At 42.2% G+C, this 144179-nt stretch overlaps 2 protein-coding genes across 3 annotated transcripts; one reads left to right on the forward strand and one right to left on the reverse strand.

The window, feature by feature from the left end:
* Positions 1–22864: 22864 nt before the first annotated feature.
* Positions 22865–83677, reverse strand: USP46 (ubiquitin specific peptidase 46). 2 transcript variants are annotated; one of them, XM_081046208.1, is made up of 9 exons: positions 83416–83677; positions 59410–59490; positions 55772–55985; positions 54132–54361; positions 43639–43715; positions 35125–35208; positions 32797–32994; positions 29550–29628; positions 22866–28721 (listed from the first exon to the last, which is right to left on the reverse strand). In XM_081046208.1, the coding sequence occupies exons 1-9, from the start codon at positions 83449–83451 to the stop codon at positions 28620–28622; spliced, it is 1101 nt and encodes a 366-aa protein (XP_080902334.1). In that variant the 5' UTR covers positions 83452–83677; the 3' UTR covers positions 22866–28619. The 2 variants fall into 2 exon arrangements, with proteins under 2 accessions (XP_080902335.1, XP_080902334.1); XM_081046209.1 differs by lacking the exon at positions 83416–83677 and having other exon boundaries at positions 22865–28721; positions 55772–55858; positions 59410–59431.
* Positions 83678–89753: 6076 nt separating this feature from the next.
* On the forward strand, positions 89754–117073 carry LOC308499160 (uncharacterized protein; the record flags this gene model as incomplete). Its single annotated transcript, XM_081052109.1, has 8 exons — positions 89754–89776; positions 90743–90776; positions 100498–100719; positions 101004–101140; positions 105465–105539; positions 110570–110620; positions 110710–110981; positions 112488–117073. The coding sequence occupies 7 exons, from the start codon at positions 89754–89756 to the stop codon at positions 110756–110758; spliced, it is 591 nt and encodes a 196-aa protein (XP_080908235.1). The 3' UTR covers positions 110759–110981; positions 112488–117073.
* Positions 117074–144179: the final 27106 nt, after the last annotated feature.

The following is a 144179-nucleotide window of genomic DNA, read 5'->3' on the forward strand; positions in this document are numbered from 1 at the left end:
TTATATCCACTGTCCAGCATTCAATAGATGTTTAAATTACTTTGGCTATTATTTTTCTTTTATCCTATAAATGTAAAAAGATAAGCACGACTCCCAAAAAATCACTCTTCCTCATCCTCAACCCCTGCCCTGTGGTAAAGAGTTCATTGGTCCTTCATGTACTTCCACACTTTGTACATATTTCCAAGTGCTGAGCACAAGCTATTCTAGTGAAGTTTCTGTAGGTACCTATTTCCCCCACTAGATGAACCCCTTGAGGAGGGCAGGGTCTTAGTTGTCATTGTATCACAACACCCAGCTCAGTGCCTGGCATATAATAGATATTCAATGTATGTTGCAAATAGGAGCAATATAATGTCTAAACTAAAAATAACTTATCTGTACACAGGATTCTGTGTCCTATTCATTTTTAATAAAGGGATAAAGTTCTGCTTTGCTGTGCTGTTTTGGGACCAGATAAGATGACTGCATTTATATTGTACTGTTCAGATATTTTGGGGACATCACAAGGGAATCCTCTCATGCTTTCAGAATAAAAGATGGATGCTTTATGCTTCCATGTAGTAAATTTGCAGAGCACAGGGTATGCCCTGAGTTGAGTTCGATTGCATGACTGCTTCATTGAGGGCACTTCAAAGTTCCAAAACAGGATCCTAGAGAGCTAATAACCCTTCCTCCTTCACCAGTTTTCTTCACAAAAATTTTTCTTCTTTTTAAAAAATTAAACCGCATTGTCACTTTCATCTTCTTTAGCAACCTAATGGATTGGTGGCTTAGATGTCAAAAGCCATAACAGAATTATCCCAAGAGGTATCTTCATCAGCCATTATGAGAATGGAAATGTGTGTGCTAGGTACGGGAGTGACACACATATCATGGTGACTTCAGTTCAAATAGAGCCAAGGTTATGGAATTTTGCTGAGATCCCCCCAAGGACAAACACTAAGTCTACAAAAGTGGAGTCCAGATGAAAATTCCATGGCAACCGTAACCAGGGGAATATGAGTATAGTAAGAGAGAAGAAAGTTGAGAGCAACTGCTTGGCTTTTATCTTGTGGATATTGCAAAGCGTAGAACTGTCCATTTCCCTTTTGGAATTGGCTGTGGAGAGAGCGAGCCTGCCCTTAGCAAGTGTGAGTTCACATTTTAGGCACAGCCTCTTTACTGACACCATTTTATGTCTCTAGAAGTCATACATTAGTTTAGGGGGAAAGTGAGAAATAATAGAAACTCTATGTGCATAGGGCTTGTTGACTGGTGGGATATCAGACAAGATGTAATTCTTCATATGATTGCACTAAATACCATTAATTCTTTTCTCTAGGGCTGATTGATTTTGCCAAAGAGGAATCCTCTGAGTCCCTGCTAGGATGGAGAGAAATATAAAACTTCTTCCCCTGTCTCCATGTGTTTTCAAAACCCACTGGGGAAAGGGAACTAGGAAAGAGGGTATTCACTGTTCAGTTGGAGTCCTCTGTGATTTCACCTTTGGTTGTCCCTTTACTAGATACTGGTGATGGAGGTAGGATAGTGGACTGAGGTAAACATTGCTTTCAACTTACCATGGTTAACTTCAAAGCCTCCTAGGGATGTCAGCAAGGGGTGGGCACCTGGAAGTGACTGCATGAGCAGGAACATAACATCAAGTGGCCATGCGGCCTGGGGAACGCTCAACTGAATGTTCTGCACTGGAAACTAAGCTGTTATTCTTCAGCTTACCTGTGGTTCCTTGGACCACATCTAGACGTTTCCTATAGGACTTAAAAGATCCATCATTGAGAGTTACAGAAAAGGGCTATACACAGTGTCTGCCATTTAGGTTCTAAGCCACCCCCAATCACTAGGGACGCCACAGTCTTTGAAACCACTGTTGAGAGAGGATTGGGTACTTGCCCGGACAGCCCTCCAGGTGACCCCCAAGCAGATTCAAACCCAGGAAGGTTTGGGGAGCTCGGAGGATATGGGAGCCTGCCCATTTTGTGTTAGGCACTATTTTACATACTAGGGATAAAAACAGAGGAAAAAATAGGAAAAGGAAAAACCCATGCCTTCATGCAGTTTACAGTTTAGTGGGAGTGAAATGGAGCTTACATTTAAAGGCAGCAAGAGCAGTTTTAGGAAAAACCTACCCACTCTTTCTAATTTGGTAAGAAAAAGAAATACAAGTGATGCATTTAGGGTTCTAAATCTTAAGAAACACTCAAAAACAGTGAACACGATGGCCACACAAGAGCAGAGTAGGTTAGTGGGTCAGCAATGAGTCGGCCGCGTTCCCCCACCTGCAGTGAGGTCTGCACTGCACGTCCCTGCTCCATCCAGTGAGGAGCTGGTGACCGAACACTCTAATTTTTCATGTGTTTTCCTTATTGGACAAAGCAGCACATGTAAAGTGCTGAGCACAAGGCTTGGAGGAAAAGTACGAACACACAGTCCTCCTTTCTACCCCTTGTTGTGCAAGGCTGACCACGTCCCCATGCATTCCCAGAAACAACCCTTGTGTCTGAAACTTTGTTCCCTCAAGCACATGGATTTACATTCTAGATAAAATTTCTAATGCAATCCTGGCCAAAAATGTTGGGGAAATGGAGGTCTCCTTTCACTCTTTAGGAAATTAAAGCCTTCTTCTGTTATCTTACTGCAGACTACAGGTTTAGGCAGGAGTAGCAATGGAGATTTGTTGATTTGGGGTCATCCAGGGTCACCTTACTTCCACTAACAGGCCCTGTTATTAATTTCTTTTCTTAATACCATGAGGTTCAGATGCATACCACTCGGGGTCTCTGGTCCTGTTCCCCACATGAGAAAGCAGTACATGGTAAAGCCAAAAAGGAACACCCACAGAGCCATAGGTAGGGGAGTCAGACCACTATAGCCTCGCTGGTGGCTGGGTTAGAGACACAGGAAGCAGGAGCCACACAATCCGCAAACTGCCGTCCTCTTCTCTCTGCCAACCAACCTCACATGCTAGCTGCAATCCGCTTTTGCTAGCTCAGCCACCATCTTCTTGCTAGCCCCCATTTTTCTGCTAGCATAGCGATGGCGCTTATATTAGTGGCCAATGGCTCACTGGTTACAGCTGACGGCCGAATAGCCACAGCTGATGGCCATCCAATCACAGTTGATGGCCATTTACTACCTGAGCCAGCATCTTTCCATGTGAGGCTGAGAGCCTGGAATCTGCACTCCTGGCTCTGATCCCACACTCCACCCATACAGGGTCTTGCCTCACAATCTACGCGACAAGTGTCTTCTGCGAGGAGCCTGGAGGTGAATGCAATATCCTGGACACAGACAGCCTCTCTGGACATAGCCAGGGTTTCTCAGGGCACCACCAGTACTTCTGGGCACAGCCAGACTTCCTGGGCACAGCCAGGGCTCTCAGGGCACTGCCACTCTCTCTGGGCCTCTCAGGGTACCGTGCTGGAACAACAGCGGCTCATAGTCAAGGTGCTTAACATTCTCGATGGCGGCCAGTCAAGGCACAAAAGCAAATATCCTCCAGTCCCACTACATGGTGGTATGTTCCCAAACAGTAAAGCGGTCCATTAAATTAGGGATGGAAGGCAATTCCCCATAGTCCATAGTCATTCGCCAGGGCTGTCCTAGGGGTGAGGGATGACCTTGACCTCACCCTCATCTCCCACAGAGAACCCAGCAAGCGTTTCCTCCTGGGACAAGTCCTGCATCCAGGGTGCGTCAGCAAGCAGTTCCCAGCCCACAGGGCTGCAAAGACCTTCGCTTTCTACAGCCTCTGCTGGTTGGGGAACTGTCCAGGTCTTTCCACGGGGGTCCAGCTCTCCGGCAGCTGCTCCTCCTGGTCTTCCTCGGACTGAGCTTTCATACGCACAAACTGCTCCACAGCCCTTTGGAGAGCTTTGTCCGACACCGTACCCTGCTCACTGCGCCATGTGTCATGCAGGGTGTCACTCGGGGTCTCTGGTCCCGCTCCCCATATAAGAACGCAGGACATAGTGAGGCCAGAAAGGAACCCCCATAGAGCCATAGATAGGGGAGTCATACCACTATAGTCTTGCTGGCGGCTGGGTTGGAGACACAGGAAGCAGGAGCCACACTATCCGCAACCTGGTGTCTACTTCTCTCTGCCAACCAACCCCACTTGCTAGCTACAATCCTCTGTGCTAACTGCAATCCGCTCTTGCTGGCTCAGCCACCATCTTCTTGCTAGCCCCCATTTTCTGCTAGCGCAGCCACGGCAGTTATATTAGTGGCCAATGGCCCACTGGTTACAGCTGACGGCCAACTAGCCACAGCTGATGGCCATCTGATCACAGTTGATGGCCATTTACTACCTGAGCCAGCACCTTTCCATGTGAGGCCGAGAGCCTGGAAACTACACTCCTGGCTCTGTCCCCACAGGGTGCCAGTGGTGGGGGTTCTGGCCAGGACCCACTTCCTGGCTTGCAGATCGCTGCTTCTTGCTGTGTCTTCACTTGGCAATGAGAGAGGACACTGTGGTACCTCTCTTCTTCTTCTTAGGACACTAATCCCAATATGAGGGCCCCACCCTCATGACCTTGTCTGATCCTAATTACCTGCCAAAGGCTCTAGTTCCTAAGATGAGCAGGAAGGCATTAAGGCTTCAACATATATGCATCTGGAGGTGGGGGCCTCAGGGCACACAAACATTCCATCCATAACCATCATTGCAAAGCCACAGACATTCAGAGGACACCTGACATGTTGCAGCTAATTGCGCTTCATGCTCTAACAACCCCTTCTGCTGTGGTGATTTTGATAGCTGAGATTCCTGACCCTTATTTCTGGCCTAGCACCCAAGCCAATGTGCCCCTGATCTTGTGGAGTAGGCAGGTTTTATTGTATGCGTTCCTTTAATTCCAAGTTTGGGCCTTGTTTCTTAAATAGATATGCTGCCCTTGGCTGCTGAGATCACGGTGACCTTCTAAAAGGGCTAAGCCAAGAGAGTAATCTTCATGTGAAAGACCCCTGCTGCAAAAGCTTAACTTAAACCACATTCCACAAATCCCACACCCCCAGGAGAAACCTCTGTTCTAAGGAGATGATTGCATGTTTTGGCTTTTAAGTAGAGCTCAAGCTCCTGTAAATTTTGTCAGGGATTCTCCATGGGATAATGAGTTTTGGGAATAGGATTAATACCAGAGAATGTATCCCCAAAGTTTCAAAGAATTACTATTCTTTAAATCCTGTTTTTCATTTCGTTAGAAAATGAAGTTAAAGGGATGGCAAATTACTTGTTGGCTTATTTGCTAATTAGAACAATATGGAACAAGAATTCCATCTTTGGACTGCTTGAACAAAGCATTCTCTACCCACTGATGTGACTTTAAATTCCAGGGCGTGATTACTATCTGTTTGAGCAAAAAGTAAAAAAAAAAGAGAAGAAAACTAGGCAAATAGTCTCATCTTCTCTAGTAGGGTACACTAACTTTTGCAACAAATAACCCCAATCTTAGTGACTTAACATGAGACAATTTTACGTCTCGCTCACGCAAAGCTCAGTTGACTGTTGAGCAGGCAGTGGCTATCTTCTGGACATTCGGCTGTCACCTGACCCTCTGCACCGGGCCAACAGCTAAGGCAGAAAGGGGGAACAAGGAGAAGCATGCATGAAGATTGAAGGGGAATCCCTACGAATCACAAGAGAGGCTGAGAAATGTAGTCCTCTGTCGCCAGGAAGAGGAGGGCATGGGTTTAGTGAGTCTCTAGCTGGTCTCTGCCACCTCAGCTTTGCCCGTCACTCTGTCAGCACACAGGCTTCTCATCCCTCCTCTCCCACCTCCCACCATACCCCTGCAGTGTGCCCAGGGGAGAACTCAGATCAGATAGAATCTTGTACCCTTCTTTGGTCCTAGCGAATGCTACTGTGAATGCTCAGATAGATATCACTAACCCCAAAGCCAGAAAACACACCACTGTTCCACTGACAGCCATAATGACAATGCTGAGACCACAGGGAATTCACTCATGCCACAAAGTTTCACTGAGCAACTATTGTGTAGCAGGCTGTCATGCAGGGTCTCCTGCGGGATGTCAGGTGGGATCTCTGCTCCCGCTCCCCACATAAGAATGCAGGATACGGTGAGGCCAAAAAGGAACACCCACGGAGCTATAGGTAGGGGAGTCCTACCACTATATTCTCGCCGGCGGCATCCGCCTCTCTGCAATCCGCTCTTGCTAGCTGAGCTACCATCTTCTTGCTAGCTCCCCCTTTTTTTTTCTGCTAGCGTAGCCACGGCAGTTATATTAGTGACCAATGGCTCACTGGTTACAGCTGATGGCCAACTAGCCACAGCTGATGGCCATCCAATCACAGTTGATGGCCATTTACAACCTGAGTCAGCACCTTTCTATGTGAGGCTGAGAGCCTGGAAACTGCTTTCTGGGGCTTTGTCCCCACACAGGCACTGTACCCAGCTCTGGGGAATACAGGGGTAAATAAGGTAGAGGCTGTTTCTCTCCTCATGGAACTTGAAGTCTAGTGGGAGAGGCAGAGAGTAAACAAGAAATCACCGAATAGATATATAATTATGGAGTTGTGGGGACAGAGCCCTAGAGAGCAGTTTCCAGGCTCTCAGCCTCACATGGAAAGATGCTGACTCAGGTAGTAAACGGCCATCAACTGTGATTGGATGGCCATCAGCTGTGGCTAGTTGGCCATCAGCTGTAATCAGTGAGCCATTGGCCACTAATATAACTGCTGTGGCTACGCTAACAAAAAATGGGGGCTAGCAAGATGGTGGCTGAGCTAGTAAGCGTGGATTGCAGTTAGCACGGCGGAGTGCAGGTTGTGGATTGCAGAGTAGTGGATGGGCAGATTGCAGATCGTGTGGCTCCTGCTTCCTGTGTCTCCAACCCAGCCACCAGCGAGACTATAGTTGTATGACGCCCCTACCTATGGCTCCGTGGGTGTTCCTTTTTGGCCTCACCATATCCTGCGTTCTTATGTGGGGAGCGGGACCAGAGACCCTGCAGGCCGCCTCGCATGACAGGAGTCAAATGCAAAAGGGGGAGGAAATGTATAGTCTTGTGAGAGCCTGTAACAGGGAGATGACACCTCACCTGGGAAGTTTCACTGAGGAAGTAGCATTTGGCGTGCAGATGCTCACTAAAGGGAAGAGGTATGAGAAGGAGGAGGAAACTGCCTGGCAAAAACCCTGGAGAAATTAAGAAACTGAATATATGCAGAGAAGCCCAGTGTGGCTAATGCACAGTGAGCAAGGAGGAATGGGACCCCAGGGAAAACTGAGAATGTTACTGATTTTCCCAGTCACACAGCCAGGACATATGGGGACCGGACTAGATCCTCAGCTAGATTATGCAGAGCCTTGTAGGTTTAAGTGATTCATTCCATGGACATTTATTGAGCACCTACTTTGTGCCATGCACTGTTTTGGGCATTGACATAGAGAAAAAACAAAGTCTCTCCCCTCAAGGAGTCTGATCTTTGTCCTGGAGAGCCTTGGCCTCAGGGAAGGATTTTAGGCAGGAGATAACATAATCAATCAGACTTGTATTGTTAAAGACGGGTTTGCTGCCAAGTGGTGAATGGGTATGCAGACACCATGGGGCGGCTGCTGCAGGATGGGAGCGACTGGCAGCTCGGAATAGAGAGTGACAGAGGAGATAGAAAGAAGTGGATAAACACAAGAGATATTTAGAAGGTAACGTTTATAATGCTTAGTGATTAATTGGATGTCAGATAACTTCCAGGTCTCTGACGATACACAGTGCGTCTGTATCATCTAAGAATGAAGAGTTGCGCAATGCTGTTTAAATATTTGGATTCCTTAAAAACATGGATATTGGTGTGGGACAGGGTAGTTAACCAGAACTTGCCCTTTTCCCAACTATGTTTAGTTTAGGGTAAATAAAAGGTGTGTGTATGAGAAGGGGGTGTTACTTGCACTGGCAGAAGCAGAACGTCTAGGTCTACCTTCTAATTTCTTCAGATTCTGATAAAAACATTTTCAGAATTTCTTTTATCATGAGGGTTATATTAGTTTCCCAGGGTGGCCATAACAAATTATCACAAATGTGGCAGCTTCAAAAACGTATTCTCTCTCAGTTACAGAAGTCTGAAATCAAGGTGTTGGCAGAGTTCTTTCTAGAGGCTCTGAGAGAGAATTCATTCCACACGCCCTCCACCTAGTTTCGGGTGGTTGCTGGCGACCGTGGCATTTCCTGACCTGCAGACACATCTCTCCAATCTCTCCCTCGGTCTTCACTGGCTTTCCCCGTGTCTGTCTCTCTTTTTATGTCTCTTATATGTATCAGTCATTGGACCTAGAGCCCACCCTACATGCAGGATGATTGCATCTCGAGATCCTTAACTTAATTGTATCTCTAAGACCCAAATAAGTTCACACTCACAGATACCAGAGGGTTAGGACTTAGACAAATCTTTTTGGGAGACACAATTTAACCCACTACAAAGGAATAACTACCTATAGTAATAAATTTGATTGAAGGAAAAAGACTTAGAGATTTCTGGGTTTTAAGAATGTACATAGAAACCACTAGTTTTCTCTTTGTTGCTAAACATTAATTACTATAGTCTGTTTTTTCTACCCCAAATACCATAGAGGAGAGCAGAGGTTTCAGTAGTAACATCCCACAGTTTATGTATAAACAGAGGAAACAAAGGATTTGTTTCTTTGTGCATGTCCTTGGAGATGTATACAGATTCTTTCCAGCTAAAACTAACTGTTTAGTTTAAAGGTTAATAATTTATTTGCCAGAATCAGAAAATAACCAGAGATTAAAGAACAGCTGTGGGTGTATTCATTTTATCCCCCATCACACGAATGAGAGCTGGAAATGTACCAGGAGGAAAAGCCAATAAATGAATTGAAAATCCTAGCTATGTACATCAGATTTAGGCTGATCATTTTCAATCTAAACCCCACTGCAAAGAATAACAGTAACAGCTTAAAATGTTGAGCGTATACTTTGTGCTTGCCAACCATTGTTCAAAGCCCTCTACATGTATTATTTCACGTGATGCTATGTCAATTATCACCACTACATAGCAGAAGAGAATATTGAGGCAACAAGAAGTTAAGTAACTTGCTCAAGGTCACAAAGCCATGAAGAAGTAGAGAGGTCAGGATTTGAACTCAGGCAGCCATCAGAGCACAATTAATCAGTACGCAATTTCTAAAGTCTTCTTCATTTCAAAACTATATCTATAGTGGTTATTTTTCCGCTGAAGGCAAAAATATTGGGTAAAATTTCGCTGGACTCCACCAGGCACCCACACTCCTATTTGACCTTCATCTTTCTGCCTTCCAAAATGATCATTTGACTGCATGTCAAGTCTCCCAAAACTGATAGGTATAAGAATGTTCGGAGGCAGACAGTCTCTATTTGCATATCTAGCCAGTCTGTAAGGGACTCCAGGCACTGGGCACACTCACGTAAAAGACACCCTCCAAGATTACACCCAACAAAATCCAGATTGTGGATTTTGTAAGAAAAAAAAGGGATGAGAAGAAATTTATAGATTAAGAGAGACTTAAAGGACATAACAATTTTTTTAACGATCAAGACTAAACAAACTATAGTGTCCAAGAATGCACACTGAGTAATAAAACTATTTTTAAAACCGTAAGAGAATGATAGCTATACAAGTCAGCAGAGTGGTTACTTCTGAGGGCGGGGAGTTAAAATGGGGCACATGGGAGGGCTGCTGGGGAGTCTCACAAAGTTCTGCTTCTTGTCTTGGGTGGTGGTGACAAGCTGTTTGGCTCCCAATATCTCATTAAACCATTCATTGGCTTTGTGTGGTGCTTTGTATCTGTTTTATTTTACCTTAAACATATTCACTTGTAAGTTAAGAATAATTTGAACACATCATTTACAAATACAGAGTTGAACACTGAGAGAAATGGCTAGAAAAGGCAAGGGGAATTACTTCTGGGGGGTTGCATGGCTGATGGGTGATGAATTCCTATATTTCATAGTAAATCTCTTGATGCTGAGTTTTTCTGATTAAAATATAATGTTTTAAAGTAAAATAAAGGTAGCAAAAACTTCCTTGCAGTCAAGAGGATTAATGATGAATATAGAGCGCCCAGCCCAGTGCCTCGCACGTCATAGGCACTCCCCCAGAGGCTGCAATGAGATTTCTTCTCCCACACCAAACTTCCGGATGGACAAATGTGTCTGTGGATTCCCAGCACTGCCTGGCACATAGTATGCACTCCAAAAACAGCTACTTATTAGATGAGTAAGTGAATAGAGGGGATTCTTTACCAGATTCAAAATATTTTCGTACTTTTTATTTTTGTGTATTTTGCAAAAAATTTTTAAATTTATTGGGGTGACAATCAATGGTTAGTAAAATTACATAGATTTCAGGTGTGCAATTCTGTAATACATCACCTATATATCACATGGTGTGTTCCCCACCGAGTCAGTTCTCTTTCCATCACCAAATATTTGACCCCCTTTATTTTCAACATAATACTTCCTAACAAATCTTTGCTAGTTTTGGCTACGAACCAGCTAGGAAATGTCGCATCATATTAAGACACTTGCAGTTAGTGCTCGGGAGGTATTGAAGTAGGGTCTAAGATATTTAAAAAGAATATAGCCCCTCTGCCCCCAGAAGTAGTTGGAAAGAAAAACAAATATTAAAGTCTAAATTGCAAATCTAACATGTATACTAAAATTTTTAAAGCTGACTTTCACACTGTATCACCGCCACCTCCCACCCCCAAACGTGGCTTGATTTACTGACTTGTTTCCAAAGAATAAAGTGTAAATGGGAAAAATAATGCTACAGTGGCAAAGGCTGCAGGTTGTACCTTACCCAGGGGAACAAGATTGACATCCACCGTGCTAAATTCTGTTGGTGGCATGTACCCGCTAACTGGATGCAATGAGAAGGCACCTCTCCCCTGTGGAATTCTTTCAAAAAAGAATAAGCTGGATTTAATCATAAGAAGAGCATCAAACAAACTGAAATTGAAGGACATTATATAAAATATCTGACCAGTACCCCTCAAAACTATCCAGATCATGAAAACCATGGTCATTAATTTGATTGTGATAATCATTTCACAGGGTATACCCATATGAAATCATCACATTGCACATTTTAACAAATAAAAGTTTGTTGGATGAAAAAAAATCGTGAAAAAAACAGAAAAGAATGCAAAGCTGCCCCAGACCAGAGTACACTATGGAGACATGAGAACTAAATGTGATGTGGCATCTTGGACTGGGTCCTGGGACAGGCAGAGAACAGTAATGGAAAAACTGGGGAAATCTGAATCGAATCTGGAGTTTAATTAATAACAAGGTACCAATCTCAGTTTCTCATGAGGGGGAAAGGGATGAGGACTTACACAGAAACTTGCTATAATATTTTTGCAACTTTTCTGTAAATCTAAATTATTCTAAAATTAAAAGTTTACTTTTTAATGCTGATTTTTAGATTCTCTTATTGCAAACATCCTTTAAAAAATAACAAAAACAAGACCTAACTTGTCACATGTTGTACTTCAGAGTGTGCCAAGTACCAGTTATGGCTTATCCTGACATTTGAGTAATCCAGCATTAAAGGAATCAAGCAAAAAAAAAAAAAAAAAAAAAAAAAAAAAAAGAACAAAACGCAATAGCCTTAGAGAGGTAACAATGCTTTTTAACGAGTCATCTTGCAGTCATCAAGGAAATGGCAATTCCTTACTCTGTCTCTCCTCCTGGATGAGTAGACCAACCAATTACAAGTAGAACTACAATGGAATACTATTCAGCCATAAAAAGAATGAAATCTTGCCATCTGCAACAACATGGATGGACCTAGAGGGTTTTGTGCTGAGTGGAGTGAGTGGAGTGAGACAGAGAAAGACAAATGCAATGTGATTTCATCTGTATGTGCAATCTAAAGAACAAAATAAACAAACAAAATCAAAACAGACTCATAGATACAGAGAACAAACTGATGGTTGCCAGAGGGGAGTGGTGGGGGAATGGATAAAAAAGGTGAAGGGGATTAAGAGGTACAAACTTCCAGTTATGAAATAAGTAAGTCACAAGAGCACAGAATAGGGAATATAGTCAATAATACCATAACTGTACAGTGATAGATGGTTATTAGACTTATCGTGGTGATCCCTTTGTTAGGTATATAAATGTTGAATAACTATGTTGTACACGTGAAACTAATATAATATTGTACATCAACTGCACTTTATGAATACAAATAAGAAGGGGGAGGAAGAGGAGGAGAAGAAGAACAGCAACAACAAAAACTGGGAAAGAGCTCTCCAGGGAGAGGATTTGACTGGCTCAAGAAGGGGAAAAGCCCAGTGTGGCTGGAGTGCAATGAGAGAGCGGCAGGAGAGAAGCTGGAGAGAAGCAGGGACCAGATTTGTACAGCTTAGCTGGCATGCCATGGAACAGTTAATTCACTGAGAGCCACTGGCAGGTGATAAACCCAGCAGAAGCACTCTATGACTTCCACGGTTAAAAGGTGTCTCGAGCCCCTGAGGTGATGCTCTGAGAAGAACCCCACCAAAAGAGAATCGCCTTCGTTTACTCGTGAGGAAACCTCAGATAAACCCAAACTGAGGTGTGTTCTATAAGAGACTGGCCTGTACGCTTCAAAAATCTTAATGTTACATAAGAAAAAGAAAGTCTGAGATTTAAAACGGCTGAAGACATGACAACTAAAGATTTGTTGGTGATTGGATCCTGGAAGGAAAAAAGTTTATAAAGGACATGTTGGGGACAATTGGTGAAATTCAAATAAGGAATGTATATTTAAATAATAGTATCGAATCAATGTCACATTTCCCGAATTTGATCATTGTACTGTGGTTATTTGTGAGAGAATGTCCTTGCTCTTAGAGGATACAGACTGAAATATTTAGAAGTGAAAGGCCATGCTGTCTCCAGCAAACTCCCCTATGGATCAGCAAAAGTAACAGAAGTAATGATACATTCAGATACAAAGAGAAATAAGGCAGATACAGCAAAATATTACAATCAGTGAATCTAGGTATACAGGTGCTTAATATTCTGTTCTTTCAACTTTTCTCTACATTTGCAGGTTTTCAAAATAAAAAGGTAAAAGAAATCCATCAGGATGTTGTGCTGGAGACATCATTTTAAGATTTGCATGAACGGATTATAGGGAGCAATAAAGAAGGTTGGTCCAGGCAAGACAGAAAGAGGTCTTGGACCAGGCAGGTGTCAGTGAACATAAAGAGATGCCTGTGTGGTTGATACATGTCTTCGAGGTGAAAGAATGGACCTGGAGAATGAAGGGAAGGAAGTATTATATTTACACCTGTCACTGTCACAAGTTTCCTTCTGATTGACCTATTAATATATTTTTCAACATATTACAAGAATCATTAAAATCACCATAAGAATAAATGTAATGTTATCATTAATGTAATTATTACAAACTACATACTTATAACTTGTTTCCATTGATATAATAAATTCTCATGGATGAACTGTAACCACATGCCAGAGTCTGTGCCTCATAGATGTGGGGTGAGACCCCAGAAACTACGCTGTTGAAAACTTCTCACTTGTTCTGATCCATAGTCAGGTTGGAGAACCCTGCTCTGAGAATCATGTGGGTTTGGATTCTAGTCTCTGCCCCTGCTGAATTTTGTGTTTCTCACTGTTTCAGAGCGAACCCACTCTCAGGCGAGTGTGGGTTTATTAGTCACTGTCCCAGGGATTATCTGACAGACAAACAAGATTATTCAAGAGAATTTAAGGTCAAAGCAGGGGGTTTGCCATCATTTTCATTAAAAACATTGAAATGGCAGCTTCTTAGGTAATCTTTCCAAGTCCTACCCTTTCAGATTTCTAAATTTTATCTCAAGAATAGCAGAATAAGAATACATTTTGTGGCATTTACAATTTAAATCATGTGACTTTGGCAGCAACTGCAAAACAACCCCAAATGAAGGAAAAACATTTCAGCGAGACAAGTTTCACAATTGAACCCCTTGGAAATTGTAGACCTGGGTGAAAAGGTAACAATGGAAAAACACACATTATCAACTTTCAAGCCTCTCTTGGCTCCAGCATACTTGAAAGAATTCCCAACACCAGATGAGGATAGACATCAAGTCCATTCCAGCGTCTTCTAGAAATCTTAAAATGATGTCTCCAGTTATTATTCTTAGATGATGGATCTAGGGTCTGTGTACATTAAACAAATGTGAAATAAAAAAATCTCTTCTGGTATTCATAAAACCAAGTAGTTCTGAAGATCAGTGTCAGCTCTTGTCTGAAAGATTTAATGAAGCCCTCGAATTTCCCTCAAGTACTTTCCCTTAACTAATTCAACACCTGCATATAGATATGGCTAAACCTTCTGATCCTTCCAGTGTAAATCTCTCCTGCCTGAGGGGTAAAGTTTCAAGTTTAAAAACGCTGTTTGTACAAAGATATATGTACAAAGGTACTCATTGCAAGGTTGTTTATAATAGCCAAAAAAGGACCTAAATGTTCTTTAAGTTATAGTATATCCATATTTTGGAATTATGTGGATTTTTTAAAAAATGAAGTATCTCTGGTTATAGAAAGATCTTCAAGACTGTTAAGTTGGGGGAAAAAATAAGTTGCGGAATAATATTTAATAACATTTTAAAAAAATCAAAACTACATATGTGCATGTTTACATATCTATGTGCATATACCGTGTTTCCCTGAAAATCAGACCTAGCCAGATAATCAGCTCTAATGCGTCTTTTGAAGCAAAAATATAAGACTCGGTATATTGTATTATATTATATTATATTATATTATATTATATTATATTATATTATAATGTTATACCCGGTCTTACAGTAAAATAGTACCAGGTCTTATATTAATTTTTGTTCCAAAAGACACATTAGAGCTGACTGGCTAGGTGTTGTTTTCGGGGAAACACGTTAGGTGTGTTAATGCAAGAAAAGGTCTGGAGGGGCCATCTATGAACTTTCATTAATGATTACCTTTGGGGAAGGAAATGGAGTTGGGAGAAAACAAAGGAGAACTTTCAGTGTTTACTCTAACTGTATAATTTTGGATTTTTAACTATAATCATGATTTGGGCATCACTTCTATAATTAAAAAATATATGTAAGTCAAAGGTACCCAAGACAATGCCAAAAAAGCACTGTGAAGATTCTTCTTTTTCTCTGTTTTCCTAATTGTAGACAATAAACATTTACTACTTTTTTCCCCAAAAAATAATACAGTGTTTTCAAAAAGAAAAGATAAACACGTTGTCTGGAACAGGGAAAGCAAGGGTGTTTCTGAATTAAAGAGCCCAGTAGGAAATCTCTAAAAGGCTCAGGAAAGGAGTTGCCAAATTGCTACAAATTTGGAACAGTTGGTTTGCGGGGCCAGTCTTTAGTGGATGGACAGGAAATGAGAAACTTTCACCGTGGGCCGCACTGCGGGTCCCTTTAGGCCACTTTAGGCCCCTTTAGGCTCAGGCGAGACTGCAGTGTGTGAGTCTGGGCATCTGCCAGCACAGATTGCCCCTCGCTAAGAAGGCCTGCAACCAGCAAGCCAAGTGCAGAAGCAGCACTTGTGGGAAAACTCTGACTTAATTAGGCACGAGCAACATGAACAGCTCCAGGGGGCAAAATTTCTCCCAAAGCTGCTTATAAGAGAAGTTTGTTCAAAGTGCAAGACTGACCACGTGATGACCTCAGCTCTTTCTGCCAAAACAGCATCCACTATGACCCAGACAGCACCTGTGGACTTTGTTGCCCTAAAGGAAAAGAAGATACAAAAACGCTAACTTGAGAACCAGGCCATAGAGACAGGAACACACTAGCTGATGTCAGAGAGGCGAGCAGACCTTCAAAGAATGAAAGAATTCAGCTAATTGGTGTTAGCATAGTCTCACTTCTTTTAAAAAATTAATCCAGGCAACTTCACTTCTATTTTAAGTACGTGTTGAAGTGGAAGATTTGACTGGTACCGTTGTGCTCACTAGTCGAGACCTATTAATGAATTAATAATAAAATAACAGCTAATACTTTCTTGAACACTTACATCCCAGCATCAAATGTATTAAATGCACTGAACATTGTGGCAGGAGCTGTGTTATGTGCCTGACATACTTCATCTCGTTTAATCCTCACAGCAGCTCTTAGACATGGGTACTATTATGATTATGCACATGTTATAGATAAGGAAACAGGCACTGACCAAGAACACATTGTTGGTAAGCGGCAGAGCCTCTATCCTAATTTATGTTAATTTGATTTCAAAGTCTGTGCTCTTAGCTGCTGTGTTATTTGGGGAAAGATCTATTCTTCAGATGACCGACAGCTTGGTTCTAAACCACCTCATCACTTTTACCTGGAATTCAAACCAGGTAGCTTGGGTGGTACCAAAACAAAGAGCCGCGAGGAGACTCCGAAAGCTTTGCAAGGTCCAGCCTCAGTTTTCTCATCTCTAGATGGAAATAGTAATAATAGACCCTATCTCACAAGTTTGTTGTGACAACTCAAGGAAGGTAACTCATGTAAAGTGCTGAGCTTAGTATCTGTCACACAGCAACTGCTCAAAAAAATGTGACAAAAATAATTAATACATGCAAAAGAGTACCGATAAAACTGTGCTGGATTAGTTTACCGGTATAGCCAGCAAACGCTTCCCAGCAGGTGGGGTCTGAGTTATAGGACACTGAACAGGGAAGTCTTGATGCAAGGACTGAAGAAGCCATGAGAATTAAATCGACCTACCTGACAATTCTACTTGGTACTGAAACTCACCATCTGTATGTCAGGGGAGGAAGCTGAGAGGGAGATGGGAATACCGGGACCCAGGCAGTACAGGCTGGCTACTTTACCCTCCTTTCCATTCTCCTACCAGCAGTGCTAACTTAGTCAAATTGAGTTAAAATGAGATCAAAGCTCATTTGGAAAGTTACTAAGAGAGCAGATCTTAGAAGTTCTACTTTTAAGGGGGTGGGAGGTGGTAGATGAGGGTAAACGGGATCAAATATATGGGGATGGAAGAAGAAACTCTGGGTGGTGAACACACAATGTGATATACAGATGATGTATTACAGAATTGTACACCTGAAACTTACGCAATTTTACTAACAATTGTCACCCCAATAAACTCAGTAAAGCTGGGAAAATATTAGCTGAATGCCATCTTTAAAGGGGAAAGAAAATCATGAAAGGGCAGCGTTCAAGACTCAAAGATGCTTAGGTGAGGAAACAAAGAAGCCTTACCTTTTTAAACTCCAGATCGGTGGTTTTCAAACTGTGTTCCATGGAACCCTGCTTTAAGGGGTTCCACAAATGTTCTCATTAAGATTTCAGTTGTTAAATATAACTTGGTTTAGTAATCAACAGACATATTCAAGTATTTTATAAATCAAATTTAAACTGATTGGAGACCCTCCCCCACTGAGGTAATGGCCAGTCACCTTATTTTTATGAAGATCTCAAAAATAAAAGTTCCCCCACTATTTTTCTTTCTTGAAAAGGATCTTGGATATAGCAAGACAGCTATTTAAAAAACGGAAACAAAACAAAAAACATGATTTGCAACCATATATCTTACTGATCTGCGATTTTTCTTAATCCTATGTGAGTAAAACAAAATTTAGATATAAACTGGGAAATGAGACCAATAAAAGTGCCACTGTCACCAACAGTACTTGATTTCAAAATTTCACATTCTTCAAGTAGCCTTACTGTTTTCATTAACTTATAAAAAGAATGTATACTAATAAAATGCCATATAAAATACTATATACATACACAGTAAGGGTCTACATAAGATTTTATTTTTCAAAAAGTTTGTGCTACTAAAAGTATGAAAACCTCAGCCCTAGATCATTTGGATAATGGAGTGGGGAGGGTGAGGTTCTAAACATAAGACCCTCTGGTCTCTGCTCTACCCCTGACTGCTAAGACCACCCGTTTCTCTTTCCCTGCTCCGACCCCTGCAGCTCTGAGGTCCTGTCTGTAGGTACCAGGTAGATATAGACGGAGATCAGGAAGCAAAATGGAGTTTGCTTCCCTTTCCTGCTGCAGAGGCCCACCACACAGAATCAAGACCCTGCCTGGGCAATGTCCACCAGTCCCTCCTTCTTTACTTTGGGTAATACTGACTTGGAAAGTAATGTAGGCAAGTCTTGCTAAGATCTCAGGGCTTCCATTTCCTTCTCAACTTGGGAAAGTTTGCAGTTATTCAGAAACTCCCTTCCTTCTCTGGCATTCTTTGATTTAATCCATTATCAGTAGAATCTGTTAACAGCATGCCATGAGGGAAAATACCAACGGGAAAGGGTAGAGACAAACAGAAACACTGAGCCTGGCCCTATCTCTTTGGGAAAATTCCAGCAGTAAGGGGTAGATGGAAAGTGAAAGCTGAGAAATCATGTGAGACAGCTGAGCTGCAGAAGCTTTCACCTTTGCATATGCATACGTAAAATCATATTCTGCAATCTGTATCAGTTATAAAGGACCACTATTTTCATTATAATTTTCCAAATACATGTGGTCACCCTAAACACTTCAGTTTGATAATATTTCACAGTATTTAGCCATTATACAAGTCAAGTCCATTTTAATCATAAAATGTCTGTATTGCAAAAGTGTTTTCCACATTTATGTGGAAACATTTCAAGTTAGAAGAATGACAAAATAAATGAATAATCCCTTAGCAGTGGTTGTTAATCTGAATTGTACTAACACCTCATATATTTATCCTTTATGGGTTTCAAGATTCTGAAACCTTAGAGGTTTGTTAGTTCGGTAACTTTCCAATACTATCGGGAAATTCTATCAGTCTGAAACAAGACTGGCCATAGTTAACTGTTGAAGCTAAGTTGTGTGTTCATAGAGGTTTAGTATTCTCTATTGTACTTTTGTACATGTTTAAAATTTCCCATGCTAGTTTTTAAAAATATATCTGCCTTCCCTAAAATCTATTTTTAAAATATTCTTTGAGGCAGTTTCATCTAAATCTTAGTGTGACAAAAGTCATGTACCAACCAGCCATGCCTAAGAGCCATGCATCATATCTCCCTGTTCCCTTCGGCTATCCTTTGCAATTTTTCTTTATTGAATGTTCTTCTCACACTTCCACCATTCCTTTACTCATAACTCCTGTTCTCATATGTCACTATAGACCCTCTGCCCCAAACTTCACTCCCCCATATATCCAAATGGAGAAGAGAAAAATCCTGAGCCTAATGTAATTACAGTTCTACTACGTATTCTAGAGTTTGGGGTCAGCAGACATTACAAATCCTGATTACAAATGCCTCTAGTAAAAATAAAACTGTTCCAAAATGCAAAACATGTTTTCAGAAATTTGAAAGCAATCAATGACTCCCTACCCATATCACTTATGAGGAGGTCTTACAGTCTTTGTGCACAAAATCAATAGCTTGCCAAGAATTTTAATCAAAACATGAATAGCAGAAACAAAACAGTATTGGTTCTTAGGTAGGACTGGATTAAAATGCTTTGTCACCTCAGCTGGCTTGCTGTTGGGCACTCTCCCTATAGCTCCAAAAAAAAGAAAAGTGGCTCTTAGATCTTTGATTTAAACCCTTATATCAATTTATCAAAGATATTATTTTTCATTCCTTCCTTCTTATTCTTTCTTCCTTTCCTGCTTTGTAACTAACAAGTGAAATAGGAACAGGAATTAATTTGCCTCTACTCCTCTGTGATTCCTCCACTCTAGTCCCTGCCTGATGTCATGTGTTTGTTTTCACTCAAAGACCTTTTCTAGGCAGGAAGCTTCGGGGGTAAACAGAGTACTCTGACTTCAAGGTCATTTTCTTCTCTCCTTTGACTCTGGGATCCTTTGTTCCATTGCTCCATGTTACAGAAAGGTGAGATCCTGTTTAACTTAAGCCCTGGTTGATAATTGTTTTCAGGATTTGGGTTTGTTTTTAAGAAAAAAATCCATGGTAAGTGTTACCTTGTCTTGTACACCTGAAACTAATAAATAAAAATAAAAATAAATAAAAATAAAAAAAATAAAAAGAAAAAAATCCATGGACAAATAATGTATATAAAAAAAAACAGCAAGATGTGTCAAGCGCTTGAGAAAAATCCAGGGGTATTTTAAGGCTGTTCCCACTAGAGGGCACTAGACCCTGCACCGTGTCCTCAATCACACCTCATGACCTCTGCCTTCTCCACCATTCATTGCCCCCTACCCAACCCCAAACCTGTGGTTCTAAAAAGATCTTTGGCATACATAACAAGATGCAGACAGAACTGGGACCTTCTTTGTTGGAGAATATTGGAATTCCTGAAGTAGACTTTGCACCTTTCCTACAGATGGAGTTCAAGTCCCATCTTACTGGTTTCAGATCCTGCCTCAGACAGGGGTTGTGACACCTCAGTGAACTCAAGGGCTCTAGAGACAGACGCACCTGAGCCTGAGAGATTCTAAGGGAAGGTGTGAATGGGCCAGAAATCCCTAACAATGAACAAAGCTTGTCAGTCTTACCATATCCTGCTCATAATCACGATATACCTATCGCACTTTACAGCAATTTCTGCACCTCAGAACCCTTCCTAACCCTTTCCAGATTAGGAAAAACTGAGGTCCGGATTTATCCAAAGTTACTTGTAAGAAGCTTCCCTTGGCATCCAGCCCAATACCACAATTCCCCTCTGGACAGCAGTTACTGTAGATCAGTTAATTGGGACACATAATGACAGCCTTGAATGTGTGTGGCTCTTTGTCTTTCCAGACACCAAAACAGCAGATTCAGGCTGACCCCAGGAAGTGGCTTATCTCAGTCTAGCACACTCCTCTGTCAGTCTCTGGCCAGACCACCAGGAACACAACTGTGGTGGAACAAATCATGTTTAACACTCAGCAGTGAGAAACCACACACACTGGGGAAGCATGGGGCGTCTCAGTAGGAGGGTGTTAGAAAGAATTTATAGGACTGGGGCTTTGGTTTGTAATTTTGGGGAGGGTTCCAGGAAAAGGAGTTCACTCTGGATTGGGTGCTGTCAAGAAGTGGGGATAATTCTTTGATCAGGTAGCTTAATAAATCTCCTCTAGGACAGATGAGGGCAGAGTTAACACTCATTGGTAAAAAAGCAGCAGTGATTCAGATTTGGTAGGAGACAGTGGTATGGCATTTTGTGGTTTGCCGTGGACTGTGTTTTTGGCTATGCTCAAGTAGGGTGAAGAGGTCGTTTTTTGTTTCACTTCATCACAGTCAAGCAAACCTGGTCTGAGGTTGGAGTTCTCAGTGAGATTGTTTATGTCCAACCAGAAAACACGATGGCCCAGCTGCGAGCCCCAAGCCATGTCCCAAGAACCTCTAAAACACAGCTGCCTCCAGCTAGTTCCTAGCTGTCAGGGACTGATTTTCTTTTCCTCACCTGTCTAGTCTTGTCTTTCATGCAGGGAAGATGGTGTGAGGAAATGAAACAGCATAGCACAATATCCCAGAACTTCCCCATTATTTAAGTAATACTAGCTAGCTCTTCTATGCTTACCATTGTTTTGGCAATTGTGTGTCTATCTCCCTGGAGGACTGTGAAGATTCCCTTAGCCATACACCCGTCATTAGCATCCTAACCCCAACTTCATGCCCAAATTCTGACTTACATAGATGACAGGCCTCTACCTTCATCAAACCAGGACTGGAACTCAGATCTTAGGACTTCGATCCTTTGCTTTCCACACATGCTGTAACGATGGCACCAGCTATTGAGCAGCCCATACCAGAACCTGGACTTGTGAGTCCAAGCCTACCAGGGCTTTTTCACACTACTATTGAATTGAGTCTAAAATTCTATCAGAGATCAAGGTTAGGGCAATAACAAAGAGCACAGGATCTGTAGATGGTGTTATCAGCCAACTAAAGGCTCTTGTGAGGTTCACTGGGGTCCCGTCTAACCCTGCAGGGCAAGTGCACAGATTGGAATTGGTGCTGCAGAGAAACCAAGGCTGGAAGCTAAGCAGTTAGAAGGATCTTAGCCTTATTCTCCTCCTCTTTACTCCTGAGATCCACGCCTGCTCCTTCTATATTCTGTACAAATTCTGATCTAAGGGCAGATTCTGCAGTGAGATTGTTCTTTATAAACCTTCATAGACTCCTTAGATGACAGTTTAAAGGCCAGGTCTATCAATGAACATCCAGGAAGAGGGTTCCTCTCCATTCTACCACCTTCACACCAACTTCTGCTGAAAACTTGTAAGTCCAAGGGGCACATATGACAGACTTATGTTAGCAATTCATACTTCTTTTGTTCTCTGGGCTTTGGGGTAGCAGAGATGAAAAAATATGCAGAAGTAACTTTTCAAAGTGTTTTCAAACAATTTATCCTGGGGGTGGGGGTGCGAAGGAGCCCAACAGAATGAGTCTCTTCTTCACATAGGTTTTGTAAGCCATTAAAAATATTTTTCTATCCTTTAGCATAGCAAACCGAGCAATTCTCAACCTGGTGACGAGCTAGTGAGTGAAAAGACAGCTTGCTGCAGAAGGTACGAAGGCTCACTCTTAAATTTTTCTTGTGCTTATTTTCAGTTGTCTCAGCACAGAATATTCTGTCAGCCAAGGTCAATTAAGAGAGACTCTGAAATACAAATACAGTTGAGTTGGATCATTGAAGGAGTTGGTTAAATATACAAAATGCTGGCTTCAACAGCAATTTATTTTGCTTCCAGCCAATTCAAATCTAAGTCACAATATTCTTCTGAAAGCCTCATACTACAATGAGTTAAGAATAAAATAGGATTACAAACCATAACACAAGTGCCCAACCTTCCCATGAAGAGTTTCTGTGGAATTCCACACTGCCTTAATAACCTGTATAGTTCACTCTAGGGAGGGGAAAAAGTGAGATACAACTGTGTAACTTACAAGATGAATATGATACCCCCAAGGTCGTTAATACTTTATTATGAATCATCATGTGGGAAATGAACACAAAATTAGGAATCGTTACAAAATCTAATGTTGTTTCTGACTCTAGTGTCTCATAACCAAAATGAAGTCAGTTTTCATTTGTTTGTAAGCTCCTTATGTGCTTTTGTTCAAAGCGCTGTTAAAACATAAGGGAACCCATAAAAGGGAACACTGGTTGATAAGCCAAAAAAATTACTAGTTACATAGCTTAAAAACTTATGCCCTGGTTGGCTCTAATTATTTAGCAATAGTGTAAAGAGATTGTTTAGATATTTGATTCATAAAATCCACTGTTAAGACTTTCAATATTCTGGTTCTTTTAACATGAGAATTAAGAGACAAGATGCTCAGGTCCACTGCTGCACTACAACAAATTTATATATTGTTTTAAAAATTGTGTCATCCCTAGGAGCTGAAAGGAAAACTAGGGGAACACAGAGAGCAGACAGGGATGTCACTGATGTCTAACTACCTGCTAATTTTTTATTTATTTTTTTGGTCACTGATGTCTAATTACCTGCTAATTTTTAAAAAAAATTTTTTTTGGTCACTGATATTCTCAATTTGCTATTCCCCAGGTACAAGTTTCTGCATTAATTCCATTGATCTTTTCACTTAAATAAATGGTAAATTATCTCCAGAACATTGACTTTATCAACCCTGACAGTAGTACCGCCTTTATATATTATAATGACCAGAATGTTCTTTACATTTCCACTGCTTTGCAAATAAGTGGGGCTCCAAGTAGTTCCAAGAAAAAAGGGACTGTCCTGCTTTATCTAACAGTACCCATCTGAAGCAGTGCCCATCTCCTAAGACCCAGGCCAAATACCAAACTATGCTAACCTGTGATGAATTAACCCCACACATTTTATTTCCATAATTTAAATTTTCCCCCTGGACCTTTTTTTTTTTTTCCTGAAGCAAGTAACTAGAATAGGGTTTTATCTGCTTCACCTTTTATTCTCCAACTCCAATCACAATGCCTAGAATATAACAGGTGCTACATAATCGCTTAATTAAAAATCTGTCCGCCTGAGGCATCTGTAGGACAGGTGGTTTGTCTTTAGTATTATTCCCATGATCAAAACTTTGCCTCAGGAAAAAACAATGACTTAGCAAATATTTTTATCTTCATGAAAATGTAAGGCAAGGGAAATGGAAGATTTCATCATCCGTTAAAGGTGTTTTTTAAGTATTCAACGAACAGAAACGGAAGGAAATCTGGAGAAACAGGGCACACTTCTCATTCCCCAAAAATTGTGTCATGCTGGTGGTGACAGACCTCTTCTGTAAACCCCATTTGCCAGATGAACAAAAGAAGGCCTAGAACATTTCTTGAAGTCTTTCCCTCCTACAGACTTCATGGCAGACTTTCCCAACAAGCCTGTTCCAGCTCAGTCAGGACCAACTGATTTGCCTCAAAAGATGATGGATGGAAACTGGGAAACTAATGGCATATTACCCTGCTCTTGGTCTGTGGGTTTTTATTCCCATAATTGGATCTAGGCCAATGCATTTAGATGACAACCTCCTGCCCACACGTGGACTCCTTGAAGTGACTGATTGGGGAAAAAAGCTTTAGGTATGTTCACAGCAAGCTTGAGTCTTATCCCTGGAGGCCACACTCTGCGACCACAGGACAAGGACCTCGACCTGCCCGCCCACACACACACAGGCTAATGTAGGAAGTGATGTGCACCCAGGTGGGGGTCCCCACAGCTCAGAAACTGCCAAGGAGCTCCCATTCCTACTCTGTCCTAGAAACCAGAGGCTGATGGGATCACAGAGCTGGAAGCCACTTCCTTATTTTGGGAACAGATCTTTTATTTTATATGTAAAGTCCCAGCTAAACAATTCACTGTGATATCTAATTACCTACAATTTTTTTAAAAATTTTTTTTTTGGTCACTGATATTCTCAATTTGCTATTGCCCAGGTGCAGGTTTCTGGATTAATTCCATTGATCTTTTCATTTAAATAAATGGTAAGTTATCTCCAGAACATTGACTTTTATCAACCCTGACAGTAGTACTGCCTTTATATATTACAATGACCAGAATGTCCTTTACATTTCCACTGCTTTGCAATTAAATCTGGAAGGATTACCTGGACATGAGACTTACCAATGGCTCACAATTTCTAAAAAGGATTTTAAGTCCATGCGTGTAACATTACCTGGATATAATTCTCTAAGAAGAGAAATCCTATTTTATTCATTTGTCAACAATTTTGGAGGGAGGAGTGTTAAAGTGATTGAAATTTCACAAGATTGACATTATTGCTTAAAGTGCTTGAATTGGTTACATTAAAATAATTAAGGTACAGGTTATTTTAAAGAAAAACTAAATTTCTGGAGTTTTTTTTTTTTTTTTTAAAGCAACAGAATCATATGAATGCCACACACATACAGTAACTATTTTGGTTACACAGAAAGGGAAGCCAAAAATAAATTAATGTAATACTGGAAAACAGAAATTTAATTAGGCAGAAAAGTAGGAAATAATTTCCCCTGACCCATGCCATTTACATGAGTGAATCACAACAGTGCTAATAAATGCCTTGACCATATGACAGCAAACAAGGGCAAAACATTTAGTGCACAATATTTTAATACACATGAATATACAACGTTGAGCAAAATGTGAAGTCTAAAGATAAAATCCATCTGTAATAAAGCCACACTCCAATATCTAAAATAAGTCTTATGCCCATTAGGACATAGTCCACTATCAGGCAGGCCCATGAGATTAAGGGCATCCCTGGAAATAAATGTGTAGGGGCCACTTCTGTCATTTTTCCCCCCACTTCATCTGAAATACAAAATATCCCAGGCTATAACACCCAATACATACGACTGGCTTCCTATTCAAACCAACAGCCTCTAGAGTTGTTCCTTGGCTCTCTCCAAACCAGGCCACTTCGTACTGCCTTGGAATGGAAAATGTATCAACATATGAGGACTGACATCAGCATTTTACCAAAATTGACCTTTAAACAAATGACTTTTTAGCATACTGTACCATAATCTAGATGCTAAACTAGTAAGTAACCAATAAAGCAAATGTTTTTTTTCTCTTCAAGTGTAAAACACTGTAACTTATTTTAAATCACCCAGCAGTTAAAAGAAATACCACAGGCCTACTCACTCCTGCCAGAAAATGACACACAAGAACACTGGCCATTTGAGGGCATATTTTTGAGTCTTTGTGCTATTGTTGACCTCAGAAGGTCTCACATATCCCATACCAATCTCTGCTTTACGTGATGAATGAGAGAGAAAAAATTAACAATGTTTGCATGCTGTCTTTACATAAACAGAGATGACTAGGGGGGAAATGTAGCTTCCCAGTGTTTGTTTCATTAACGGAAGAGGAAGAGGGAAGAAATTACCAGATAGCTCTAATGCTTACAAAACTGATGGAGTGTTGGTAGATAAGTGCATTTTGGTCTTTTTCCAATCTTCTTTTCCTGTGTCATACAACCATTTATGTCTTTGCATTATCTTCCATACTTATTTTTTTTCAATTCTAAAAATCTATCCCTGAATACTGAATTTTAACTGATCCTTTCTATTAGAAGGAATTACTTCAGTTAAGTCACTGGAAAAAACTCTTTACACATTAAAAGAAAAAAAAAGTACTGACTCTATGACTTGGCATGTAGATATTACTTCTATAGGCTTCCAAATGAAACATTTTTTTTTCTAATAAATTAGCTTCAAGAGTCATTTCAAAGATAATTTTAATAGTTTTGCTTAGAATCAGTTCCAAATATATTAGATATCAACCATCATTTTTTTTTTAAACTTTGCAACCTGCAGTCAAATATATGGGTTATAATATGGTACAAATAGTTCCCTACATCAATCAATTGGAAAGCATCTCTCCTGAAAAACAGAATAAAAACTCACCTTCCCGGTAAGTGCTTACTGCATATGTTTCATGGAGGAAAAACAGACAAAATATTTATAAATATGAATTTGCCTCTAAATAAGGCAAGATATATTTTTGTCACTCGTATAAAACAATAATGTGAAGATCACCCTGTTTTCATCTTCTCCAGTGAAAAGTAAAACATTTCACTTCAAGCATGAACAGATGAAGTGTCGGCATGCTTATTTAAGTTCTGAGCAATAAACAGTTCAAGATATTTTAAAGATAAGAAATCCAGTTTTCATCTAGATAAAGTGCTATGCTCTTAATTGTTGCAAAATGGCCACTAACATTTTCAATTTCAATTTTAGTTCACATTATGCCAAACGTTTGCATGTTCGTTCGCTGATTTATTCGGTAACAAAATATTACGTTCACAGTATATTATAGTGTATGGAAGTCAACTGACTTCCCAAAGGAAGGTCTATGACTCATAGTATTTGTAGGAAACCAAAAATGAACTCAACAGCAAAACACCACATAGACCCTTTTAATAAAAGGTGCCAATACTCAAATGACCTAATAAATACATACATAACAAAAGTGAAAAAAGTAAAAGTAACTATGGTGAGATGAGGTTCTTCCAAAAAACTGTCTCGTCAAGCATTCTAGGAGTCAGAGTCAAAGAAATGCCGCCATTTTGTTCCTTCCTTCACACACCCACTGACACGTCCTTTGACTGACCTTCATACCCAGCTAACTCCACTATTCCCTCTAGGGAAGGTTCCATGTTAGCCCTAGGACTTGCCAGTGCCTCAGTAAACAGACTGAAATGTTAAAAAGTGAACGGCTGTACAATGCTGCTGATGGTAAAGGTGCAGTGCCTTCGTTCTTCTGGATAGAGAATGTCGTTGGTACTGACTGGCTAAGGAGAGCTGTGCCGGACGCAGTCCCCATGGTGTCCCAGCCCTGTGGCCACAGACTGTGAAACAACAGCAGGTCTGGAAACACACCTTGGAAAGCTTAGCAGTGCCAGATAAAGGATAGATAAAGTCACAGGACCTTACAGAAGAAAGTGTCACTAAAAACAAACAACAAAGAGTTATTTTTCTGAAACTTGGTTTTGGTAGAAAGATAAGCAAAGTAATGTTTCACTGTCCACAGATGCTCCCTCCTCTTGTCTTTGCCTGCCCTGAGCTCCTTACCTTCCTTGCCCCGGGAATTCTAATGGTTAGGTGACCACAGCCCAGGGCAGACGCTGGCCACCATGAACAGCTCTTCAACCCTGTTCTACCTGGAGGATGAGTTTAGTATCGAGGTTACTCACTTTTAAACATTTTCACTTGCACAAACTTAAAGCTATAGTTGCAGCCCTAAAAAATGAACATCTACCCAATTCTTCTGTCAGGTAAGAGGCAGAGAAGCTAAAAATGGGTAGCAGTGCTTCCAGGGACAAGTTAAAGGAATGCTCTGAAAGGAGACCCTGGAAGCCATTTAGGAAGTATAGCAAAGACCCAAAATAGACTGCAGACATTCACAGGAAATGTCATTCTAATTCAGCCAGACATAGCCAGTGGCACAGCTGACACAATCCTAAAGCTAGCAACTGTTATTCAGATAAGTCTTACTACAATCTGATTGCAGATAACTCTACCTCAGACTAAAATAAAACCACGAATAGTGCTGCATGTAAAAAACAAAGAGAGAGAGAGAGAGTCGAACACAGTCAGACCATTGAGAGGCGTAATACCATTGGTGAGCCACTGAGGAAGAAGAAAGTCTGCAGAGAAACCAAGTAATAGTGCTTTGAACATTTTCCCCCAATCAAATTAGTCCCACAGTTCTTTAAGTTATTCTCTTGACTGATAGAATAAAATATATCCAGATTCTGAATTTTTTGATATATCTGACGTCAGACCATAGAATTCTTCAATAGCTTGGGCATCTATTTTCTGCAATAAAACAGAAAAAACACACCAATATTGTTGTTCAATATGATTACTAGAAGGAAAGAAAAATTAATGGAATGCACACACAACAAAATGTAAGAAACACTGTTGGCTATAAAATCACAATTGGGAACTTTCAATAGCAAGTGGATAAACCCACAGACTTGGCAGAAGAACATGATTACATAAATTGCAAATCTTTGGGGAAGAAAGCCACCCTTTAATCTATCAGCAGCCATATGTGAGCACTCTTGGAAGAAGCCAGGATTTCTGTCTTTCAAATGGTAAACTGGAGAGTCTGGGGAATAACCTCGATTCTTTCATAGTTCATTTCCTTTAGTGGAATTCTCTCCAGCTAGTATGCCTTTAAAATAAAATCAATATATGGAATACTTTGGTATAATATAAAGACTCCCAGGTCCAACAGACTGAATAGATATATTTAAATCATAGCCAATACAAGAAAAATTTAGTATAATGAGAGACTGGTAGTAGAATTTTGAAGTTTATTATGTCATCTGTACCAGAGAGGGCCTGAGTCATATTAGGAAAAAGGACTTACATATAAATATGAATTTATGGTGGCATAGTGATACCCTGTCTATGGCTGATGAGTTAACTTAGCAAAAACACAGTATTAATGAGTTCATGATCATACCCCTTCTCCCTTTTCATAAAGAATGGGGAGCAGATTTACTTTTGAGAGAAATATAAGTTGTTTTCAAGTCACATTATGGAAGAACAGGCCTATTTTCGAAAATGCCACACATCCACATCCCCCCAAATGCCATCGGCGCCCTCCCCCTATTGTAGAACACGCTGCGTACGAACCTCTACGATGTCATCATCAAACAAAAGCCAGAAGCCATGACTTTTCACAATAGTAATGTAATGCCCACGATTAGGACCACTAGAAGAGAAGAGACAAAGTTAGCCCATTAGCATTCACTTCTCTATACAACTCTGGGTAGCTCTTTATAAGCGGTGATTCCCTATGAAAAGCTGTGTCATCGGGACAGAGGACTTGGCCCAGGTCCTGTCCCTGCCCACATTCTTGTGACACAGTTTATGGAGGTGCCCCGGTGCCACTGTGCCAGGCACGGGGGAATGAATGCAGACAGGAACGAAACATCTGTTTTCTAAGGACTCACAATCCACTGGGGGAAAACAGACATTTAAATTCAACAAATATTAATACATAATCACTGTCTACCTACTATGTGCCAGACCCTATTGTGGCTGTCAGGGGAAAAAGCAGTGAACAAAACCAAGTCCCACTTTCTTGGGGAGGGGGTTGAATCTGCAATAAACAAACTGAAATATAAACATATTTCCAGGGGTGATAAGTGCCATGAAGAAGAGAGCAGAGTAATGGGACAGTGATTGGCAGAGGGAAGGTACTATTTGAGGTAAGTGGTGAGAGGAGTCCTCTCTGATAACACGAGACTTAAGCAGAAGGAAATTTCCCTGAACGAAAGGAGGGTGGGGTGGGGCAAGACACGTGACTACATGATGGAAGTTAGTTTCAGGAACAGGGACTAGCAATTGCAAAGATCCGGGAGAGGAGGTGGGTACAATGCTTTCTGAGTTTGCGGAACAGTAAGGAGGCCAGCGCAGCGTGAGCCAGGGGAGGAGGCCAGACAAGTGGGGAGTGAGGTATCATGGTTAAGATTTCACAAGTTGCTGTGAAAGAGCACAGAAGACACTGGGAAATTGTGAGGAGTGACATGATGTGATTCAAGTTGTAGAAAGACGTTAACAAATGACAATGCATAACAATAGCAACCACTAAATTAAAAACGTGTGTACTACACAATATGGAAAAAAGTAGGAAGAACAACTACACAGGGGTTAGTATGTAGTGAGATTTGCACAACTGAGAGGAATTTAACCATAAATCTGCAGTTTTGTGTTTTCAGTGTACCATTAAAGCTAAAAAGCTGAATTTCCTTTTGTTTGCTTTTTTAAAAATACACGATGACCCACGTGACCTGTTCCTGCCGGTCTCCGACCTCCTCCAGCCACTCTTTCCCTCTCCCTCTGAGCTCCAGCCCACTCTGGTCTCTTCTGTTTTCACACACGTCACCCTTCACATGTTGGGCCTTTGCACTTGCTGGAACCTCCTGAAGTGATGCTCCCTGGATCTGCATGCTTGGCCCATTTTATCCCTTTGGCCTCAGCTCAAATGTCACCTTGGCAGAGCGATCTTTGCTGATCACGTTCCCTGAAGAGGCACCTCCCATTGCTCTCTCATTGTCCTGTTCATTCCTCATACCATGAATCAAAATCCTAAATTAGTTTGCAGTGGTTGGGTTTGCTGGTGGCAGGCGGCTGTGTGTACTTGTTTATTGCCTTTCTCACTAGATTCTCAGCTTCAGGAAGGCAGAGCCCCTGTGTGTCTTATTCACTGCTGTCCTTTTAAATCCTGCCACAGAACCCAGGAAACAAGGGCTCAAAAAATACTTGCAGTAGAAATCAATGAATGAAGCTGTGGACTTGCTGCAACTGTGGGCCAGGAGATGCCGGCATGGAGAAAGACAGGCTCAGCTCCCTAACTTCACAGCTTTCCAGGGCCCCCAGCCAGATCTCTGTGCAAAGGCCCGCTCTGCTCCACGTATCAGAACAATCATACCTCCAGTGGGGAGGAATTTAAAGAATCCTCGTTAGGAGCATGCATGCCTTGGCACCAACTCATCCTTGCTGCCACGGCTGCTCTGACTTGTGCCCCCATTACAGAAGCGTACTGTTCCAGAACCCAACCCCCCACCTGTCCCTCAGCCCCCTACATGGGTGTCTGCCCTGTCCTCACCAGCGCTCCCAAGGATTAGAGGTGGCACCCACAGAGATGCATACTGGAGACCCACACATACCCTACAATCTGCACACTTCTGTTTCCCTCTCACCGGTCCACACCGCCTGCCTCCGCCACAAGGACCCCCAGGTCGCAGGCTCTGGCCCTGCCAAGATCGCCTCCTCTGAACCTCTGCCAGGGGTCCCACAAGTATTCATGGCTAGCTTCCAGATCACTGGACCCTTGTGTGCTTTACAAGAATAACTGTTAGAACTGTTCTTCAGAGAAAACACAAAGCTGGCTTATAACTGGCCGGTAACTATAACTTACTGGGAACGTAAGAAAATATCCAGTGACTTAAAGTTCATATGCACAGGACAAAACACGGGGTGCTTCAGATGTGAGGTACAGTTTCTAATACCATCCACCCCCCATACAGGGTTAAAAATGCATCAATCCATTCGTCTACGTAGAACTGTGCACCCTTTTGGTGATCTCCTTTCACCACCATCCAATCCAGGTAGACTGGGAGGAAAAGACACCTGCTGTGTGGCCTCCCAGTCTAACACGTGCATGGTCAGGGCAAGGCCGTGCCTGCTCCAGGAAGAGAACATAAACCCAACACAGCTGAGCAAAGCGTAACCAAAGGTGAATTCTCAATAGTCTTTTCCATGCTTAGACATTTTTCAAATTACGGAATAAAAAGTATTTGCTCAAAGGACTTTCAGCAAAACACTTTGCTCTGCCGTATCTAAGGACCTTCTCTCTCTTTTTCCTGGTTATGTACTGCTTATAGAATGTTGGGCAAAGACTGAAAACTGCATAAAGAATATTTTTAAGAGTACATGTTCAATCATTTGAAATACCAAAACAATTAGATCTACTATGTACTTCCAATCTTTATTCATACATCTTGAAACACTTTTGAGACCCTATTACATATGTTACTTGGCTTTTATTTCTCCATGCTATTTCTTTTCTGTTTCCTCTCCATGCTATTTCAAACTCCACCTAAGCATCATTTATATCCAATGGGGATTTATTATTTCCTTTGTGAGAGAACATTTGGATTATCATTATATTATAATGCATTTCACTTTATTATTTTATTTATGTAGGCATGTTTCGATTTATGTTGAGATAATACATAAACATGAGCTTGGAAGACAGTCCAAGAAGTCCCATTATTACTGAGTCTCACAGCCCAGGCAGGGCGTAGCTGGGTCTGTCAGCACAGGAACGGCCCTCAGGCTTCTCACAAGCCCCCCGGGGCCGCGGGGCCCTTACCTGCCACAGTGAACCACCACAGCCACCAGGTCGTACATGCGGTCCAGGTTCACGGCGTCGCTAGAGGTGTTGAAGAGCCGGAGTTCCAGCGGGAAGACCACCCGGTAAGACAGCTTGGTGTACCTGTGGAGCTGTTCCATGTACTTGAACCGCTTTAGGTGCAGGGCCAAAATCATGGGCAGCTTTTTTACTCTCATCCTAAGAAACCATGAAATAGAAAATCAGTTGTACCTAACACCTGCTAGGGGACTAGAATTCACTGCTGCCTGTGCAAATGGAGAGCAGAAAGGGTCTAACCAACCTCAGACCAGCAAATAACCAAACCACTCACGAGAATGAAAGTATGCTTACTCATGTAGAGCTGCCTTATCCATCCTGCATCCTCCGCTACGTGGAGCAGAGTCAGCAAGAGAAAAACGTAACAGTGGGTCTCTGGTCAAAGGAGACAATCTCAAATTTCTGTACCAATAAAAATGTAATATGCAATTGCTGTCACTGCCCTCTGCCTCCCAGGGAGGAACAATATTCGGGCAATCACCCCTGCACATCCCACCCTGAGAAAATGGAGAGGAGGGGTGACAGCGTTTGAGAAAAGGAAGTTGGGGAGTGGCCAAGCAGAAGGGAGCGGTCTGCACTTCAGGTTCTGAGGACCGCTGGGGATGTTCAGACACTGCCCAGCTGCTGGCATCAGGAAACCAAGCACACTAGGTTCCTTGTCACTCCTTACTCTGTGCTCTTGGGCAAGTCATTTCCCTTCTCTGGCTCTCAGTTTCCTCATTCGTAAAATGCAAGGGTGGGCTTAGGGCTATCTTTCCCAAACTGGGCTCATGAGAGCACTGGACACATTAATAGATGTAGGGTTTCTGCGACCAAGTTTGGACACTACTACTTTCTATTTTGAAGCTCCTCCCTGTACTTTACCATATTGAAGGTTTGGAGAAACCCGCAGTAAAGGAACTGCTCTCTTTGTATGAATCAGCATTCTGCAAACCTACATAAACACAGACAGCTTTTTTCACTAGATGACCATTAGTATTCCTTGGTAAAAAGTCACAAAGACAATAGGGTAATGTAGTTCACTTGGTTAGAATAGAGGAGATTCCGGTCACGTTCCAGGCCCCCTGTTCTGTGAATATCCCGAATTAATGCAAATGATGCTTGGCCTGTGCACGTTTTCAATGCATATTATTTGAAAAGGGAAAATTTTAAGAGATTATTATTCAGGAATCTAATGAGGTAAAAACCCTGTTCATAAAAATAAGCAAAAAAAAAAACATCAGCAGAAACATATGAACTGTGGAAAACCCCAATTTTATAGGAACACCTGATATTTTAATGCATAACCTCCAAAGCTGAACAGAAACACCTTCATGCCACTAAGAGGACCTGGGCTACCCTTAGGCTGGCTTAGAATATACGGATGGAAACAGTGGTCCCCTGACCACTAATGGGAGATAACTACCTACCACGTCCACTCCACCTGCCAGAATGACTAACCTTTTGCAAGTTCTGATGCAGCAAAGACAGATGTTCACATCTGGGGGAGAAGGGCTGGGAGGCTGGGCATAGAAATTATTTCAACCTCAGCTCTAGACCCCTGAGGGTTTGGACGGCAGTAATAAGCATCTGAGTTACCTTGAATATTCCACAAGCATGGACAGGGTAAATTTAACTCACACTAAGGCTTCACAGGTTAATTAAAATGTCAAGTCTCTTGGCTTCTGGGGCAAAATAACAGGGAATCACTGGTTATCTCAGATTGTCCAAGAGCTGTAACTGGCTGGTTGGTGCTAATAAAAGGATGGGCAACATTGGGTCCTACATCAATTCAGAATGTGATAACTTTATTATCACCTGTCCATATAACTGATGTGTCATTGATTTCATGATTCCTTATTAAATAATTATTTAAACCTCTTATATCTTCTAAATAAAAGGTTCCAATATTTAGGCAATACTCAATGTTATTATGTGACTACTATGTGTTACGTACTATGCTAAGTCCTTTCTATAATTTGCCTTTAACCCCAAAAGGATAGTGATTATATTTGATCACCACTTGTTTACCCAGCATTGTATCTGGCACATATTAGTAGCACTCAAGAAGTATTTGTTGAATGAACAAATGAGCAATCAGAATAATGGACGACTCTCGAAGGTCAGCATTCTTAGCCTGGTTTTTTACTAGTAAGGAAGCTAACTGACTTCTCCAAAGCTACTTGGCTGTGAGCCCATGGAAATGGGATTCAAAATCAGACTTGTCGGATTCCACAGTCTGGTTCCTTCTCACGATACAAAGCCACCCCTTGAGCGAAATCCTTTACACACCTTTTCTGGGCCTCCTGTTTGCTGCAGCATGTTTCACAATAATATTTCTGTTCACTACACAGTGTTTCTGTGTTGCTGAAGTCTCTGCAGAGAAAAATATTTACAAATTAAAAAGAAGTCCAAACTGTATTTGGTAAGCCATGTTTTAAACCCTTTATTACCTGAAGGCTGACTTTTAAGTAAATGTGGCTAAAGAAGTAATGAGAAAAGATCCTACTTATGAGTAGGTGCTATGATGCCATTAGAGCACGTCTACTGGACTGGGTTATGATTTCACCGTGAGATATTTTCAAGTATAGCTTTATTTAATGGGACACACAGATAGATATTTCCAAATGATTCAGAAAAAGCTCAGGGCCTGTAAATTGAAGATACAAATTTTAATTGAATAATACTAACTAGAGTAAAAGTCCACCATAAAGTTGAATCCAAAAAAGTCAATCACATAAAATGGAAGGTGACATAATTGTGCAGTTAATGAAAAACAGTATGTCTCAGGTGGTCTATATTTTTCAAAAGCTCATAAGTAAAGATAATGAAATTTAAACCGTACACAACTCTTCTTATATTGACTAAGAAAGTCCTAAATAATCAGATGACCGCTTTCTACCAACCCCCTGCTACCCACCTTCCCACACCCCAGATAATAAGAACGTAACCCTACCTCCTTTTGAGAAAAAAATGTCATTGTGATGTTATATCTGTATTCCCCTTGTCATGAGGTTTTATTGTACTACTTATAATTTTCATTTTTTAAATGTCATGGTTTTTCATTCTCTTCTGGTCATCGAGATTCTACTTAACATTCCTGTGGTACTGTTTCAAAGGCTGAAAAGGGCATCCAGAATGTAATACCCTAGAATATAATAATACCTTGAAAAAGTCTGTGACATCTCCGTATTCATAGGGAGTGTCCCAGTACTAGAATGATCACATTTTATTAAATCGAAAATGTTATTTATTATTTACATGGTGTGAAAGACTCAACTACTTAAACAGAGCTTATCAAAGCATAGATTGTTCATTCATTAAATCCCCGAATGTTCACTGACAGTACTCTAGAGCAGGTGCTGGGGATTCAGAAGCACCTGCCCTCACACAGCTCACAGTCTATCAGAGACACATGCAAGTGAACCACTGACAACATTTAGTGCTCATGCAGGTTAAACATAAACCATTTCATACGATTGATTCCCTTACCTAAAACCCTCCAGCAGTTCCTCAGTGTACTTAGGAATAAAACCCAAATTCCTGGCCATCGCAGACAGGCCAGCCATCCTCAAGCTCCTAATGGCTCTTCTGACCTCTTTTCCTGCTCCACCCCCACCTCCTTCAGTCTGCTCCAGCCACACAGGCCAGCCTTCTCCTGTAGGTCAAGTGCCAGCTCTCCCTGCCTCAGGACATTTGCAGGTGCTGTTTTCTCTACACTGACAGCTCCTTTCCAGATGCTTCCATGCTGGCTTCACTCATTCAGATATCAGTGCAAACATCACCTCTTGTGAGAAGACTTCCCTGTCTACTCTCTCCAAATCCACCCAGCCCCACCCCATTGCTGTCTTGTTTTCTTCTGAGCACGTGTCACTATCTGAAACCACCCTCCTATTCATTTATTATTTGCCTCCCCTCTATGTGGGCCGTGACCCCGTCTGTGTCAATCACGGCTACAGCACGAGCACTGAGGACAGGTCCAAAGCACCAGCACACTCAGTCATATGTTAGCTGAATGAAGACAGAAGCATGTGTATAAAGTCCAGGGAAAGGAGAAATGAACTTGAACTGGGGTAATTCAGGACGTTTCCCCTAAGGATGATACCTGACTTAGGTTCTCATAAAGGGAAAGTGTGCCAGTGGATAAGAGTCAAGGGTTGCAAACAGAGGGAATGTCTCAGCACAGAGGCATTGAGGTAAGGCACCCAGTACATTTCTTAGAAGCAGGAGTGAACCCAGTGGCTCTGCAGTCCCACCAACTGGCCCCAGCAAGGAAGAGGCATAATCAAACAGAGCTTTTAAGAAACACCATTACTGGTAGCACAATAGAGGAAGAATTGGGAGGGAATCAAAAGGCAAGGAAACAATTTGTAGGCAATTAAACTCAACCCTCAGATTTCAAGTGCTTGATGCATAATACAGACTCAAACTTAGCTGAATATGGGCTGACTCTTCAGTGGAGTAACTGATATGAAATTTTTTCTTGGCCTACATAGGATTTATTGAAGTGGAATGAGGTGGGAGCCTGGAAGTGGGGGAGGTGAGTATGAATGATGTTGGAGACTCACACCCTTGGAACGTCTACCGCAGATAAAGCTCTATTCAGCCAAAGACTCAGAATAACCAAGGCAAGCAGAGCAGTGAAGAAGGGATTAAACACTGTCTACTCACTCTTATTTCTCAAAGACAGTTTTCTGAAGTATTTGTAGACCCAGATATGTAAAAATATAGCAGAAGTTAGTATCTAATTTAAAGACCTGATTTACAAATATCCCCCATCCTGCCCATCCCCAGCTGCCCACCCCCAGCTGGCTGGAAACTCATTGCCACGAGAGAGAAGGTAATGATTTCCGGGTGTCTCTGAGTTGAGAATTAAAAGATGAGGCTAAGTGAGGAAAATGGGACAACCCTAGCAGGAAACTCTGAGGCAGATCAGGTCTTTCAGTTGCTGCTGTACAGTCGTTGGAACAAAAAAGTTGAGGAAACTTCTCAGGCAACAAAGGTTGAGAAAGATAAAGGAGGAGGAGAGAGTAGAGACATCTTACCAACAGGACAAGTTATAAAGGACAGGTTAGAGAGAAAGCGCAAAACTTTTTGTGTATTTCTTTAAAAAGAGTCATAATGGCAATAAAGCACTACTTAAAAATACACTTTGGGAATAAATCTAATATGAAATGCACACTTTATAAAGAAAGGAAAGTATAAAATCTTATGGAAATGTGTACACGAAAACTTGAAAAATGAAGCAAGACTATGTTCATGGGAAGGTTATATATTATAAAGACAGCTATCATGCCCAAGATCATGTCTGTATTTGATACTTTTTAAAAAAAATTAAAATCTTAACTTTTCCCAAAGTTCAAAAATTGAAAAAGAAATTTAGAAAAGAAATTCTCAAGCAACGCTTCCCGATAATTTTCATGTCACGACCCACAGAGAAAACGATACTATATGGGGGGAGCCGGGGGAAACCAACACGGCAGTTCCTATGGCTCTGCACAGCCTCCAAGAAGCTGAGGGGATCAACAGACACCTGTAACCCATTTTCCAGGGCACGCCAGTTGGGAAGAATCTTTGTTCTATAATCTACAGCAGTGGTTCTCCTGGCTGTTCACCTGCAGAGTTTTAAAAACAATCTCAATCTCCATTCCCGGTCCCCACCACTGCCACCACCACCGTCCATTACATCAGAATCTCTCCAGGCAGAACCCATTTTTGTTCTTAAAGCTTCCCAGATTGTTCCAGCGTGCTGCCAGGGCTGAGAGCCACTATTCCCAACACTCTGCAAACGTGAATATATAATACATGTAAGTCTCCTGGAGATCTTGTCCAAGTGCAGATTCTGATTCATTCATTCATTTGGGGGAGGGACCTGAGGTGCTGAAGTTCTAATGCAATCCCAGGTGATGTCAGTGGTGCTAGTCCATGGGCACCTGTCGAGTGGCAAATATCTAGAGCAGTGCTTCTCAAACACTGGTGTCCAAATCACCCAGAAAATTAATTAAACATAGAGGCCCAGGCTCACTGAAGTTGACTATAGCCTAGGCTTTGATTTTTACCAACCTCCCCAAGTGTTGTGATACACTCCAAAGTATGAGAACCAATGACTAGAATGTTAAAGAAGATTAAAAAGAGAAATCTCTGAGAAAGACGTATGTGTCAAATATTAGAAAATACCACATAACAACCACCAAAACGTCAGAAAAAATAGAGAAACTAATAGGTAAGTGTGTGGCAATGAAGTATGGTGGGATGTATATGAACTTAGCATGTAAAAGTAGTTTCTCAAAATAAGTAGAAAGGTAATTTTAAAAATAACACAAATTAATTTTTAAAATAAGAGTTTTGGGAGAATTAAAAGCTACTTTCCTCCTGATTCCTAGCTAACCTCCCCAGCACCAGGAGAATTTAAATGAGAGGAAGACAGAGGAAGAAGAACGTGGTTTCAGAATACAAAGCACTTTGAGGTGAAAGGTTTAAGTTTCTGTGAAGGAGACACAGGGAGGGACTAAGGCTCTGAAATGGCAGACAAAAATACCAAAAAGGCCACAAAGGATAATTCAGATAGACTTCACGTATTTTAAATTTTTACCCCAAGCCATCCCTGAACTTTTAAAAAAAGAAAAAAAGCTTTTCTCAGTACCCTCCTAGGATATAGATGGCTCACTTTGCCTAAGACACAGGACCGAGATTTGAAATATCAGAATCATAGCTCAGTGACAACATGGATTTAATGGCTTCTCTAGACCTGTATCCTGCATTCTTCAGGACAAAAGTTCACTGAACACATTGTAATAGATCACTGAAACCATTCTGGAAGGAGGTAGCAGAAATCTTGTATTTAATTCCCACAATTTTAGCTTTATTTTTTTTAACTTTTTCATCATCAAATGAAAGATGAAAATATCACAGCAGAAGAGATATGAAGATATGATGTTAAGGAAGAAAATTCATAATTCTAATTTTAAAAACAAACCCTCAAGAATGCAGACAAAATTAAACTACGAAAGGGCCCAAAAAAGATCATAACCATTCCTTCTCTTTTGTCTCAGAGAGGCTGATGGATCAGCTGACGTCATTTATTCCCTGGGCCTTTCTCCTGTATGTCCTTTTGGAAGAGGTTGGGAAGCTGCCACCTCCATCACAGAACTCTCAATGATGAATGGCAACATGTGGCAGACTTCCCTTTATGTCGGAGAGGTAAGATCTTAGGTGTATGAGGTGTGATCAAAAAATATGGTGAATATTTAAATTTTAAAAAATTTATTACAATAAAAGACACAGTGCCATTAATATCCCTCAAAACACTCTCCCTCGCTTTGAACACACATATCCCATTATTCTTGCCACTTTCTGAAGCAGTTCTACAAGTCCTCTTTTGTGTCTTTTTCCTCCATCATAACAACACTCTTTGTGTCACACATCGCTTCTGGAATGGCAATTTCTGTCAAAAACATTAGTTTGTCCTCATCCACCTTATTCACCGGATCTGGCACCATGCATGCGACATCTGGCTCTTCCCCAAAGTCAAAATGACCATGAAAGGTAAACGTTTTGAATCAATTCTGACCGTCAAGGCAGCCACTACAGCACAACTCATGATGGGGGCAGCCAGTTATCTCAGTTAGTTAGAGTGCAGTGCTCTTAACAAACAACAAGGTTGCCGGTTCGATCCCCACATGGGCCACTGTGAGCTGTGCCCTCTACAACTAGACTGAAACAACTACTTGACTTGGAGCTGATGGGTCCCGGAAAAACACACTTAAATAAATTTTACAAGTTTAAATAAAAAATAAAAAAAAAGACACTCATGAAAGCGGACTTCCAGAACTGCTTCAGAAAGTGGCAAGAACGATGGGATAAGTATGTTCGAAGCGAGGGAGAGTATTTTGAGGGGGGTCAATGGCAATGTGTCTTTTACTGTAATACATTTTTTAAATTTAAACATTCACCATATTTTTAGATTACATCTTTGTACATGAAGGCAGGTACAGGTAAGACAGAGTCAACGTCTAGTTTAAGGATGGTGTAAAATGGGGCAGGCACTTTAGGAATATGAGCCTGGACAGTCCAATCACATGACAATCTCATGTTGTTTAAAAGGTATTCCAAGGCTATTTCGTACTCACCCATCCCAGCTTTAACATCTCCAAATGTTAGCCTGCCTTCATCATGTATGCATGGCCAATATATAAATTTCTCCAGGAAAAAAATGAAAACATAAACCTGGATTACATTTCTTTATAGCAAGGGTCCCCCAAAGGTTGAAATTTTAACTAACCAGTTAGCCCTTTACCTGGTCAGTCTCAAAGCTACAGCCACTGGCATCTGCTCTTCTGAACAGCCCAGAAATTTCTTAGCAGGGAAGGGAAGCAGTCAAGCTCCTTAACTCCCGCTTCTCCCTAACCCCTCTTCTCAAAGAAGGGGAATGGGCAAGTAAAACCTTTCCTCCCACTCCCTTATCTGTGACTAACATTGGCACAACCTTAACTGTTTCTACTCCCTGTGATCATAAAACTTTGGGGAAATAAAAAATTAGCTTCTTTTCACTATAAGATTAGGAACCAATACTATTAGGTTGGTGCAAAAGTAACTGAGGTTTTTACAATTATTTTTAACCTTTTAAGTTGCAAGTCCTTTGGCACCAACCTAATATAAACAGAACCATTCAGAAGAAAAAGAGCCCATCCTTGGCCTACGAAACAAAGAGATAACAAACTTGTCCCAGACACCTGGACCTAAGACTTTTGGAGACAAGAGCTGAAATGCCAAACCAACAGGAAGTGCTGAGGTAACTATCAAAGTAGCAAGTGTTGAGGAAAGAGGGGGGCGAGCCAGAGTTCAGGGAAATGGGTTAGCAATCAGCCCCCAGCTCACACAATACATTACTCCCAGATGAACAAGAAGTGCTTCTATGATGGAGTTGGTGGCTTTGCCCTGAAAGCTGACTTTCTAACAGTCAACCACCACAGCAAGTCCCTTCAATCTACTGCTTCTAGGAAGTTCCTGGTAACCTGAACTCCTGAGAGGTCAATTCTGTCACCCCATTCTTACTGACAAAAATCAACACTGCTTTGCCATGACACTATAAACTGTCTCTGAACTGCAATCCCCTAAGCAATGGGGAGGCCTGCCTGACCACTCAGTCTACACTGGCACCCCCACTACCAGGCACTCTCTAGATGTTTTAATTCCCTTCAAAGCACCAATCACTGTCTGTGGATTCCACCAGAATGTAAGCGTATCTGACGCTCACTCTATCTCCAGCATCTAGAACAAGGCCAAGTTAATCATATGCACTCACAACCTCTTGTTGAAAAAGAAGGGAGTGAAGAAAGGAAAAAGGGGACCGTGTCTTTATATCAACTTCAACTTCAAGCATATTTTCTTCTTATTTTAATTTTATTGGAGAATACTGGGGAACATTGGGGAACAGTTTCTCCAGGGCCCATCAGCTCCAAGTCACTGTCCTTCAATCTAGTTGTGGAGGGTGCAAGTTAGCTCCAAGCCCAGTCGCTGTTTTCAATCTTAGCTGCAGGGGGCGCAGCCCACCATCCCATGCGGGAATTGAACCGGCAACTTTGTTGTTGAGAGTTCACGCTCTAACCAACTGAGCCATTTGGCCGCCCCTCGAACAAATTTTCAATATGCAATATCTATAGTTATCCTGGGCATGTATTGTTCTTACACTCCAGGCTTCTTACCTCCACTCAACCCTAATGAGGAATTTTTCCCATGAATGATCTCCATACAATGTTGAAAGACGGAGGATAAGGCAATTCCCTCATTGGTTCTCAGCTCAAACTGCATTGTTAAAATGATAGACTAGATAGCTTAGAAAAAGAAAGTAATGGCAGGCATCTACAGCATTTATTAACTTATATGATTTTGTGTGTGTGTGTGCGCGCGTGCGAGAGAGAGAGAGAGAGAGAGAGAGAGAGAGAGAGAGAGAGAGAGAGAGAGAGGTATGAAAGTCTCTTTAATATATCTGTATTAAAGATTAAAAACTTATTTTTAAACTTAATGACTAATGGCTTCCACTTGATCCCCTTCTCAGCAAGACTCTTCTCCAGACCATACACACTTATTTTTACTCTCTCGGAAATATAAGAAATAGAAGATAGGATTTCGAGGTACAAATACAGTGAATGTTTAAACAAACAAAAAAAAATTATTACAGTACAAGACGCATTGCCATTAATCCCCCTCAAAATACTCCCCTTTGCTTCCAACACACTTATCCCATCGTTCTTGCCACTTTCTGAAGCAGTTCCGGAAGTCCTCTTTCGTGAGTGTCTTTACTTCATCCTCCATCATGACAACATTCTGTGTCACACATCGCTTCTGGTACATAGCAATTTCTGTCAAATAAAAACATTACGGTGTGTCCTCATCCACCTTATTCACCAGATCTGGCACTGTGAGACTTCTGCCTCTTCCCAAAGTCAAAATAACCGTGAAAGGAAAACTTTTTGAATCAATTCAGGACATTAAGGCAGCCACGACAGTGCAACTACTAAAGAAACTCATGAAAGAGGACTTCCAGAATTGCTTCAGAAAGTGGCAAGAATGATGGGATAAGAGTGTTCAAAGCGAGGGGGAGTATTTTGAGGGTTATTAATGGCAATGTGTCTTTAATAGTAATAAATTTTTTAATTTAAACATTCGCCGTATTTTTTGATCACATGAAGTACATTGGTTTAACAGAAAGGAAGATTATCTCCTGAAGAAATACAGGATATCTTTCCCCACTTATTTACTAGCTCGATCAAAAGCTCAGACCACAGTCAGAGTTCAAGAAGTTACCTTAGACAGTGGGTAATAGATGTATTCTGCTCCACATCGACAGAAAGGTCAAGAAAATCTTCATCTTTGCTACTAACCTGAAGCAAAAAAAAAAAAAAAAAAAAAAGTGTAAAGCACAAAATAAACAGACATAGTACCTTGTGAACACTTAAAGTAACCAAAAACAATAACTGCAGTAAAAGTCGTGTGTGGCTTTGTATACTCAATGGCAATCAGAGTTACCCTGAAAAAAACCCAATCTACAGAAAATCCCAAATTGCCTTGAAATCAGCCCCTCTCTCCTGAGCCTTGTCATTATAACTGCATAAGGCGTGAGGTGCCTAACGGGCTATATAGGCTAGAGTCACACTAGTTACACACAGCTAGAGTCACACTAGTTACACACGCAACTGTCCTCTGGTCCAAGAAGCTGTCATCATTTGCAGAACTCTGTGCTGTCTGTAATAACATTTGGACCTGGAGCTGGCTTGGAGCCGTGGCTCACACAGCCCCACCAGACTATGGACTACTCTTAGCCAAGCTGGTTCACTGGCCCTGGCTATTTCTCAGCCCTCCACAGCTCCCCCCAAACCAATTCTGGGTCTCTGATGTATTGAAACTCACCCTGTACGGGTTTCCATTCCAGCCGTTTACCAGCAAGCCTATCATTTTACTGACTTAAAGTGGGAGTGATAAACCATTCCAGCAACAACTTTGAAGTGCTCGGTCAATTGGCAGCAAAATGAAAATAATACTCCTTTAAGTGTGACAATTACCCTATGAACCAATACTCCACTGCTAAGAAATTATCTAAAGAATTATTCAGATATAAAACTTATACTTTTATAAGTATACACCAGAATGTTGTGACAGATTGCCCAGCTCCATCCTATCACTGCCCTTTATAAAATGTAGGACTTAAGGCCACTTAGCCTCTCTGTACCTCAGTTTCCTCATCTGTAAAGTGAGGACAGTCGGAGTATCTATTTTATAAGGCTGTTTTAAAGATGATACAAGATAATACAGGACAAGTGATTTAAGAAGTACGCACTCAACAAATTAGGGAGGGGTAGAAAATTTTACATGGCCTAAAATGGTCAAAAAGTTGGGAACAGTTTACTATACTATGGTATGATATTAAATGAAAAAATAGGCTATACAATTACATAAAAATTGATTCCTATTTTGTATTAAAAAAGGCCTATATATATTTACACACACACACATACACACACTCCCCCTTATCACTATCATCCTACTTTAATTTTTTTTTAAGGCACTTATTACTGCTATGGTAGAATGCATGGAAGTCCCCAAATCTTTACCACTGGCTGTATTAGCTTCTTTGACACGACTTTACAGATCCTCTCATCAAGAGCTATGTTTCCCCACTCGTGATTCTGAGTTGGGCCAAGTGACTCGCTTTCGGCAGTGGAATGTTATAAGACAAGTTATAAACAGGAGCTTGAACAAGCACTTATGAAATTACTCTCTTGCCTTCTGTCATGACCATGAGAAGAACCGGCCCAGTCTAGCCCACTGTCCCAGGAAGAATTCAAGAGACCTATGGAGCAGACAGAAGAAGTCGAGAACCATGATTTCACTGATATGTGGTATATAAAACTGGAAAAGAAAAGAAGACAAACAAATGAAGAAACAAAAACTCATAGACACAGACAACAGTTTAGTGGTTACCAGAGGGTAAGGGGGGTTGGGGGTGGTAGATGACGGGAAAGGGGATCCACTATATGGTGATGGAAGGAGAACTGACTCTGGGTGGTGAACACACAATGGGATTTATAGATGATGTAATACAGAATTGTACACCTGAAATCTAAGTAACTTTACTAACAACAATTGTCACCCCAATAAACTTTAATTTTAAAAAATTAATTTAAAAAATTATGGAGGCCAGAAGACAATGGAATAACACCTTTAATGTGATAAAAGAAAAAACTACCAATGCAGAATTCTTATATACCATAAGTATATCCTTCAAGAATGAAGGCAAAATGAAGAGAATTCATTAACAGAACTGAATTTACAAAAAAGGATAAAGGAAGTTCTTCAAGCAAAAGTGAAATGATACTAGATAGAAATCCAAATCCTCAAGAAAGACTGAAAAGCATCAAGAATGGTAATTATAACATTACTCTGTGGGGTTTACAATATATGTAAATGTGATTATAGCTGTAACATAAAGGACACGGTAGGGTAGAGGGGCAGAAGTAATATGCACCTAGACAGTTATAAGCTCTCTATGTTTCATGTGAAATAGTATTATTAACTGCAAGTACACTGTGAAAAGTGAAGATTATAATCTCTAGAACCATTAAAAAACGAGATATATTCGAATAATATCTTTCTTAAAAAGGCAGAGAAGGAGGAGCAGAGGAACAAAAAACAGAGGGGAAAATAAAAAACAAATAATAAAATGGGAGCCCCAAACCCAACCATATCAATAATTACATTAAACATTAATGGAATAAACATTTCAAGTAAAAGACAGAAACTGGGGGCCAGCCTGGTGGCTCAGGTGGTTGGAGCTCCGTGCTCCTAACGCTAAAGGCTGTCGGTTCGATTCCCACATGGGCCAGTGGGTTCTCAACCACAAGCTTGCTGGTTGGAGTCCTCAACTCCCTCAAGGGATGGTGGTCTCTGCCCACTGCAACTAACTAAGCCCCTGCAAATAAGATTGAACACAGCACCTTGAGCTGAGCTGACGCTGAGCTCCCGAATGGCTCAGTTGGTTGGAGAGTGGGCTCTCAACCACAAGGTTGCTGGTTCAACCCCTCAACTCCCTCAGGGGATGGTGGGCTGCACCCCCTGCAACTAACAATGGCAACTGGACCTGGAGCTGAGCGGCACCCTCCACAACTAAGACTGAAAGGACAACAACTTGACTTGGAAAAGGTCCTGGAAGTACACACTGTTCCCCAATAAAGGCCGGGGGGGAAAAAAGACAAACTGCAGAATGGATGTGTTTAAAAAAGCAAGACCAGCTATATGATGTCCACTAGCGCTAAACTTTAAATACTATAAAGACACAGATAAGTTGAAAATAAATGGGTGGAAAAGATATACTATGCAACGAGTCAACATAAATATGTAGTGGGCTATAATTAATATCAGATAAAATAGGTTTTAGACAAAATTATTGTGAGAAATAAAAAAGGGGTTTCCTAATAATTGAATCAATTTACTAGAAAAACAAAAAATATGGAAGACCTTCCTAACAGAGTCTTAAAAAATACATGAAGCTGGAACACAATTCACCATTAAAAAGGAATGAACTTACATGCTATAACACAAATGAACCCCCAAAACGGTATGTAAGTAAAAGAAATCAGACACAATATTGCATGATTCTATTTATATGAAATGTCCAGAAAAGGCAAGTATCTACTAAAGGCAGAAAGTAACTTAGTGGTGGCCAGGGGCTTGCAACAGAGATTAACTGTCAGATACAAGGGACCTCATTGGTGTGATGGAAAGGTTTTAAAACGGGACTGTGATGATCATTGTACAACTCAGTAAGTTAATTTTTAAAACTCACTAATGCATGAATTTTATGGTATATAAATTATATCTTAACAAAGTTTCTTTTAAAGTAAAAAAAAAAAATACATGAAGCAAAAACCGGCAGAATTAGAGGGAGAAATAAGATAATCCCACAGTAATAGATATTTTAACACTCCTTTTTCAGCAACTGATAGAAAAACTGGGGGGGAGGGGAATCCAGAAAAACATCAAAGATCTGAATAACTCTATCAACCACCATGACGTACTGATAATTGTAGAATACTACACACAACAACTGCAAAATATACATTCTTTTCAACAAGGTTTTCAGCAAGGGAAACTTAAGTCTTCCAGGGCAATATTTGGAGACACTTTTGTTGTGACGTCTAGCAGGTAGAAGCCAGAGATGCTGCTAAACAACCTAAAATGCACTGGACAGCACCCCACAACAAAGAATTATCTAATCCTAAGTGTTAATAGCTCCAATGTTGAGAGACTGTTTTCAAGTATATTTACCAGGATAGACAATGTGTTAGGATATAAAATATGTCACAATAAATTTAAAAGGACTGAAATCATACAGAATATATTTCCTAACCACAATGGAGTTAAATGCTAAATCAGTAACATTAAGATATCTAGGAAAATAAATATTTGAAAATTAAGCAGCATACTTCTAAGTAATGCATGGATCAAAGAAAAAAATCACAAGAAAAAATTTTAAAATATTTTGAAGTTAATAAGAACACATTATCAAAATTTGTGGGCTGCAGCTAAAGCAGTGCTTAGGGGAAAATTGATAGCTTAAATGTGTATATTAATAAACAATAGAGCAGGAACAATTTTTCTGTTTATTCTAACTGCTCTATCCTTAGGATATAAAATAACTTTCAGCATGTTAGGTACCCATTAAATATTTAGTAAATGAATGAATAAATAACAGAATAAAAGACTGAACAAGCAGAAAAATATCTAAATGCCAGATACATCTGGGTGGCAGAATTATGACTGGTTTGGTTTTTATACATTCCTGTGTGTATTTTTTTAAATTATCCATAGGTATTATACTTTTTAATTAGCAAAACTTGTTTTTAAACCTAAATGGCCTTTAGGTTGGGGGAGGATGATAGCCAACAGAAATGATCCGTAATTTAAATACCAAGGATCAGGTTCTATTAAAGCTCTTGTAACTTGAAGGGAGCAAAAACAAAGAAACATTGTCTCCTATTTGATGCAAATCTTCCTCTGTCTGCTTAGCTGTTTCAAGGAGAGGAGGAAAGGGTACAAATATAATTAACTGAATAAAGTTACTGTAACTTTCTCAACTCCCAATGCAGACTGTTCCAGAATTAAGAGTGTGAAAAAGCATGCTCAGGTGGATCAACCTTGCTGGAGATATCAAAACATGGCACTAAACCCTTCTATTTGTACTTTTTCTCTCTCCCTGCCCCAGATTGACTTAGTCAAAAGCAATGAGTGATTAAGCAATTTTATTTTTTCCTTTCTCTTTTCCCAAAAAGCTGCCAGAAAATAAAACCATTTTCTTCCCACACACAAGAATCTCATTCTGGTCTAAGTGAAAATACAGCTTGTCTCCAAGGAAACATATATATCACTAAGGCTCCAATACTCTCAGCAAATATGGGCTACATCTTGTTCTTCTTTAGTCTCTCCCAATTCTGGGCATAGAGTTCCCTGAAAACTCTAGTTGAAGAAGGGTACGAGACCCTACTCGCTCTTCTTAAAGTAATAATTACAAATCAATTAATAGAACAAATTTATAGGCATACATATAAATCATGAATTTGCTAAGTTCTTGAGTCATTAAAATCATATTCAAATGTGCTTCTAAATCCAGACGCTTCTTTCCTGGGCTTAGAAAAGGTGACCAGGCAGGAGCTCCAAGCCGTTCAGCCAGAAACTGAAAATGTGCTGGCTTAGAGCGGTGCCCAAATGGTGGGGTTAAGTCAAGTGGCAACTGCAGCCCACCTGAATGCCAAGGTCACAGAACCTCAGCTGAGTGTGCAGTCACACCTGGCCACACCACCCATCCCCATTCCTCTTTGTGAAGGGCTCAGGAACTCTATTAGGTCAACTTTAACCTCTGCAAACAAAGCAAGAAGGAGCCATACCACTGGTACTTAATAAAACAGTTCTTTAGACAACCTTTGACTCCAGTAACAGGGAGAAATCTATCTTAAAGCTACTGAGAAGCACTGAAAACCACTGGTTTGCAGAGCAAAAACTGTTTAAATGGAAAGGGGGAAAATTAACAACAAAATTAAGCTCCTAACAACAAAATTAAGCTCCAACTGGCTCCGCAAATCTTATGAACCAAACAAAAAACCACCAAGGGAGCTCTAAGGCTACTCTGTAAAATCCCCACACCTCAATTCTGAAGTGCCTTGCTCAAGGTTATCTGAGAGTCAGCACTGAATTACCCCCCTTAAAATAGTCTCTCCAGGTCTACTGCAGAATGAAACTGTCTCCATAAATCCCCCAGCTGACATTTGCACTGCAATCACAAGCAACATTTATAAAGGGTGAGACCCAAGAAAAAAACATATGTTTTCTGAAAGCATGAAGGCTGGTACAAGGAGTTTTCCACAACTGTAAGAACTAGCCCCTACAATGGCAAGGCTCCCCTCCTCACCGCCCCCCCACCCCCCCCAAGGGCTAATCTGCTGCTCAGGATCTGGTGCAGCTTAATCCCATGGTGAGATTTCATGAATGTGGGTCTTGGCAGTTCTGACTGAAGCACCGGCTAGTGGCGGCCTGTCCTGGGCAGATGACGTTCCGCAAAGGGCCGTGCTCCTCATCCCATGAAAGAAAACTTGAATGCTAGATGCAAGTTCTTTTTTTACACTAAATCCTCAACATTTTACAGTAACGACGACGACAAAAAAGCCTGCAGGTTAAGCATTTTCTTAGAAAGTGGAGAGGGCTTTCTAACAATTGGAGCTTTCTAAAAATGGAATGCATCTCTTCAGGAGATTGAGTTCCCGGTCTCTGGACAGGGTCCAGCAGATGCTGGTGACCAACTGGCTATGACTTCCTAGAAGGGACTCGGGCACGGGTAGAGAAAGGATTAGATTAACTCCTAGGATCCTGTTCAGTTAAAGGATCTAAGAAAATGGAAGTGATTATCCACGTTACTCCAAGGAAAAAAACACTCTTGTCTCAAATCATCTAGTAATCATTTCAGGGAGAATAAATGTAGGTTTTTCAGATTGTCCCATCTTCCAGAAAGACATATACCCAACACTCATTCATTTCCACAAACCAAGTATAAAATGGTTGGAATCCCATTACCACAAATTCTACGGTACCATCCAAATTTTTTGGAGAAATCTTTGGGCTCAGGCTTCTCATAACCCTGCAGGAAATAACAGGCTCGGTAATAGCTTTTTCAATACAAATATTTGGGACGCAATATGTGCATTTGTTAGGATCAACTGACCTGTTCATAGACAAAAATGAAACTACAAATATGATTGAGCCTCTCATCTGAGCCTTCTTGAAAATCCACACACATTACTGAAAGATGGATTTAGTAACCTGTTTATTTTAAACATAACCAAAAGGATTAGACCACCTACACAGTATGCTACAGGTTTCTTCGCTACAAATGTAGAAATGTGGGGCCCCGTTGTTCTGGTTCCTGTACCATAAGCTCAAAGTACTCTGTACGTCTTCTCAGCATTTTGCAATCGTAGTTACTTACCTAATTATTCATTTTGTTATTAATGTCTGTCTTCCATCCTGAAAGTTCCAGAAAGGCATGGTTCTCACTGTATCCTCAGTGCCTGCACCTTTACATAGCAGATGGTGGGGGGGACACATTCATTGAATAAAAGAATATTCACCTACACAGCCACTATATTACCCAAAATGAAGACGTCTAAGAGTAGGGGGTATTGAAAGGATGTGGAGAAATGAGAATGCTTAATACACTGGGTGTGTAAATTGGTGCTACCACTTGGAGAAATTGGTATTTTCTGATAAGGTTAACGATAAGCACACCATATAACCTAACAAATCTACTTCTCTGTATATATCCTAAAGAAACTGGATTTGTACACATTAGATTATAAGTATTAGAATGCTCATAGCAGCACTCTTCATAGTTGCCCCAAACTGGAAACAACCAAATATCCATCTAAAGTAAACTGGATTAGTGTGTTGTGGTATATTTATGCAATGGAATACTATATAGTAATGAAAATAAATGAGCTAAAGCATCATGGAACCATACAAATTAATTTCACAACAGATATTGAGCAAAAAAAAAAAAAAAAAGGGACACAAAAGAATACAAATTGTACGATTCATTCATATAAAGATAAAAAACTAGCCAGTCTGAGCTTCATGTTTCAGGGATGCAAAGATCGGTGGCCAGTTCTAACAAAATTTCAAAAACCAGATATATCAAAACATATAAACCAAAGAAAAGAAAAAAATTGGAGGCCACGACTATATTTTTGGCTGGGGAATAATATAAAGGAGGGCAACAGGAAAAGCAGAATATCCAGTAGTAAGTTACTCTAGTAGTTTAGTTGAGACTGCCGGTCAAGAGCTGATGGGTGGCCTGACCTGGGGTGGGAACCGTGGGGACAAGAGGAGGAGAGGATTAGGAAGACACGACAGAAATGACTGGGTAATAGGATAAATAGAGGAGGTAAGGTGAGGGTGACGCCAAGGAATATTCCCTTACTAGAAGACAGAAATAAAAAAAAAGACTATCAATGATAATGTTTACAACATAACTTTGATGGTTCAAGTACATAAAGTTATTCTAAAAATAAATTATCAAAAAGAATGAAAACCTGCAATGAATTAAAGCACATGAAATGTTGACATTCATGAGTTTTACCACAAAGCAACACAAAAGAAGGAAGAGATAAAGTATTCTAAGGTTGCAGCATTCTTGGGAGAGTGGTAAAAAATGAACTAGGTCAAGGATGGCTATTGTAGTCTCGAGAGCAAACTGTAAAAGAATCTGAAACTAATAATAGATGCGAAAAAGAAACAGAACAAGACGTGTCATTGATCCAAAAGAAGACACGAGAGAAAAATAAATATAAAATAGGTGGGTTAAATAAAAACAAAGAGTAGGATGATGAAAACATACTGCCGCTTACTACACATATTAAACACCACCACAGATGTTTCCAGAGTGTGGAAAATTCTACAGGACAAACAACCTGATTTCTTCAACAAATAAACTTCAAGGGGAAAAAAGGGGGGGAAGATAACCTACAGATTAAGAAACAGACTGCAAGATCTGGACTACATTTGGATCCTGATGTGAATTAAGCAACTGCTAAAAAATATACGAAATAATCAGAGCAACCTGAACACTGAATGAATAATGATTTAAAGGGATTATTTTTAGGTGCGATAATGGTACCGTACTTATTAAAAAAAAAAAAAAGATTTCTTAGCCTTTAGAGATATGTAACAAAGTACTGAAGAAACTACAAATGAAATGACACCTTATATCTGAGATTTGCTTAAAAACAGACCAGTTTGGTGAGCAGGGGAGGAGGCATGGCACAAATGATGAACAAGATGGGCCAGTGTGTTAAAAATCACTGATCTCAAGTAATACATATGTAGGATTTATTAGACCAGTCTCTCTACTTTTGTACTCATTTGAATTTCACTGGAATATAAAATACAAAGGGACAGAAGGAGAAAGGAGGAAGGAAAAATCTCTAAATAGATATGTTTAGAAAAAGTTTTGGCAGAATAAACGTCCAAATGTTCAAGTGGTTATCTCTGGATTAATGGTATCACCATTTTTAGAAAATATTACAAATTTATCTCTGGATGGGGAGATTACTGGTAACTTTTAGTCTCTTTTTGCTTAGCCATGTTTTCTAATTGTGTCTACAATGAACAAATCAGAATGTCGATTCCAAAGCTGTTTAAAAGGACAAAAGAAAGACTGTCAAAAAAACAGAGACTCCCACTTATATCCAAATTTCTTAACCATTTCTGGGTCACAGTCCCTTGGCAGAATCTGATGAAAGCTACTCTCTCCCCAGAAAAAAAAAAGCACAATCCTATAGAATTTTATATACACTGTCAAGAAATTCTGAGATGAACCCAGAGATTTTCTATGTTGTTAGTAGTTACAATAAGTAATAATAGCTGACATTTATTGCATACGTCCTATGTGCTATGCTTCGTTTTAAGTATTTTGCAAGTGCTAACTCATTTAATCCCCCCATCTCAGCCTATGAGACAGGCAATTTCATCATTCTGAATTTACAGTGAGTGAGGACAGAGATGCTGAATAATTTACACAGGGCCCCACAGCTACTGGGTGGCTGAGCCAGCCTACGAACTCAGCAGCCCAGCTTGAGAGCTGGGCTTTTTAATTACCACATGGTACAGCCATGCATAGCGTTAAATCAAATATATCAAGCAAACATGACATCCTGAATCATGCTCTGGAGAGCATGTCTTCAAATTAACTAACACGAAGTACGGACCATGCACCAGACTCACCCAAACAAGTAAGAAAGCGCACCCAGCCCACAACAGTGATGTAACTAACACCCAACTAACTGCTGGAGAATCAGGAATGGAGCCCGTCTTCGGACTTCAAGTTGACCATACCACACAGCTGATTCCCTAAGGGAGATAGATGGTCTGCTAAGTCACACATGGCCTCCTCGTGACCAAAATCTTTTCAAAATAACTGGTGGGGGGTCCAGTTCAATAGTTCAATTTGTGGACCCTAAAATATGCTCAGGATGCCAAGCAATCCAGTTTTTGAAATGTGCCCTCACCGCGAGTTAGCCAGCTGAGACATCGTGGATGGAGATAATGCTTCCCCAACTTGGCACCTCGGGTTCATGTATACATAAGTAGAACTGCCTGCACATACTGAAGACAACTGCTAGGGGCTGTAATACCACACTGCTCTCACACACGACACAGCCTGTACAAATATCCACAAGCAAATTACGTGCAATGCTTACAGTTTCACAGTTCAAGCATCGAGTTTCATTGGTGAGCGTTCCCTGAAAAATCTCATGGACCCAAGTGAGTTCTGGTTTATTATTCTCTGCAGGCTCGTTCATGTTGCCATTTTTTAATTTCCCGTTTTGCTTCTCTTGCTTCTTCTCTTCCTGCAGGATGTCCGCAATAGTGTTGAGCAAATAATTTAAAAATTCGTGAGCGTCCTGCTGCATGTAGTTATCAAAGAGATCTGGAAAGGAGAAGATTGTTGTTACAATCTTTGGTTCTTGAAAAGCAAACAAAAATGCTTCGTGTTACACACCCCACTTCAGTTCTTATATTCAAAGAGTGTACAGGTATGGAATATGTTCATCTCTACTTTGTAACTTTAATGGGTAAGTTTGAATTTTTGTTCATTTCCATTTTTAAACACCCAACAAGATGTGAATTTCCTGAATCTCCCGAAAGTCATCATGTAAATAAAAAGTTACCAAATTTTTAGTTTACAAAAAAAATAGCCAAAATTACTTAATAAGTTCCCCAATAAAGTATCAATATTTAATATGATATGAACATCAATGATCAATTATTCCTTTTTGTAATTTATCCAGAGCAACTGGGGTCTCTTCCCAAAGATCACATTAAACCCTGGACCAGCCTGGAAGCAGCTTAAATGAAACGGGTAAGGGAGGCAGGGAAGTGTGTGTGAGAATGTATCTATCGGATAGTGCTCTGAAACCCAATACAAATGTTTCCAGAAGCCTGTTGCTGTTCCCCGCCATAAGGACAAACAATCTAGCGATGAATGCAGCTGCGAAACTTCATTATTAATCATGTTCACAACGAGACTTGGGAGTGCTCTGCTTCCTCCTCAGATTATTTCTATTCTGCTATGTATAAACTACAACAACTTTAAAAGACAGCAATCAAATTAAATGAGGCTTCATAACACAAACATCTGATTTAACTGCACAACTCTGTTGGAGTAAGGCCGAAATCGAGGATAAACATAAGCTGCTATATCAAACATTTCTACAGTCATAAAAATTACCAATGTAAAACTTCTGGAATGACCTGGTCTCTACTACCAGTCCACCCTCAACCCCCCACCCCAAGAAAAAGATAGAAAAAGCAGAAAGACGTCAGATGACAGTGGAATATTTTTATCATATAAAGATATCAATTTAATATCTGCCAATTGTCATAGGCAATTAAAATCAGAAACATTATTTTTAAAATAGCAGGGGCTGTGAGTAGATAATATGCATTTACTTTAATCACTTATGACAAGTTTATAAGATAGTACTAGTTTATTTAATTATAGCATCAACCTATTTATTCCTATCAGTGCCCTGCTTAGAAGGCCGCTTGGGCAATTTTTCCTCTTACAATGATCCTACCCAGAAAAAAATGCCTTCTAAATGTGGGGCAAATAAAAAGACAATTCCAAAATGGGTTGACAAATAGGAATTTTTTATCCAATTTTATTTGATGTATACTGGGTGGGAAAGGAGAAATCTTTCCTTAACAAAATTATATTTGAGTAGTTGGCCATACTATTTTCCTCTTCCAAAAAAACAACATGATTCATTTTCAGGATACACAGAACTGTCAATTCTTATTTCAGACCCTTAAACACATTAATCTCCACATTACTCACCATTCTCTTTTCTCAGCCTTGAAATGAACTTCTTTGGTGGGATCACGCCAACCTTCTTCTTCTGCGTGGCAATGCTGTGGAAAAGGTCTGCCAGGCATGTCAACAAGTTTTCCTTCTTTTTTTGCTGGGCCTTGTATGCCAGCACATTCTCACGGAACGGCCGGCAGAAATACAAGGCCTGAAGCACGGAGTTACAGTAGCATGTGTTCCCAAACTGCCAAAGGACAACAGGGATGGTTCGAATCATGGTCTGGGGACATGGTCTGGGGACGAATGGGTGGGGAGATGGAGGAGGCCACCACCCTCCATGAACCGGCCTGGTTTTCCCTGTATCAGAATCCTTCCTGCTCGCTATGTCAGAAAATGAGTAAACCACTCTAATCACCAGCGACAAGCTGAGCAACAGGGAAATGAATACAAGTTTACCTAAGACTGATGCCTCTCTAGCCCGTTAGTGTCTCTAAAACAATAATAAGCACTCAACCTGGTAAAAAATATACTGAGACCTTCTGGTGCTTAAATGGTAGAGAGACAATGGTAGAGAGAAGGAAAAAAATCGACATAATATAGAGACCCAGAAGAGCAGCTGGCTAAATAAAGGATATCACATTGCAACACATCAAAACTCCTATGACAAGAAAAACGAAAATCTAAATCAAAAAGAGATCCAGGAACTAGGAATCACTAGCTCAGCTGAAACAGCAGTAACTGAGTGGGGACTTACTGTAGTTTTTCTCTTTCAAGATTCTAGTGGCCCTGCTCACTGGCTTCAGACCACATTTCCTCACTTACTCCATAAAAATGGAGGCAAAGAGCCACCTCCTCCAGTCATCCCACCATCTTCCTTTCGCGTAACTCCTAAGTTTCCCTCCATCTTCTTTCTGCCAAGATGGCAACACAATACCACTCAGGTCTTGGTCTCTTACAGCCAGGTCAGGGCTTGCACAGTAATATTCTGTGCCTCTCAAAAACCACAAATGCCCAGGTGATGACGCAAGAGGGACCAAGTCATCAGCTCACTGATGTTTACCGACTGTGAAACCAGCTGAGAATATCACTTTAGAATTTTTCCTACACAGTACAATGAAAAGGAAAAATAAATTAAGGCAATAACAAGATCAACATCATCGATTAAAAAATGCCGTGTGAGATTAAAACAGAACACGAACATCTTCTCGGGATTGGTTGTTGGCTTGTGTGTCGTGTCCCCAAAAGCCAGACAGATGCTGCACCGTACTTAACATGCCATTTCTACGTATGCTAAGATAGAACATTTCCTATTTTTACGTATTTTAATAGACTTGGACACAGTTATGTAAAAGGAGACAAACCTGTTTTTAAAGATCAACTGGGACATCCATGAATTATCACTCAAAGTGAACATAAATAAAGCTATTAATAAATTTAGATCTTCATAAACTAGTAGGTGGCCTTAATTCTTCCCCCTCCACCACAGCCTGCACTTGTCTTTTCCCTAGCCAAGGCAGAATTCTCACAACTTGACTATCTTCATCGAGTTTCAGCAGAGGCCTGCACACAACGGCTAAAAAAAATTGTATGAAAATTAGAAGTTAGTATTTCATCAACACAATGCCCTATATTCCAGCATTTCAGCCTTCCTTCTTCCATCCTTTGCTCTTTTTCTCAGTGTTTTGCCTTTACCCAGACACCCTTCAACAGTACTTGGTCCTGTTCCAATGGACAACTCCTGGGAAAGAAGCACCTCAGCCTCATGTCAAGGATTTCACCTGGAGCTCTGATTGGTCCTTCACTATAACCCAAGAGGTAGAAACCATTATGATCGCCAATTTACAGACGGGGAAAAGGAGGTTACGAGAGATCAACTGACCTGCCCAAGATCACACAGCTAGGGAATAGCATAGGCAGAACTCAGACTTAGGTCTGTATTACTTTGAAGCCAATATTCTTTCCATTATATCACAGGCAGCATTCACTCGCAGAGAATATTTCCAGCTTCCCCAGTGGAAATCACTACCTATCACACCTGGGCACTGACAAACTATGCTCACAGAGCAATTGTTCCAGAAAACCAGGTGCTTATGAGTTAACACTTGGTGTCACTTAAAACCTCCACTCCCCAGAGTAAGGTTCGGGTAAGGGAGAAAGCTCACGAGGGCAGTGAGTGATACTGCCTCACTACTCGGTCATAATCAACTTATCAAGGAAGCAGGGTAAGTCGGGCCATATACGAGGGAGCCATTGATGAGCACAGGTAAAATGAGGCCAAGGAATTTTGAGACAAACTGGTCCCAGCTTTTCCCCCACACCCCACCCCCTGCTTCAGGTACCACCTCCAAGTTACACTGTTGAACAGTTACTGGTGATAAGCTGGTGACACTTTTAAAACTGGTTGTACTGATGCATATTGAAACAAAGACTGCCAGAGAAGTTCATCCAGAGGATAAAGGGAGAACATATACGCGGTGTGATCAAAATATACGGTTAATGTTTAAATTTTAAATATGTATTACAGTAAAAGAACATTGCCATTAATCCCCCTCAAAATATTGTCCCTTGCTTTGAACTTATCTCATCGTTCTTGCCACTTTCTGAAGCAGTTCTGGAAGTCCTCTTTGCTGAGTGTCTTTAGTTGCGCTGTCGTGGCTGCCTTAATGTCCCAAATCATTTCGACTGAGGAAGAGCCAGAAGTCGCACAGTGACAGACCCAGTGAATACAGTGGATGAGGACACACCATAATGTTTTTATTTGACAGAAATTGCCATACCAGAAGTGATGTGTGACACTGAGCCTTTCCATTGTGATCAACAAATACAGTGAATACTGCTGCCGAGTGCCATCCAACAGAAAGGCAAGGATCTTCAATACGGGAAGCGATGCGTTGAACCTTAGTAAATGGTGTGTGACAAGTTTCAACTTGTTTGGTACAGTCAGTTGGGTGTGAGCTACGGTTGAGAGAAGGTGTGTTTTAAAGTGTGCTGTACATCATCCTCTATTATGACAATGCTCCATGTCACACATCGCTTCTGGTACATAGCAATTTCTGTCAAATAAAAACATTACGGTGTGTCCTCATCCACCTTATTCACCGGATCTGGCACCGTGCAAACTCTGGCTCTTCCTCAAGGTCAAACTGTTTCAGGACATCGAGGCAGCCATGGGAACGCAACTAAAGACATTCATGAAAGAGGACTTCCAGAGCTGCTTTCAGGAAGTGGCAAGAACGATGGAATAAGTGTGTTCAAAGCAAGGGGGAATATTTTGAATATTTTGGATTAATGGCAATGTGTCTTTTACTGTAATTTTTTTTTATTATTTAAACATTCATCGCATTGTTTGATCACACGTTGTAAAAGCAGATTTGGTTGCAAAGACTTATGAAAATCATTGAAAGTTATGTGTGCAAAGGAAATCCCTTAAAAGATGGGGGAAAGTAAGGGGATGAAAATCTGACCCAATAATGCCATAATTCAACACTTTTTTCTGAGACAGTTCATACTTTCAAAAACTGGACTAAATTTCCCGGCCCCCAATATATGCCACTTCTAGTAATCAAAGAGCATGAATAATTATCTAAAAATTGATAACGATGAAATGGCAAAGGAGTTGTAAGTACGCTAAAACATTTGATAAAAAGAATACATTTTTAAATACTTACATTGACCAATCCGAAGTAGTGTTCATTGATTGGAAACTGCTCTGGACCAATGTCTTTTTCCAGAGCAGAGGCATTGGTGCCCTAAAAGAGAAAAATAATAAAAGCTCTTTTGCATGTAAAATAGATAAAGTAAAACGATACCTGAGAGACCACTTGAGACAAGCATGTCCCCTAGTCGCTCAGTGTTTGGTGATGTTCTTACTGAAAGAAAAGGTGCCAGAAGTAAACCAGCCGTAAATCCTCTCCTCATCCAACTTAATCATCCCCTCGAACCTGTCCTACCTGGCTTTAATTATCTTGCACTGGGAAAAGTGGTTTGAAATAGGCAAATGAACAGACTATCATTAACAGCTTCTGAATAAAACGTTGTAAGCTCAGATAGCGGCAGCAGCATTCGTAATATTTGATGGTGTACAGAATCATGTCCTCCCTTTCAAAGTAAATGTCTTCATTCTCACAAAGATTTGCCACATACCCACTACGTGCCGGGCACTACTCTAGGCTCTGACAATAGAAGAATGGACAAAACAGACATGGGTGCCTGCTGTTATGGATTTCAGATTTTAGTGGATGAAGACAGCCTACACAAAAAAATCAAGTCCACTGAACAGAAGGTGATAAGTGCAGCAGAGAAAAATTAAGTAGGAAATGAGTGTGGGGACTCCTGGGAGCAGGGGGAGAAGGAGAGACATGGTGGCGAGGGGGTGGGTGGTAGAAGGTGGACAGCTGCAGTTTTAGATACGGTGGTCAGGGAAGATACGGTGGTGAGAAGGTGAAATTCTCACCAAGGAATATTGTGAATAATGGAAAAACGCCATTTAACACCTAACATTTCCCACATACGTCAAATTGTTAAGCCATGTGAACCCAAGGTGAACACTCCAGCACGAGGATAAGTTCCTGCGTACTCCTACAGTACGCCGCAGACTGCTACTTAGTCTCACAACAATCCTGTGAGGTAAGTACTATTATAATCCCCATTTGACAGACAGAAACGTAAGGCTCAGAAGGGGTGAGAATGTGGCTGAGGACCACAGTCCGTAAGAGCAGAGCTCGGACTTGAGCCCAGGAGTCCGACTTGAGAGCCCGTGATCTTAACCAAATGCTATGTAGAGCGATCATATCAAACAAAACCATTTCCTGAGCCCCAGTAAGGGCCAAGTGGTCACGGCAATACCACCTTGATTGTCACTCCTCCCCGAGGCCTAGACGAGTCTGCTGGGATTAGGAAAACTGACTGAAGTTCAGTCCAACAGGGTAAGTAGTTTGGGGGGCGGGTAGGATCAGGTTCCACATGGACTGTGGCTCGATCCTGCAGCCTTCTCATGTTCTCAGGCTATGACGGAACACACAGCTCGCAGAACCTCAAAGATTTGGGAGATAGATATTTTAAAAAGAGAGACTGTTATGTTTTATAAAAAAATCTGCTGCTGCTCCTTACTTTGGAATCATATAATTAGCATCTCCTGTCACAGCAAGAAATGGCCAAAAAGTGGGCTAAGAACCAGTCAAAATGGTCATGTGTCAATAAGCAACATTAAATGCAAAAAAACCCGCTTCTAAGCAAAGATAACACAGCAGAAATAGCACATTCCGTCTCATCATAATATCCTGTTTTCACTTGTTTCCTAGGTATACATACTATTGCACTAATCGAAATCCCTTTACCTGTCATCTGAGACTTTGAATTCAGTGCTCATCAGTGTGTACAAGTTTCGCTACCTTTTCGTGTGTGTGTGTGTGTGTGTGTGTGTGTGTGTGTGTGTGTGTGGCTTTCACTGCCTTCACAATAATGCAATCCCATATACAAGGCTGAACTTAACGCTTATCATGTTATAGCTGGATTTTATGATATAGACGAAAATCACTAAAATTTTCAATAAAGCTACATTTTAATCATAAATCAATATAAATAATCCGTATTAAATACACCCATAGCCATTTTTTAAGCAACATTAGACTATACGGCTTAGACCCCCAGAAGGAATGTCAAATATAAAAGTATAGCATACGAAGACAAATCTCATTAAATCTTTACAGGGTAAGCCATATATTCAAATTAATCCATGAGTTTTGCTATTCGGGAATTTTTGGATTGAGTCTGCTATTTTCTACCTACCTTAGTATTTCCCTATTGGAGGGGGAGTTGGGGTAATGATTCTTACTAAGGACAGTGACCCAGAGGTCAGTATTTAAGAGCAACACCCTGTCAGAACGTCTGCCCTTCAGTGGCCTTGTCTCCGCACTGTACACAGCCCCTCCTTTCTCCTCTCTGGGCTGACCCCCATTCACAGAAGACTTACCTTTACAATCCCATCTGCTGCCAACATCCTGGGTGATTCTGACACCCGTGTGGAGGAGTCTTCCCCACCCTGTTCTCTCAACAAGCTGCTGTCCTTTTCCCAACTGTCTCTTGTTCCACTCCACTCCAGCTACCCACTCCCAGAGACATACCCTGGATGCAGTGACCCCTACAACCTACCCAGGCTTAGCTTTGCCTGCTGGCTTCCTAAAGCATCCCCTCACGGCTACACGTATAGCTCACCAAGACCTCTTACTCCTCGACTTTCCGATTCTGCTGACAGTCCACAGATCAGGACTTCAAGTGCTCTTATAAACACCCCTCACCCTGTCCTGTGGTCACACCACTTGGCCAAAAAGCAACCCAGTAAGAACCAAATTATCCACCTTCTCTGAACATACACACAGACAGATAGGCAATGCTGGGGGAAGGCACAGAACCAAGCTCACCAGATTCCCTAGAATCCACCACATTCAAGGGGTCCTCAACATGTCCCACTTCCAACAGTGTTTCTCTATTTCACTCATTCTCTACTCCACAATGACTATTTCCAACTTGCCCCCAGCTCCTCAAAACTTCAACATCCCTTTTGCCCCTCTCACTGGCCTGCCACTCAACCAAAAATAAAATAAAATTAAACCAGCAGAAAGGAACTCTCTTCATTTTGCACTCCCAAACCTTCAAACCTTTGTGCTCCCCTGTTCATGATGGAGATCTCTCTCTCGTCCAAGGCCAATCTCGCCGCCACTATTAAGTCCTTCCCATAGGAATTTAACACGCTTCAGTGTCTGTCCTATTAAATATACATGCATACATACTCTCCTATACATCTCCACTAGTTACCACCCTCTTTCCACCTCCCCTGCATTGCTAAACTTCTTTAAACTGTCTATTGTGAAACATTTATAAATGAGTCACATGATTTCTAATATTTGTTTCAAATAATCCAATGTTGAAGTGGGAAGATGGGGGGGTAGGGATAAAACTGTGTTGGAGCTGAGTGGTGGGTGTGGGACTCAATATACTATCCTGCTTATACTTTTACACATAATGTGTATAGGCAGAGTAATGGTCTCCCAAAGACGTCCATGTCCTAATCCCCAGAACTTGGGAACACAGTCCCCCGGAAAAGGGAAATTTTGGTTGTAGATGGACTCCATTTGCAAATCAGCTGACCTTGAATCCAGGGGATTGTCCTAGATTACCAATGTAATCACAAGCATCCTTAAAAGTGGGGCACAGAAGAAGTAGAACTATCGATCCAAGTGACGCAACATGTGATTAGCTTTGCTAACTTTGATGATGGAGGAAGGGGGCCAGGATTCAAGGGACACAGGAAGCCTCTAGAAGCTTAAAGAGTAAGAAAACAGAGTCTCCAGGAAAAACACAGGCCTGCACCGCCTTCGTGTTAGCTTCCCGATACCCATTTCTGACCTCCAGAAGGGTAAAATAATATATTTGTATTAGTTAAGCCACGGAGTCAATGGGAATTTGTTACAGCAGCAATAGGAAACTAACACAGTATGTTTTAAGTTTTCCATACTATTAAGACTTGTCTCTACTTTCTTACCTCCCTCAAAACAGCCCCTTCTGGATTCTACCCCACTTCATCCCCAGGAGCTCCAAGCATTGCCAACTGCAGAGGGCTCGTTTATGTCCTGGCTTTCTCAGAGCGCTGTCCAAGGACCCCCCGCCCCCTCGCCTGCCTCTCTGTAGGGTCCAGACAACAACCATTCACAGCTTCCATCAACAGCTACATGCCCACCATTTCCAACTCCATCTTCATCCCAGAAATCTCACTTCTAAGCTCCTTCAAACTGAATGAATACTGGCATTTCCGCTTGCTTGTCCAACAGGCCATCAAGATCAATCTACCCAAAACGAGAGCTTGCACTTTTCCTTCCCCCTAAATCCAATCATTTTCTGGTGTTTCCCCTTGGAGTAAATGACAACGCCACGCACCTCCTGGCTAGAACCCTCTGGGTCCTACCTCGCTCGCACCCATTCACTGATTAACTCCTTGTATCTCTCACGTTCATTCACTTCTCTTCAATGTCCCACCACCAGTGAGGCCGGGTCACCAGCATGTCTCATCTGAATTACAACAGCCTTCTATTCATCTCTAACCTCAATGTGAACGCAGCAGCAAAAGTGCTCTTTTCAAGTACAAACCTGCTTTAAATCGTCCAGGGACTTCCACTGCTATTTCCCAAGTCACCGCTTGCCCCTCACTGGCTCCTACACTTGGCCTGTCACAATGGCCCGCTCCTCAAATTCCATCCTACCCATCACCTGACGGCTCTCCCTGCTTCCTCACCTACCTGTACCGGTCACCCTTCTCCGGGGATTCTTCCCTGACCACTCCTGGATTCACACAGTCCCTTGACAGACAGAATAATGGCCCTTTGAAGATGTCCACACCCTAAACCTCGGAACCTGGGACTATGCTCCCTTACATGGCAAAAGGGACTTTGCAGATACGATTAATTTAAAGATGTTGAGATGAGGAGACTGTCCTGGATTATCTGGGTGGGCCTGGTGTACTCACCAGGGTCCTCATGAGAGGGAGCCAAGAGATGCAATGACAGAAGCAGAGTTCACAGAGAGAGACAGACAGACAGAAAGATTTGCTCTTGTCATGCTGTTGGTCTTGAAGATGGAAGAAGGCGCCATAAGCCCAACAATGCAGGCAGCCTTTAGAAACTGGGAAAGTCAAGGAAACATTCCCTCCTAGAGCCTCTGGAAGGTGTGCAGCCCTGCTGACGTCTGGATTTTAGGATGTCTGACCTCCAGAGTGCTAAGAAAATAACTGTGTGTCATTTTAAGCTACAAAGTTTGTGGTAAATTTTTATAGCTGCAATAGGAAACGACTACACCTCCACACACAACCTCCACTCCACTCCCCGCTCATAGCTTCCTGTGTGTCTCCCTCATAGTCCTTATTCCTATTGTTCTTTATGTAATTATAACATCCGTCCTATCCCCTATATACCTCAAGGGAGCAAAGACTGTGTCTGGCCTGCACGCTCTGTGGCTAGCACATAGTAGGCCCACAGTACCTGCTGGCTGGCTGCCTGGCTGGATGAATGGATGGATGGACAGGTGGACGGACAGACGGATGGATGGGTGGACGGACGGACGGATGGGTGGACGGGTGGATGGATGGACAGACGGATGAATGAGGATGGTTAGGGATGCCTGAGTAGCTTCTGTGTGCATAATAATTTGGACACAGATGTGTGAGCTCTCCATCTACTGCTCAATGAGGCCTAAGTAGAACCTTTCACCACTCCCCCATTCTCCCCTCCACTTTTGTAGATACACACTCTAGGAATTGCTTCCCATGGATACAGAATGTCACTGATGTTGACATTTGGAACCCAACTCTTGCTTTACATGCTAGTATTTTCCATTGGTACCATGAATTTTTGTGCATCTTTAACAGATTTGGGGATTCAGTATGTTACATGTAAATCTCTGCATGATAAAAGGACACAGACATGACGAAGAATGTTTTGCGTCTGATGATGACTGTTTAAAGACCAATTACGCAGATTTCAATCAAAATTTAAAATGAGCATATCCTTCACCCCTGCAATGCTACTTTAAGCAACATACTCTACCAATAAACTCATACAGATAAAAAATACATATATAGAGAGATACTGTAACAAAGACCCAAATAATGTAAGCATGTCTTAAACAAGATGGACATTTATTTCTCTTTTATGTAACTGTTCAAGAGGAAGAAGTGCCGGCCTGATCTGACAGCTCTGCAGTGTTGAGGACTTGGGCTCCTTTTATCTTATTGCTCCGTCATCTTCTACAGTCAGCTTCTATCTCCGGAACCAAGATGGCCACTCCAGCTCTTACCATCAACCACCGTTGGGAGAGCAGATAAGAAGGGAGATACTGCTCCTCCCCTTTCACCGAGGTCTCTGCCTGCACTTTTCACTTCAGCTCATGATTTCACTGGCCAGAATCTAATCTAGCCGCTCGGCCACACTGAGCTGCAAGGGAGCATGGCAACTGGGGTCTTCACCTGAGCTGCCACAACCAGCTAAAATGAGAAACGGAAAATGGATATTGAGGGAACATCCAGCTGTTGATGTCACAGATGGTCCTCACATCTGTGAGAACAGAAAAAAGTTAGAAATAACTTGAACTGGTTACATGACTGTGGAAATCCATACGATGGAATGCCATGTAGCTATTAAAAAAGTAAGACTCCTCTGTAGGTATGGCTATGAAAGTTTGTCCAAAAGAGAAGTGAAAGTACTGTGTACAGGACAAGACTGGAAATGTGTTCACTCCACCTACAGACCCCCGAGCACTGCTTTGGGCCCAGCGAGGTGAACACAGCAGACCAGGTGCCTTCAACACCTACATTTTCATGGAAACCCCTTTCTGAATCCTGGAGAAATTATTACCACCAGTCCCAGGGTCTGGGAGTGGGGTTGGGAGATGAGGAGGTCACCACCGGGCTTTCATTTTCTCTTCTCAACTGAATTTTTCGCTATGAGCATATATTACTTTTGTCATAAAAAACTTAACAAAAACTTAGCAAACTAATATCCTGCAGACCAGCTACCTAAGGCCCACAGCACACACCTCAGAACTGTATGGGCCTTTTTTTTTTCCTCCTCAGTGTGAATTTGCCTTTGATTTCAGTCACTTCTACTCTTGTCCTTAGTTTCCTGCCTGAGAGGTCAGGTTGCTGATATGAAGCCTGCCTACTGCTCAAGGTGGCAGAGAGAATCAAGCAAAACTGAGAATGTTATCAGCACCATGTAAACGGTAACACGCATTACACACCCAAAAGCCTGCTCTTCTGCTAGCACCCAGCACAGGACCACAAAAGGGAAACGGGGAGGCATTGACAAGAATTGTTCCATGACCAGAAGCTGAACAAAAACTATCTGTGACGGTAAATCACAGGGTTTGGAGGTCTAAGAAACACAGAATTCCTATTTCCATCAGTGAAACAATCTGGTAACCTTTGAAAAACAATGCACCACACTTTATTAAAAATAGAATCTAGGCTGGGACAAGTTCCAACAAGAAGACTGTAATGTTGGCTCTTCAAAGCACTTCTGAAAGCAATTCTGTAACTGCCAAGGGGTGCTACAAAAACACAAAACAAACAACAACAACAACTTGGGAAGGATGAATCATAAATGCATGAGATGAGTTTAGAAAAGGCATTTCTTTTTAAAGCAATTTTAAAAACAATTTACGAGAAAAACATGTTAGAATTTTTTCCTTGGAGGCAAGAAAAAAAAAAAAGATTGTTGCCCAGAGGGAGAATACAATCAGAACAATGACACTGCAAGGTCTATAGAAAACGAGAACCTTATCATAATATGGAGAGCCCAAACGAAAACACAAGAGACTAGCAAGGGTTCTTGGCAATCAGCTAAACCATTTCACAGACGGAAAAAACCAGGGCTCAGAGAAGTAAACTTACTTGCCCAAGATCACCCAAGGTAGCCCATTTTTCTGCCCATTTATCCTGACAGGCAGCCTCCCTTTCAAGTTGGCACAAAGTAGAGAAGGGATATAAGAAAAGTCAGAAAAAACATGGAAGGATTTCTAAGTACACAGAGATTATGTCATTAATTTATAATTAATTAATAATGAATTAAAATATACGTCGGGAGAGGTGAATATTGTTGCTAAAACTACATTTTTTAGGTCTATGTTCCAAAACCTATTTTACTTATCAAGTATGTTTTCAAAGTACAAAAGTATATAAAGGACTAGTTTTCAAAAGGACTGGCATTCCCAGACTTCCGACGACATAAGGTCATTCCTGAAGCTTTACAGAGAGAGTGAAGCAAAAGTGAACTGATGCATCATCCCAAGACCTCAGGACGAGTCAGGAGCCACTTGCCAGAATTCAAGAATGGTGACAAGGAATTATGGACACTAGTTCCCCAGACGTAATTCATAACAATAATAATAAACATATAAGTAGCACTTAGTGTATTCAGTCACTGCTCTAAGACTTGATGTGTATTTTACTCAAGTTCATCCTCAGAATAACCCTATGAGGTGGATGCCATTATTGTCCCCATTTTAAACATAAGAAAATTGAGACACAGAAAGGGCAAGTAACTTTATCCAAGTTCACACAGCTAATAAGTAGTGGAACTGGGTCTGAACTCACACCCTCTGCCTCCAGAGTGTGTGCTCCCAACCACTACACCACACTGATTCTCATGGAGGAAGAGTCCCCTGGAAACCACAGAATTGCAGGAATTGAAGAACTGAAGAAATCAAAGGAGTCACAATGGTACAGGCAAACCCCTACCTCTGAGACATCCCTCAAAATACTCTAGAATGAGGAACACACATGTCCTTTTCTGTAAAATTTCCACAGAATACTGCATACTGCAGCCTGTTTAAAGGTAACGTAAAATTGAGGTTGGAAGTCAGGCGAAACAAAAGATGTTGTCAAGGGGAAAACTGATTTTTTTTCAAAATGGTTTCAAGAACTGTCTCTTTGTCTAGACAAACAGAAAAAGGAAATAACATGACGTTTAAAAAAACAGAAAGAGAAATCAGCATCCTAAAGTAGAAATGATTTCTAAAGAGTAAACCACTGGACACCTAATAATGGAATAAGGTGCAATCTTACTGCCCTAACTTCTAAGTATTTTGATACTGACGATAATCTAATAAAAACTAAGGAACAGAGAGAAAAATAACCTACCAGAAGTAATCAGAACAAAATGTTTCAATATGTTAATATAACTTATTAACTATTTATTCTGTCTTTATTTCAGTTTTAGGATTATTGGGGGAGAGGAGAATTGGCATGAATTATATATCAGGAAAAAAATACCATTATTTTTTTATCCAAAGAAAGCTGCAAATTATCTGTGGTGCCTCTATAAGACAAAAATGCAGACCACAATTCTTTTTTTTTTTATTAGTTTCAGGTGTACAAAATAACAGTAATTAGACATTTATATACCTCACAAAGTGATAGCCCCAATAAGTCTACCATCTGACACTATACACAGTTATTAAAATATTATTGACCATATTCCCTATGGTGTACTATATACCCCTGTGACTATTTTTTAAATTATAGTTGACATTCAATATTATTTTATATTAGTTTCAGGTGTACAGAGTAGTGGTTAGGCATTTATATAATTTATGGAGTGATCCTGATGATAAGTCTAGTGCCCATCTGACACTATAGTTTTTAAAATATGATTGACTATCACTATAGTTTTTAAAATGATTGACTATATTCCCCATACTGTACTTTATATCCCCATGACTATTTTGTAACTACTAATTTGTACTTCCAATTTGTACTTTCTAATTCCTTCATCTTTCTCACCCACCCCCCGACCCCCTCCCACCGAGCAATCATCAGTTTGTTCTCTGTATCTATGAGTCTATTTCTGTTTTGTCCGTTCGTTTATTCTGTTCTTTAGATTCCATATAAGTGAGATCATATGGTATTTGCCTTTCTCTGTCTGACTTATTTCGCTTAGCCTAATACCCTCTAGGCCCATCCATGTTGTTGCAAACGGTAAGATTTCATTTTTTTATGGCAGAGTAATATTCCAATTATATCTACAAACCACTTTTTAAAAAAAATAAGTTTTATTGGGGAATATTGGGGAACAGTGTGTTTCTCCAGGGCCCATCAGCTCCAAATCGTTGTCCTTCAATCTAGTTGTAGAGGGTGCAGCTCACTGGTCCATGTGGGAACTGAACTGGCAACCCCGTTGTGCAGAGCTCGTGCTCCAACCAACTGAGCCATCCGGTCGCCCCGATGTACCACAATTTCTTTATCCAATCTTCTACTGATGGGCATTTCCGTTGTTTCCACATGTTGGCTATTGTGACTTGGGCTGCAGTGAACACAGGGGTGCATATATCTTTTCAATGAATGTTTTGGATTTCTTTGGATAAATATCCAGTAGTGGAATTTCTGGGCCATAAAATTACAGTTCTGAGCCTTTTGGCTCAGAACTAGTGTGGCCAGTTCTCTGGCCCCTCACAGCAGGCTCCCTCTGCCCCCTTCTTCTCTGGCTTGTTCCTCCTCACCATTTGGCTTCAATGTCACTTCCTCAAAGCTATCTTCCCTGACCCTTCCGTCTCACAGAATCCTAACGGTAGCTTCAGAGCATTTATCACAATTTGCAATAACATAATTCTTTGTAATTTAACATCTATCTTCCACTGGACCACAGGTTGGCAAATGCCCATGGGCCAAATCTGGCCCACCAACTGTTTCTGTAAATATTGACTGGAACACAGCCATGATCGTTCACTTACTTACTCTAGCTACTTTCACAACACAATAGCAGAAGTGAGTAGTTGCAACAAAGCATTCTGGCCCACAAAGCCTACACTATTTACCATCTAGCCATTTGCTGAAAAGTTTGCCAATCCCTGCACTAGACCATAAGCTCTATGAGGACAGATTCCCTCCGATTGGCTTGCCAGGACCTAGCAGCAGAGCATCTGGCAGATAAAAGGCACTTAAAAATTTTGCTGATTGAATAAACTAGAGACATGGGGGAAGGATAAGTAGTACGTGCCACTCGTTCAAGAGAACTTCACGTCTATATACTCATTTAATCTTGTCCACTAATCCAAGGCCAACTACACTTAGTATCCACATTCTACGCATGAAGAAATGGAGGGAACGTGCCCACGCTCACTCAGTCCTTAAAAACAGAGCCAGGACTGAAATCAAGGCCATTCTGTTCCAAAGTCTGCACTCCTGACCACAAGTCAGGGAAGATGATCTTTTCATTCATATTTTTTATAATTCCTTAGCTGCAGATGTAGGGACTGGGCCGAGAGCCAGGACTGTTTCTGAGCATGTGCTCGTGGGCCGCTGGCTGGCACACGTTCCCTAACCACCACGCACGCCATACTCAGAGTGGCTACGGGTGCCCATCCTGCATAGATAGCAGACAAGTCACCCAGTCCCACTGACCAACACTGAGCAAAACGCTTCCTTCAGTTAAGTTACGAACAGGGTGAACTCACTATTCCCCATCTCAGAGGTGAGGGTTAAGTAAGGTCAAGTAAGTCGCCAAGGTGAAATGTTACTGTGAAGCAAAGGTCATTTGTGAGCCCGCAATCTTCATACCATTACACTACAACCCAAGTCCTGCCTTCCGGTGCCCATCGCCCCCCCCCCACCCCCCGTTTCTCTCCAGGTTTTCACCGGGAGCCAGTCATCCACAAGAAGGCAGTTAAAGGACATTTTCGTTCTGCACCAGAATAGCGTGCCATTTCCATGCCTTGTATGCTATTCGGTAGGGAGAAATAACTCTAAAAAGACTGCAACACAACTTCACTTAATGATCATGACATAGAAGCAGAAACATCTGCAACTGAACAAAGATGACCGTGGGATACTAAGTGATCCCAAGTCATCAAAGGAAGGGACAGTAAAGAGCAGCTAAGACTCTGGTTTATAAAACAACTCTCCACGTGCCTAGAGACAGCATAACAAAGTCCTAACGCAAAGATAAAATTTCAACTCAAAAGCAGAACAAAGAATACTGGGCCTGTGTCTGTCTTCCAGCGGAAGGTGGAAGAGGAGGAAACATTCACTGCCGGTCACAGAACTCGGTGAGCTAGAGGCAAGAACCTCATTGCTAATCCAATGCTCTACAAAGCCACCACGGTGCCTCCTTTTTTACCCAGAAGGACCCTTCCCATCGCTCCCTGGAAAAGCAGCATGGGTGGCATGAGATCATGGCAAAGCCCCAAGTCAAAGATATCAACTCAGCAAATCTGACCAAGAAGCTCCTATTTTACCCAGAAGGACCCTTCCCGTCGCTCCCTAGAAAAGCAGCATGGGTGGCATGAGATCATGGCAAAGCCCCAGGTCAAAGAGATCAACTCAGCAAATCTGACCAAGAGGTTCATTTCCAGCATTTCCCCCTCTCTCTAGTTTAAGCTCCACGTCTTCATCACTGAAAACCCAGGATACCCGTGCCCCTGCCTCACTGCGTGGGAGACCTGCCTGACTGTGCGTGTGCCTTCTCTGTGCTTGGGAAGCAAGTGCTCTGCATCAGTATTCCACCATCAGCGATCTCTTACTCAAATGGAACAAAAACATCCTGTAAAGCACTGATTGTGAAATATCAAATATAAAATTCTGTGCTCTCTGCACCCATCCCCAAATGGCATGGCAATGAGAGAAAAGAGACAGAGCAAGTTCTTTACAGCAGCAATATTACTCAAAGTGCTAACACTCCGCCGTGAGCGAAGTTCATAAACGGAAAACATGTATAATGAATAAGTAGAGTAATTTTGTATCTGTCAAGTTTAGTAATAAAAAATTGGGGTTTGTGTTTTATGTATGTTTGGGGGTTTTATTTCACTTTGTTAATAATGCTCTTTTATTGTATTTTACAAAAATATCAGTCTACAACAGATTGAAAATAAAAATAAAACAGGTCCTTCCCTACAGACTTTGAAAAGAGTTGCCAACAGCAAAGCAGTTAAGAGAAATTGAGCTTGTTTTGTTAAACATGTGAGTAGCTTCTCAAACTCACTCCTGGTAAGAGAAATCAGACTAAAAATATACCAAGACACCACTTCTCCCCTGACTGGCAAAGATCAAAAGGTTTTTGGATCGCACAGTTTTGGCAAGGCTGTAGGCAACAAGAGTTGCACATACGACTGGTGGAGGGCAATTTCACAAAACCCATCAAAATTAAAATGCAAATCCATTTCTAGAAGTCAGTTGACAGATATACTCCCACATATGCAAAATGATGTACAAAGTTGTTCCCTGCGGGCTTGTTTGTAAAAACCAAAGACTGGAAAACTATCATTGTAGCCATAAAAAAAGAATAAGGAAGCTCTTCCCACACTCCAAAATACAAAAAGCATGGGGCAGATCAGAAGACATGAATAGATGCTATAAGTACTACCTGTGTTTTTGAAAAACTAGGAGAGAAATAGAAACATATTTGCTTGTATATGCATAAGACACCTCTGAACGGAAGCAGGAGACACAGCCAATATTTATTGATATCAAAGACAAGAACTGAGTGGTAGATAGATTTTCAACATATATTCTTTTGTACAATTTGAAAATTTCTACCATGTGAACTCATATTATCTTTTCAAAATTTTATTTAAAAATTTAAAAAAATAATAAAGAAAGAAAAGAAACTGAGCTTAGCCACTTTGTGTATTTCTCCGTTCGAAACACCTCTGTATGGGGCGAATAAAACAAAAGGGTATGTTATACGCTTACTGGATGACTAAAAATCTTTTCTACATGATGTGCCCTTATTATCAGAAAGAGAAAAACACTGTATCCTGACTGAGGATTACAAAAGCTTTGGCACACACCAGCAGCGCTGCGTCTTCCCAGACATCTGTCGGAAATCACAGTTTCTTCCTCCTTTTGTGCGCTCCACGCACTCCTCTTCCTTGGTCTTGTCGCTCACTGGAAGCCACAGCTAGATTACAATGTGCTTGCTCCTCTCCTCCTCAGCACTGCTCACCAGCAGAAATGGTTCTTCACATCTTATGGACCCAGAGAAGCCTAAGCCACCTGCCCAATGTCCCGAAAGCTACAAAGTGTCAGGGTCAGGATTGGAACTCAGGACCCTGGGTCCCTAGTTCAGGGCTCTTTCCACTACATCATTTGGACTCCTTTGCTGGTGGGACAAAGAGGAGCTCTGGGAGAAAACAGTAATAAAATAGCCAGGCACTGGGTTGAGCGCTAGACATAAATGATTCCATTTAAGCCCGACAACACGTAAGTTCTCTCATCACGCACATGTTATGGATGAGAAGCAGAGTCCCCGAGAGGGTACATAATGGGGAGCCCTCACACCCAACAGCAGCTTGGAAACTCCAACCAGATCTCATCCACATGCCTGCCTCCCAGGAAGCTCACCAGCCCATAATCTACAAGCCAGTGTAACAGTTGTCCTCCAATAGCCAGTTATTTGAACCACCATAAAGAACCTCTTCTCTGAGCCAATGTCTCCCAAACTCTGGACCATGAATCTGGAGGGAGGTGAGATAATCTTAGGTGGCACGAGTATGAATCAAGTATGGGTTAACTTGATCAAGTATGGGTTTGATATGTATTAGAAAAACACATAACTAGCTCATCAAACCCATTATTTCAGATGTCTTAGCACAGAATGAAGACAAATTATTAGAAGGTGAACAGATTTAAGAAAAGTACTAAATAAATAAGTTCAGGTGGTTCACAGATATAATGAAACCCAGGAAGAACAACAAACTGGCATTTGGGAATTGCTGGTCTACAGAACTGGATCCATTTGATGGTTTTTCTCTAGAGGAAGAGATGCTTGGCAATAATGGGTGCGCCACCACCACCACCTCAACATACAATACGCGCTAGTTCTGAATGACACTTTTGTTTTTCTTTTTCTTTTTATTTGCCCTCCTCTCTCCACACCACACTGCCTCTCTCAGATGGATGAGGCAGGACCCCAGTTACCAAAGCACCCAGAATGAAAACTTGCATTTAAACAGCAGTGTCTTGTGGTGGCTTCACCCTGGGTTGACCACAAGCCTAGTTTGCCCTGAATAGCTCCAATCACACCTATAGCTGATCAATTAATACCAAATAACTATTTTGAGCACCCCCTCCCCCTCACTTTAAGAAGCGTCTGACTTAGGGAATACATTAGAGGGCCTCCCTACTATCCTATCACCTGCTCCAGTGCAGAGCTGACTGGGAGAGAGCTACGGGCCCCTCTCTAGCCCTGTTCCTCCCCATACTATAGAAATAGTGAGAAGGGACCCCCCCCACCTTCCCAGCACCCACAGTCAGAACCACACCATCTGGTGAATTTTGCCTCTACTCTCACCCAACCTCCTTTCCCCCACCCCACTCCTCCCAAAATGCCCACTATATGTAGATGGCAGGTTGAAATGAAAGCAGAATTCTATTAGATCTCGTAATACCAACAGCTCTGTGCTTTCAGCAAACAAAGGAAAATATTAATCCATGAAAAGGGTGAGAACTATGACATATAACATGCATGAGGGCATCACCGCTCACAAAATGCTTCAGTAGGCAGGATCTTCTTTGATTCTCCCAAAAAAGCTGGGAGGAAGTTCATCACCTGCCTTTCTGTGTTGTAAAGAGATGAGGAAACAGGCTCTGAGATTTATCAAGCTCTGACATTCCAAATCTTCAACTCCTCCACTCTAGAGCTGTATGGAAGAAAGATGTTTTCTTTTCTTTTTTTTCTCCCCCTAGGATTGTGCTGCTCGAAGTGTCCTCCCCAAACCAGGCGCATCTGGTCACCAGAGAGATGCGAGGAATGCACAATCTCGGCCCCATTCCAGACTGGCAAAATCAGAATCTGCATTTTAATAAGATCCCCAGGTAATTCCTGTGGACAATAAAATTTGAGGAGCATTGCTTTACTACAAGGCAATTCTTCCATTCTACCATGCTACACCTCTTCATTCATTTACCCAGTAATTATCTATTGAGCATCTTCCACAGAAGCCAGGCACTGTGCTGAATGCTGGGAAATCATCAGTGAATAAGATCAACACAGCTCCGCCCTCGGGAAGTTGCCAGTCTAACAGTGAGTTCTCAACGTTGGAAGCTCGTCAGAATAAGCTGTGGCAATTAAAAAAAAAAAAAACAAAAAAACTGCAGGTGCCTAAAACCCACCGCAGACCTATGTATAGTCAGAAACTGAGACTGGGGCCCTGGAAGATTCCTATCACTAAAGCTCCAAATTCAAAAATATGGTGATGGAAAGAGAACTGACTGTGGGTGGTGAACACACAATGTGATTTATACATGATGTATTACAGAAGTGTACACCTGAAATCTATGTAACTTCACTAACAATTGTCACCCCAATAAACTTTAATTGAAAAAAAAATAAAAAGCTCCAAATGATGTAACCACTTGGGGGAACAATTTGACAATACCTAATAAAGCCGCAGATGGGCACATCCTAAGAGCAGCATTTCCACTTTCAGAACTAAATCCTGGAGAAATGAAAGCACTCATATATGCAAAGAAGACAGAAACAGGAACATTCACTGCAGCACTGTTTCCAGAGACAGTGTTTTTTGGAAACTATCCAATTGTCCCTAAATAAGGAAATGAATAAGCAAACCATAGTTAAGGGGAAGAATACGGTTACAGAGCAGTTAGAATGAATGCACTTGGGTACATTACATATATTAAATTATATTTTTTTTTCTTATTTTTTTGGGTGTTAATGTTTTGTGATTTGTTTTTAAATTTCTTTTAAAAACTTCTTAGGTGACGTGATACATAGCCAGGGTTGGGAATCCCTGTTCTAGAAACATAAAGTAATAAAAACCTGGCTATTTAATATCAAGAAATACATCTACAGAATGGCAATGATCTATACAGCTCTTGAAATTAAATTACCACCTTAAAATTTTTACAAAGATTTTAAAAAACTTTCACAGGGCAGGTAATTTCTATAAGCAATATTTTTTTAGGAGGCCAAGCTTATTACCAAAGGAAATCAATATTTCTAAAAGCATAGTTGTCAGCTCACCGGTAATAGAATGAGGAGGGAGTAGGGAAAAGGAAGGACGACTTATTTAAAATGCAGATTCCATGACTCCACCTCAGGTCCACCTAATCAAAACTTCTGGGGGTAGAACCCCAGAGTCTGTAATTTTAGTAACCGAGTGCACATGTGGGCACAATTCTTTGGTACACCAAAAAAAAACCACAAAATACAACATATTTTTAGAGCTATTGTTAATCATATTTTTAAAACCATATATGTCTATATTCAATAAGATGACATTCATCATACTCTGAAAATAAAATAAAGTGTGGGGAATGTTTTCTAAATATTTGAAATAGGTAATTTCACAAGCACCTTCAAGCAGATCCTAATAAAAGCTGGTTTCCTGCCCCATGTACCTAACCTAAAGGACAAAGAAATGTATTCTACGAAGAATATAATTTCACATTGTCTTTCTGAAAGAACTTCAATAAGCAACTGGGTAAACAGGAAAACTCGCAAGTCCAGCCTTGCTGCTGTTCTCAGTGGACAAGGCCCTGGACACGATCTGCACCAAAGCCAATTTCAATTCAATTGAAAAATGTGAATTATGAAAAACGTGATTTGAACTGAGAGGCCTGGCCAGCACAGTAATATGTCCCGAATTTACTCTCAATACTCAAGATATCTTCTAGTCTATAGTCTTTTCGCTACAAGGATTCACTTGTTGCACGGTGTTATCATTCCCTCAACTTTTATCTTCCGTTCCAGTCCTACCTTTCCTGATTTTGTGTGTGTGTGTGTGCGCATGTGTGTGTGTGTGTTTCCCTGATTTCCCCCTTTATTGTCCTTTTCCCTATTTCCACACAAAACCAAACTGCAATCCTAATGTATAAACTCAGAAAAACTGCTCCAAAGACTCCTGGATTGAAAACAACCCAGCACAATAAACACATAAAAAGATGTTCAGCTTCACTAGTAAACAGGAAAGTGCAAATTTTAAACCAGGAAGATACCATTTCACACCCATCAAACTGGCAAAACGTCAGGTCTAACAACGTCGGTGTCTGCAATGCTGTGGAGCAACTGGAACTCCCAAACGCTGCTGGCTGGCTTGCAAATTGGCACAAGTGCTTTGGAGAGAAATCTGGCAACATATTAGAGTCAATGATGCCCATGTCCTTTGACCCAGAAATTTCCCTTTTAGATATACACCACAGAGAAACGTTAAACATGACAGGGAGACAAGTTCAAAACTGGTCATCACTCTAAAATGGCACACACAGAAAACGAAACCCAAGTGCTTATCAACAATAAAATGAATGAATATATTCTAGCAGTTCTGCGCTGGAATGTTATACAGCAGCAGTTAAAACAACTTGGAATTACATGATATCTTAATGGATAAATCTCAAAATCGTAGTTTAAACAAAAGCAAACTGAGGAACTGATCAGTATCACAGAGCATGTTTAACACATGAGGAAACAATACTGCATCTGGTTTATGAATATATACATACCTAGCAAAAGTATAAAAACACAGGATAAATACCAAATTCAAAACAGTAGTCTCCATCCAGAGGAAGAGGAATGAAATGGGGAAGGGTTCATTTACATTCGTAATATATTTCTTTACAGGGTGGTAGATGCACTCTATTATTCTCCATATTTTTCTGTATGCCTGAAATTTACCATCACCCAGAAAGAGAGTCCCAAGTCGGAGCTACTTTAAAGCATTTGACAGTTCCGAAACTGACATCAGAACTTGATGGGCAGGAGGAAGGTTGGACCTATAAGTGGAAAGTGAACCTTTAGGAACCAGTAGGGTTATCAACACACAAACACTCTTTAAAGCTATCCATAAACAAATAATCATTCTCAGAATTATGGTAAAATTCCATGCAGAGGACTTATGACATCCCCCAAATTCTAAGCAGTGATCCCAGAACAGAAACATTGCAAAATGCCTTGCGTGCTGGGGTTGGTTCCTGATACAGAATTTATTAGCCTCAAGAAAGTTTTTCTGGTTCATTTTTGGGTGGCCTTTTCTCTGAAAAGATCAGCAAGGCCTTTCAAACCTTTAGACTAGCATTTGGTTTCACCACAACTGAAGGTTTATTGTAAGAAGTTGCATTAAAACATTTAGGCCAGAAGAGTTCACTAGTCTTTTACAATTCTTCAAGTCAATTTGCTTTGGACTGGCTCCATGGGTAGGTTAGAGATAAAAGCACCAAGAGACACCTTTCTGATCGTAACCACAGACTTAAACATCGTAAGTTCTCAACCCATTCAAACTAACTAGACAGACCGAGCTGGGAGGGGGGAGGGGGAAGAGACATGAACAATAGAATTTTCTCTTAATTGCTAAAAGAATCAAAACTGAAAATTACTTTCAATTACAACCCAAACATACCAAAGTGCCACATTACTAAAAAAATAAATAGGTTTTATTGTATGGGTGAACGGGAACAAATAAAGGTGACATCCAGCAAACGGTATGACAAGCTTGAATTCTAACTAAATACTGCCATTCAACTTTGTTTTCCCTTAGGGTTCCAAGAAAAAACAGAAAAATTTGTAAACCTCATTGTCAGAACCTAACCAACACAAATGCCTACATATTAGGCTGAGAGGCTAGAAGAACAAAATTTTTCTTTAAACATTAACCCACCCCACCTGGCAAGTTCTAAAAACTGACAACTATCTGAGTAGACCCTCACATGACTGTAACACCTTCCAACTGACACATTAAACTAAACGTACAGTCTCAAATTGTCTCCGAGAATGGGAAGCATGAGTAACAGGAAGAGAGGAAGAGGGAAGTTCTCTCTTCTCCCAAATTATGCGACTTACACACTTTTTAATGTTTTTAAAAATGTTTTCCAATGATTCTCAAATATTTCCTCAGGTCAGTGATTGACGTACCAAAATAAACTCTATAAAAGTCCTCTTTTTGTTTTTCACTAATTTTACTTTCCCTTCATATCAAGGTGACTTCCTTGACGCGTATTAAAAGATTTCAGTCTGGCACTCATGACGGCGCCCAATAATACCCTGGGATTGTTCACTGGAGGCTAACCTACTATCTGGTTCGTTTGACAGCTTTAAACCGAGTAGTTAGGTACTCACGTGATCAGTAAACAATTAAAAGATGTAGATGTTTTTATAAAGACTCCAAGAAATACTACTTACTGAGAAGCTTTTGAAAACAACAACAAAACAATGTCAGTTTTACAAGTTGAGAAAAACCAAGATCCCAAGAAATACAATTTGTCCAAAGTCAGCGTTAGACTCAGGCGTCACTGGAGAGACACGCAATGGTACAGATTCCAGTTCTCAGTTACACTGATTATAATCATGTCCTCATATAAAATACAAACTATGATCAAACAAATATAGTAAAGAAACGTCCTGCTCTGTTCATCAGTCCACTGTGTCATCTCTGAGATTTTGTTCAACCCTTATCTGTGCAGATACCACACTATCGTAAAAATGTCATCTTTACCAATGTCATGCCCACAAGAAACTGCTGAGCTCCACGCAGATAGGGACTCACCTCCTTCATTTACTTAGCACCTGCCCACAGGATGTGCCAACACGGACACAGCAGGTCCTCAACAAATGGCCATTTCCGGGGACAAAAATGGAATCTATTTGACACACAGCATTTCCTGTATGGTACATCTTGTAACACTATTAACAAGTTAAATTAAGATTAGATGATTTAGACCAATTTGCATTAGTCCAAGGCACATTTCTAGGGAGCACAGTTGGTTTCTCCTAACAAATGCTTCCTCTTTAGAAAATTCCTCAAACTCTTCAAACAGAAAACTTGCCAAAAAAATGAAAACACAAAAACCTTCAATTTGTAAGGTCATAAAAATACGCAGGAAGCTAAATCCATTGTTCTGGACAAAAATCAGAGGATTATCAACAAGGGATATTTTCTCATGCTTGGTAGCAGCTAGTGCATTTTAAAAATTACAACACACCAGCCAAACAAGCTTTACTATCTGTGAACCAGACATGCTGTGTAGCTAAGCTGACAAGCCCTAAGCAAGTTGATCAAGAATCACTATGGCAGGAATTCACATGGAAGTAAAATTAAAACAAATGGGAGCTAGCATTAAATTTCCCGTGCACAATAAAACTTCAGTGGGGAAGGTGACAAGTGAAGACATGTGAATATTTCCAAGTCCCTATATCTAAAATTGCCACAAGAAGTGAGGGGAAGAGAAGGTGTTTATTTCTCAATCACATGAAGGATTTGCTATGTAAGTTTTGTTTCTGCCCTGCTGGGTCCTCTCTTGTCTGGTGGACGAAACAAATCCATTTTTCAACGCTAGATCTTGGTTTGCTCAAGTGTTACCTAGAAAGATGATATCGTTTAACACTGTTTCTAGACACATACATCAGCCTGTTTAAAATATGCCAAATGACCTGCTTAAAAAAAAAAAATGCAATCGCCACTTGCTCTTGTAACAACTACTCAAACCAGCTGGGACCAAATGGCGTTAAGAGTGAGAAGGATCAGTAAGAGCCCCAGAAAAAAACTAAACAGTGAGGAGGGACCCACAGAACACCTACCTGAAAACAATTCATCATGGAGTGAAGAATCTAAAGACAGGTCCAATGAAAATTTACATCTGATCAGGTGAAAAGACAGCAGTCTCATCCCCAAGCCTTCCCGTGTGGGAAGTGAGACTGGGAGGGGCGTGGGTGACCTGAGCAGCCTTTCATAAGGGGCGGGATTAAGGATTCCCATCCCAGGCTTTGTATACAGTCACTCGGCTTGGTTTGCATAAATGAACATGTGGGTTGTTTATATTAGTGGCTGCTGTCATCAAGTCCAAGAAGGCATACTCCCCATTGTGCTTTGAACAACTGAAGGTGACATAATGATGTTGGAAACAGCTAACACTCAATAAGTACTTGCTATTGTACCAGGCCCAGTAACTCATTTAATACAACAGTCCTAGGAGGTAGGAACCATCATCACCCCATCTTTATAGATAAGACAAAGAACAACTTGTTCAAGGACAAAGAGCTAGTATGTGTTAAAACCAGGACTTGAACCCAGAAAGTCTAACTTGAGAGCCCAAATCTTCATCACTTGCTCAAGACAGTGTCCAAACCAGAACATAAAACGCCTTACTTTTGAATTATTTATTGGTTCCTCACCACACCTAGATGATGAGCCTAAATTTGGTATCTATTTAAAGATTCCACGAGGTGTCAACTTTCCAGACAAAGTACTAGCCCACTCCTCTCATGTCCTCCCTGCCCCTTGCCTCCCTGGCTGAGTTTTACTGGGAATAGGTTGCGACATTCTGTCCAGATGTGCCCAAGAGCCCCAGCTGCAAAGAGGGTAGGTAGATAGATAGATAGATAGATAGATAGATAGATAAATTAATTTTTAAAAGCTGGAGGCTGGCTTCCTCTTGGGACACGCTACTTGCTCTCAAGTTTCCAGCCTGCTTCAGTAGAGAGAGGTGTCACCACACACTAGCTTAGGACGGGAACACCACCCAGGGCTGGGACTGCACCTTACTGCCCTGTAAGCCTGAGGCTACTCCAGCAGGCATGAAAGAAGAGTGTTAGAGCTGCTCTGGTTTCACAGGCCCCTCAGGAGCGGGTCTAGCACAGAGGGAAACCTAGAAGGAAGGCATCACCTTTTCACTGCACCAGGCAACATTATCTCCACAGGAAGACGGAGCAGGAGACCCAACTGCGTAAAGAAGGACGGGAAAGAGAGGAAATGGATATGCTCCAGGAGCCACCCACCACATCTAACTGGTCCTGTGCCAGTACCTTGGCAGCTATCACTCTGGGAAGCCCCAGCATTTGTTCTGCTGGCCATGGCAGTGACCACAGCCAACAGTGCTGAAAATTGAAGCCAGCACCAGTGGGTCTCAATTCCACTCCTGAGCGAACACATGGCTCCTTAATGCTTCTCTGCCATGTGTTAATCTTACAACAAAATGTGGGACAGAAGATTTAAAAAGCTCTGTGATGGGGGAAGGGCAGCCAGATCACCTTACCTCCAGGCTTCTTAATCAAGCCTCCTCAGATTCCCTTTAGGGGCCCGTATTATTAGCTACAAGGGAGGTTTTCCCCAAACTAGCATTAAAAGAGCACGTGCTCCAGCTGGAGATAGGGGAGCTTTGCTGGGGCCGATGGGACCCTGGAGAAGGAAGGCAAAGCAGACACTTTCACCCAGCACAGGAGGGCAATGTCTTACTCCAGGAGGCAAGCTGTGCACCCCAAGGCTCTGACAAGTGGGGGTGCCAGCAGGGTGCACCCTGGGGACTCAAAGGCTGGAAGCTGTTCCTGCAGAAACTGAAAAGCAAGGGAAAGCAATAAGAGAACCCCAAGTTAAAGTCACCACTCCGCCATGGAACCAGTCCCCGCCAGAGCCCAGCGATATTCCCTTGCTGTGTCTACGCCCACCAGCCTACACTGAGCCTACAGCGCGTCAGGCCGGATAACCCTGGAGACCTCTTCCACTCCCACAGCCTGTCCCACCACTCTCAGGGCCTTCAAATGTCACTGCCATATAACCTTGTCCCTCTTTCACTGCTGGGGAAACCGAGGCACCCAAAACCAATTACCGTGCTTTCTCAAACCAGGTGAAATTCACTTCCCTAAGCATAATTTTGCACTTTTTTTTAAACAGCTTTATTACATTTCAAATTTCTCCAGATACAGCGATTGCCTTTGGAAAGTGCATTTTAAATACAGTTTAAGGAGTGAACTCAAAATGTGAAGAGGGCGGTCGGAGAGACCCGCAGGGCTTCATCTACCGCAAGGACAGGATGGGTGCCCCCCACCCCCCGGCTCGTCCCGCAAGCCCTTCCACCGGGACGTCCGGGTTCGGCCTCCCCCTGAGGGCGCTTCCACCGCAACCCGAGGGCGGAGGCAGCCGGCGCGGCCGGGTACCAGCGGGCGGGTTCCCCGGTCCCAGCGCGGAGAGCGGGGCAGCGGGGCGCGGGCCCTCCCCCGGGGGCGCTCGGGGCTGCGGCCGGCGCGCCCAGCCCGGGGCGGGGAACTCGCGGCGACGCGGCGCAGACCCCGCCGCCCCCGCCCCCGCCGCCCCCGGCGCCGGGCGAGTGTGCGGCTCGGGTTTCCCTTTCTTTGCCTCGCCGCGCCTCGGGCGCGACCCCCGAGGCGGCCACGGCGGCGGCGGCCACTCACCATATTACAGATGGAGGCGATGTTTCGGACAGTCATTAGTCTAAAGGTTGCAGCGATCCCGCACCGCCATCTTTATAAGGTGAAAACAGGACTGTCCATGGTGGAGCGCCCGCAGGGAGGCCGGGCGGCGGCGGGGCGGCGGCGGGGAGGCGGCCTGGGGTCCGGCTTTCAGTTTGCCTGGGAGAGGGAGGCCGGGAGGGAGGAGGCGGAGGCGGGAGGGCGGGGACGGCGGGCGGGCGGGCGGGAGCGCGGAGGGCGGGGAGTGGCGGGGGGGCCCGGGCCGCGGCCGCGGGCGCCGGGAGGAGGGGCCGCCGAGCGCGCCGCGTGCGGCCCGCGCCCCGCGCCGCCTCCGTGCGCCCGGCCTCCCGCCGCCCGCCGCCCGGCCCCGGGCCTCTGCGCCCTCCTCCGGCCGCCGCGCCCCGGGCCCCCGGCCCCGGCCTTTTTCTTTTCCGTTTTATGTTCTGCTTCGCTATCTTTGGACTGAAATGCGGGCCCGGGCCCTCGCCTGCGCGGCTGCGGCAGCCTCACCGCGCGGGGCCCCCGGGCAGCCCCAGATGCCGCGGCGGCGGCCTCCTCCGGGCCCGTGGCGCCGGCGGGAAGCAGGGACGGCGCTGGGCGTGGGGCACCGCCGGGCGGGAGGGGCCGCGCCTCGGGCCGACTGCGGGCTGCGGAGGCGGGCGCCGGGCCCAAGGCACGGACGCCGCGGAGAGGGCCGGCGCGACACGGGGCAGTGTTCTGGCTTCACTTTTTCTCTCCTGCCTCCCGTCTCCCAGCAGCCCAGGTCTTTATATTTTGGCGGGTGGAGAAAGCAAAGGGTAGGGGTGACTAAGGCCAACTTTTAGTTTCTCCCTGGGGTTACGGCCAGGTGGCACCGGCGGGGACCAGAATGGGGTCAGGACAGGCGAGTGTGAGAAAGCCCTTGCCAGCCGACGGCCGGCTGCCTGCCTGGTAAAGGGCGCCTGGAGGGGAGAAGAATCTGGGTCTTGGGCGGAGGCCCGAGCGACGCGCTCAGGCAGTTTGTGACATTAACAGGTACAAAGGACAAGTCCGGGTTCTGGGCAAGGAGTAGGGGCTGTCCGAGGAGCGATTTGAATCCGGAAAGAACCAAACTTGAACGCATCTGCAAGAAAAAACTACCTCTCTCCTGGGCTCTCTACCTCTAGGTTTTGAGAAGACTGCTCTGCTGGCTCAGACACATTTCCTGCATAAAAGGTTGTGGCTCTTAGCTCAACTAGCGAATCTACACCACTTAGCAGATACGCCCATGCGAAGTGGAAGGAGCCCATTTCCAAATGTGTAAAACAATTCTACATACAAGGTTGCAAATCAGTGCTTTCAACAGAAAAGTTGTACAAGTGAAACGCATGGTAATTCTTCAACCAATATATTTAATGACATTTGAAGAAATTAATATAACTGAAGACAGCTTTTATCTAACCAAGCCAAGGGTAACATACTGGGAAAAGATTCCACATCCTATTCTATTATCTATTTAGTGTTATACACGAAGATTTGAGAACCATTGATTGCTAATATCCCTAGGACCTGGGTGAAAAGAAAATAACTGATGACTCAAGTTTTGTGGGGTCCTGTTAGCTGTGTATATTTCAATGGATTTAAGGAATAAACTCCTGCATATGTTACATCATTCTACCTACATCTTATTTCCAAACATCCTGATGATAATCAGTAACTTTGATTTCTTACCATTGTCAGTCATGATGTTCTTTACATTCTTTACAGTCATGATGTTCATTACCGTAGTGACCGTCAGGTGATAGATGCTATCATCATCATCATCATCATCAACATCATGGCCTTTTGCAGATCATTAAAATAAGACCTAGAGGATCAAGTCTGCCTCCTGTTGCCAAATGTTACAAATGTAGCTGGTGTGCCAACCTGGCTGAGCAGGCTGGGAGAGAAGAGAGCAAAATACCCAAACTATGGCCAGTTGGATAACAGACCTAGAAAGGTTTAAAGACTTAAGTCGCCAAACAATTTCAGGAGCACCTTCAGGGCCCAAACTCAGGACTTAGGACTCAATTTCACAGACGTTCCACCATAAAGGCATTAATCCAAAGCCTTAAAATGATAATGGAAATTTTATACCGTAAGAGTTCAGCATTCTGCCAGCATTGGCATAATGGATTGCAAAGTCCACGGGACTGAAAACACCACTGACATAATGAAAATTGAACATCATCTGATGACTGAGTGCTATATGAACAAGTTAAAAGGATCTTTTGCGTGCCTTTTCACAGTGTGTAGCCTAAAACTGAAGTGTTCAATGTAGCCAAACATCCAGATTGAAACTCAAGCAGTGAATTACATACACAACAAATCAATTGAACACAGCAGATCTTCTCAGGCTCATGAATAATTAAATACATGTTTACACTACTAGATTGGTATTCACAGGTCTAAATTGAAAAAGGCATCAGTTGAAGAAGAAGAATTGTAACTTTGGCTTCACTCAGTAAGGAAACATTTGCAAATGATAAGACGTAAAATGATGAAAATGTTGACAAGCTAACGAAAGAACTTTGAGGAAAAGCATTTCATGTATAGGGACTAGCTTGTATGAATGTGTAGAGTTAGAACTGGGAAAAGTAGGCAAATGGAAGGATGGGAGATAGGCTAGCACTAAACAGCTTGAATGAATCTGAGGGAGGCAGTCACTCCAGGTAGTATGCCTCTTGCTACACAAAGTGTGGTCCATGAAGCAGCAGCACTGGCGTCACCTGGGAGTCTGTTAGAAGTGCAGATTCTCAGGTCGCATCCCAGACCTACTAAATGAGAGTGCATGTAAAGTGTGAAGAGCAGTGCTCCAGCCAACCACGTGTGGTGGTGGTGGTCTCTGATTTTGCCTGCCCAGGTCCCAGACTCTACTTTGGGGAACTCCTCCCATTCCCAGAACCTATGGTTCAGGTGTGGCTAAATCACCTCCTGGCTCCAGAGTAAGGCACGTGATCCAGGCCTGGCCAATGTGGCCTGATAGCCCAGCCATAGTAATTGCTTCAGCAAGGAGAATGTAATATAAGCTGAGCCAATGAGGATCAGCCCTGGGTTTTTTGGAGAGGAGGTACTTCCCTTCCTGAGTTTGTTGAGCTGATAGGATAAAATCTAGAGCTGCCATCTTTCCACTGCCTGAGAATGAAACCAGTGTAGAAAAAAAATTAAGCTGAGGAATGGAAAAGAGACCCTAACAACATCATTTATCCACGAGCTGCTAGATCTATATCCTGGACTCTAGCAACTCAAGTCAGTAAAGTCTTTGTTTTCTGTGGCCAATTCAAATTGAGTGTCTGTCACACACAACTGAAAGAATCCTAATAACCAGTGTCTCCCTGTCCCCCCAAATGCATTAGGCTCATTCCAAATTCATGATGTTTTGTTTTCCTCTCTTCTCTACTCACTAAACTGATCTTTGGAAGTCTTCCTCCTATAGTTTTGCCTCCTCCATGAGGCCATCCCAGATTGCTCTCCCACACCACAACCACGAAAGAACTCCCATATTCAGATGGTTCCATATTCTCCCTTCTATTGTTACCAGTTTCCTGTCTGTCTCCCTCCTGCTTCCTCGCTTTGCTTAGTTAACACCACTTAGCCTTCCGATGACTGGAGACAAGATGAGATGCCCTTGTTGTATGTTCTTATAGCACCATCCATCTTCCCTTCATAGACCTTATATTTATAAATATGTTTATGCCATGTAGCACACAGCATGGAGGCAGTAGAGTGGGTGGTTGAAAAATGAACTCTGGATCCAGGCTGCCTGGACTAGCTGTATCACCTGGAGCAAGTTTTTTTAATCTCTCTAAGCCACAATTTATCTACAAAACGAAGATGATAAGAGTACCCCTCAGAGTGTGATTGCATAAGTTTGTGTAAAATACTAAAAATATACCTGGCGTATATGAACCACTATATGTGATAGCTTCTATAATTATTGTGCATGTGATTATTTGGTTAATGTTTATTTCCCAACCCTCATCAGACATGAAGAGACAGGCCTGGTTTTACTCATTTTACATCTAAAGAAAGACATGGCGCCTTGTCCATAGGAGGAGCCAAGAATTCAGATATTAAGTATCTGAACAATTGCCTTTCCAAGTGGCCTGCAAGCTCCTGGAGGAAAAGAACCTTGTCATGTGAATTTTTAAAAATCTCCTCTGGTCTCAGGCACTGAGACTGGCACATTCATTCCTTTCCTTTTTTCCTTTTTGTCATATAGGTTATTGCAGCTCACTTGATATGCAAATGCTAGTAAACATTTGGCTGTTTGAGGGAAAAACATTTGCTGGCTGTAGACTTGAGTTTGAAGCCAAACTGGTATCTGTGGATTATATTTCAATTTTGTGAGGAACTTTGTGACAGTCTTTTTCCTTTTTCATCATGCATCGAACAAATACTTACTAAAGACATACTTTGTGCCAGACGCTGTGTGTGGCACCGGTGATCCCAAGATAAAAGAAGGCAGTCGCAACACTTGCACTGCTCGAGTTCATTGGTGGTGCTCCTTGGCATTGTTTATGAATGTCTTTGCTCCATTTTGCATGCAATTAGTATGAAATAAGGATAAGCTAACTTTGGTATGAGCATCAATTTAGAGTTCCTACAACAGGGAAGCTACATCTAAAATCATGAGTGTATTTATGGGTTGTTAAGATTCCCAGAGCCTTTAGAACAATTGGCTTATTATGAGTGCCAATTAAAATGCCATGGAAGGATTATTAAGCTCGGTTGGAACATGATTAGATTTTATTTGCTCATACATTTTGATTAACTGAAAGAAGAGATTAGTCTAGCTGGCCACCATATGGGGAAATAGGGTTTGAAGGAAAGCAAAAGCTCTTTAGGTGAGGTCAGTGAGAAATCTCTGGTGAGAATCCCAGAGTTGTCAGTAGCCTAGGAATGGCAATGGGGGTAGGGGGGAAGGGGAGCAAGAAGTGGACAGATTGAAGATTTGTTTTTGGAGGTCATCAGCTGAATTTGGTGATTGACTGGGATTAGCAACAAGAGTGAGTCAAAGATGAGTCCCAAGATTCTGACTAGAATATAAAGGAATGTCTTTTTTTACAATAGGGAATGCTGAAGGAGAAGGTTCAAATATAGGTGGTTAGGAAGAAGTGAGTTTGATTTCAGAGGTGTTGAGTTTGCAATAACCATGAAACACCTGAATAGTTATATCAAGCACTGTTCTGGGCTCAGAAGAAATGTGTGGACTGAGATAAATCTAAGAGTAATTAATTAATGTATAGAAGATATTGGAGGACATGCAGTTATGGATGCAATTGCCTAGGGAGAGTATATAGAATGAGAATAGACAAGGGCATAGTCAGAAAGAACTCCACCATGCAAGGATCAGGTGGCGGACAAGGAGCCAAAGAAAACTAATATAGAGCTTCTAAAGTATAGAAGCAAGGAAACATGCAACATCACAAAGCCAAAGAGTATTTCAAGATGGAGGGAATAGTCAAATGTGTTCTATTTGACAGCTAAGAGATCAAGGAAGGTAAATACTACTAGTAGCAATAGATTCTCGGGTAAGGCTTTAAAATGAATGTAATCCTTCTGACAGCCCTATAAGGAAGGCAGTGGTATTATAATCCCCATTTTAGAGATGAGAAAGCTGAGGCTCAGAGAGTTTAAGTAATTTGCCCCAGTTTATGTATTATCTCCTCAGAGCCTATTTCTCAAGAGTCCTTGGAATTCTCTCAAAGACTTTGCATGGAATGGTTAGGATAGAATACAGACTGAAATGGGTTGTTAAGTGAAAGGGAGATGAGAAGAAAGACTAAAGATGCTTGTCTTTGAAGGGAAAGAGAGAGAGGGTAGTAGACAACTGAGCTCAAAAATACCTTCAGTGAGTGGCTCTCTGCCTGGTTTGCAAGCACCTCCCTAATTTGGCTCTGCCGCACCTGTTCCAACCTTTCAGTCAAGCAGGTACATCCTCTCATTTCATCCTGCCAGGCCTGCAGGCTCACGACTCCCCCAACACTCAGCTGATTATTCTTTTTTCTATTTCAAGTCTACTTGTTCCTCAAAACTCAGTTTAACCCTCACTTTCAGAGGAAGTTTTCTCAGCTTTATTTAGCTTGGTAAGTTTTTACCAAAGGTCACTTTTTATATTTCTTTAGAACACTAAAATGCCTGGCCGAATGTTGGGCGTGCACACTGGAGCTCTCAGATACCTACTAGCAGGTAATTATTTTACCTGAAACGCTTGGCACACTTGATAAGAACTATTTCATTCACCATCCTGCTTTCCTAGTGGTTTTCTCTTTCCTCCAAGTTCTGGTCTGAATTATATAGAACTGACAGCCCATGTGGGTATGGGGAAGGTGGAGTTTAGAAGGTAAGTGTGTGGTAAGGAAGTTGAAGCAACTGAGCTTTCCAAGAAATGAGATTTTCTAGAAAGATTTGGTCATAAAATAAGGAATGATATCAAACAGAAGCTTAAGGGACGCAAGGAAATCAATGGAAGTTTCAATCATTTTATATGTCCCTTTTACCACGATTTTTATGTGGGGAGACTCTGAGTATGTTTGTCATCCAAAAGTGAGGGGCTAATGAACCTAGAAATAAGGCTTGATGGAGTACCCTTATTAGAAGGGTAGGGGGGCAAATCAAGGGCCCAAGAGCTTTGCAAAGGAGGAAGTACATCCATTAGGTTGAGGAAATTAACATGAGATGGCCTCCATCTTCTCAGTGGATGGGAATACAAGCTCCATCAGTCCCAATGGGTTTTGATTACTTTATTCACTGCCATATCCTTCAGAATAGTAAGGCACATAGTAGGTGCTCAATAAATACAGTAAGTCCTCACCATTGTCAATAGGTTCTATGACTTTTAAGTGAAACAAGGTATAACAAAAACAATTGTACCTCAGGTAAATTGATATAAACAAGAGGTAAGTTCCAACAGTATCTTATCAATGTTACAATAAAGGACGTTGAAAGGACGTTACTGGCAGACTTGCTGTATTTGTTGAATGGGGTGTGATTGAAAGAGGATAAAACTCTCTAGGGTAAGTGAGTAGTTGTTCTAATAGCCTGATCAGATTTAGAACAGGCTTTCTTTAGGGGCATTTAGATTCCTTCCATGTCCATAAACACAATAAAGGAAAATTTGTATCTTCTCACCGTTATACCCTAGTAGTAAACGCTCCCAGATCTCAGCGCATGTGTGATTACTTCCATAGCTTTAAAAACCTCTTTACTACCCCTGCCACCTGGTGGGAGGGCAAGGATTCATAAGTCACCCCTGCAATGAGACTTCCCTCAGCACCTATAATTTTCCTCTTTGGTCTTGCCCTTCTAGAAAGCTGGCAACCATATTGTCCATTGAAAACAAGGTAAGATTATCCTGAAGTCTCTCACTGTATAGCTTTGTCTACCCATTCCGGGGTTAGGGTTCTACTCTTCCTTTTTTTCTCAGAAAATAGGGTCAGATGGCCAAATTAAGAGTGACACTGACAAGGTCACATGGGCTATGCTCGCATGCTCCTAGTAGTGGTGGCTATGGGGCTATGTACGTTGTAAAATGCTAGTCATCACTTACTGTCACTAGTGGCCAAAAAGAGGTACACTGTAAGGAACTGACCGGCTCAGAATACTATACTCACTTGATAAGCCTTTCAGGAATCACATGAACTAGGCTCAGTATTATATTTACGAGATTCAGTGGTGTTGTTCAAAAAAGCTGTAATTTTTTAAATGAGAAACAAAAACTCATAGACACAGACAATAATTTAGTGGTTACCAGAGGGTAAGGGGGTGGGGGGTGGGTGATGAGGGTAAAGGGGATGAAATATATGGTGATGGAAGGAGAACTGACTCTGGGTGGTGAAGACACAATGGGATTTATAGACGATGTAATACAGAATTGTACACCTGAAATCTATGTAAATTTACTAACAATTGTCACCCCAATAAATTTAATTTAAAAAAAAAGCTGTAATTTTTGTTGCTGTATAGTATTCCATTGTATGAAGATGTCACAATTTGTTTACGAATTCAACACTGACAGGTATTGGTTGTTTCTAGTTTGAGGCTATTACCAAAAATGCTTCTGTGAATGTTTTTGTATCTGTCCTTTGGTGAACACATGCACACATTTCTGTTGGGTACATACTTAGACATAAGCTGCTGGGTCATAGGGTATGCATATGTTCAACTTGGGGAGACAATGCCAAACAGGTTTTTAAAGTGCCCATACTAACTCCCACTCCCACTATCTGAGCGTCACAGTTCCAGTTGCTCTACCTCTCCCCTTAGTATTATCAGGCTTTTTAACTTTAGCCATTATATATTTATATGGTGTATTTCATTGTGGTGTTAAAATAGTGTATTTCAATAAACAACTAATTGTGTTTCCTTTTGTAGCAGACAGAGAATCATGTACAACTTCATAATGCTCATTAAATTATTTTTGATGATGAGTCCACATCATCCCATTTCCTTTTAGACCCCTCTCGATGAGCAGTCCATGTTCCAACTAACACAAAAACAATAGCACAGACATGCGACTGGTCTAGCAAATAGAAGTTTTCATCTAATATCTCCTCGAAACAAAACAAGATAGAGAAATGAGTAGCCAATGACTATAACCAATGACAGAAAAACAACCAACTTTTAAAAAAATGAAGTATAAGCTGTAAAATAATTAAATATTACAGTTAGATTCATCTAATTCAACCAATTGGAGCCAAGAGAGGTTAAGTGATTAAGACCCATACCGTTTGTAGTCAGAGCCAGAAATAGAATTCTAGTCCATATGTGCTTAGCCTTTTATAGGATACCCAGACTTGTATTCAATATACTTTCTTAAGTCTAAAATTTCTGTTTAAACTAGATTTAATTTCCCAAAGTTCCGATTAATTTCCTAAGTGCACTTAGTTAACCATGAAAGATCTCTGTGTCCATATGTTGTAATTACATAGCCATGCTTTCTCTCTCTCACTAATTAGAATACAACTTGACACTGAAATCCAATCCCAACAGAACATGCTATCTGGCTATCATTGTTTGGAAAGACAAAAGCAGTCCGTCTATAGTCTTACTACCTTCTTTTCCAGAAAGTCAAGGCTTAGAGTTTTATAATGCAATCCATATAAATACTCAGCTCTGTTTTCCTCCAAGGACTCTACAGGGGCTAACTCCACAATGCGGGGGGATAGCTTTCTTGTAGGAAGATGTCACCTCTGGCCCACAATTAATAGAGCATGGACTCTGAGTTACGGCTCTGCACTGATCCATATACATTCATCAGAGCTTCTAGGTGACAAATGGCACCCAACTGCAAATGTCTAACTTCGGGGTACTGACCAAAATATAGTTAATTTATCCCTATAAGGTTTATAGTTTGAATCTCTGCCAACAGCGTCAGCAAACTAGCCAGAGACTCTTAACTTTCACTCACCTTAGTCTGGAAAATATAAGTTCCCTTTTATTTCATTGTGGTATTAATTTAAAGTACTGTATCCCCTACATTAAAAGCTCCAAAACAACGGCCCACAGACATATTTAGTTTAACCATTGCTGTGCTCAAAATCCATTTGAATTAATGTTAACCTTTGAAATCCAGAGAGCTCACATAAAAATTCAGATTATCAGCTTCTCTTAAAAAGAGAATTCAGCTATTCAGGGTCCACGTTTCTGGTAAAGGCCAGGAGAAGCTGAACGGAGGTGGCCTCCTTCAGTGGGGACGTGTCTTCCTAAATCACCAGTCTCCTGTCCAGGTCTCTTCACTCTTTTATGCTGTCTCTTAACCCCCATAGGCATTTGAGTTTATAACCACGGCCCTAACCAAATAGTCTCGAAGCCAGGTTTCTGCCTGGAGACCACAATGCCAGGGTGGTGCCAGTAACCTGAAGAATCCCCAAACAGCCTGCATGTAATTCTGGTCCAAGCGACCTGCTTGGCCTCTGCCACGCCCTTTCTATGGGCTGGATATTGGTGGAACACAGAACGTCACTGGCATACAGTGTGGCTGCATTTATCCAGAGACATCTGGAACTTTTGTTACGCCCCAGGAACCTGGTTCCCATTCTTTCTTCCCAAGAACTTGGGCAGAAAAATGCTGAGAGGTGTAGTATAGCTTTTTCTAACCTGCCAAAAATTCAACTGACAAGATCTGCAAGTTTGGCTCTTTTTTTAAGAGCATCTATATTTTTTTCCTGTGAGTCAGTGCATTCAAAATGCTATTTAAAATTCAATAAATAACGGCAAATGAAATGACATTGGTTCATCACTTTTATGGAAAACCAACTAAACAAAGGTTTTGCTCAAAATGTCAAGCATTAGAGGACTTTAATAAAATACTGAAAGTGAGTTCCCTAGAGATAAGTAATTCAAAAACAGAATGTATGAGAACACTACTAATTGGTACTTCAAATACGAATGGCACTCCAGGTCCTAATGGATGCGGAACTGTGTTACCTGATGAGATGACACAGTGATGCAGTGGGAGGTCCTGTAACAGCTGTACGGGATCTGAAGCTATGGATGTAAACAACATTGCTCCACGGGCATCCACAAGAGATTAGTCCATTACCACGTAGAACTGTGTTGTACAGGATTTACTGTTTCAAGTTTCCCAGAGCTCTAATAACAATGGGTAGTGAGAACCTAGATTGTCTCAACCAAGATCTACCACTGCACGGGGTCTCGCACTGCAGACCACCACGCAGGCCCCTCTTGAAGGAGCTAATTTATCCACCTTTCCTTCTCTTGAATTAGCAGTGGTTGATCTCATGAGCTTATTTTGGGGGAGCTGCTCAAGTGTGTACGTACTTGGTGCTTTGTCCCCACGCTCCTGTGAGGTTCTACCATAAGAGTACTCATTCCACAGTTATTTTAGAAATCCCTACAGGAATTTGTTAGAAATGCAGATTCCAGGGCTTCCTAAGACTGACGCAGTAGGTCATGGTGGACACCAGGAATTTTCATGTTAACCATGCCCCGGGGGGTTCCGATATATATGGTTTGTGGTCATACTTTGAGAAACACTATCTCAGGAGGCTAACACCAACATTTCATGAGTCTATCTCCTGCATCAACTTTAAAAACGTATTTCTGATGAAATATAAGACATAAAAATCCTGAATTCATGATAATATGCAATGTCCCCATCGTTATTGAAGGTTATAGTACTCTGAAATTTGATAAAGAATTTACCCTGCCTTCCCAGTATGAACTGTTTTAAGGGGTAACCAAAGAGTGTATGAGAGAAAGTTGTTTCTTATAGAAGCCCAGCTAATAAATGCAGAAGGGATGACTTTTAAATTTAATTATTACTTCACAGCTTGTATTGGCATGAAGAATATAAGGAATCAACATAAATAGAGATAGAAACATTCAGTGAAAGAGTGAGAGCCAATTTAATGGAAGCATTAGTTGACACCACCTGAACCCACTAATGAAGCCGAGGAAGATGGGACAACCATGCTATTATGTGCCTTGTGATGTGACACGCCAGGAAGTATGAAGTTTTCTTATCCCCAAATTCAACCTGAATCTCATCAAGCCAGTTTATAAGACATTAAAAAAAAGTTAAATAAAGATAAACAAGTTAAATGACACTAAGGGAAAGCAAAAAGACAAATCCAAAATCCAGAATGTGGGTCATTTTATGGGACAAATCACCCAATTTTGACAACCAATCAGTGTTCAGGTAAAGGAGGAGGATTATTACAAAATAAAAGAGACTTAAAGACATAACCAAATGCTATCTGTGGATCTTGTTTGGATTCTTGTTAGAAGAAACCAATTGTGAAGAGACAGCTTTGAAACAAATGGGAAAATCTGAATATGGACCTGGTGTTAGATGATAATAAAAAAACATATTGTTAGGTGTGATAATGGCATATAGTTATGTTTTGAAATGTTTTTATCAATTAGAAGTGCATACTAATTTTTTTTACAGGTGAAATGACACAATGTCTGGAATTTCCTTGAAAATGAATGAATAAAAATAAAGATAGGCGGTCAGATGAGATTGGCAAACTGTTCCTAATTGCTGAAGCTTGATGCTGGCTATGTGCAGCTTTACAACAGTCTTCTCCTTATTTGGGGGTATACTTGACATTTTACCTAATAAAAAGTTTTTTTAAAATACAGTTTTGCTGTAAGCACTCACCCCTTATAAGTCAGGCTAATAAATTGAGGTTATTATTAATCTAGAATGAAACATTCCCTTCCACGGATAACTCCCCTTTGAATGCCCTTGGATGGAAGGGCACTTGAAAGTCAAAACTCAGTTTTCATATCCTGAAATCCATTTTGTTCTCTCAGAGCCCCAAAAGGCACAGGTGGTTTTTTTCCCTCAACCACATTACCTTCTTTTGTGATAATACTTAATGAGACGCACAGAGTAAGTGGAGCTCCATTTGCTGCTCTGGCAGCTTTGACATTAAAAGACCCTTAAAAGCATCACTCATCTATTAAGTGAAAGAAAACTCTCGTCATTAAATTAAAGAAAAACAACTCTTTCTACTCAGGAGTTTTTGGTGTAAAATACATTATTAAGATAATGAAAAATTGTTGAAGCAAAAATGGCTGTACTTTGATGTACCATATTTCTAGAGTAAAAGGATAGCTCTTTAGAATATCTACAATTTACTTTGTTCTCAGTCACCTAAAAGAAAATGGCTTCAGATTAAGAATTAAAATTTCCTGAATCCCCAGCGGCTCCAGTGGCTCAGGAGGAAGGCGGCGGGTTCCATTCCCACATGGGCCAGTGAGCTGAGCCCTCCACAGCTAAGACTGTGAACAACAGCTCTCTCTGGAGCTGGGCTGCCGTGAACAGGCAGAGGTCGTTGGGCTGCCATGTGTGTCAGTGAGCGTCCAGTGGGTGCACTGGCTGGCAGCCACCGTGAGCAGCTGGCAGCTGCCAGTGAGGTGGACTGCTTCAGGGCACCTCCCCACCTCACGCAGGGCTCATAATACCAGTGTGGGCCAGAGAGCTGCACCCTACAGCTAGACTGAGAAACAATGTCTTAAAAACCAGGATGGGGGGGTGGGAGCAAAAAAAAAAAAGTTTCCTGAATCCAAAAGTACTCTTGAGTAATTAATCTGAGTGCATTTGTAAATTTTGAGATCAGTACTGTAAAGATCCATGCTTAGAGGTTATTTGGCTTCATTGCCTTTAAAGCTAAATTTGGCTATTTCATTCACTCCAGAGTGGCTAAGTAACAACCATAACACAATTCTGTTGGTCACCCTTCCTTTAAATGTCTATCTCCAACCCAGAAGACATCAGCCAGGATGTTAACTTAGGCCCTTTCAGTAATTCCATTAAGTAATATTTCCAACTTTATCTTTAAAAAGTCAATGACCTACCAGTTGCTTCTATGGCTTTCCTATGAAAGGTTAAGTGCCATTAAAATCAATATGTAAGGACACAGAGTTTCTCCAATTGTGTTCTGGGAACACCTGCATCAGAATCAACTGGTGTGTTGAAAACACACACTCCTGGGTGTCCTCTCAAGTCTACTAAATCAAACTCTCCCGCGATGGGGCCTAACATTCTGCACCTTTAGCAAGTGTGTCAGGTGATTCTTCCTCATCCTCAAGTTTGACAACCGTGTTTTCAAGAATGTGGGTTTTCTCTCAAGCCTATGAGAAAAACAGAGGATAGAGAAACAAATTAAACAATGTCAAGAGTAAGCAATCAGCCAGCTGACACGGTTTCTTCAAAAAGTCAAAGGCATCTCCAGCGGCTGATGAATGGATAAACAAAATTCAGTGTATCCAGTTAATGAAATATTATTCAGCCATAAAAAGGAATGAAGTCCCCAGTACTACATACTTTTGTTTGTTGGGCCTTGACAATGGTATGTTAAGTTTAAAAGTGAGACACAAAAGACCCCCAAATAGAATTTGTGTAATTCTATTTACACAAAATGTCCAGAATAGGCAAATCTATAGAGACAGAAAATAGATTAGAGGTTGCCAGAGGATGTGGGGAGAGGGAATGGGGAATGACCATCAATGGGTCAGAGTAAAAAAGCACTGGGCTCAAAGTTCCTTGGTCATTTTTTTAAAAGAGAAAAGCTATTCAAATTCTTTCCTCAAAAGCCACTTTTATTCTAAGAGGATGAAATTATTGTTAACTGCATATTTAGTTGATACATATTCTAAGCAACTAATTAATTTCACATCAAAATAAATTTGTACTTTGATGTACAAATTTGCACTTTGATGTGTTGGAGTGAGCATTTTATCATGGAGGACTTCCTATGGAGGTATATTGTTTCGGAACCTAATTTTACACTTGTAATCTTATAATCTTATATATAAAACACAAAGCAGAATCTTTGACCAGAGAATTAATCCAAATTACCAAATCTTTCTTATGGGAGCAGTGACTTATGTTTTCAGTGACTAATTTCAATATTGCAGTAGAGTGTGGCCTATCTGCTTCATAATCAGAATCTAATTTTCTTCTCAAATGTCACCTGGCCTGACTGATAACCCTCTTGCCACATGATAATTAGGACATGGAAAAAACTTTTTTGTTTTAATGGAGCTTAAGCATGCTGAACCATCTTGATTAGGAAATACTCTGGACATCAAAAATCTTGGACACATGAAAGTTTGAGAGATTATAAACATTCTTTTTAGGTTATTCATACCGAGGAGGTTGGTCTGCAGTACACTCTTTATGAAAATCCATGGAGGAAATTTCTTTCAGGAAGATCTGTATTTCTTTTGAGTGTATGATTTATTTCTATTTTCATATTTTTACATTGACGCCCAGGCAGCTCAGAGAAAAAATTTGACTTTCTTCCAGCAAGTGTACAGAGCCTAATGGACTATATTTTGTGTATTAGCCCCAGACTTTATTTTCCCTGCATCCAATTTTCTCACTCTGTTTTTAAAATCTCATTGTAATATACTCTTGTAAACTACATTCAAATCCTTTTTGGACTAAAATAGGGTATATACAATGCATAAATAATGAATGAACAAACAAATTACAAATAATCACAAATAAACAAATACAAGTTGTTCTCAAGTTCTTGGTTAACTCCGTTTCACTTTTAACAGAGTTCCCTCTTGCTTTGTACATGATGTCTAGCTTCATTCTGATCTTATCAACAATGAACGAGCTGGGTTTTACCTCACAAATGGTATGAAGAGGGACAGAGCAAGAATTGAGGTTTATTATTAGGACTTTCTTATATTGGAAAAAAAGTGAACTAAAAGTAAATCTGAGGAAAATATTGGGATTAATGTGTTTCTATGCAAGACAGTAAAATAGAAAACCATATGATGTATATTTCATCCCATGGGGCATGGAGGAAAACAGTGTTAGTCTGTTCCCAGAACACTTCCCATTAGGTGTTTGTTTTTTTTTTGTCCAGGGGTTTGGTAGCCACTCAGAGAATGCAGGCGATTGGCCATGGGGATGTTTTGAGTCTATGAATCTTGGGGAACCTTTCTACAAGTTGACCCATCATTTCTGAGTCTCTAAAATGAAATCTTATTTTATATAGGGGAGATTCCTGGGGTTCAGAACCAAAGTTTCTCCACTACCCCCATACCCCCAGGTTGACTGAGACCTGCCTAATTCTGGTAACTGGATCCATCTCCTAGTGACCTATTAGTTCTGCCTGCTCTGACCAAGCTCTTCCTATAGCCAGGGTCATGTTGTTGAATCTTAGCTTGGTGACCCAGGTCTGCTTTCTGCTACATATTTGGAAGACTCTGAGATAGGAAAAGTGAAGAGACAGCAAACTGGTGTTCCCTCTGCCACCTTAACCCATTTTACCATGATCTTATGAATATCTGCGAAATAGTGGCTGGCTGCTAGAATTTATTGATACATTTTATTTCATTTCTTCTCCCCACCAAAATCATCTTAATCACATCCTAAACCACATCCTACATCAGGTCCTATCATCCCTGTTAAAAAACATTTGAACAGCTTACCATGTTTTTAGCATAAAACACAAACTCTATCCAGGCCTCTGGCAAGGTGTGGTCCCCAAACTACCTTCTTCTCAGGCCACTCAGCTCCTGCATCCTTCAGTTCCATTTCTACTTCTGGGTCCTTAAACAGGTCAAGCACTTTCCAGTTCTGTCCCGGGGCTCCACCAAAAGCTGTTCTTTGTGCTGGCAGACCACCACCACCACCAGAGAAGCCTATCATGATCAACCAATGAAACTAGGTCATTGTTTCTCTTCCTGCCCCACCCCACACACCTGGTGAGAGGAAGTGTAGCACAGTGTTCTGAGGGGCTACATCTTCAGACTATTTGGGTTCAAATCCTGGATCCACCACTTATCGTGTTTCCCCGAAAATAAGACCTAGCCAGACAATCAGCTCTAACGCAGCTTTTGAGCAAAAATTAACATAAGACCCGGTATTATGTGTATTATATATTATATTTATTATATTTATATTACATTATTTTATATTAAAGACCCGGTCTTATAGTAAAGTAAGACCGGGTCTCATATTAATTTTTGCTCAAAAGACGCTTTAGAGATGATTGTCCGGCTAGGTCTTATTTCCCGGGAAACACGGTCCTTGCTCCTTGTTCTGTGACATTGGAAAGTTACTCAACATCTCTGTTTCCCCACCTGTAATAGGGAAATCATAAAAAAGACATTTTGCGGATTATACTTGTTAACAGATGGTAAACTCTTAGAACCGTAATAGAATTCTCGTTTAAGTATACACTCCAATTTTATTCCACTTATTTGTTTGCCAAGTTTGAGTCTGTCACCGAGGAAAGGCTTACCGTGGCCCACCCCTGGCTAATTACAGTCTACTTATCGACACAGTAAAGGAACGAATAGAGAGCATGAGGAAAAGAGGCTGGTGCTCCCAGGTGTAGGAGGAGCCATGGGGTAAGCTTGTGGGAAGAGACGTGGTCCTGGCTTCTCCGTAAGCTTACGTTTATCAGGACGGACTCTAAAGCACATACTGGACTAGTGTAGTCGCAGGGAAGGGAATCTCCGGGTCACCTCCCCAGCAGAGTCCCGAGGAAGGCACGTTGGCCTGAAGGAACCACATTCACGCGAGCCAAGGCCTGAGGAGGCACCAGCACTCCCAGGGGTTCCCAGGAGGATGCTCCGCGCAGGCTTGGCTCGTCCTCCCGCCGCGGACAGAGCCGGAAGGAGCTGGGCGGGCGGAGGACCAAGGGCACCAATGGCTGGGCTCGCCCCGCCCGGTCCGGAGCCTTCCCGATTGGCTGCCCGCCCCGCCGCCCTCTGCCGCGCCCCGCGCCGCCTTCCTCATCTCCGCGCCGCGCCGAGTCGCCGGCCTCAGTCGCGCGGAGTTGGCCGGTGAGTGCGTGTCGGTCTCCAGCCCCTTGCGGCGGGGAGCACACCTGGCGGGCCACGGCCGGGCTTGGGGCTGGGCTCGCCCCGCGTCCCCTCGAGCTTTGCCCGCCCGGAGCTCCGCTGCTCCCGGCGGCCAGAACCGAGGGGTAGAGCAGCCCTCGGCGGCCCGGAGGGGCGGGCGGCTGTGCCCGTCCCGGGGCCGGCGAGGCACAGACACCGCGCGGAGCCGCCTGGAGGGTCCCCGGGGCGGGCTGGCGGGCTAACACCTGTGCGCGTTGCTTCCGCAGGGCGCGGCCTCGGCTCCTGGGCAGCTGGTTCCGGGTGGCTCCGCCTGCGGGGTGACAGCCCTTCCCAGGCCGAGCCTGGGCCGGGGAGTTTGTCTCCGGCGTCTGCGGGGCTGCGGCGCTCGGAGTGGTGAGCGCAGGTATGTCCGCGTCCTTGTGTGACAGGAAGTGGCCCAGGTCCTGGCACGCGGCCAGTGGCGACCAGAGAGCACCTGGGCTGCGGTTTGGTGCAAAGGCCAGAATCGGGCTCCGATTAACATAAAGGGAGTTGACTGTCACGGGCACCACGTGACAGACAGCTGCTTCTAATGGGTTTTCGGACTTGTCCACGGGATATGCGGCAACAATAGTGTAGGAAATCCTAGAGAACCCTGTAAAAACAACCAGTCCAGATCACCCTTTCTTGTGCCCTTTTAAGGCTGACCCAGTGTCTTAAGAGGCTAACACAGAAGGGTAAAGTAAGAAAGTCTCCATAAAACCCAGAGAAGAGATTGTAAAACTCCTCTTTGGATCCTGTCTGGAGTCACAGCTGCACCTGAAGGAAATTTCCTTTCCGTTTAAGAGCCTTTGTGATATTTTTAATAGTTAATAGCAAAGTGATAAATTTAACAGCTTCGAATGCTACCTTCAGGCATGCTTTATAAACTCGGGGGATACCGCCTAGCGTTTTCAGATAAAAGAAGGGAATTTGGATACTTTGGTTAACTTGGAAGGTGGAAAACATCCCGATGATGGGACACGTATACACACAGCCTTTTCTGGACATCCTTTCAGACAAACTAAAAAGAATTGTACCTCTAAGTTTTTGTTTTTTATTTCTATCTATATAAAAGGTCATTTAAAAACTTTTTTATAGGTTGAAAACTACAGATACAAGCCACTGAAACTGGAATGCTGTGGTGCTGGTATTTTCACTGAGGTATATACCAACTATCACTTTACAGTTTACAATACACAGGTGCCAGATATTCTTGTATATTTGTACAATACACTAGAAGTCAAATATTCTTATATAACTTGTAGCAACCATGTGCTCTCAAAGGAGTTAGAGCAGTAGCACAGTGCTGGTGGTGAAAGAGCAGTATAGCGGTTGCTTTATTTTCATTTAATTCTCACAATTCAATGGAGTTGATATTCTCATTTTATATGTCAATCAACAGTTTAGGTAGTGACTGAAGAAGCCTCATATGTAACTTTTTGGCTATGTGACATCTGGAAAGTCACTTATCTCTTGAGATTTAGTGTCCTGGTATAAGAGTAGAAATATTTAAACAGATTAGGCCAGCTTTCGGGGAAAAGACCACAGTAGAGCTATTAGGAATATAAGCTCTTCACAGTATTTAATTACAGAGAACCTACAGAAGTTCTCCAAAACTTGGTACAAAGGGAGTGTATGTCGGTCAGCAAATTGGGTGCCTTTTATGAATGTAGCATAATGAGGTGTAAGAAGGGATATAAATATAAAGGACACAGTGGTGCTAGATTATTAGACTATGTAAGTGCTGGAGGTGACGAGGAAAGTTTTCATATGGGAAGAAAAGTGACTGCAGCAAGACGAACAGAGCCCAGCGAGTGCTAGAAGTTCTTCCTGTTCCCCAATTCTGAATGTCTACAAATACCTCATTTTCCAGAAGTCTTAAATAAAGGTATTGAGCATTCACCTTGCAGTTGTTATTCAAAAATTACCCTTGGGTCTCCTCCTACTCACCTCTACCCTCTGGGATACCTTTTTTCTTTTCTCTTGGAGGTCCGAGAGTGTACTTGTCAGTACTTTGACAACTGGACCGTAGGGCAGGAAGAATAGTCTCCCTCGGGGAGCTCTGCTAGAACTCTTTTTGCACATTTTCTTCGTAATTGCCTAGAATGGCATCACCCAGGCCACCTCAGAAGGGGACACCTGCAGACTGACTGGTCATATGGAATTCATTGCCACAGATTATTACCAATCTTGGAGGCTAATCTCCAAAACAGGCAGAGACAAGTACCCTCTTTGAGCCAAATAGCTGGGGGTTCCCTCTGTCAGACACTCCTGAACTTCTCATTCAACATTCGGCTTTTCTAATCTAAGATTTCTGTTTCTGGCCCTTTGCCTTGGTCAGGCAGATTTTACTGCTCCCGTACCTACTTGGCTTCAATCTCGCCTTCCTGTTGGGGAATTCTGGCCATTAAACGGGAGCCTAACTTATAACACCATCCTTCAGTTAGACTTATTCTTCAAACACCTTGGCCAATGGCCTGAGATCCCTTATATTCAGATGTTCTTTTATTTACAAGACTCCAAAGACCTTTTTTGTAAATGTGGACTTAGTCCCTCATTGATATCTGGAGAAAAACCTGCCCCTAGCCCTATTCAATAGGCTAACTCTTCCATTCCCTCGGGATCCTCTTATATCTAACCCCACCCTCATACCTGGGACCCACTCCTCTGCCTCCAGGACCATCTCCTCTTGGCCCCCCTGCGGCCAAAGTTTGTCCATTATTCGAGGCTGCAGGAGAATTTGGATCTATTCCAATAAATAAACTGAAATATTCTAACATTACTCTGGCTTGTGATCTTACGTGGAGGAATGTTATAATACATTTTACCAGATACTGAGCAGGAGAGTCCTAAAGGAGGCCAGGAAATAACACGAACGACCTACATTTATCAGATAGAGCCATTCTGCCCATAGATCCTGGATGGGATTACAACAATGCTGAAAAATGGGGAAAGAGCACTTCTTTGTGTTACAGTGGGTCTCAAGGCTGGCCAGCAGAAGGCCATAAGTTATTCTAAGGTGTCGGCCATCTGCCAAGGCCTGACAGAGAACCTGACTGCTTTCCTAGAGAGGTTAAGGGAAGCCCTCAGTAAACACTAATTTAGCTCTCGACTCTTATGAGGGCCAAATAATCCTTAAAGGTAAAAGATAAATTTCTAACCCAATCCGCTCCAGATATGAGGTGGAAGCTTCAAAAGGTTATTCAGTAACCAGGGCGTGCTCTAGATGAGATGCTCACCACTGCCCATACGGTCTCTAGAATTGAAACCAGGAAACCAAGGCCAAAGTTCAGAAGGAAAGAAGGAAGGATACTAGGTATGTCCCAAAGCTAGTGGCCCTTCATGGTCAGCCACTGTCCAAGAACGCCTCGCTCCCCTCAGTAAAGGACAGCATTTGTCGCGTACCTGGACACGGCCAAAGAAGGTCCCAACAAAGAGGTCCCCTATGCTTGCTACAAATGCAAGCATCTGGGGCACTGGGCCACTCTTCCCCACGGGTCGAAGGATGCCTGGGTCAGGACTGTCCTCCAACATGCCAGTGATTGCTCAGGACTGATAAGTCCCCCTCCCGTCGGCCTCAACAAAGGTCTCTTACTGGACTGGAGCCAGTGGCGCAAATGGATGTGGCAGGAACGACAAGTCACTGTGTTTCCCCGAAAATAAGACCTGGCTGGACCATCAGCTCTAATGCGTCTTTGGAGCAAAAAGTAATGTAAGACCCGGTCTTAGCTTACTATAATGGAGACCGAGTCTTATATTAATTTTTGCTCCAAAAGACGCATTAGAGCTGATGGTCCATCTAGGTCTTACTTTCAGGGAAACACGGTCAATTCTTATTAGATACAGGGGCCACCTATTCTGTCCTAACTTCCTTCTCCCAATCTTGTACTGTCCTGGGAGTTACAGGCAAGCCAACCTCGAAGTTTTTCACTCCCCCATTATGTCTGTGGGATGGATATTCATTTACCCACACTTGTTAGGCCAGAATGTCCCAGCCCTCTATTGGGCAGGGATGTTTTGCATAGACTAGGAACCGAGATCATTCTTGGAGGGACACCACTGGCCACGACTCCTCTCCAACGATAAATGCTACCAATGGATTCTAGCCCGCTCCCAGTCAGGCTTGGGAGGCTCACACCACTTTTGTGGTTTGGGACCAGGGGGACCCCTGGAGGAGCCAAATCGGCTCCCCCAGTTTTCATTAGCTTCAAAGATTCTTCTCACTTCCCTAATCAAAAGCAATATCCTTAACCCAGAAGCCAAGTTAGGCCTACAACCTACAATTTCGAAGTTCTTACAACATGGGCTTCTGGTCCCCACCAGTTCTTGTAATACCTCAATCCTACCAGTAAAGGAAAAAGATGGAACCTATGACCTTGTTCAAAACCTAATAGTAAATGATGTGGAGAGCAGGATGTAAGCTGACAAGGTCCTTACAGTTGCAAGGTCTGATCCAAGGGACGCCTCGCCTCAGCAGCCTCCCCCAGAAAGAACAAGCTAACACAGTCACAGCCGCACACATACAAGCTTGCAAATACACATAACAGAAAGTTCTAATACTTGTTAGAATAGATAGTTGTTCTACGGCAGTATAAAACCATGTGAAAAATAAAAACTGCCCCACTGCTCTGCCATCCGTGGACAGTGGACCTCCTGATCCCAACTTGCCTGTCTGTTTTTCTTAATCTCTCATCCCTTCCATTCAGGCCTAGCCCTCCTGTCTGCACTGGATGTGACAAGCAGCGCCTGAACAGGGACCTGAGTATGGGAAGAAGAAACGGGTAAGGAGACTCCCGCGAAGTTATAGGTAGATGAGGGGAGCAAGCTAAGCTCAATCGGGAGAAAAATATGGGACAGCACAGGTCCAAAGAAAGGGACCTTTTTGCACAAATGCTAAAGGCTATGCTTAAGGCTCGCAGCTGTAGTGTTCTCTCAGGCCAGGAAATGGAATTCCTGTCTTTTATACAAGAGACATGCTCTTGGTTCCCTGAAGAGGGCACAGTCAATCCCACTACATGGGAGAGTTGGGCAGCAGCTCCGTGACCGCTTCACGGCTGAAGGCCACTGGAAGTTTCCCATCCCCACCTTTGTGCTTTGGAACTTAGTAAAGGAATCACTTGACCCCTCACCAGAGGTTTCGAGATTACCGCCCCCCTCATCACAGGGAGGGCTCTCTCAGGTCTTACACAATGCAGTGGAGGGGTATGAAGCCCTGAAGTGCTCTGGTGCTCCCGCCAGTACAAGATAAACAGTTACCACTCCCCCCTACCCATTACGGGAAAGAACTTGATGATGAGGAAAAAAAATATTATGACTCTTCCGAAAGGACTCTATCAGAGTCCTCCAGCGCCCAGGACTTTGATACGGACAATGAGTCTTCCCCTTTGGCCGACCTCCTTGCGGCCTTTGCTAAGCTGTCTTGAGGAGCGCCGCCTCAGGGCCCCCTCCTACCCCGAGCTGCTGCCTCAGATCTCAGACAAAAATGTCCCCTTGTGCCTGCTCCCTGCCTCTTCTAGTCCCTATCCTTACATGCTTTGCTTTGCAAAGGAGTGTTCTCCAGGCCAGGGAAAGGGGACGACACTTCCAGCTTTCAATTGTACCCTGTGACAGAACGCAGTCAACGGACAACAAGTTAGAGAACGTGTAATTATTCCTTTTAAGATGCTTAAAGACCTCAAAATGGCTTGTGCCACCAATGGGCGTACGGCCCCCTTTACCATTGCCTTGCTAGAGGGTTTACAAACTGATGCCCTAACACCCAATGATTGAAAGACTATAGCTAAGGCTTGCCTTAATGGGGGGGACTATCTGTTGTGGAAGAGTGAATGGACCGAATTGTGCAAACAACAAGCAAAGAGAAATCAGCCTCATCAAGTGCCTGTTACCTATGACATGCTGGTAGGAAAAGGTCAATTCAGCCCCCTGGGCCAGCAGCTGAGTTATCCCCTACAAGCTTATCAACAAATTAACATAGCGGGAACTAAAGTCTGGCGCAGCCTGCCCACCTTGGGTACAAAAGGTAAAAAATTAACGTAAGATGAGTTGTATCAAGACTGTGTCCCACCTATTTACAGGCTGTCTCGCGCGTAATCCCGGACGCTGAAGCGGGTCGAATTCTCACAAAACAGCTTGCCTGTGAAAATGCCAATGGCCCCTGTCAGGCTGTATTAAGACCGTATAGGAAAAAGGGCACTTTGTCAGATTTTATTTGGCTCTGCTCGGATATTGACCCTGCCCACATCCAGGGCGCCGCTCTGGCAGCAGCCTCTTCCTAATCTATGGACAGGTTGGCCCAAGCCCGAGAAAGCAACAGACAGACAAATGTTATACGTGTGGAAAACCTGGCCACTTTGCGAGAGAATGCCCTCAAAAGGGTCAATCCCTCTCACCCCGGCATCTGCCCCTAGGGTAGAACAGGGGGCCTGTCATTGTGCCCCCGGGATATGCCCACGGTTGGTCATGGGCGACTGGTCCAATGAGTGTCAGTCACAACACTATGCTTTCAGGAACCCAATTCAGGGAAATGGACGACGGTGCCGACCCTGGCCCGTCAAATAAATGGGGGCCTTGACAACACCACCAGCAATTCTCCAAAACGCAGCCGATCCACAGTCCAACAGCTATGCAGGGCCACGCCTGGGCCCTGGGATCGCAGGATTGGACCTCAGTCCCGCCTTCCGCTATATATTAACCCCCGAGGTGGGACCACAAGCAATTCCCACTGGGATATGGGGGCCTATTCCCCCAGGGATCATGGGGTTAATCTTGGGGAGAAGCAGCTTCACTATGAAGGGATTTCACATACTACCTAGCGTTAAAGATTATAAGGGAGAAATAAGGTCATGGCCCATACTATCAGAAAAGGATTCTGTCCACCGACAGAATCACACAATTGGTTTTAGTTCCCACTATCAAAGCAGGGCAAGTACTCTCATCAAAGGCTCGAGGCACTCAACGCTTTGGCTCTTTTGATCTATATTGGATACAACAAATCCAGAAAAAAGACCCAAATTAACCCTATGGATAGAAGGAAAAGAATTCTCAGGTCTACTAGATACAGGAGCTGATGTTTCCGTTATTGCCCACCAACATTGGCCCACATCCTGGCCCACCACTCATACTACGACAGAACTACAGGGGATAAGACAGGCCCAAGGCCCCTTACAAAGTTCAAAGATCCTTAACTGGACAGACCCAGACAGACAACGGGGAACCTTTTGTCCCTGTGTCCTCCCAGGACTACCTGTCAACCTCTGGGGACGTGATGTGTGTACAGATGCATTTTACGGTGTACAGTCCAAGTACTCAGGTCTCCCATATGACGTTCAATCAGGGATTCCTACCCTCCCAGGGGCTAGGGAAAAACCATCAGGGAATAACAGCCGCCATACAGGTAAAGCCAAAAAATGACAAATTAGGATTAGGATATCCAAATTTAACATAGGGGCCTTGGTAACTCCTGCTACCCCAACTGGGCTTACCACAGAAAAAATAACTTAAAAATCTGACACTCTTGTGTGGATAGACCAGTGGTCCCTAACTCAGGAGAAACTCGATGCGGCATGACAGCTAGTTGCTGAACAACTTGCTGCTGGTCATATCGAGCGCTCCAATAGCCCTTGAAACACTCCAATATTTGTAATAATAATAAAAAAATTCAGGTAAATGGAGGTTGTTACAAGACCTCCGCAAGGTTAATCAGACAATGGAGGTTATGGGAGCCAGCCAGCCTGGCCTTCCCACACGCAGTGTTATACCATGGGACTTTTGCTTATTCATTATTGACCTTAAAGACTGTTTCTTTACAATCCCCTTGGATCCTCAGGAAAAAAAAAACGCTTTGCCTTTAGCGTACCGGCCCTTAACTTCCAAAAACCCATAAAATGGTACCAATAGAAGGTCCTCCCTCAGGCGATGGCCAACAGTCCTACTCTGTGCCAGAACTTTGTTGCCTTAGCTATTGATTAAAAAATGCTTCCCCGATGCGTATATTATTCATTATATAGAGGATATTCTAATTGCCCATAAAAATTATGAGACCCTACAAAAGGCATTTTCAGAACTGAGCGCCTCCTTAACAACCCATGGGCTTCACATCACCCCCGAAAAGGTACAACAGGCTGCTCCATTCTCCTATCTCCGGACAACTATTCTTCAAAGAACAATATGGCCATAAGAAATCCAAATCTAAGTCGATTCCCTGCTGTCACTAAATAATTTCCAAAAGTTATTAGGGGATATCAATTGGCTACGTCCACATTTAGGCATAACTACGGGTCAACTACAGCCTCTCTTCGATACTGTAAAAGGAGACCCTGACCCCACGTCCCCTCAACAGTTGTCCCCCAGTGCCCGCCAAGCTCTTCAACTAGTTAACAAAGCCATTCAACAAACCCAAGTTTTTTGGATCGACCCTTCCATGCCGATCAAGCTTATTATTTGCCCCACCAAGCCATAACCTACAGGCCTCCTATGGCAAGATCAGGGGCCAACCGAGTGGATCCATTGGGGCCCAATACGGGCCCCAAAGTACTCCTTCCCTATTATGACCTCGTTGGCACCCTGATTCAGAGGCCAAAAACGACAGAGACAGCTTATAGGCAATGACCCCCAGGCTATAATTGTACCCTGTACCCCAAAACAACAACATTGGCTATTCCAATACTCAGATACCTGGCAGCTGGCGCTTGCCAAATTCCCGGCAAACATTGATTGCCACTATCCAGCCAATAAGCTCCTCAGTTCCTGCTACAAACCCCGGTAATTTTCCCCAAGGTAATTTCCCCTAACCCTATTCCTAACGAGCTTACCGTTTTTACAGATGGTTCCTGTAACGACATAGCCGTAGTACATAACTCTCGCACAGACACATTCCAAGCAAACACACTTTGCCTCTGCCCAGCACACAGAACTCATTGCCCTGATTTGGGCCCCAGAGCTCCATCCATACCTGGCTCTTAACATCTTTTCCGATAGCTGCTACTTATACACGGTCAGTAGTACAATTGAGACTGCTGTCATCGGCCATACTTCACATGAAGAACTCTCATCTGTTTTGCCAACTCCAAAAGCTAATTCAGGCCAGGCCAAAACCGAGCTATATCGGCCATATCCAGGCCCACTCTCGACTCCCTGGGGCCCTAACTCCAGGCAGTGACATTGCTAACCAGACCATACACCCCCAAGCTTACGCCCTTCTGGCTGCCCAGGTATCCCAATCCACTCCTGTCACACAGGCCCAACTGTCCCATATAGTCTATCATCAAAACGCTGCTGCCTTGCGGCGTCAGTTTGGTATTACCAAAAAAGAGGCCCGATACAGTTTGGAACAAGTATTAACTTGTTCCACGTGCCAGATCCATCTCCCCGTACCCTGCTACGGAATAAATCCTAGAGGTTTACTCCCCAACCAACTTTGGCAAATGATGTCACTCATTTTCCCTCCTTTAGAAATATCCCGTATGTTCATGTTGTTATTGATGCTTGTTCCGGGTTCTTATTCGCCACTACACAACCTGGAGGAGCTACCCACGTCATTAGTCATTGTCTCCAAGCATTTTCAGTAGTGGGCCTCCCTCAACAATTAAAAACTGACAACGGCCTGGATATACCATAAAGCTTTTGCTCAGTTCTGCTCTCAGTTTAAGACCACACATACCACAGGGATCCCATATAACCCCAAGGACAAAAAAATCATAGAACATGCTCACCGCACGCTCAAAACACAAATACAAAACAAAAGGGGAATTACCCTGGCAACACCCAACAATATCTTGAACCATTCACTCTTTACCCTCAATTTTTTAAACAGGATGCCACTGGTGAACTACAATGGACACCGGAACACCCTCCACTGTCCATGGTACGATGGAGAGACCCTCTTGATAATGCCTGGCATGGACCCGATCCTGTGCTGGGCTGGGGAAGAGGTCATGTTTGTGTTTTCCCTAGGAACGTTTGGCCCTCGGTGGCCACCAGAATGATTGGTGACACACTGTGATAGACCCGAACTCCTACCCCAAGACACCGATACTGCCCATGAAACCCCAAAGGTAACACCATCTGTAGCGATCCCTCTGTCTCTGGGGACCTGCCAACCCCAGCTGCCCACATGGGGACATCTCAGGCGCTTAATAACTGAAGAAGACATGGTACGTTGACAGGACTTACCCGTGACTCCAGAGCGACTCTTCCTTGCCGTGCTGTCCATTGTAACAATACAGGCAAGTGTGGCTCATGCAGAGACTCAAAGCTTCTGGACCTTCTTTCCTAACCCCCCCCCCACACACTTCACCCTGCCACACGGACGGCCCTAGTGTCCCCGTCTTTGTCAGTAACACATGGGTCCTTGATGGACACCCCAACAGACATCTTACACCCCAGTGGATCTCCTTTAATTATACCAGGGTTGCCATTGGTGCTCCCCTCTGCACAGGCCCCCAGAACATAACGGGGTGTCTAAAAGTCCAGCCCATCAACAAAACTGCTATGGGGGGAGCAAAAATAGCTAACCTCTCTGGGCCATGGGATATGTACAAGTATCTACAACAACTTACTCCTTTGGGACTTGCTAACCTTTCCACTATTGTCCCCACTTCTTATTCACCCCTTCCATATTGCCCTCATTCCTCCTCCATAGAACTATTAGGATTTGCTGATTGGCTGGAGTGCACTCACCCTCTAGCTGTTGAACATAATGTCACTAGATTAACCCAAACCATATGGGACTGGTCACATCGTTTCTCTGGCCCACATCAGGAATGGATGACTCCCGGGGGATATGTGGCTCCCATCTTGACCACCCACAACATAAAACTCAACATGAGCTCTGGTGAGCCTTTGTTACCGTGGACTTTATAAACATCTCTTCATCCACACGGGACGTGGGGTTAAAACATGTATAGAGTTGGGGCCTGCATCCAAACGCCCTATACATTCCTTGTGGGACAGCTAAACGCCAGTGTCAGCCAACAACAGCTACACATTGAGTGCATTAATTGTAACTTAACCAACTGTGTCAGCACATATAACAAAGGTTCCCAAATCTTGGTACTATACCAGCCGTCTTACCTCTTAATACCCACCAACTTGTTCCGCCCTTGGTATGATGATAAGGGACTCCAAGCCCTAGTGGAGATAAAAAACCAATTACCCCCCAAAAAAAGGTGTTGGCATGGTCATAGCTGGCATAGTGACAGTCATCTCCCTGATAGTGACCGCTGTGACCGCCGCCACCGCCCTCAACCAGGGCATACAAACCACCCACTTTGTAAACGCTTTGGCCCAAAACACATTCATTGCGCTAAAAACACAAGAAAAAAATAGATTTAAAGATAGAATACAAGCTAAAAGCCGTAGAAGCAACTATGATGGCCCTTAGTGAAGAGGTAGAAGCTTTACGCTTAAGGTTAAGCCTGCGTTGCCATGCCGATTTCCAAAAAATCTGTGTTACTCCCGCTCCATATAATAAGACGCTGTGGCAGTGGGACAAGATATGCAACCATGTACTGGGTATCTGGAGCCATAACAATCTTAGCCTGACTTCAATGATCTCCATCAAGAAATCCTTGACATTCAACATACACACGACCTGATTCTGGATCCTTCTAATATTGGTCAACAACTGTTAACCCAGCTCAAAGGGTTTAACCCATTTAATCTTCAACACTCTTTTTGGGTCCTGTTTGGTATCCTTCTCTTAATACTTACTCTATTTTGTATCTTTGCAGTCGACTACCGAGTCATCGAACGCCGACACGTAGACCTACTTCTTAATACCAGCCGCAGCTTAAAAAGAAAAGGGGGAAATGTGGGGAGCAGAATATAAGCTGACAAGGTCCTTGCAGCCTGCAAGGTCTCATCCAAGGGACGCCTCGCCTCAGCAGCCTCCCCCAGAAAGAACAAGCTAACACAGTCACAGCCGCACACATACAAGCTTGCAAATACACATAATAGAAAGTTCTAATACTTGCTAGAATAGATCTAAGACAGTATAAAACCGTGTGAAAAATGAAAAACTGCGTCACTGTTCTGCCATCCGTAGACAGTGGACCTCCTGATCCTATCTTTCCTGTCTCTGTGTTTTTCTTAATCTCCCACCCTTCCCCTGCAGGCCTAGCCCTCCTGTCTGCTCTGGACGTGACACACGAGGCTCTGATAACCTCTGCATCCGGGAGTTCCTAATCCTTACATCCTACTGGGAACCAGTAGGTTTACCACCCTAGACCTAAAGGATGCCTTCTGTATTCCTCTTGATCCTCAGTCTCAATTCCTCTTTGCCTTTGAATGGGATACCCCTACTGGGGTCCACCAGCAATTAACCTGGGCAGTCATTCCCAAGGGATTTAGAGATAGGCCCCATCTCTGTCAAGGCTCTAGCAAGGGATCTAGGAGATTACAATGTGACAGATGGGGGAAGCGGGGGGACCATTATACAATGTGTAGATCTCGTATATTCCCCCACTCGGAACCAGGCCATACAACATACTATTCAGACCCTAAATTTCCTCGCTACACGAGGCTACAAGATTTTCAGAAACAAGGCACAATTAGTTCAGCAGAAGGTTACATACTTTGGTCATCCTCACTCCAGGAGCTCACAGTTTCTTGCCTGAGAGAATTCAGGAAATCTTAGAGCTACCAGACCCAACCACTAGAAAACAGCTAAGAGCTTTCCTGGGGCTCACTGGACAGTGAAATCTATGGATCCCAAATTATGGACTTAAAACTCAGCTTCTACACAACAGTTTAAAGGGTAAGGATGATTCTACTCCTCTGAACTGGGGGCCACACGCAGAGAGAGTCCGCCCCCAAATTAAAGGACCTAGTTGTTCAAGCTCCAGCACTGGGACTACCTAATCCCACAAAACGCTTTCGATTATACATTCATGAAAGGGATGGAATCACTCTTGGGGTTTTAACCCAGAGGCTAGGACCCACTCTCAGCCGATGGGATACCTCTCAAAGTGCCTGTACCCAACTGTTAGGGGATGGCCATCATGGTTAAGAATTCTAGGGACGCTTACCCTGCTAATTGAAGAGGCTTTTAAGTTTACTCTGGTGGGAGTGCCCATCCAAGTCTTTACAAATCCTTCAGGGAAGGGGCCACCATTGGCTATTGGACAATCGAATCTTACGGTACCAGGCTCTACTTTTGGAAAATTCTGATATTACCATTTCCACCTGCAGTACCCTAAACCCGGCAAGGCTGCCCTCCTGACAAAGATGCTCCCTTTCATTTGTGTGAAGAGACTCCATTTCTCTCTGCCCCAGGACCAACCTTACTGATCAGGCTTTAGAAAACCCTAATGATATCTGGTTCACGGACGGAGGAGTCTCTAGTAGAGGGAAAGTGGAGAGCGGGCTACTCCGTAGTTTGAACCCCGAAGTCAGATTCTAAACTGCTAGCCATTAACTCCTCTGCCCAGCTGGCAGAGCTCTGCTTTTACTAGAGCTTTAGAATTGGCAGAAGGAAAGAAGATCGCCATCTACACTTACTCCAAAAATGCCTTTCTAGTTCTTCATACACATGCAGTTGTATGGAGTGAGAGTTTCTTACCTCCAGAGATAAGACCCATCCATCAAACATGCTTCTTACATACTTGATCAACTAAAAGCTCTTTACCTACCCCAGCAGGTGGCAGCAGTCCACTGCAAAGCACCAGAAAAATTCTGAGATAGCTAATGGAAATGGGGCTGCAGATACTCCAGGAGCATCCCATTCAGGGGCCTTACTGCCCACTCCTAATTTTTCCCTCTCCTAACTATATCTCAGAGGAAGAGGTTTGGGCAGTCCAAAGAGGGTTTCAACCTACACCCTCTGGATGGCTTCAACGAGAAGAAATCATTTTTCTTTCTCAAAACATTCAATGGAAGGTAGTAAAATCTATCCATGATACTACCCATCTAGGAAGAGATTCATTTACTTCTTTAATTTCCAGGTCATTTAACAGTAAGGGACTCTGCCAAACCATTGAACAGGTAACTACTTGCCCGACCTGTTCCTTTAATAACTCTTGGGGCACAAAAACCTCACCTAATCCAGCCAGTTCAACATAGAAGGGTCTTCCCAGGTAAGGACAGCAAATGGATTTCACTCAAATGCCCCTTTTCAAGGTCATAAGTATCTACTAGTTTTCATTGACATCTTCACTGGGTGGATTGAGGCCTTCCCAACCCAGACAGAAAAGGCTTTGGAGGTAGCAAAGAAACACTTACATGAGATCATACCCAATTTTGGGCTTCCCCTTTCCCTCCAGAGTGAAGACGGGTCTGCCTTTATTTCTTCTACTGTCTATTTCTTCAACTTTATTTCTTCAACAGTTAATTTCCAAGGCGCTGGGTACTATCACCTTCACTGTTCCTGGAGGCCCCAGTCATCTGGTCACGTACAGCTAACCAGTTGCTCAAGGATGCCCTCAGAAAACTTACTCAAGAGGCATCTATAAATTGGAAGAAAACTTTACATATTGCTCTCCACACTAGAATGGCTCCTAAAGCTACTCTCAGCCTCAGCCTCTTGGAGGCTCTTTACGGGAAACCATTCCTTCATTCTGATCTACTTTTAGACCGTTTTTACAGCACTCAAATCATATGCCACAGCTCTTAACCAATTCCAACAAGCACTTAAGGACTTTGGACTAGCAATAAAGCCCCAGGAGATAACTGATTTGCCCTTACATCTACCCGGGACTCAGATTCTAGAAAAATATGGAAAGATGGGTCTCCAACCTCCCAATTACAACCAATATGGAAAGGCCCTTATCCCATTCTCTGATCCTCCCTGATTGCTATTAAGGTTCCAGGGATCACCAGCTGGATACATTATTCCCGGGTAAAACCTTGGAAGGAAATGACACTCGAGACAACTTCAGACCACAACTATTCCTGTCAGACAATAGAGGACCTCAAGTTCCTCTTCAAAAGGGAAAAACAACATGATAGCCATAAACAACATCCTTTTCTTTTTTTTCCATCCCTCTTTAGACTCAAAAATGCTCCCTACCTTCTTTTTTTTTTTTTTTATCACCCTACCCTTGGCCTTTACAGAACAAGCAGGAGTAATTATTCCCCCAAATAGAACACCTCAGGAAAAGAATTCACTAGGCTTTCTAGGGTAGTAGCAGAGGGAGGGGTGAAGGACTGCTGGGTCCACCACAGACACCCACAGGAAGGGAACTCCTTACCTCTTGCTTTCCCTGACCTCCAAATGGCCAATGACTCGTGATACAGGGACCTTACCTTCTATTCCAACCTCCCCATATTGCCACTCCTCTCACCCTAGTACACCTATCCATATCCAATCTAACCTGCTTCTATACAGCTAATCCCAAACCTTTCCAACCCAACACCAGCATTTTTGCTAAACCTACCAACGCAGAGCCCCTACGTAAACTTGGGCAACTTTATCATCGGTCCTGGTGGTCATCCAACCCCAGGCTCTACCTCCCTCGTTTCTAAACACCTCCATATTTCTAAATATCTCTTGTGCTCCTCCGAGATTTACATTTGCAGTTACTCCTCCCAGGAATGTAGCAGGTCTGTTTGCCCTAACGAGACTGGATACCTAGTTACACGGTGCCTGAGTCCCCATCTCATATATGGACAATGCACATTGGGACACATAGCACCCAGCTAATGACTTGGGACTCTTCCATTCCCCGGGCTCACTGTAGCCTCCTTGACAATGTCCTTCCCCGGGGGAGGAAGGTGCCTTCTGTTACAGTACCCTGGGTGGGACGTGAGAACATGAACTCATCCTATCCAGCTTTGCTGCAGAATTAGGAAAACTATCCAGTGAGACCAGAGGAGCCTTACATGATGTCCAAGACTCTCTAAACTCTTGCAAACATCGTTCTAGACAACCATATTGCACTTGACTATATCCTAGCTGCTGAAGGAGGAGTTTGTACTGCCGTGAACACCACGTGTTGCACCTACATAAACAATTCTGCTGGGGTGTAAACCACAGCAGAGGAGATACTCAGTCATGAGAGGGGATACTCAGGAGTATCACTTGGCTGAAAAAATGTATGGGATAATCAGCTATTACCAGGATAGCAGGAGGATCCCCTTCTCAATCTTGGGGATCCTGGCTATGGCCTCTTCTCTCACCTTTGCTAGTTCCTTTCCATATTCTTGGGTTACTTCTGCTTGGACCATGTCTCTTTTTTTTTTTAGTTTCAGGTGTACAAGACAAGGTACTACTTCGACGTTCATCATTTATATCCCTCACACTGTGGACCCCCCTCCCTCCTTCCACTATCCCTCCGACATCGCACCGAGCCGTCACATTATATATATAAAATTATAGTTGGCATTCATTAATGTTCAGCTTCTGGTGTACAGTACATTGATCAAGCACCTACATCTTCCCTGAGGTGTCTCCCAAATGGGACCTGTTGGACCACGTCTCTTTAACCTTCCTGTTAAATTTGTCGAGTCCATTGAGTTACAGATGGTTCTTCACCAGGACTACCAACAACTCTCTCCGGGGAACCCCACTATCAAGGACCCCTAGAAGGACATCGTGAGTCATCGCCACCTGTGGACAGGCAGCAAGTATAGGAACCCAAAGCCCTTACAATGCCCCCATCAGCAGCAAGCAGCCAGAACAGCTGTCATCCTGAGACCCCCAATGAATTGGGTTCCTATTACTTGAGGGGGGGGAATGGTAGGCAGAAGTTAGGTACAAGTGGCAGGAGGGAGTGGCAGTATTGCCACCGGTATTTTTCATCACCTAGGTTCCCCCACCCCATCCCACCTGCACCTCCCACCCCCTGGACTTTCCACCCTCTAGGTTTGTGGTGGGGATATCCTGACAGGGTGGGGGTAAGGGGGTGCAGGTGGGATGGGGTGGGGGAACCTAGGTGATTCTAATCAGAATAATTATTCTAATCAGAATAATCCGGGTTTTGGCACTTGGGCAGAATGTCAAGGCTTGACCCTGGCAAAACGTTACTCTCATTAAAATATAATTATAAATTAGCATTGTGGTTTTAACATCACCCCCCACCATGGGTTTTTCTGTATGCATTATAGGTAAGGACATGCCCAGAAAGACATTAATTATATAACCGGCGCACGTCAATCAAATAACCAAAATCTTATCACACACAGGGTCCGCTCAGAAATCAGCCATAAAAGCATTAAACTCCGACAATGGCCCTTCAGGGTCATTGTCTTTCTTGACTTGGCTCCTTCTTTCCTTAGAACGTATTCTAATAAACTTTGCTTGCTCTATACTTCATATTAGCTGATCTGTAATTCTTTACTGCATCAGCAAAAGGACCGAGCGGTTACTCTGTTAAGTCATTCTTGTTCTAGCCTTTTTTCTAAATTTCATTTTTATATGGTATATTATTCCATAAAACCCAGCCTCATAACTTCTTTAGGTAATTTATTCAACAAATATGTTAGAAGGCCGTAATTGATAGAGGGAAGAAGGGTCAGGGGAAAGGAAATAGAAAGTGCATGTCTGTGCACGCTGAGTGGAAGACATAACTTCAGATAGGGCTGGCCATGGAAAAACCGAGTACAGAAGACCTGAAGGAACTAAGTGCCGTGGTTTTATATATATATATAAATATATATATGGGTGAAGAGCTTTTCAGGCAGAGGGAAAGCCAAGTGCAAAGGCCTTGAGGAGGAATATATTTAAAGATGTTGGGAAAAAGCAAAATGAAGCTACAGAGGAGTGATCTTCAGGGGGATTTCTTAAAAGTTTGTATGCAGGGCTAAGCTGGATATTTTAGGCCATTCTAAAAATGGCAACTTTCTTTCTGGCCTCTCAGGCCTCTGAGTGCTGTAACTTTTACATAGAATGCTCCCTACCACCCATATACTTTCCTCCCTTAACCAACTTTTCTGTGATTACTATTGTCCCTGCCTTCCCACTCCCCGCCCAACCCCAGCCCCCCACACATGTGCTTTTGTTCCGGATTTCTGTAGCGCCCTATAATGGCCTATCCTTACAAGTACGTTGTGCTCCATGTACAATGTAGTGCCCTGACTGCCCCTGCCTGTACCTCCTGCAGGCTCCGGACCATTACAGCTACAGTCTGTCTTGGTTCTCACCACATTCCTGGCATATTATAGTTTCTCAAACATTTAACTTAAGCCATAAACTCACGTGATTAGCACGAGGAGCAGTATCATTTATCATTAAGCTTAATATCAATCATTGTATTGAGTTGAACTATATGTGGCATTCAAGGGAGTGGCTTACAGCCACCTTTTAGGAGCAGCATAATAGTAAGAGCCTGAGTTCAAATCCCCACCCTTCCATGTGATGTTAGCCCAGTTGCTTCTTAGCTTCGGTTATACATAAACTAGGAATCATGGTTTCTGAAGTTGAGTTTATACATAGTACATTTAATTACCTGGTGAGTATAACTCTCAGTAAATGTCGTATTTATTGGTAGTACTAAGGATCATTTTTATAATACTGTGTGGTCCTTGTAGTATTAGAACAAAATGACAGTCATGGTATTTAGGATTTATATAACACTAAAATGCTGACTTTAATGTTCGGTAAAACATAGAGCACCTACTATGGGTTAAGTACTATTCTAGGTATTGTGAACACATCAGTGAGCAAAGCAGACAAAAATCAGCGAATTTGGACACGACTGATCATTGACAGAGGCCTCCAGTGTAAAAGCCTTAAGGTTTCCTCAGGGAATGCTGTGACTCCGGGAGTTAGCAATGTGGGAGAGGAAGGTATTGGTAGGACAAAAGGCCTTTATGCGGTGACTTCAAATGCTAAGTAGGTAAAGAAGAAAGAAAACAGTGCGAAAGCCTTAACAGGCTACATACAGAAAGTTCTGGCAGAACAAGGAAGGCGGAAGGCACCACACTAATGGTGGTCCAGTGAAAGTGAAAATGGGCCAAGAAAAATCATAATGTTTTCTAGCTACTCAGATGAAAAGATGTAAAACTGCAAGTGTTCAAGTCTGGCTTAAGTCGGCAAATCACTTTCCAGAGCAGCCACTGGTTTCACAAATTCTTCCATTCCCCTGAGTCCTACCGCAGCGGCGGTTCTTTGCCCCCTGAGTTACTTGGGCTCAGTGAACAGTGGAGCCCTTGAGCCTGCCACAGACCCTCCTCCCATGACCCAACTTCATCAGGGCAGCTCTGTTTGTGCTTTGGTTTTCCAAATAACTTTCTTGGTAAGAAAGGTTTTGGCTAAAAACTTTGAAGTCCACTAGACTAAACAATAGCAGGTGAAAGTTGTAAACAGCTTTATAGCCAGTGGGCGTAAAACATCGAGAAAATGGAAAAATGTTTTTAAGGTGTTTTATAGAGTCCAGAATTTAGAACTACAGAGATACTAGAACTGCACGGTCCGACGTGACAGCCATTAGTCACATGTGGCTATTTAAATTCAAATCCGCTCACTTGTATTAGCCACATTTCAAGTGCACAATAGCTACCTGTGGCTCGGGGCTACTGTGCTGGACAGCAGATGGAGAACATTTCTGTTACTGTAGAAAGTTTGTGTTGTCAGCACTATTCTAGAGACTGTATGGGGCAACCACCTTGTTTTATAGAAAACCCTGTCATACCTGTAGAGAGGGTATAGTAGGCTGGATAATAGCCTTCCAAAGACATCAGCTCCTAATCTTGAACCTGTAAATATATTATTTGAAAAAGCGTCTTTGCAGGTATGATTAGGCAAAGAATTTGGAGATGGGGAGATTATCCTGGATCATCTCTGTGGGCTCTAAATGCAATCGCAAGTGTCTTTAAAAGAGGAAGGCTGAAGGCGGTTCCATGCACAATGCTGGTCTTGAAGGTTGGTGTGATACAACTTCAAGCTGAGGCCAGAAGCTGGAAGGTTCCAGGAACAGAGACCCCCCCCCCCCAATCCACCCCCAGCCTCCTTAGGGAGGACACACTGATTGACATAGGGAAAACTGATTTCTGACTTCTGGCTTCCGGAATTATGAGAGAATAAATTTCTGTTTGAGCCACCAAGTTTGTGGTAATTTTTTACAGCAGCCTCAGGTAACACAGGTGGAAAGCTTAAGATCACAAATAGAGCTGCCTCCTACACTGTGTTTTTATTAGTGCTTTAGAGGTGGATGAGTAGGGTAAATTTTATCTATGCATTAGTCAATTTACAAAATTTTCAGATGTATGGCAATGAAGTTAAAATTTATTTAGGTTTAAATCATGAGAGACATGAACATGTGGCTAAAATATGGAGGTTTAGCAAATACCTCATAATAAAACTATCAAAACTAACATAAAAAGTCAATTTATGGTTTACTGGAAAGTTAGTTACTCATGTACACTTTTAATAAATTTCATTACACAGTACAAAATCATCCAAAGTTCAAGTTGTAAAAATTCAGTAACAGAAACAAGACAGTAGGAAAAAATTACTCTAATTATAATTTTTGCCTTGTTGGCCACAAAGCTATGGCCAGCAGTGTCCCAGAGGTAATACAGACTGTTAAAATTAGACGATTTTTCAGTAATCAACCTCAATTAGTTTTGGCTTATGTTCCATGAAATGTAAACATGAGTTTCTCGGAGGCTTTAAGAAAGTAGTATAAAACATATTTTTAGAAAAAAATAGTATACTAAAACTAGTCTTCTGGGGTCACTACCACAGGGCGGTGACGTAAGACCTACATAGTGTCATTTTGGTGTGTCTAGATTTCAACAATACCAATATTGAATGATGGCAGCAGCGTACCAGAGACTGGGAAGGAAACTGGAGCAAAGAACCCAAGTTTCTGAGCAAGAAGTTCAAACTTATTGAACTCAAAATTTATTATGGGAAGGAACAATATATGATTTGACTGGTTCCTTAACTAAAATGCTTATGTTAATGGACAGATATCTGAAATTCCTTTTCTTGCATTATTTTTTAGGTGTATCAAAATCTGTGAGACCATTTTCACCCGCTCCATACCTGTATCAGCTCTGACATGAATTACCAATGCTTTCTTATTAGTGTTTCAGCAAAACTACCAACTGACTTGACTATAATATACTTGAAGCTACTTATGGTCTCATAGAATAGTCAGATAATGCCTTCTCTTTGATTAATGCTTTCTAGAGCTGAAGCTTACGATATGACCACCACGCTCAGTCATACATGGAAAATGAAAACCGTTCTCAACCTGTGGAACCTCATTCTCCTGGTGAAAGAAGGATCAAAACAGCCCTATTTGTCTACCCATCATACCAAATTCCAAGCGTGAACAGTTTACATATAAAAATGTTTAAAATTGGGATTTAGATTATGTAGAATAGAAGTTTTGTGAGCTTTTGACCAAAATCAGGTCCCCTTTTTTTGGGGGGGTGGGGGATGTGGAGTGGAAGAGGACAGTATTTTTACATGAACTGCCCACCATTCCTTACAGCCTCTCCTATTTCTGTCTTGCTGACAAACTTGAATACCTGTTTCCAATTTGAGCTCAATCTCCCACAAGAAAAAGACGTTTCATTACTACAAGTCTGAATATTTCTGCTTAGAAGTAGCTATTCTCTTATCCTTTTTGGAGATATTTCCATATAGAGTAATATTGATCTCTTGTTCCCTGTTTAACTCCCAGCCTGCAGGTAACCTACTGATTATTCAACAGAGCTCCGCTTGGAGAATTAAGGTAGACATGCTCCCATGTTCTCCTTCTGAGGTAATAGTTTGCTAGTTTCCTTCTAATAAACTTTTAGCTCCTTGTTCTCTATTTTGTCACACTCAACTCTCCAGGTTGTACTCTGCTTAAATCATGTAACTATAAAGCCAGTGAAAATGTCTGAAGAAGCTCAACTTAGTTTAGATTCATCCTGAAGTTTCTGCAAGACCAGTGAAACAAAACTGTAGGACTGCGCCCTGAATATATACCTAAGGGGCAGTTTCCTGTGCAACTCCATTTTGGTGTGGCTTCTAAAGAATCATCCACCACAATCGCAGGAGATAGAATCTTGTTAGAAACTTCCTTCATGTACAAGTTTTCTTTCAGAGTGAGTCCGTTTCCTTATCTAAATTTAACTTTTCGGCCATTTTTCTTACAGTTAATTGGCTGTTTGAGCAAACCAAATTTCGAATCCTCTCAATGTTTTCGTCTGTGAATGACTGGACGGCCTCTTCGAACATCATGGTTATCATGTCTACCTTCTTTAAACCTTCTGTGCCAGTCAAAAACTCCAGCTCTTGATTTCACTTCTTCACCATAATCTACTTTTAACATTCCAAGTGTCTCACTTGCAGATTTATTTTTTACACAAAGTTTAATCTGAATTCTTTGCTCTAAATAATGGGCAATCATTATTATGGTGAAAAACAAATAATTCTAGTCACCAAGTTAGCCAGCAACCTTGAAAGCAGTGTTGTGGCCTGCTGAAACATGTTATAATACGACCTGGCAACAATCCTGTGATTTCACAAGCCACACATGAGAAATTAGTCAAAATTACAACAGAAGAGTGCAGACGACCTTTAGAGAAGTCCATGAAGCTTTTAGCATCATACCGCATCAGCTTAAATGCCTTCTATTTTCCTACCTACAAAAAGGGAGAAAATAAATCAGCATTTTTCTCACCAGTCAAATGGATAGGAAATGGATACTTGAATTATATTAACTATGTGCAGGGAGCATTTACTCCTTAAAAGGAACCTAAGATAAAAAAAAAATACAACCTAATAACACTGTAAGCTGCCACTTGTCTTGGCTGTGTATTTACAACGGGCTAGGTTAAAATGATAATTTTTCTATTGATGTTCATCGACAGGGAAGCTCAAATGCAAAATATCAAAATCGTTTATTTCCAAATACATAAGAGAGTGGATGCCAATGGTATCTCCTGCCTGTATAATACAATATGTGTAGTTGGGTCCCTACGAATTCTAACACATAAGTATTGTTATCCATATTCATCCTGCAAATACTACTTAGTGTATTCAGAGTTTAAAACAAACACACATACATTGAAAAATAGCATCTTGTGAACTTTGAACACAAATTTCTTTCATTTCGTGCTCACAGTTTGAAAAAGTTTTCACAAATTATGGTTGTACAATGCAGATACTGGAATTAAAATTAAAACAAGGTTTTCCAATGATTGTGACTTTAGATTGTATTTATTGATGAGTACTTTTTTTTTTTTGCTTTTTATACACAAAATTTACCCATTCAACCATTTTTAATTGTACGATTCAGTGGCATTAATTGCATTCACAACGTTGTGCAGCCATCCCATCTCCGGAACTTTTCCATCATCCCAAACCAAAATCCTGGACCCATCAAGCAGTGACTCATTCTTCTCGCTTCCTAGCCCCTAGTAACCTCTGTTCTACTTTTTGTCTCTATGAACTTGCCTATTCTAAGTACCTCACATAAGTGGAATCATACGGTACTTATCCTTGTTGTCTGGCTTATTTCACTTAACATGTTTCCGGGTTCACCTTGAACCTTGTCACAGGTAGTATTCATTCCTTTCTAAGGCTGAGTAGTGTTCCATGGTTGTACATAATATTTTGTTTCTCCATTCATCTCCAGATGGATGTTTGGGTTGTTTCCACCGTTTGGCTTTTGGGAATAACATTGCTATGAACATTAGTGTACAAATTACTGAGTCCTTACTTTCAACTTTTTTTGGGTGTATACCAACCAAGAGGTGGAATTCCTGGATCATGGTAACTCTATGTTTAATTTTTTCAGGAGCCACCAAACTATTTGCCACAGTGGCGATATCATTTCACATTCTTACCAGAAATGCGCAGGGGTTTCAATTTCTCCTATCTTCACCAACACTTGTTCTTTTCATAGAAAAGAACATGAAGACTCAGATATCTACAGGGTTAATTATTCTCTTCCCAATCCCCATTTGTCTTTTTTATTTATTTATTTATTTTTTTTGACAGTGCTAACACAGACTTCGGCTCAAGACTTTTAGCATTAAATACAAAGCACTTTTGTGTTGTTTGCCAAGTGCAAGAATTCAGTATATATCGACGTGCTCCTTTGAGGAGGAATCTGCCTTACCTTTTTGGAAGGTAAATAGAGTTGCTTTAAGTGTCTAAATTAGAAATAAACTAACGGTACCCCCACTTGAACTATCTGTAAACTAGCACAAAAGACAAGCTAGGAATGGGCTGCGACACCAGGAACTTACCATTTAAGTAGGGCAATTAATCTCTTACGTATCGTACTGTATTGCATGCACTAAAAAGTGTGCTAACAACAGAACCGCAAGTTCACCCACTATTTCTGATTCAAATGTCCCATCCAAGGTTGCAAACCCTCTAACACAGATGGCGTGAGCGCTAATACCTGGCAGGTGGCGCTTTATTAGGGGTCCCTTGTGCCAAGTGGCAGCAGAGCCGCTTAGAGGGTGACTCTCCGCACCTGCAGAGAAGGCAGGTGGGCGCGAGGTAAGGCCCGAGCTCGGGCGGCTGAAAGAGCCCAGAGCCCGGCCGGCCCTCCCCTCGGCCTCCCGCACGGCGGGTCCGGGATGCTCCTGGCCTGCGGCTCATCCAACTTCCCGGCCGCGCCCACCGCCCCTCGACGCCCCTCGGTTCAGAGCTGGGAGTCGGTGGAGGCCTCCAGGCGTCGGAGGCCCCGAACGGGGAAACAACCTCCACAACCTCCAGCAGCCCGACCAACGGACCGAGGGACCGAAGAAGACCCGCATCCTAGCGAGAGGTCCCACACCTCCGGCAGCGGGAGAACCCGCAGGGCGCCGGCTGCCAATCACCGGATGGGCCGTCCTGGGCGTATCCAAGCGGCTAAGCGCGGAAAGCTCGTGTCCCATCGGTACCTCCTCGGGCCCCTCCTCTCCGCTGAGGGCGGGGGACAGCGGAGGAAACGCCGTCGCTGGCCCTCAACTCGAGCCTCTCGGTCCTAACCCTTCACCATGGCTTTTTAGGACCATTCCACGCGCAGATTAGATATGTTATGGTTCATTCCCAACCTCGGCCTTCTACCCTATGTCCCACACTGTCCCAGTCCAGGCAAGGAGGCTTCCGTGAATCTTGCCAAATTAAGCAATTTGTCTCTTAAAGCTTTCTGACCTCAATACCTTACGTCTTGCTCTGCATGGTATGCAGAACTGCTTAAAAAAACACAAAACTCCCTCCCCACCTTCCCACCACCGCCTTAACTCATTACATCATCAAAATAATCATCAATGAAGTCAGTACTGTTAATACAGAGGGTGCCCAAAAAGTGTATACACATTTTAAGAAAGGAAAAAAACTACTAAAATTGTAATACTCAATATATACTGATAACAAAAGAGGAATACACGGTTGACTTCTACAATTACAAGAGGTGCTCAAAGTGGTTATCATCAGTGTAATTTTAATAGTTTTTTTCTTTCTTAAAATGTGTGTACATTTTTGGGGGCACCCTCTGTATTTTTTCAAGTAAACAAACCAGAAGCACAGGGGAATTTAGTGATCTGCCCCAGGTTCTGTCCGCTATCAACTATATTCTGTTCTTTTCGTTCCTATTCCTGCCACGCAGGGCGGCCTGCGGGGTCTCTGCTCCCACTCCCCACATAAGAACCCAGGACATGGTGAGGCCAAAAAGGAACACCCACGGAGCCATAGGTAGGGGAGTCATACTACTATAGTCTTGCTGGGTTAGAGACACAGGAAGCAGGAGCCACACTGTTCGCAACCCTCACTGCACCGCTTGCAGGCTCAGCCACCACCTTCTTGCTAGCCACCATTTTTTGCTAGCGTAGCCACGGCAGTTATATTAGTGGCCAATGGCTCACTGGTTACAGCTGATGGCCAACTAGCCACAGCTGATGGCCATCCAATCACAGTTGGTGGCCATTTACTACCTGAGCCAGCATTTGGAATTGATTTATGTGAATGATGGAATATAGAGGTGGGTCCATATACCTTTTTTCTATCAGGATATCCAATTAATCCTGCATGCTTATGTAAAAGATCACTTCACCCCACTTGCAGTTGTCATAAATCAAGTGACCATATATGTGTGGACCTATTTCTCAACTCTATTCTGTTCGATAGGTTGGTTCTGTCTATCTTTGCACCAATACCACACGGTCTTCATTAAAGCAGTAGTCCTCTCCCCCACTTATCCATGATTTCACTTTCCTTTGTTTCACTTACCTGAGGTCAACCCTGGTCCCAAAATGTTAAATGGAAAAGTGCAGAAACAAACAATTCATAAATTTTAAATTGTGCGCCGTTCTGAGAAGTGGGATGAAATCTTGAGGTGTCCTGGTCTGTCCCGCCCAGTACGTGACTCAACCCTTTGTCCAACATATCCATACTCTCCCCGCTCCTTCCTGACTTAATAGCTGTCTGGGTTATCAGACTGGCTGTGGCTGTACTGCAGTGCTTGTGTTCAAGCAACTTTTATTTTACTTAATAATGACCCCAGAGCACAAGAGTAGTGATGCTGACAATTCTGATATGCCAAAGAGAAACTGTAAAGTGCTTCCTTTAAGTGAAAAGATATGTATGTATAGGAAAAAATAGTATATATAGGGTTTGGTACTATCTGCAGTTTCAGGCATACACTATGGGTCTTCAAATGTATCCCCTTGTGGATAATGGGTGACGACTGTAATTACCCTTGATAGTGTATCAGTGAGCTGAATTTTTAATGTAATTAAATTGAAATATAAATAGTCTCATGACTAGTGGCTACCAAATTGGACAGCAGAGATAGAGAACTTCCTCATAGGAAGTTCTGTTTTCAGCACTCCTTTAGAGGACATCTAGAGGCCAATATCAGATACTTCATCTCATAGTTACAGGCCATCTTGAGTTTATTGCTGGGCTGTCCTTCAAAAAGATCTGTGTAAAACCTCTTTTTAGAAATTCAAACACGTCTTCCTATAGCTAGGTTAGACACCCAGTTCTTTTCACCTTGCAGTGTTAGCAATGGAAATGTTTCAGGTGTGGGAAAGCTTAATCCTTTGAGAGGCACTTCCTGTGGTCAGACAGCCCCAAATCATATGAAAAGATTTCTGCTATAGTACTCTTATTACCTGTAATTTTTATCTGCTCTCATCCAAAATCACACTTAACAATTCTCATCGAGAGGACGTTCCTGGGTTGTCACTCGCTGTATTAGAAAGAATTTGCCTGCAGGCCTATGATCAGAGGTCGGAGTCACATCTGGCTCCTGTGTCCGGGGGATTCCTCCTGTTTATTCCATCAGTGATACTGAAGTCTTGTAATTATAAAACGATACATATGTCCTTATTATGTCCTTCAGCTGTTACTTTTAAAATTAGATGTCGTTATTTCTCCCCACAACACTTGCATTTGATAACTGTTTCTTCTCCAGTGTCTTGTGTTTTATAGTACTGTCATGGCTATTTTAACTTGTCATCCGTTTCCAGACTTGAGTAAAGCAAAGGGCTTTAGTCCTGATGTAGATTTTCATTGGGGCAACAAGTATTCATTGAGCACTTACTCTGTGAGCTGCCCTGTGCCAGGCACTGGAGTGAGATTACGAGAACATCTGTTAACACTGAGCGCCTACTACAGTCCAAACACTTTTACTTGTTATGTTTAATGATCACGACAACACTGCAAGGTAAATATTGTTGCCTCATTTTTCTGATGATAAAACTAATGTGGGGATGGGGGCGTTGAAGTCCTACAACTAATAAGTGCTGGAGCTGAGATTTAAGCTATGAGTCCCCACTACCCATCATCTGAATGAGGCCTATCAGACTTAAAAGGGGGTTTGTTTCCTCTCTAGGAACATATCCTCTAGTAGAGGAGGCAAACACACAATGACACAACCCCCAACAGCACAGACATTACAAAAGGGAGAGAAAATACAGAGAACAAACTAATGGTTTCCAGAGGAGAGGGGGGTGGAGGATGGATGAAAAAGGTACAGAGGAATAAGAGGTACAAACTTCTAGTTATAAAATAAGTAAGTCACAAACATGTACTGTATAGTATCGGAGAAGTAGTCAACAGTATCCTCATAACTTTGTATGGTGATAGACGGTTACCAGACTTATTGTGGTGATCACATCGTAAGATCTCCTGAAATCCCTTCTCCTCCATAAAGTCCTTCTGGAATGATCTGAGGAGAAGAAACAATCTTCCCTCTCCCTCTCCTCAATCCTCAGCCAGGTTTTTCTCTGACCCTACTTCTGAAGAGGAGGCAGAGCTAACGAATGGTCAGTGTCTTCTCTAGGAGTACACCTCTCCAACAACCACCGCAGAACCAGAATCTATTCATGCTTAACTGCTTTGAGAGCCTGCAGGCAAATGCCCGAGTAAATGTGGAAGAAGGACCTACAAGGATGGGGCCCTTTAAGAAGACCTTACTACGAATGTGATGATTGGATCTCTAGCTGCTATCTTGGACCATAAGGATCAGGACGCTACCCTAGGTTAAGGGTGGGATCGCGTTGCCCCTAAATTCACATATTGAAATCCTAACCCCCAGTACTTCAGAATGTGACCTTATTTGGTATTGGATGTTATAGGGTCATTGTAGTTGTAATTAGTTTAGATGAGGTCATACTGCAACAGAGGAAGTCCCTAATCCAATATGACTGGCGCCCTTATGAAAAGGTGAAACATGGACACAGACACACACCCGTGGGGAGAACACTATATGAACATGAAGATAAAGGCAGAGATGTTTCTGCAAGCCAAGGGACACCCAGGATTGCCAGAAAAGCACCAGAAACTAGGGGAGAGGCGTGGACCTGATTCACCCTTACAGTCCTCAAAAAGAACCTGTCAGATGGGCACTTGTCTTATGAGGGAGACCACTTCATGGACGGTGTAGATGCCTGACCACTGCCCTGTACACATGAGCTGAAGCTGAATAATGTTGTATGTCAACTATAATTTAATATATATGTAGCCATGGGATATGGAGTACAGCATAGGGAATAGAGTCAGTGGAATTGTAATAGATATATACGATGTCAGAGGGGCAATGGATTGGGGAAGGGGGGTTATCACTTTGTGAGGGGTGACATGTCTAACTATGACATTGTTTTGTACACCTGAAACTGAAAAACAAACAAAAAAACCTGTCACGTCCTTGATCTCCTGGATCAAGTACATCTTTCAGAATTTAGAAATTCTGAATATTAATAATTTGCTACTCGCATCCAATATGAACTTATGATACAATTATTTTGCATAGGAAAACCAACCCAGGAGAGCTCACCTACCTTCTCCTAAAGCAGATCATCGGGACTACGGTAAATCCTGGCCTTTCTTTGACATTATGATCCATTTTTTTTCAAACAGAACACTTTATAAATGGCCTCATGTTTCTCACGAAAATTGATACTAATGAGAGATGTTTCAGTTCAATTCACCTTTCTCTTTGGAACACCAGAAACATTTATCGCGATGGATACAAATTATATTTCTCTTGATAAGTGTCGCAATAAAAATAGTGACTTCGAGGTCTGTTTTGTTTGGTGTGATTGTGAGCAGTGCAGGCAAGAGCACGACAGACTCACATCTGACCTTTGCTTCAAAGTCTCCACACACAGTCGCACGCGGCAGGTTTCAGCTCTGCGCTCCTGCCTGTCTGCACACGTGGGCAGGTTTTATAACGGCTCCCAATTGTTAGGAAAGTAAAACAAGCTACCTTCTTGAAAATGAAATAGGGAAAACACAACCACAATACAAACTTTTTAAAGGCCATTACATACTCTATATTATATTTCTTAGCATTTACATTCTACAACTAGTTGGAAAAGGTGGCTTCATAGCACACCACTGGCAGGCGTTTCTGTTTGGATTTTTAAATTCTAACATGGACATAACATAAAATTTACCGTTTTGACAATTTTGAATTCAGTGGCATTAAGAACATTCACTATGTCGTGCAACCATCACCACTATCCATTTCCAGAAAATTTTCATCATTCCTAACTGAAACCCCATCCCCATTAAATTATAAGTCCGTATCCACCCTCCTCCCAGCCCCTGGTAATCTCTACTCTACTTCCTGTCTCTACAAACGTGACTATTCTAGGTACTGCCTGTAAGTGCAATCATGCAGTATTTGTCCTTTTGTGTCTGGCTTATTTCACTCAGCATGATGTTTTCAGGGTCCAGACACATTGTAGCATCTATCAGAATTTTATTCCTTTTTAAGGCTGAGTAATATTCCACAGTGTGTATATATCATGTTTTGTTTATGCATTTCAGTCCATCAGTGGACACTGGATTGTTTCCATCCTTTGGCTACTGTGAATAATGCTGCTGGGAATATGGTGTACACACTAGTATATTTTATTAGTAGGCTATACAAACCTGTGAACCAGAATTTGCGCAGTGTGGGAAATAGGTTTAAAGTCTTCCCTAAACTAGTGGTTATAGAACTGGGTCATACGTAGGAGTCACCTGAGGTGTTTAAAACATCCCCAATGGCCATGCTGCACACCCTACACCAGCCATATCAATTACCTGGGAGAGGGAGATAGATAGATAGATAGATAGATAGATAGATATCTATATATGTATATATATACATATATATATATACACACACACACACACACACACACACACCTGGGGTGCTAAAAAATGTATACGTATGACTTCTATTCATCTGTTATTCGTATATATTGAGTATTACAATTTTAATAGTTTTAAGACAGAAAATAAACCAAAATTGGATAAATGGGTACCTAAGAAATAAATCCTGAAACTTGAGACTAAATATTTTTATATGTCTGTTTTCTCTATTTAATTTATAATTGCATAAATGTATATGTTAAAAAATGTTTATTTTAATGCAATTCCAATTAAATATAGAGAGAATGCTAAATATAAAGAGAAAATATCTTAAAAATACGCACAGAAAAAGAAATGAATTCAAATATAAAAGAATCTCTGAAAAAGAAGTTTACAGCTTATTATGCAGCACTTATGGAATAATAATGGTATAGTAGAATTCTACTTGAATGAATAAGAATTCAGAAACAGACACAACTCCAACTTTATGGGAAAAAAAACCCCGGAAAACCTGTTATAAGATTTTTCACAATGAAAGGGATAAAGAAAACTAATGAATATATTTTGAGAATTGGGTAGAAATTTGAAAAACAAATAGTCCATAGATAAGAAATGAAATATAAAAACTTAAATCCATGGAGAAATATTAGGGAACAATTTCTGAAACACATCTGTGGAATAAAAGTCAATTCTCTCTCTGCTTTGAAGAACTCAATAGAAAAACTCGGATATCTGAATATATATTACAATTTTAGATAACTGTAACACAGAAAACAAAAGCACAATAACAGAACAGAAAGTTGAAAAATCGAGTATGACACAAAGTGAATGCACACTTCTCTCCGTCTCCACTTCTACTCTCTTTGACGTAGTCTCTGACCTCGACCTCTGAGATGGCCCCTCCTCTAACTGTTCTCTCTGCTCCATCCTTGCACTGCTGAAAATTCATTCTCTGCATGATCAGCCTGGTGATTAGGTCTTTTAAAGACCTAATGAGACCAGGTAAACTCTCACACATGAAAGTCACCATTGCTTTCCCACGGCACTGAAATAAGCTCCTAATCGCCACATGATGGCTCAGTTTCAGTCATTGAACTGCCTCACTGTGGGTTCCACCCGAGTCTGCCCTGCTTCCTCTGCCCAGAATGCTCTCCCACCCACACGTTCACAAGGCTGCATTCTTCTTCTCCTCTAGGTCTCAGTTTAAATGTTTCTTCCTCCCAGAAACCTTATCTGAGTCCTCAGTTTAAAGTAATAGTAAAAACTAACATTTCTAAGTGTGTTTCTGGATACCAGGCACTTCTGACTTTATGTACAAAATGCATATAGTCTCACAAGAACCCAATGAGATAGCTTCCATTATTATCACTTCCACTGTATAGTAAGGAAAGTGAATCCCAGCAAAGGTGTGTTAAAATTCCAATACACTGCAAGAAAGTAGCTTATCAGAGACTTTATTTAATTGCTCTGCTGTCTATAAGGCAGCCATCCAGCTATCGACAATCACATCAGTCTTTTTATTGTGGCACTTTTCAAAGTATGATTTTTTTCTCCTGATAGAATGTAAACTTTACATCTGTCTCGTTCACTGCTGTACTGCATGTCCAGCACCTAGAACAATGGCTAGCACATGGTAAGTACTAACTAATATTTGTTGAATGTTGAACGAATGCATGAATAAACAAGTGAATAATTTAAAACTCAACTTGTTTTTTTTTTTTTTTTAAAAAGTATTACAAAAGGATCTCTTCTTATCTGAAAGTTCCTCATCCTTTTAATGCTGTGCTTTCTGGTGGCTATAGCCCCCACGATCCCTCATTCATTCTAGAGGGGAAAGGGAAATAATGGGTAGTCGATGTGCCATGAAGTGAGGGACAGAACTGCTTTTTTAGATAGGGAGCTCAGGTACGGGAAGCCTCTCAAAGGTAAATCGAGACCTCAGTAACAAGACCTCCAGCTATTAAAGATGGGGTCAGGGTGAGCATTGCAGGCAGATGGAACAGACAAGAACACACTTGAGAGATGAAAGCATCTGATCATGGAGGGCCTTATAGGAGTTTAGATTTTACTCTAAGAATGCTAGGAAGTCCTGGGAGACTTTTCAGGAAGGGAATTATGTGATATTGTTTGTTTCTAAAAGTGGGAGGAGGAGGAGGGAATTATAAGACCATTTTGAAGGGAAAAATAGAAGAAAAAGCATGGCATAGTCATTTAGGAGAATAGAAACTACAGGATTGTCAGGCAATGCTAAGTGCCAATTTTGGATTTGTGATTATAAACTTAAGGTGAGATCTGGCAGCACCTTTAGGTATTAAATTCCAGCAGTGCTCCAGTGCAGGTGCAAGGCAGTAGGTGGGTAGTTGGGGGGCAACCAGAGTTGGCACTCGGCCATGTAAGTATAGGGGAGGGAAAGAGGGCAAGAGATAGAAAAGAATGTTATCAGAGAGATCCAAGATGGCGGAGTAAACACCGTACTTACCTCCTTCTGTGAACACACTAAAATTACAACTAGATTATAGAACAGTCAACCTGGAGAACGATCTGAAGTCTAGCCCAAACAGAAGTCCTATGTAAAGAAGAAGCTACATCAAAACTAGTAGGAGGGATGGAGACAAGGAATGGGCCCCAAACCTCCCTGCGGCAGTTGAGAATCAGGAGGGATATCTTGGCCCTGGAGGTTCCCCCCAGAGGAGCAAGGGACCTCAGCCCCCCATATCAGGCTCCCCAGCCCAAGCACTGGTGTCAGGAAGGGAAGTCCCCGCAACATCTGGCTGTGAAAAACAGTGGGATTCCTACCATTTGGGTAGAAAGGAAAGCTGTGGAAAACCCAGACGTTCTCTTAAACGGCCCACACGCACAGACTCACTCGCTTGCAGGCACTTACCTTGGGCTCCAGTGGAGGGGCGGTGACTTGGGGGGCCTCGGAGACATACGGGGGGCAGGCTGAGGTATGTGGCTTCAGGGTGAGGACCAGAGGACAGTCAGCATTTTCCTGGGGAGGGACCCTTCTCCACTACAGCTGGCAGGCGGGCGCCACCTTTCCTATGTTGAGCCCACCCCCACATGGCCAAATCTGAATCTGATTGGCCTCCTGAGCAACTCTGCTTTGCCCAGCTGACTCACTGAGAACCTGCCCCACTCAACTCATGCACAGCTGGAGGTACTTTATGAGAAGCCAAACCTCCAGCATTACACTCTTTCTTGGAAAACTGTCAGGGTCCACCGTCCCCAGGTGGGTGGCGACTGGCCTCAGTGTGCCCTGAGACTTTTGCTGAGTCATTCCAGGCTCAGCACTGCCACCAAACTAGTCTACATTAACCTGGTGCCCACAACTGTTCCCATTCTAGGGACTCCCTGAGACCTTGCCTCACCCAACTTGAGGACCACACGAGGCTTTATCAGTGGCCGAACTTTAAGGGTGCTGGCAGGTGGCAGCAGGCCTCGAGGTGTCCTGGCTTGTTGTGGAGTTACCCCAGGCTTGGTACTGGTGTTAGCTGTCCTCAGATTTCAGCGTGGCCTCTCACACGCCTCCAGATTTAGCACAGGCAGTAAACAACCATGGATCACTTGGTAGCTCCTACCAGGTAACCCCTGACCAGTCACAGGCAGTGGCTGACCTGGGCCTGCACTGGAGCCTCTACTAAGAGGGCCCAGAACCAATGTACTTGGAGGTTGGCTTCAAACCACAGCAGAGCACCACCCAATTAGCCCCACAAGTGGCATGCACAAAATATGGTCTCGACAGGCACCAGAGCCCACTAGAGTAAATGCCACTCATGGGGTAAGCCTCCCACACAGTAGCCCATAAGCTGTGGATGTGGCTAAATCCCACAGCCAGTCAGCCTGAGGGGCAATCCCACCCACTGATGTATCAATAGCAACAAAGGCTCAACTATAACAGGAGGGCACATATAACCCACACAAAGGAGCACGTGGTTCAGGTGACCAGTGAGACTGTGCCACTGAACCCCACAGGACACCTACTACATAAAACCACTTGGCAAAACCAGAAGATGTAGCAGATCTACCTAATACACAGAAACAAACACAGAGAGGCAGCCCAAATGAGGAAACTAAGAACTGAACAAAATGGAGGCAAGCAACCTACCAGAATATGAGGTTAAAACAATAGTTATAAGGATACTCAAGGAACTTAGTGAGAACTTCAACAAAGAGATTGTGAGCACAAAAAAAGGACACAGAAACCAGAAAAAATAACCAGTTAGAAGTGAAGAATACAATAATTGAAATGAAGGATGCACTCGAAGGCATCACCAGCAGGCTGGGTGAAGCAGAGGATCCAATCAGTGATTTGGAAGACAAAGCAGTAGAAACAACCCAATCAGAACAGCAAAAAAGAATTTAAAAAAAATGAGGACAGTTTAAGAGACCTCTGGGACAACACCAAGCGTAACAACATTTGCATCATAGGGGCACCAGAAGGAGAAGAGAGAAAGCAAGAGATTGAGAACCTGTTTGAAGAAATGATGACTGAAAACTTTCCTAACCTGGTGACGAAAATAGACATAGAAGTCCAGGAAGCACAGAAAGTCCCAAACAGGATGAACCCAAACATTTTTCAACATCTTTGTGAAAATTCTTTATTAGGAAGATAGAAGGCATGAAAAAGGTAGAGTGTTTCCTTAAGAAACATTCCTAGTGAAATTACTCAGCCAAAGAGCATGAAGTTTTAAATATCACATTATACACGTCCCGCCCCCCCCCCCAAATAAAAACAACAGCAAAAACTAGGTTTGATCACACACATGTATATTGGCTTGAGGCTTTAAAATGTCATTTAAAAAACTTTTTACTCTGAATTACAGATTCACAAGCTCTGTATTCACAAGGAGTTGCTAAAAGGGGAGAGATTCCATGTACTCTTCACCTACATTCCCCCAGTGGAAGTAACTATAATACAATATTAAAACCAGAAAACTGGCATTGGTATGTGTGTCCGTGTTCCACAGGCTCTATGTGTTACTTTGTCATGTGTGGGTTCTTGGAACCATCATCACAATCAAGATACAGAATTATTATGACACCAAAAAGATCTCCCTCAAAAATGAATGATCAAATCCTAAGGCATTCTGGTTGGAAAATTGAGAAAATCATGCACATTTTTGGTAACAATTATTGTTATTATTGGTATTATTATTGGCAATGATTACTTTTATTAAACATGTTTCCCCACAGTTGTATAATAATTACCACATACTATACTTTTTAAATGTTGAGTGGGCATTTTCTTAACCATGGATTTTGCATATCTCTCGGTTTGAAAGTCACATAGTACAGAATTGTTACAAGGTAATAATTCAATGTTTACCCTGAAATAGTCCCTTGCTGTGGTACTGACTGCTGGTTGAGATTGCTACACTTAAATGTTCTATTTTTAAAAAATATAACACAATATTATATATAATATAACAAAATATTATATAACACAATATAACAATCAGAAGAATTAGAAAGTATTTGTTTTCCAGTAGTCCATCTACATAACATTAGAATTGAATGAGGAATCTGTCCCATTTTAAGTGATTTAAATGAATTAAGTGATTTTCTTGCTCACTTCCATTTTTGTACCTAGGTCATCTAGATTCCAATGATAGATCAACTTTTTAATAGGTTTATATATATCATATAATATAATATAGTTCATTGTTTTAGGAAAACACATGTATCTCAATATCATTGTTCTTTCTAAAAAGGTCACAGAGTTATGAGTTTAAAATTTTTAAATATCAGTGTTGTCACGCAGGTGCCTGCGTCTGTCCCCTCGTCCCTACCCCTAAAAAGAAAGAAGAGTCTGTGAGACTGTTCCTTTCAGGGACTTTGCTTCACCTTTGTGCTTACACCTCTTGTCTCTCTGTTTGGCACCCAAAAGATGGTTGGTCAGCCAATGACGGGTAAGATTCCCCACGGGGGGAGCAACCCAAGCCAGGCGCAGCCACGTGGGGACCCCTAGAAGAACTCATGGGGTCAATAGAGGTGGGCACAGCCCCCCACCTTCCCCCGGCTAAGGAGAGCCTCTGCCTCTGTGGCTGCATTCCTTCCTGCAACCTGCTTGGGAAGTGATTCTAGATGTGATAACATCAGTTCTCCATCTCAGCAAGTTTCAGCATAAAGGTTTCATCCCCTGGGGAGGTACAAACAACAATTACTAATATATCATGCGGCTCTCGGCAGGAACGGGTGATTGGTTTGAACCAGTTTTCTGGTATGATGTATGAGACTCACAGACCATAGAAAAAACATGCTACTTCCTTGTATGTGCCTCAATAAAAGCCACAAGGTGGCCCGATTCGAGGCTCTCAGTCCTTTGAGGCTGTGAGATCCTTGGCCCTTGTTTCAAAATTTTTTGATTTCTGTTTCTTTCTTGTTTCTCCCTTCGCTGCCCCTTCTCGTTCTCTCACTGCCCATGTTGCACTGGATGAGACATATCAATTCTTATAGGATATTTTCCAGACAAAGTATAAATTGTCTTCTATAAAAGTAAATCTGGGAGCAGACCTAACTTCTGGAAAACAATGTTTTGTTTAGACACTGTAAAGCTAAAGACAAAAAGGCAAGCTCTGTATTCTAGTTGGTAAATTTGTTTCTCGTGGGGATACAGGTTAGCAATTTTGCATCAACTTTGTATAACTAGTTCACACACAGAGTTTAATAAATAAGTAAATAGTTTGTAGATAACAGGAGACAGGTTTCTCCTTATGAGAGAAAAATGTTACAAATAGCAAGAGTGGAGGTGAGGTTAGAATGAATCCCACGTGTGCTGAGCGTGGGAAATATCAGCATGAACTCACTTATTTTAATGTTTCTAGATATAGAAATACAGGTATTTCTGTGTACAAGGATTAATATACATGTGTTATATTTCCCAGCTTTGTCCACTGAGGGGCCTTATGCAGTGATACCTTAATTAGTAGCAATGCACACATCTCGTGCCCAGATCTAGGTTTCTAAATAACAATATCAGTAAAAGGAACCATGACCTTAAGTCATGTAAAAACTGACCAGTTCTAGGACTGGACAGGAAAAATACAAGACGAGGCTGGAGCATCTTGAAGCACAAGAAAAAAAGGAAGAAGGTATTAAAAACAAAACAAACAAAAGATGGGAGTATGTGAAAAGGCCGCAGGAGCCAACGTCAAAGAGGCCAGAGCTGGGACAAAGGGAGCATTAGTGTAAATGGCAGTATTGACAAAAATGATAGTAGTGGGTCACAACTAGAGAATAATGTATATATCCATGAGTTCGTACTGATAGAAATACTGAAATAAGAAATCTCCTTACAGTAGAATTCCAATTAGTAAATGTAGAAGGAAGAAGGAAATCACCAATACCAGTAATAATTGCAGCAGAAAAGATCCACTGGTGAATGCCAAAATTTTGTCAGTTAAATTTTAACAAGAAACAGGATATTTACATATTTCAGTTTTGATGTTTTCATTCATTAAACCAAAACTTCTGGTATCAATTTGTGATCAAAACACTTTAAAACACACCCCTTTTGTAGAGTCATCTTAATTCTATTTGTAGGTTAAAGTGTTCAAACCATTCATCATTGTAACAAACATTATTCAAAGGATTATTCTTAATTCTAACAGAATTGATTACAATGGGCCTTGTTTTGTGGCGTCTTGTATCGAATCTTGGTAAGTGTTGATAATTCAGTGAGTTGCTAAAACATCTAGTGAGCCTTCTGAGTTGGTTAATAATAAACTCTTTTGCCAACCAACGTATCTTGTGCTCCATCTGTTGCATTGATGAAAAGATATTTTTCTTACAAAATAATTTAAGTTTCAAATATCAAAAATTTCTTTGTGTCCACCATTAGAAACTATTTTCTATGACTTTTCCTCCCCTAGAAACTTTATATGTAGAAAAAAAGAACTCTTCATATCTTTTAACCCAACATTGTGTGGTTTAACACATCTCAAAAATACTCATGCCAGTGGATAAAATAAGAATTTATCTTTCCAAGAGACATCTTCTAACTTTCCAATGACTGCATTCTCATTTCCCAATTTTTCCTCTTAACTTTGTTAGTACTTGACATTGTGAAATAAGAGTTAAGTACATTTGAATATATGTATGAGGTGTTTAATGTACTTGAATACTTGGAAAGGGAAACAAAGTAAGCCATGATAAGAACTCCAAAATGGTATAATCAACTTAATCCTAAGTTTTCAAAAATTGACACCTGACAACAACCAATGCTCAAGTTCAAGCCTGTTAGACACTCATTTTGGCTATAAATGAACTCAGTCTTATATTGAGTTAAGCAACACCCCCGGTCAACCATGAGGACCTTCTTTTAGACTTCACCACAGCCCTTTACATTATGATTCAACAAATATGCCGGTCCTTGTGAAGCTCCCATTTTAGCAAGGAACAAACTAGGTATATATAAACAAGTGAATAGTCTAGTTCATCTCAAACCTCTTAAACAGTGACCTTTGAGCACTGAATTCCAAGAGCCAGTGGCTTTTTCTGAAGTGATATTCATGACGAATAAATTCCATCACTGTTACAGTCAAGAAGCACTGTTGGCCCTACCCACCCTTTACTGTTCACCTCTATTCTACAGAAGGAAATTGAGATTGTGTCAAGAATCTAGATTTCTTTTCCTAACATCTTCCCCTCAAATTGCTTATAACACTGCCGCCACTCAAATACAGCATTCTGCATCCCTCATCTACCTCATGATCCGTGTCGCACAAACACCCAATACCGAAGCAGCAGGCTTATCTTTTAATGGCTTTAGTTTCAGTGCAAGAGTTTAACTACTCTTTGCTTAACACACACAGGAAGGAAGCAGATATAGGACTTCTGCTTGGGAGCCTCTTCCACTGAAATAGTTTTCATTTCTTACCTTCATTTGACACCAGTGTGACTATGAACAATAAGCCCAGCTCTAAGATGTACCCAGAATACTGTTTTTTTGTTTGTGCATCTGTTTTTTTTTGTGTGTGTGTAACTTGAAATAATAATTTTCTCTATGTGACTAAGTTGTCGATTTGCTATAATGCTCATCAGGTTGTTTATTTCCACTTTATAAAAAGGGAGTGGGAATCTCCTTGCCCCCCTCCCTCATACATAAGCACTTTCACTGGCTTCTGGTGTAACCCTTCTGAGTTGTCCTCCCCTGCTGCCACCCGCGGTGGTAAGACGGCTGCAACTCCCACCAGAAAGATGTCCCTTTCGACTGTACATTAAATGCCCGCGGGAACTCAGGAGCACAGCATAACATCCCAGAGAACATTTTCAGTTATTAAACTCAGAGGATGCCCACCCCAAACTTGACTGATTGAGACTAATTTAAATGGATCTCCAGAAAGCCTGTGTATGTGTACATTGAATTCTTCCACCTTCAAACAAAATCAAGGTTTCCAAATTCCCTTTTGTATTTGAACGTACTCTCTTGGTGTGTCCAAAAACATCTAGACAATGTGATTGGGAGGGAAACTTTTGCTCTACCAACTTGGGTTCAAGTGGTTGGGGCCTGCGTATATCAGCTTAATAGGATGGGGGGGACGTTAGGCTTCTGTGGGAACGTGTGGGAGGTTCCGCTAGGGCTTATTTACACGATTCCTGGGGAGGTCCTGAGGCCATGTCAGGCTCCTCCCTTTCAGAAGGCTCCCTTGGAGAGGGTTTATGATGAGCAAAGGCCTGCTTTGCTCATCAGACGGAAGTTTAGCGAAGACTTTGTTTTTCTCTGCAGCTGTTGTTGCTTAGATGTTCTCAGGTTAAAGCCATTCTGGAGGGGTCAGTCCCTTCATTTCCCTGTTGGAAACCTGACATGAAGTTTCACAGGCCAGGAGCCAGGTTGACTGCTGTGGAGAGAAGACTCGGGTTGAACGTCGGTCAGTAAGAGATTTGAAGAAGGAAATAACACAGGTTATAACAATGAGTAAGCAGCAAAGAACAAATCCAAACACACGGCTCCCATGTTCCATTGAACCGTTCCAGTCTCCCATTCCTGAGGTGAGTCCAATGAAACAATTGTGCTTCATTTATCGGATGCAGAATATTGGTCTGTTCCTTTAAATGGTTTAGATGAGACATTACATCGTCTCCTGTCTTCTTTACATTGAAGCAGCACTGTTTGCCAATGACCGCACATGTTTTTCCTCATTGGGCAGCCATCCTAACCAGGAGATGATGATTTTGGAGCACAGCGGCTAAACTCTAACTCCGATTGGCATGTTTCCAAGGTCTGCAAAGGGGCCATTCATTCTTGTTCTATTACTTTGGAAATGCTTAGAATTGCTTCTTGAAAAAAGTGTGTTTACTGAATCAGTGTTGAGATACATGGGTAGACTGCCTCTGATGTCTTCTGGGCACGTCTATGTGGTGCTACTTTACGCATGAAGGAGCCCAGGTGTGTAATTTTGCTGGCATTTAAAGTGGGCTACACAGTGAGGGAAGGTGCCGGTTTCCAAATCCACACCACCCTGACCGTTTACATACCTTATCGCCACATAAATTAGAGACCAGAGTTGCTCACGGGCAAGGTTGGAGTAGAATCTGTGACCCACCAGTTTGGGGTCTGGTACCCATCGTGACCTTTGCCATTGGTTATATTGGCATCTGCACGTTTCCATTTCCTGTGCCTCTGTCAGGCTATAAGAGCAAAACAGGTTATGAAATACCTGATAGAGGAGACCTTTGGTTTAATTTTGCAGCTATAGAGATAGGTGTCATTACCTGACCAGGTCTTTCCAGAATTTTGGTCCATTCCATATGTAGTCTTGGGCATGGGGCAGACGGACCTGGGGAACAGCTGAGCTAGTCCAGGTCCCCTTTGTGCGGCCTAGAAATCAGGAATATTGTCCAGTGACTGGGCAAATGTATCAGAATAATCAATCTAGAACTTTTATAGAGGCTTTGAAGGTGCCGTCTGTGGAATCAAACCTTCGTTTTTGATTACAGTATTGTTTCAGTATGTTACCTAGGAAGGGTCCTCTGCCATTTGTATTTTCAATGGAAAGAGAAAAACTTCCCCCCAATAGCCTCACCTGAGTAGAGGCTAGACCTTGAGCTTTCCTGGCGGTCTCCCAATGCCAAGTCACTGTACCATAGGGGAAGTAGAATGGTTTTGCCCTCCTGCCTGTGGATGCCATTCTGTCATACATCCACTGTCCAAAATGGGTCCACCAGGTGCTTGCACTGGCAGGAACAGAAACCCGTTCAGGTTCTTGTGTGTTCTCTAGATGTTGACATAACCAGCAATCAGACTGATTAGTCAGGGTGGCCAGAGTTTGGAAAATTGGTGAGTGGATGTTGGGGTTTTGCTAAAATTGTTGAAAAAGCAGTCTAAGGGTTATTTGAAGCAAGACACAATCTGAAAGGGAGCCTGCAGTGGAGGAACAGAGGGAGAATAGGGTAACACAAGCAACTTCCAGCCAATCTTTCTGTAAGTAGAAAAGGAGGGGTTTTGTTTACATTTCTAAGTCAGAAAATTTTCCAGGTCACGGAGAGGTTTCAAGAGAAGATAAATGGAGGTGAAATTCTTGATCTGAGACCTTGAGTTAAGCTGTCTGCTTCTGGAGCCTGAGTAGGCTCTGGAAATCCTCAATTTGAGGTCGTTCCTGGAGATGGCTTTCTAATTGTCATGGGGGTGATGGTCTGGATCCAGCGTGGTGTGTCTCATGTGAATCCAGGACTTTTATTTTGATGATAATACACGTGGTTAGCAATACAGCCTTTCCCAGAGAGGTGGCAATGCGTGTTTTCTTCTAAACACTTTGAGGTTTACTCCATCTCCTAGTAGAATGGGATGGCGAGGCTTGTCAGTCAGTGAAGAGCAGGCTTTTCCACCTGTTGCGATACGCTTCAAGTATAATAGTTCTTGAACATGATTAGTCATAGTATTGAATTGTTCACTCAAGTCCCCACAATGCTCACACAGTCCAGGAGTGGAAGGTTTAGAAATGCCAGCAGGCATGGGGTGACCAAAACTTATTTCAAAATGGGTCAATTTAGAGTATTCTGGATCTATGAGTCTAGTTTCCAGACAGATTTGTCCTCGAGTTCTCTTTATGTCTAGATTTTTACATTTTATTTGCCCTGAGGACTGGGATTGATGGCAGGGGGTATGGAATTTTAATGACTATCCGAGTCTTTGTGAGTGATTTATTTCTGCTGTAAAGTGAGTTCCTTGGTTAATTCAATTCTTAAAGGAATGCCCCCAAAGGAATGTTATTAGTTTATTTAAAATGATTGTGGCATCAGCATGTCTAGTTAGATAGCGCAGTCCATCCAATAAACATGCAGACAATAGCCAAACACTGAGAATAGCCTAAGGCTGGAGGTAAATCAATGAAGTCCATCTGGAGTGGCATGAAGGACAGTGTGGGTCTTGGAGGACTGCCTGGGGTACCCTAGTTACCTCCAGAAACTTGAGATTCACAGGCAGTGCACTGGGAAATAATCTGGTCCGAAATGTTGTGGATACAAGGGCAGAACCAACTGTTTTCGATCCTTGGTCATTTCATTTGCACATACCGTGTTTCCCCGAAGATAAGATCTAGCCGAACCGTCAGCTCCAAAACACACATTAGAGCTGACGGTCCGGCTAGGTTTTATTTTGGGGGAAACACGGTATATTTCATTTGATGGGAGATTAGTACAAGCCAAAAGATCAAAGGATAGGGAGCCATAAGAAGGCTATTTGGTCCAGTGTGTAATCTACCTGATAAATGCTTGGCACCTTTTTGTGGTCATTCCTTTTTCAGGTTGTGGGGTGTTTGCCTGATAGCTAATAATATCAGGGTAAGGTAGCAAGGTGGTTGGCAGAGGAAGCCCATTCAGCAGATTTGTTAGCTCTATCACTTTCTATAGATATTGTGTCAAGTGTCCTTGGTATGTGCTGGGCAATGAACAATAACAATTTCAGTGAGAAGCTGAACAGCCTGTAACAGGGAACATCTGCCCATTGACAGGAATACCA

This window comes from Rhinolophus hipposideros (genome assembly GCF_964194185.1).
Source record: "Rhinolophus hipposideros genome assembly, chromosome: 1".
Lineage (NCBI taxonomy): Eukaryota > Metazoa > Chordata > Mammalia > Chiroptera > Rhinolophidae > Rhinolophus > Rhinolophus hipposideros.

Bases quoted from the DNA above. Each gene is read 5' to 3' on its own strand.
- USP46 (XM_081046208.1), bottom strand. From the start codon at position 83,451: ATGACTGTCCGAAACATCGCCTCCATCTGTAATATG. The intron at 43,716-54,131 runs GTAAGCATTGCA...TTTTTGCTTCAG, and splicing joins GATGCTTGAACTGTGAAACT to GTTAGTAGCAAAGATGAAGA. The intron at 32,995-35,124 runs GTGTGTAAAGGA...ATGGTTTCTTAG, and splicing joins AAACAGGAGGCCCAGAAAAG to GATGAGAGTAAAAAAGCTGC.